The sequence below is a fragment of the Vitis vinifera genome, chromosome 7 (genome assembly GCF_030704535.1).
Source record: "Vitis vinifera cultivar Pinot Noir 40024 chromosome 7, ASM3070453v1".
In the NCBI taxonomy this organism is placed as follows: domain Eukaryota; kingdom Viridiplantae; phylum Streptophyta; class Magnoliopsida; order Vitales; family Vitaceae; genus Vitis; species Vitis vinifera.
The window spans coordinates 24,079,667-24,222,881 of NC_081811.1; the positions used below are offsets into that span (position 1 = coordinate 24,079,667).

Consider the following 143,215-nt stretch of genomic DNA (forward strand, 5'->3'; position numbering starts at 1 on the left):
GGACTGAAGTATAATCTGAGTTGTCGGATAGCTCAAGGTTAAATATGAAACTGGAGTTGTACGTTGAATGAAGCTTTTTTCCCCTAAACCTGGCCATGTCATGACACTAATCGGACAGAAAATCGTAGAAGCACAGTGTGAATGAAGCATCTTGGGTAGGGGTACCAGGGCTGCCCAGGGTACGATGACTGTTTAGGTGGGTCTTAATGTCTCCGATTACATTAATGAGGTAGCTGGAAAGTCCAATCGGCGGAGCAATCAAACCAAGTTGTGATGTCCCCACCCCACGAGTCCCTCTGATATTAGGTTAAGGCCAAAGCCAGGTTTCAGACAAGGGGAGCTATCATCTTCAATTCCATTTCCAGCACAACCCCATTTTGTATTTCATGGGGCCTATCTCAACAGTCTGAAGAAGTGGACAAGCGTGGTCAAATCTCCACTACCCTTTGAGTTGTAAACCTCAGCATTAACAAACCTTAAATGCAAATGGTCCACATCCACATATTTACATGAATTGCAACTCAGAGAGCTAGCTGCATGGTTGGACTTCCATTGCTAACACCAATTTAGAGACAAGAGACAAAAGAAAGAAGAAAGGAAGGCCTTTATGCTTATTTATCAGCATCAACCAACCCCACTGATCTCTCAAATCCATATTCAATATCCATTTAACGCTGTATTCATTACAATTTGGCCTAGGCCTGTCTCCAGGAACTAAAAATTGGTGTAAAATTGAATGCGTTGGTGACCTGCTGGTAAGGTTGGGTTGGGGAAGGGAGCGGAAAACAAGGGATAAATCATTTCATTTCATGTCCTTCGCCAGGTTTTCGATGTGGATAGTCAAAAATGGACCCAAGAATAAAGTTACTTCTCCACTCAATACGTAGTGGGGCTTGATGTGGCAACTTGATCAGGATTGAAGTGTACTTCAAAACATTGATGTCATCGTGGGGACCGGATTCTGGATTAGTAATTAAGGAGATGAAGATGGCGTCCAATCCGCAAGGAACCTCACACCCAATTCTGATATCACCATGGGCTTACCTACAAGTACAACCACCCAAAACTTGATTATGCACTCTACTATCTATATGTATTCAGCATAAAACCAGCCTTAACTTGATGAAATCAAAATGTACCACCCTCACATGTTACCATCACCAGCCATTTGAAGTTCTACTGACCTTGACCTTTGGTGCTTCAGGCCCAATACCCCCACTGCCAGTGCTCTCTCTCATCTCTAATTTGCATTTTTGCGTAATGCCCTTCATGTGTAAAACCGCATGACATGACATGACATTGAAAAGTAAGTGAATCCTTTGCACAATAAAATCATTTTTTCTTGTATATATATATACTTTCTTTTTTCTTTCCTATTTTTTGTCATCCAAATCCGAATTGATGGGTCTCCCACAAATTGGTTGACGTACCGGATGCTAAAATTTCTATGCATGAAAAGACATGCATGGAAAATTTGAGACCCCCTCTCTCATGCATAAATTAGTAAAGCCATGGCCCCTACTCTTCCCAACTCATTTTATTCTTTCAATAGTAATCTTTCAGGATGGAGTAGTTCTATTCAACTCTACAGCGTACTCAATTGTTTTAAAAAGGGTACATGTCCTACATGCATAGGGACATGGTACATAGAAAAAAAAAATCACTCAAGTCATTTCGTATCTGAAAGCTAAATGAAATAAATAAAACAAAAATAGAAAAGGAGGGATGAGTGCAAAAGAGGGGAGTAATGAACCCCAAGACCGGAACAAAGGCACAGAAACGGAGGGGGAGGGGCAGGGGGGTATGGGGTTAGATGCTTCTAGGGATGTGTGCCGGTGAGCTCACACAGACTCAAGAGTTAAACGTGGGTGACGCGGTGGCTTGTGGTTTGGGGGTCCCACTTCTGCCCACATCACACTTTTATATGGAGGAATGGGGGCAGTCATGGGTCCCACCTTCCATCTCTCTTCTGCAGCTTTTTGTTTTTCTCTTTTTCTTTGAACTCTGGAACAAACCATGGTAAGCCACGTGTGTAGAGAGAGAGAGAGAGGGGGGAAGGTGAGAGGGAACTATTGGGTGGATCCAAAAGCCACTACTGTTGTCTTCTCCTTTTTTCCTCTCCTGACGTTGATTTCTTTGACGTGATTGGCGTGAGGTTGAGAGTCTGGGTCCCGCCTCTACCACCAACCATGTGACCCTCCTGGGCCCCTTCTTCCCCACGCGCCTTTCACTTCCCACTCCGCACCCCCTCCCGCTGATAAGACCTCGTTCTTATCTTCTGATTCTTCCCCGACTCTTCGGATTAATAAGCGGGGGGTTGTTTTCTTCCCTTGGTTTCAAATCGTTGAGGCTGGAAGGTGGGACCACGCGCTGTGCACTATCGTGGGTGTGGAGTTCCCTGGTTGCGAAAGCCTCGGTTCGCCGTTCCTTTGATTGGGCCCTTTTTGTCCTGGCTCTTTGGACGTTGGGGCCCATGGAGGCCCACTGGGAAAGCGCCACTTTCGTGGGGCCCAATCCCCTCACTCAGCTGAGTTTAGGGGTGCCCAGGATTGGACCCAGCCCTTGGAATCCTCGGGTCCCTGTCCTTGAAACCACCACCACCACATGCAGCCAATATACCCTCTCACCTTTTCCCCCTTCTTTCCTTTCATTTATCCTTTTCTTTTAAATAAAAAAAAAATTATTATTTTAACAATTTTGCTCTCCTCTCGACTTGGGTTTCATAAATCATATCTCAAATCAAAACCATTTAAGTTAATTCTAAGTAATTTACATTTAACTTTTAGAAAAGCTTACCAAGGAGGAAAACTCAAAAGAGAATCCCAAGGCAAGCATTAAGGAAAAGCCTAGGACGCTTTTCCTTGTGAGGAAACACCTCCATCTCCCCCTCCAAACAACGGTCCTCCTCAGTCACCTAAATTGGTCCATGAAGACATTTATCTTCTACCTTCAACAACTACAATGATTCATGTCAAGCTCCCGATATATAATTATTTCGCTTGTAGATGTGTATCATAATATTTTTGGCTTTAGCCTGGTATAGAAGAGAATAAAATGAATATATAGGAGATTAAAAATGATTCACCGACATGTTTGAGGATGGTGCACATGGCGAGTTTGGTGCGAGGGAGCATCAACAACAAAAGAGAGACGTATCCCACACATTTTACAATGTTCGGCTCCTACTAAAACCGCCGCTTCTTATGACAATCAACATCAAGGGTTTGGATCCACCCAACTCGCACTTGTTCTTCACTCCCAAAAAAAAAAAAAAAAATGAAACCATTTCTTGTAATAGAAACCGTGACCCAAATCACTACTCAATCTTCGATGTTTTGTGGTGTCTTGTATGATTTTGTTGAAGATATCATCATTGTCTATGATGGTCTCGTCTTCCCAAGCGGATAAAGCGAGATCCAAAACCTAGTTTCAGAATCTTTGCGTCCCGAAAACCTAAATGCTCACATGACTGTTGTTGATTATACAAATGGGTTCTCCTTGTGTCATAAAATATTTGAGAACTAACCTAGGATCTGCTGCCATGGACCGCTCGGATGCTTTTGTCTGACACAACCCATATTTAATGTATGATTTCAACGCGTTCTATCACTAATTTTATGATTATTGGCTAATGATGCACATGGGTATGCATTAAGAAAAATAAACAAACCCAAGGCTTGGTTTGTTTTAAATGCACAAAAGGCCGGGTCAGTCATGACTCATGGCAACAAATCTATTTTAAGCGGTCTCCTCCGATGCCGCACCGTTCTTTCAGGGACTTGATAACACCAACACTCGTACATATGATAATACCACAACGCTTTTATATTTATATATATATATATATATAAATATGCAAGAATCTGTAACCACAAAGGCCGGCCAAAAATAATACCATTTTTCTTCAATTGGGGCGAGCTTTTGGCTTTTGGTAAAGAAACCCATAACAGGCGTACACTCTACTTTGGAAAGCTAGGACCAAGCTCAACCCATGTCACACAGATGGGTATGAGATCAGATGCAAAAATTATTACTCTTGACTTTCAGTGTCAAATGATGGTTTAGGGGAAGAGGGAAAAGCAGTCGTCATGTGGGGACTGGCTGTCCAGATTCCAGAGTCCGGACTTGAGAACAAAAGTTGATTTTCATGATTTCTGGTTTAAAGATACTCAAAATGGTAGTTTTAGATTAGCTATATGAACCCACAATCCAATTATTTAATTCCAAGAGAATATCGTTTTTTTTTTCTTTATTTAAAGCATGGCTTGAGCGGAGCGGCTTATGGGTCATGGACCTATGGCTTAACAGCACTGACAGGGACCTGACTGTTCCTTTCTTCTTTAATTTTCAGTAATTTATTTTTGAATTTGGGCTAAGATGGGTCTGATTCGTGTTTAGTTATATAGTCTTTCGATGTCATGTCCCTACTCTGGATATAGGACAGGTACCAAACTGAAATTTCAAAAAGCTGAAAGGGATAGGCCCTCTTCCAAAAAATTTTTAATTCATGGGGCGAAAGAGACACTTCAGGAAAAATCCCCTCCACACGCTATTTTTTGGAAGATTTTTAATAAGCCCATTGGGAGGAAGATCATTACCAGATAAAGTAAATTAGAATAAATATTCCATGTAAAACAGAGTGAATTCTGTTTTCTATGGACCCACTGATAATTGGGTCGTCCATCCTTAATTAAATTTTTTTAGTCATCTATTATTTTTGTCCCTATGTTATTATCATCTAATTTTAATCTTGAAAGTATTTTAGCTTTCTTTCTAATTTAAATTTCATTGTATTGTTTTCCCTAAAATATGTTTGATTCATAGGAAATTGATTTGTAAGTATGTATAAGAAGTGTGAATTTCTGATAAATGAATAATTTAAACTTAATTCAAATTAAGAAATAATCAATCTAAATAGATCTTATTTTTTAAATTCACATTTTTCATATGGACTCACAATATTTGTCTTCAAAGCCTCATCTTGTTTGCTTTTTTTTTTTCCCCTAAATTAAGCTTTGGATTAAAAAAATTTAATTTAAATATAATTTGAGTATTAAAAATAATTATCCAGACTAGTAGAAAGGTTGAGTTAGATAAAACCAATTCATTAAGTTATACCCTTAAGATTGGAAATTATGTTTTATATTTTAAAAATTAAAGTATTAATGTAAATTTCACAAAAATTAACGATGTTATGATTAATTGGGTTGTCAAAAACGTGTTAGCAAGGAAAACTAATTTTAAAGAGCATATTGGGTTCACCGGTGGCTTATCTTGACTAGACGCCAACTGAGAAGTGGTTGGGTTGGCTGGTTGGAAGAAACCATCTACCAGCCGGGAGCAGGCGGGCCAGGAGACGACGAGGGAGGTGCGGTGTGGGCTGGGGTCAAAAAGGAAATGCAGACTCAAAGGAAGTGTAAACACGTCGCTCAACATTATGTGATATAAAGTTATGAAGCCTCTCTTTCTCACACACACACTTTGAAAACCTTTGTCCTCTACGCCCACGTCCTACTCATCTTTTTCAGCATCCATCTGCTTTAGTGTCGCCATCAACGTTGTACGTCCATCCACGCCACCCCCCAACCCCCCACTTGTGGAAAATTCACCCTTCATTTGTTTCATATGTTGACGTTTTCCTCCTTCTTTGCTTTTCCCTTTTGGTTTTCTATTGACTTGAATTTCACGAGTATCACGCCCTCCGACCTCCAATGTGAATGCACCTTCCGAAAATGCCCAAAACATTCCTCGCATTCTTTCTTTGATATTACCTTCATTTTTGTGTGGAAAATAATGACTTCCTGGTCCTGCCACGCTCTAGTCATCATGGGCTTCAACTTATTAAACACGCTTACATTACTGAATTTATCATCACAAGCATATTTTTGGAGTAGGTATTATCAATCATATGGTATTATTTACTACTTGATTCATGTTTTTGTATAAATTCTCATTCATTTATAATACATATAAGATCTCGTTGCTTATTTGAAAACCCGATTTTGGAAATATTATATTTCATTTTTTTTTAGTCTTATTTTGACAAAAATATCTTTTTTTTTTTTTTAAATATACATGTAAATACTTTTAAAATAGTTAAGGGCATTTATGTAAAAAATGAGTATTTTTCAAACAAAGAGGTTAAATTCATAAATATAAGGGGTATTTCATCATTTTTAATTAATTAATTATAATCAATAAAGTATAAAAGTGTGTGAGTTAGATTAACCCATTTTTCTTTATTCATACCAATATTTAAAGGAATATGGTTAGGTCAATTAGAAATGGTGGTCATGTCAAATGATGCAAGAGAGCTTTACACATCTCGTAATTATGAGGAAAACGTATAATCATATTTAGTTTTTAAACGATCAATCAAACCACCTTTTATGCTAGGTGGTTGGTTAAGTGACATATATAAGGAATATATAAATTTTTTTATTTTTTATCCCAAAACTAGTTTAGGTGGATGTAGTACTTTTTAGGACTTTAGATTTCCGTAACGAAAATAATAAATATTGAAAACATGATAGAATTTAATATATCAATATCGTACATAAGATTTGAATGTTTTCAAATGTGATTCCATTGGTAAAAATAACTTCAATGATGTGTGATAGTTACTGTGGATCTTTTGAGCCCATTGATTTTATAGTGTCATGGTTCAATTAATTTGATAATTTAATCGAATCAACTATTAAGCATTCTCATACCACATTAACACATTATTAGACCATGATTTATAGGTCCCTTGATTTTGAGGTAATGTTTCGTACATGTCATAATCATGAGACGGGGAGAAACTTATCTTATCTCATTAAATGTTATCATGGCCTAATCCAATCATCGTCTTGGAAGAGCATGGTAAGTCCATAGGCATTACTATTGCACCACCCACCCCATGTTTGCCCCATGCCCTTCGGTATCACAAGTGTCGCTCATGATAAAGTGTGCCTACACTTCGAAACTTAGAATTTTAAATGAACCATGAAATATGCTTAATTCTATGCATAAATATCCACAAAAAGGAGATTCTCAATCTCGGCAAACAATAAAAAAGTATAAAATTTTAAACTCAAAAAGAAAAAAGAAAAAAAAAAGTATAAAATTTCGAAAGAGCGCCGCTCTATTGGAGTAGGAGCCTGACACCTGCAACTAACCAATGCATCTAGAAGCTACAGGTGGACAATCATAGTCCTAAAAAGTGACCACCACAAAGCTAAAGCTGAGATCGTCTTAGGGCACATCTTTGGATGCCCATGCATTATCATTCTCACCATCAGCCCCTTTTAGCTTTCCTACTCAAAAGTTCAAAATTTTCCAGAGTATCAAACACTAACCTCTCATGGAAGATGATTTATGCTCTCCAATCTGATTTCAACTAAATTTAGAACCATATCATACAATTTTCTATTCCATCAAAGCATATTTAAACCCGAAGATTTGTGACAAAATTTTAATCCAATATTATTTGACGCAAACTCGAACAAGCAACAAATCTCAGTTGAGATTCTCCCCTCATCGTCTCTATGGAAATGTTTTACAAGATTTATAACTACTCCTTTTATTACAGGATGATTACCTAACCAACACTTAGAGCCGGCTCTATCCAACTTGTTACTGAGCATATTTTGAATATCAAATGGGCCTCCCAAAAGGTGATTTTAATGTGGTTTATGAGTCAAATAACAGAGCCTGAATTTATGATACAAAGAAGCTTAAACAACAGACCATCATTGGCTTTAAGGACCCATGAATTTAAAAAATCTCAAAGTGGAAAAAGAAGGCAAAATCAAAGGAAGAGTGAATTGATGTGGTTTTATTGTTTGTACAAAGAATCCAAAAACATAATATAAGGCATTGTGTGAACAAAGTGGAGCATGCCACCCTAGGTGTTAGCTGCCTCGAAAATACCAAATAAAAAAAAATTAAAGGTGACGAGAATAATGAGTGTGAATAAGTTGGAAGGGAAATAATTTAGGAAAAAGCGAGTGATATTAAATTGGCAAGGAGTGGAGTAGAGAGCGAGGGTTGCATTAAAATAAGGCAACGTGTAGCACCTGAAGTGTATAAAAAAGAGGCAACAAAAAGATTCTAACTTTCCAATTGTCCGACCGTGGTCCCATCATCTCCATTAGTCCAAGTTTCTTACGTGCCATGCCATCCCCTTTTGCCCTGTTCCCAACCAAATCACTCTAACCACACCCTTCACCTCAATTCGCTTTATGCAATATACCATTTTTCGAAATGTAGAAATCAATTATTTGGAAATTTTCGTATTCTTTTTATAGAAAAATCAAAAATCTCACAAGGGTCGTTTTTGCTTTTGTAATGTGGAATTGAGATTTGTTTGGACATGGATTCGATCCCATCCGTGTAGGGGTTGAGGAATTCTGATGATATTTCCATTCATGCCCTATTCCTTTTCGCACTTGCCCACAATTTGATAGTGACTGGTTTGATGCATCAAGGGGCCCACGATTTTTTTTTTTTCGTCGGGAAGATGGGGCCCACATCACATGCCCGTGTACTCACCCGCATCAAAGATTTAAAAGAGAGAAAAAAAAAATAGAAAGCTCGACCCCCACGTAAATGTGTGGGACCATGGGACCACACCCAAGTCGCTCACACCAAAAGCCAGAGTGTATAGGCGGAAAATGAGGAGAAAAGCAGTTGGAAATTGGAATCTATTTTCCTTTTTCCACACCCATGGCGAATTAAATAAAATTTAAATCGGACGGGCGTCAATGTGGGGCTCACGTGGAGATGAGATGAGTGAGAAATGTAGTAGTGAATGGTGACTATGAAGGTTTGAAATACGGGTACACAAAGATATATTATATTAGTACTTGAGAATTTTATGAAAATATCATAAAAATATTGATGGTTATTTTAATAAAAATATCTGTCGATTAAAAATTTATAAAAATATTTAAAAAGTTTTCAAGAACTAAGTAAAAATATATATATATTAAAATTATATTAATATAAGTATAATTAAAGATAATATTTATCAATTTTTAATAAAATATTAATTTAAATTCTTTTAATATATTTATATTTATTTATTTTAAAATTTTAAAAATATTTTTATTAAAAAATATTTTATTATATTTTAAATGAATAATTAAATTAAATTATATAAAATATTTTATTTGAGATCTAATTCCTAAAATTTTATTATAAATATGTGATGATAATTTTTTCTATATTACCATTAATTTATTTAAATAATTATATTTATTAATAATTTATCTTATTAAATTAATTTTAATTTATATTTTTAATATTTTAAAATAAAAATATTTAAAGTTAAATAAATAAATAAATAAATTAAAAGTGAAGTAATAGTAATTTTTAAAATAGAGATAAATATAAAAAATAATTAAAAATAAAAGGATGATATAAAATAAAATAAATTTAAATAAAAATATAAAATATAAAAACATGATAAAAAAAAGTGGCGTTTTTGAGAAGCTTAACAAAAATTGTCTGATAAATCGGTGATTTTTTTACGATTGATTTTTGGTCCGATAAATATCGGTGGATGAAACGAAATCGATGACCGATAACCGATTTTTCATCCATATTTCAACTATAAATCCTGATTATTTACACACGGTGACCGGCGACCAGTGACTAGTGAGGATCACCCACCAGTCGCCAGTTGCCCTGGGTTCTGAATTTGAGTGAAAGAAAGGAGTGGGGTCGATCTCCGTACACGTGTAAATTTTGGGTGGATACGGTGGGCAGGCGGACGTACACTGCACACACAACGGAGCACAGTGGGTGTGGGTGCACCATGTGCCCCTCTGCGCATGAGATCAGAGCGGGAGCGAGAGCGAGATTTGCGCTTCTTGCCAAAACCGTACGCGAAAAGAGGGAAAAGAAAAAGACGATCTGCTTTTTGGGGAATAAGGAAGAAGGAGGGGTACGTGGCAGAGGGGCGGCAGCGTTGGGTGGTGGGTGGTGGTAGTGCGGGTGAGGTTAGAAACTTAGAACGAGAAACGAGCGTTGGTGAAAAGGAAGTGGTGTGTGGTAACTGGTAAGTGCTAACTCTGATCTTTGACGCATAAAAGTTAAGACCCAAAAGCTGCGCCTCCCTAAACACCACGTATATTTTGGATCCAATCATGCGACCCTTCTTTTAAGGGCTCTTTAATCTCTTTACTTATCTCTTTTGTCTTTTTCTTTTTGGGATTTCAGCCTTTCCTCCCTCAACCCCCACCATTTTCATGGCCTTCATTTTCTTGGGTTTGGTACACCTTTTTGTATCATAAATTTCTAAAAACAATTGAAAGATCATTTCTATTTTTAAAAACAAAAAAAATTGTTTTAAAAAATAATTACCAACAGAATTTATAAAATAAAACCGTATTTAACAATTTAATAAATATTAAATTTTATCAAAAAATAAAAAAGCAGCCTTTGTAACCAAATGGGTGGGTGAAGATAAAAGAGGGACTATTAATGAAATGGAAGCATAAGAGGAAGGGAGTGGGAGGTACATTTGGGAAGAGCTTCATCCAGGCAGGTTTATGCAAGGGGTTGAGAAAGTGACTTGGCAGAGGATTAAAATATACTGAGTGTGTATTGACTGCAATTAAATTAAGAGCTGGACTTGTATTAGAATAAAGCTTGGTTTATTTTAATATTTAAGTATTATTCAATCTTACCAATGAATGCTTTATATTAAGCTTAAATTTCCATGAATCAATAATCAGGTAAATAAAAAATTTGGTGGACTAGCATTAATACTAATTTTTGTTAGTGCTTTCAATAATTTTTAAAAAATTTAAAAATTTGGATATTCCCATTTTTATAAAATATTTAAAATAACCACCTTTATATTTTATATAAAAAATAAAAAATTGTAAAATTTATTTTCATTTTTAAATAAATTTAATTCTATTCCATTTTCATGATGTTTGAATTAAATATACATATCCTAATTGAATTGAAATTTCATCAAATATATTTCTTATAATATAATTAGGGAGTAAGATATATGATGTCGACTTCAAGAAGGTCTTAATTTTGAATAAACAAGTTGTCAAAAAAATAAAAATAAAATCTTCAAATTCTTGGTGGGGTGAGGGCCCCCATGACTCCATGAGTATGCATGGGGAGTTTTGCTTTCAAGTGGTATAAAGAAAGAGTGAAGTTGTCCAATTTTTGAGGGATGTGTAGGCATATGAATTTGAAAAACCCCAACTCCTGAATTCTCCAACGTAATGATTTGAATTTTGAGAAGGAAATGGGAAAATATAAGAAAGTTGTAGGGATTGTGATGGGTTGCGAAACGAAGGGGTCAAGCTGCAATAATGAGCTTGTGAAAATGGAAACATTTCATTGAAATAAAGGGTAGGTTTCTGCTATGCAAATTTCTGAGAACTAGTCAACAGCAAAGGACAAAGTGCTTATCATAAGCTCTTTCTTCCAACGCATTCAAAAGAGTTGTACCCTTCTTCCTCTTTTACTTGTGGAAATTTACTTTCTTACTTTTCCTTTTCAGCCACTATTGTAGACATGGATAATATTTTCTTAAAATAACAAACTCCCTTGTCACTAAATCTAATCGTTAAAGATTGTCAATTCAAATTTACAATTTGAGTTGGCTTTTCGATGTACATTCTTTTTTGTAAAGAAAATTAGATAAATATTTCTTATATTGATTATGACAAAAAATAAATAAAGTTTTTAGAAATATTTTTGTAAATATTCTAAGTTATGAAATGAAAATGTATTTATGAAACTATATGTGATAGGTAAAAATGAAATAATGTTGAGATATATTTGATTAAGTACGGGCTCATAGTTTAGAGTGTAGATTTAAAAAATCAGGAACATGAGATATTTCAAAGTTTAATAATAATATACGGCTTCTATCATTTGTAATATTTTTATGTTATATTGAAATAATTCTCTCTTATTTATGAATATAAATATGATTAGTTGAATTACGTCAAAACTTCTTATATCTTTGTTTATGAATTGTTTTATTTTTACGTTCTTATGATGTTATATTAGCACTAAAACATTGACATATACAATAATTGGTATAAGAGCTTTTGCTAAAATAAGTAATATCAAAGCCCGAATTGAGATTTTTGAAAGAGTTAAAGAGAACTAAATAAACAAAAGAATTACAAAAGGAATTTTTAGGATTATAAGATAGTAAAATGGTTGAACAATTTGAATCCATCAAAATCAATTAGAAAACAAACAAAGAGTGCTTATAAGACAAGATAATTATAAAAGTCATCATTAAGGATTTGGTTCAAACAATTTTCCAAGTATATGAGTGATTTAATTAATAGTAAGGTATGAAAAAAGTCGCATGCATTAAGATACGACAGAGTTTTGATTTAACTATTTAAGATACTATTATTAAGGGTTTTATCTCCACAACATGAGAAAGAATTTTTGTATAATGATATTCAACCGTACTCGGGTCATGAATCCTTCTCACAACTTGATTCAATACGACAATTGCAATTTGTTTCGTTTCCTCGCATGTCTATTATTTTAAGATTATTTATTTTCTTTATTTTATTTTTTATATATATTACAACATTTAGTACCTGTTACTTAATAATTTAAGTGGATTTTAAAATAGTATTTGGTATAAGTTAATACATATTAATGACTTCAGTTGATTTTAAATTAAATTATTATTAATGTATTGATTTAGAACTTATTACATTATTTTTTATAAATTAGTTTAATTTTTTTTCTAAGTTGTCAAATTTAAATATTTAATCTTATTAATTTAATTTAACATTAAGTAATAAATTTGTTTTTTAAACTTTTATCTTAAAAATATATAAAATAATAATAAAATATATATATTATTTTAAAAGTCATGGATAGGACTCGTGGATTCAAAAGAGATACTTATTAAATGAGAGTAAATAAGTTTAAAAAATTTTGAAATTTTTGATAAGTTAATTATTTTAATTTAAAATTTAAAGTTATTTTTAACTTTAAATTATAGTATTAAATTATTTTTTCAAATATCTTAATCAATTTAATGACTTAAATTAAATTATTTAAATCATGAATTGAATTTATCATCATTCTCTAAAAATATACCAAGGTACAAAGAGACGTTCGATAAAACTTAATACTTATTATTTAATGATTTAAGTTTATTTTAAGTTAAATTATACTTAAGTCATTAACTTAAAACTTATTATTTAATTTTTACTTTAAGTATTAAGATTGTTTTATAAGATAAACGAGATTGAGTAATAGTGGAGTTATACAATAATAAAGGAGATTGTGGAGGTAACCAGTACAAAAGGGGATAAAAAGATAAAATGAAGATGTGAACTTAAAAATAAATTAATTATTTTTATTTATTATTTAAATTTATTTTTAACTTTAAATTATACCATTAAATTATTTTATTAAATATACTTAATTTATTTAATGACTTAAATTAAATTATTAAATCAATTTAAATTATTAAGTTGGTTTGCTAAGCACCCAAGGAAAAAAAGCAAAGTATGTCCAAAAAAAAATTATATTTAAAATTTTATAAAACATGAAAGTTATTGAAGGTTACCTTATCATTTTCAACCAAGTATTCCAAACTTTCCAAAGCTAGGAAAGAGACCTCAAGTATGTCAAGTCTTTTTAGGATAGCTTTTTATTTCTTTATGGCTGTGTTATTGAAATTATTTCTAAAAATTATATTTAAAAAATTATTTAAAATAAAAATAATTTTAATATTTCATGAATTTTTAAATAAAGTTAAATATTACATTCCAAGGGTTTTATTCAATCAACGCCTCAAGTCATTTTTTTTAGTATTTAAGGAACTTTTGATGTAATTTTAAAATTATGATGAATTACACCCATAAATTCATGAATTTAGACAATTATTTTGGAGAGAATTTGTTCAAAATTGGGGAAAAATTGAGGGAGAAAATGAAAAGGAAAAAAAATGGAGGAAGGAGGACAAAAATTGGGCCTCCAATTCTGGAATGGAAGAGCAAAATGCACGAGAGATGAAAAGCAAGGCAATGATTATTTCACCATTACAGGATTGTTCCTCCATGGATTTTCATATTATTCTCCTCCCTAGGAATATTATTCGGATTGTTTTTACATTAGCTGCAGGGAGACTTCAATTACGACCTAATCATTCCCGCAATGGCTCACAGAAACACCACCTTCCCCCACCCCCACGACCAGCACCATAGCCGTCACCTTTCGCCCTAAACCACCCCCACGTGTGTCTCTCCTCTCTGCCCTTCCATCTCGACCTTCTCTCTGCAACTTGTTCACTTTGCTACAATGGCGAGGAAAAGCTACTTAATTACATACTCCATCATCACTTCCATTTTACAATTTTACAAAATTTCTTGGAGCATTTTTTGGATTCTTATTTGGATTTGCCTCTTCTTCATCAAGTGATCAAGTAGTTTAGGTCCACTGATCGGGGCAGTACCAAGGAAGGGTGGGAGGTTGATCGTCCGAGAAGAAATTGCAGGACTCGTCTGCGCCGAAGAAATTGTGTTCCTCCATTTTCACGAACTGGGGTTGATAGGCTTTCTGGGTATTCCCGAGAGTGGGTCTGGAGGAGTCAGAGAAGTGGAAGCAGTTGATCGAGGAGGAGGAAGAGCTGTTGAACCTGAGGGAAGAGGAAGGCGGCGACATGAGAAGGTGGTGGTGGTGGTTGTTCTGAAGAACCCCAGATGAAGATATGGCGGCATTGGGGCTGTTGTCTTCGTTCAAGATGGCGCTGGAGTCGCTATCGGAGGAGCCATCTTTCATGTCCGGGAACACTGAAACTCTGCCTCCTCCGTTGCCATCCTTGAAACTATCGTCGTTGCTCAAGTCTTTGGCATCAGATCCACCGACGCCTGCACCCATGGCTGTTTCGCTTTGTTCCATCACCTTCACCTTCTCATCGGATTCTGAAACCACCAACTCTTCTTTAACTGAAAGATTGCTCTCTGTCTTCTCTTCGTTCAGCTTTGATTTCAGCTCTCTTATCTGCACTCCCAAAACATAGAGAACCCCCCATCAAACACAACCGTATACACACACTTACTTTTACATATTAGACACTTTTCCTTTTTAAGGCTTTTAAAAAACAATTTTTCAAAGCACTTTTCTCCCCTCTTTCTCTCTCTCTTTCCACTGCCTAAAGTCAGAAAAACACTTTGAAAATTAATGCAGCATTCCAGTAACCAGAGAAACACACCATACGCATAGTTGGCAGAATATCCCATACCTCTTTGAGTAGAGCTTCATTGTCGTGTTGGATGGCGTCGTAATTGAGCTTGAGAGTTTCATAATTGGCCTTGAGGATGCCATAGTCTCTCTCCAATTGCTTGGTCTTCCACCGGGCCCGGCGGTTTTGGAACCAAACGGCTACTTGCCTTGGCTGCAACCCAAGCTCCTGGGCTAGCTTCACCTTTCTCTCGGGTTCAAGCTTATTTTCCACCTCGAAATTCTTCTCCAAGGCCTTCACTTGGTCGACGCTTAACCGCCGTTTCTTCTCGACGATCTGCCCGGATTCCTCCACACAGCCCTCTTCGTCTAGGCCATCGAACATGGTCTGAAATTCCCTACTGTAGACATGGTTGTTCCTGGGACTGTGTTCATCTGTAACACAATTGGAGAGCCAAAAAAAAGAAAATCAAATTGAGAAGGCAGAAATTAGGAAACCACTATCCGCAAGGCAATAACTAGGACTAGCCAGAAAGAGAAAACCCATAAAAGACAAAGAGGCTTTAAGCACGGAAAGTTAATACTTATACAACATTAAAACCGCTTTGATTTAACAGATACAAACATCAAAGTTTACAAAGATTTTTAAGGTGATTGGCCACAGAAAAGGTTAGAGACCAGAAAGCATCACATGGGCGTGTTTGAATCTTAGAAATAAAAGCATGAAAAATAACAAAGTACAAGGACAGAAGAATTCGTTTTATTAAACCTGTAGTTGGGCAGATGGCCATCAAAGCACCCAAGGACTCCGAGCTTCCGAGTCTCTTCATAACTGAAGGGCAAGAAACTGTAAACAGATCTAAATTGGATCTTGTTTAGATGTTTGGGTTTGTTTCGTTAAACCGAAATCTTTAGTGCTCTTGGCAGACGTGCTGAGAGCAAATTTTTTTCTTTTGCAATTCTTTTTTTTTTCTTCACTTAAATGAAACCATGAAAGTAGGAAGTCCCATGCCCAACACAAGCGCAACTAGAATAGTAGAGGTGTATACAAATAGCGTCCTTGTATAACCAGCCCTCTCTCTTGGCTTCCCAATCTTTCTCCTTTTTCAGTACTTCCTCACCCTCTGAACCCATCAAAAAGAAAGAAGAAGAACCCACAAAAACAAACCCCACAAGCAAAGCACTTGAAGCTTACAATCAAAACACAACCCACAAGAGAAGCTAACCAAAAACTCTCACACCACTCTATCCCTATATAGCCCACACTCTCTACTCTACATCATTACTCAATCAATTTAAACAGCTATGTTTGAAGGCAAATAGTCTACGACTGTTCATCTACAAAAGAAAACAGGAGAGAGAAAGAGGATTGGAGTGGAACGGGAAGATCAGTAAACCAGCTCACAACCCAGCTGTCCTCACACTTTCTCTCTCTTTAAATAAACCAACTTGGGTCACCTTATTGGGTTAGAATCTTACTTGGGTTAGGTACACTCTAGTTCAAATGAAATGAACCCAAATTCACTCCAAATGCAATTTCTCCTAACCGGCTATAGCCGGTGCACTGCTGGTTTTCGACCGTTTTCTGATAGATATTTTTGGATCAGTGAGACGCATGTAGACCTTGCCTGGGTGGTGATAAGTGCAAAGGACCGTATGTCGGCTCGGCTTCTAATGGCTCCGCTTTAGCTCAGCTGGCCCAGATTTGGTTGGCGTCAGCGTATCCCGGGCGCCACTACGGCGTGGTCGGTGCGAGTTAATCGCGATTTCTGAGGATGTTGATTTTGCAAGGCAGGACAATGTCAGGATTTCCAAGAACTGTTTTCTTGCTTTCTCAAAAAAACGATGTCGTTTAATGGGTTGAGTTCGCGTAAATTAATGAACATGGTTTCGAAATTTGAACTTTTCTGTACATTAATTGTCAATTTTTTCTAATCACTGATTAAGTTTATGGCATGACGTAGGTTCAACAAATTTTCACGTTAATTGTTAAAAATAGCAGAATTTCTATGAGGGGTCATTTTCATACCTTTTTTTTATTGATGGAGTAAAAAATTAGAAACCATTATTTGAATATTTAATTAAAATTTTATTTTAAATTATTTGAGCACCTCAAAGCATTTCTTAAAAAAATGGGTTATCCAATAAATTTATTCATTTAATTTTTGAGCGAGGATTTTTTTTTTTTTTTTTTTGAAAAAAAAAAGCCCATGATGCTGACTGCCTACCCTAATTGTGATTTGTGACTAATAAATTTGAAAATGTATGGCTGATCCCAACTCACAAGATCGAGGCTTCAAGCGGTAACTAAGAAGTAAGAAGCACTACTCACTACTTAAAAGAGAGTGTGTTTGGACCAGAAACAAACACGTCATGCCTTACTGTTCATGTTACGACAAGTTCGTAAAATGGGTATGTTTTCCAACCAGTTGAAATAAGTCTTGTATGTTAGAATTGGCATTAGTAAAATTGAGGAGAGTACAATGAAGCCTTTCTGTAATGAGAAAAATACAAGTGGCTGAAAACTAGGTTGGAACACTGAGACTGTGTGGTATTTATGGTGTTGAAACTTGAAACACCTCACTTTTCTTTGGTCCGCCTGCTTAGTGATTGGCCACAGAGATTCTCTAAATGTAGCAGCACGCAGTGAAAGATGTACCAGAATTTCAAATGCCCATGTTCATTAAAATGGCATTCCCTCTCCTCTTTTATTGGGCATTTCTTCATTACTAAAATTCTATGTAAAACCAAACAATGACGGATGATTTATTGGCTATCAAAATCTTGTACAGAAAAGCCCCATACAAACTGAATTTATTTAATTCCTGGTTACTAATGGGAGGCTGGGGCTATCTTTTAATTGCAATCGTGCCTCTCCATTGGATCTGACTTCGCTTGCCTTGCCGAAGCCCTTTAACTTTTAAGTGATATTTGATTAAAGCTGTGGTCCTGGGATTTCCACTGCCAACAATGGTACGTCTACCTAAGGTTCTCTGGTTGAAAGAAAAGAGGGAAAGAGGAAAGACGAATAGAAATTGAAAAGAAATAAACTCATAAGCATGAAAAAGAGTAGAAAACATGGTGGAGGAAGTGGAGGTAGTCTGGTAACAACCCTAGCAGGTGCCAGTTTAGTAGAAAACATGGGGTCACTTTCCAACCTCTTCCTCAGCCTTTTGAAGAGGTCCAAGGAGCTTCACCAGCAAAGGAAAAAATTCTGTTTCTCTTGTTTGTATGCTTTAAAAGAAAAATGGAGACAAAGTAATGTACATAGTTAATGCTCTTTTCACTTCTGATACTGAACAAATGAGGCAATCAGATGGATACAATTACAACATTCGATCATGCAGATTTTTGTTACCTTTGTTACAGGTACTGTACTTGATGATGATCACAAGGAATTAGGTGATGAAGCCGCATCCATGTGGTCAGTGAAGCCAAGAGCTCGTTCCTTGCATGGTGGCCCTGGCCCAGTTGTGCATGGAAGTTCCCTCCCAATATTATTAAAAATAACAAGAATAATAAATTGAATAAGATTTGTCAATAGTCATGATCGTAGCAGTAAACTACAAAAAATTCGCATACATTTCTAAATGAGACATGAGATTACACCAGTGAGTGACTGAACACTCCAACCTGGAACTGATACCAATTCAGCCAAGGGCTAAACCCTGACAACTTACAAAAGTCTCAGGACATATTTCCTGGCTTGATATCCGGGTATTCAAGAGGTAGATGTCTATCCTATTTGAGTTTATCAGGGACAACATTTATCCCACATGCAAACGTGTCTGGAATATAGATAAACCAATGTGGTTTGCCCAAATCGATATACCATGAGGATAATAGCAGGACCCAATTCAATGCTAAGCACTTTCAATAGATCGAAGTTATTTGTCTCCCAACAACATGGCAGGGAAGTGAGCCCATGCTTCAATTTTACAACGAAGTCAGTAGACCGTATCAACCCATCTCTGTGCTGGGTATAGAATTGAAGATCTAGTAAGTTTTTGCCATGCCAAACTCCTGAACAGTCAATTCCACGTATTTCAACAGTTTCTAGATAACATAAGGCATCGGGATTTCCCACTCTGTGATATGCAGCCACAAGTGGGTTTTAGCTGTAATATGGACATCACAAATCAGACCCCACCACCATGAGTTGCTGCTCTATGAAGCGGGAGCCACATATACCTTTAATTGACAGCAACACGTGTGAGCTGGTTCTCAAGTTTCAACATAGCCCCACAGGAAGGGGAACTGATGAGTTGTGTGCATGTGGGTACCTGCATTCATCACAAAAAGTTCAAAATTGAAATTCTTAGTATCCATGAAAGCAGAGGGAAGAAAGCTGTCCTTCTGGCTCTCATGGGAAGATGGCCCACATAAGAAACAATCTGGACCGTTCAAACAGTGAACCTTGGCCATGGCATTGGCTCCCAAGTGAGCTGTGGTTACCACAGAAGTGTTAAAAAAACACTACTTTTTGAGGATGAGACGCGTTGCTCCATCAATGGCTCCGCTGTTATTCAGAGGGCCTTTCAGGAGTGTTTGGTAATTCATCTGAAAAGTTTCTGGGATGTCATAAGCACACTGGTATAATCTCTGTGACACGAGCAGAAAGTGTAGGGGTGAACTCAATTATAAAATGAATATGGGAGAGGATCTTTCACCTGCATGGTGATCGAGTATGGAACAATATTAACTGGTGTCGCTGACTTGCACGAAGGTTCTGCAGGAACATTTTGGATTCACCTATCCATCTTTTTCCTCAATGGATATGTGATAAACACAACGGCACAAGCATCTTAGCTACTTGATTTGGGTAATTATTCCTCTTTGAAGAAACTTACAAAAAAAGCCTAAACATAATGATTGTGTCCCTGGAAGCAATGATTGTGCATAACCTGCAGAATAATATGAACACATAACATATCCAGTTGTATGAAGCAATGCACTGTATTCAAATGAGTTAAATGTGGACTGGAATCAGTGATTCAATACCTTTAGCGGCTTCAGTTTTCAGCTAATGCAGCAACAAAGGTTGAAATCCAGAAATAGTTTCAACGTGATCCCAATCTCTTTCAATGTGGAAAACATGATCTAGATTAATTGATTTGTTTATAGCTAAGAAAAAGAACAACCATGATTAGCAGACAAAACCCATTATAATCAACCCTGTTTCTCTATACAGCGCTGGTCAGTATACATGGAAAAATTTAAGAATGTCGGGAATCAAACCTTCTAGATCATAACGACAGACACCATGGTCATCCTTTTCCTATTGGCAGCAAGCCATAATGGAACCTGAAACCTTAAGATTGCAACAACAATCACCACCTAGTGAAATAACATGTTTGACTTCCAATTAAATTTTGGCAATCCTATTGTTAAGTCCAGAACCGTTGTGAACATTTTTCCAAAAAGAGGCAGAAGGAATGGACATGGTTGGTGACAGAACTTAAATTAGTAGGAGAAGTTGCTTTCTGGTCATAATAGAGACATGCATTCAGGTATCAATTCTGGGTTTTATTTGATATGCTATTCCAGTTATAGACATAGAAAGAAGAGTGAGCTCTTAACAGCAATTGATCCATTTTTCTTAACCCACAGAGGAAGGCACATACTTTCCAAGCCAAAACCAAATCGGATCAAAATTGAATGATCAATCAGATGGTGATCAGATGGCTACTATGGGACACCTGTTTTATTTCCAGAAGAGGAGGATGGAAAGCTAAGTTTGAGCTGGATGTTTCAAAAGTGACGGGAAACCGACACGCTTGAAAATTGTTTTCAAGCGTCCCCAACTTCCCACGCTTTAGAGAGTAGGAAAGAGAGATGTCTTTTTGTTCTGGGATAGCTCCTAGTGCCTATGTATAAATGTGCATAGAATCTAACATGGGTGCAAAACAAAGAAAAAGAAAAAAAAAATAAAAGTAACAAATGGGGAAAAGATTTGGTTAGGTGGGTGGGCTTTGTAGGGTGTAGACCCCGTAATGGTAGGCAGCTTTTCTTTTTTGCTTTCTTTTTTATGTTGTGAGTGCTGTCCAAAGGCCAAGTTGAAAAGTAGAATCTTGCTCAAGACTTTGTTTTTCTCCCCTTTAATTAAATAAATAATTCTTATTTCTTTATATATGTTCAAAATATTAAGGTGAAGGTGCGATTGGAAAAGTGTTAAAGAGCTTGGCTTATGAGCTGGTTATTACAGACCAGCAAACCCTTCAACTATACATAAAAACTCATTATAATTTGTCAAGTGGCATACTTAGAAACCTTGTTTGTCAAAACAGTTACTGGACTTGAAAAAATATTAAACAAGACCACCATTCTTCTATAACAAATTTACGATCTAGAAACTGATGCTCATGAGCTATGAATGACCATGTTGAGGCTAAGTTAAATCAGTTAGATGCTTGCTCAAGTAAAATTTTACATGCTGTACAAAATTCAAATGAATTCATAAAAAAGTCAAAGAGAGATAAAATCAATTCTAGGCTAAAACTGCCCTACTAAACCCAATGGCAATGCACTTGTAAAGAATTGTTGTCTTCTTACTTTCTTGTATCACCATCATTGTCATCATTAACAAAACCTTATCCAAAGACAAATCATGTGCTGTTTCCATCCTAAGAACCATGTCGTCACTCTTCACATCTACAGTTAAAAATATAGAACTATGAATAATCTCATAGTGAATTGAAATCCCCAGAGAATTAAACCAATCCATTGTATTAGATGTAGGGTACAAAATGAATCCATGGTGTCTTTGGGAGTGCTCTGATGCACATACTTATTTTTCTTGTACTCTTAATGAATCCATAGTGTCTATTGATCATGGTGATAGTAGTGATTCCTCTATATGCAATATTTGCTTGAGCACACAGATGGACACGTTCAATTTATGTTTGACATCCAGAACTAGCCCTTATTAATTCAAGTCCATTCAGCATTCTGCCCCACCTTCTAACTTGCACCTCCTAATTCCCTCTTCTCATGGGCAGATGTAAAAATAAGATCTAAAATCAGTTTGTAATATGTTGAATGCATGAAAAGGCATTCAGAAATTCATGCCATCTCTCAAGGACTTTTCTCACGCTTCATCGTTATGCAATTTCACCAATTGATTACTGTATCTTAGGACATTTAACTATGGCAAAGAACTTGTCAGAATGAACGCTATTTCATCTCAGGAACATTCCTTTATACTGGACTCACCCCTAGATAGACATGCAATATAGACCATAATTTCTCGACGTTTTCAATCTCTGGATTCACTGGTTTTGGTTGCTAACCATCTGCTCAGAATTTTGGCCCTGGAACCAAATACAAGAATGACCCAATCAGCCTGCTTTTTTCACAATTGGCCCATGTCCAGTGAACTATAATCCTGTATGTCAACCCTTAAGGTTGTCTGTTATATTTTGCTATCAATTTAAATATATATATATATATATATATATATATATTATTACTATTCTTTTTCTGCCCAAAGATTTTACAAGATACTGAGGAAGAACCTTAACTTCTTCAGGGGCTTTGTGTCTTTTGATTCTATTGGGTGGAATGCATTCCTGATCTTCAACCACCTTTTACCTTTTTCTTTTTTATTTTATTTTATGGATGAAGTAACTTTGTGACAAAGGGTTACGGTTGTGGAAACCAGAGAAAGATGGGAACAGCCACAGTGGAAGCACCTAAAGGAGAATTTGGTGACTTTCAGGCCAGTAATGGAAGCAATTGTCCTACCACCATAAAACAATAGCACCTGGGTTGTCTGCCCATTCACAAGGACTTGGTTCTATGTCTGAATATCACATGCCAAAAGATGAGGTTACCATCATAGCATTTGAAGTGATTTGTGTATATACTTCAATGATTCAATTGTTCCGTACCATTATGGAAGAAGATATGGGAATGAAAAAAATCAATCTACTTTCATTCGGTATTATGGCTTAAATTCTCCTTTTTGATAATTGAATGCACCTTTATAGTCCCATATCCACTAACTCCAAACAGGAACTTGGTACAGGTTTTGCAGTATACAAATCGCTTACCTCCATGAACATCTCTCATGGAGTTGCATTCAGCATTCTCACTTTCATGATTAAGTGCCTCATCACAAAGAGATGTTCCTGCATTTAAGCTAACTAGCTAATAAAATAATAAAGTCCTAAATGGCTAAGAACATGGGTCTAAAATCCCCAATCTTATAAATCTAGGAATACAGAAATATTTTTACTATGATGAACTTCTTTGTTCTTGAAAACTCTTCCTTATTTGCTGTAATCAAGTAGCAATCTCACTGAAAACATATTGGATGGGTACACGGAGATGGTTCTAAAAGGACAGTCTGATAAACATTGTAGTAAGCAGTAAGCTAATAGTTCTAAGGCTTCAGCAATGATGATTTTGTTAAGAAAATTTTCAATTATTAAAGAAGCATTTAACATTATCTTCAAAAACCACATAGCTGAGATTGGACCCAGATGCTTGGCTTAACATTAGTTTCTAAAAGAAACCCCTAACTGTAGAACGTAAGAAACACACTAAGAGTTCCTACATGTTTTTCTAGTATGAACAGCCCTATACTACACCTAGCTTCAATGCAGCTAGTCCATATTTTCTAGTATTTAATGCACCCATAAAACCAGGAAAAGATTTAAAATACATACGTAACATACCTGTGACTCCCAAGACACAAGTATTGCAACTTCAATTGTTTAGTTGGTCAGTGGTTTGCAGCAGAGTATAATTCTTGATGTCCGGAACTGAAAGCGAACAAAACCATCAGGAATCCTAATGATAGTTGATCCCTTATTCATACTGTAATTCAGCAGACCGTATATAATTGTTTTCAATAAGCAAATGATGCTCCTTTGTGGAATGTGCACCCAAGTTACAAGAAAGGCATCTAAAAATTCCTTCTCCTTGAGGCTGCATTAGGCCTCCAAAGCTACTTGCCTGAACCACAACAGTCCAACTCTAAATCCTAAAAAATCCTACAAATAAGTACTATTCCACACAACCTGTCTTTGCACAAGTTATTCTATGATTTGCATTCATAAATGTGTAAAGACCCATATTGTCAAAACCATTATCATCCTCCCCAACTCTTCTGACAGTTACCATCCAACACCAGCCTCAGTGTTCATCTCTAAACCTCCATAGGCACGTGCTCTGTCAGATGTACTCATCATGAAATGGGTTTTAGTTTTAAACCTCCAAAATCTTTGCTTGCAAACACCTGATTCTAATGCACACAAAGGTGTTTGAACACAATACCTTGACCTAATGCCCATTCCTAGCTTGAACATGTGTGCAGGAAAAAGGAATAGGAAATTAGCAAGGATACTCCTAGCAAGGGTTAGCTTGCCACCTTGCAAGAGAGAGCCTGAATGAAATGAGGCCAACTTCTTTCACATCTTAATAGCCAGATCCTAGATTGACATATCCTTGTATGCCAATGCTAAAGGGAATCCCAAACAAGTCAATGACATGTCTTAAAGGAGAAGCTGATTTGAATGAAGCAGCCTTCATTTGCTTATCTCAATCACTGGACCCAAGATCAACATGTCCTTGTAATCTCAATCCGTAGATGATATGTATCTCTTCCACACCTAAAATCTAATTTTCTCAATTGTTCCAACTGTATTTTCACCCCAAAAGGAAATACAATGCAATACTTTCATACAATACTGTAAACCCAATTTGGAAAATAAATGGAATAATCCCCTCTGATGGCAACAGAATTTCCTAGGAAGGTATTCTTTATTATTCCTAATTTCTTCCTTTTACAAAGCCATGAAAATTTCACATTAAAAGCACCATTATTTTAAAGATACATATTAAATATATGTACGCTTAACCTATCTAAGGAGAACAAATCAACAAATCTTTAAATGCCAATCACTTGGAGTAGGATAATTTTTTTTATTTGTTTTTTTTTTTTCACTTTTCAACCAAGCAAAGCCCTCCATAAAATCATCAACAATCAATGTACCATGTTCAGCTCAGGTAGGATCTCAAATGTATCATCAGCAATCTCAATCCGTAGTTCTTTTTCCCCTCCCTAAACCTTGTTCAGGTGCTTTTGCCTCCAATAGGATCACTTCTTATATCAAATCTTAATTGCACATGACCAAACCATATTTACACAACTTTCTCTTAACTTATGGCCAATCAATGCAACCTACCTCTAGCTTCCATCTTCTATAACGAATAAAAATAAATCCAATCAGCTTTCTAGAAATCCTAAAGAACAAGCGATACTTGATGCAAATTTTAACAAATGGAGAGCGAACCAAAGCTAAAAATTCACTCACATTCAAATGGATTTTAATTACTTACCAATGGAGGATCCGATCAGAATCTATTGAATCATAAAATGCAACATACTTTTGAATCATACAACACATTGTCCATGTGGAGATTGCAGGGGCACAAATAAACATCACATCGCATACTTATATGATCAGTTCGATTCAACACGAGAATCGATAAAAAGAAACAAATAATTGCAAGTTACATGAAAATGCAGACCTGGAACTTGAATCACGTGGAAGTAGGAGCAGGGGTGGTGTGCGAGGATGATGAGGAAAGGATAGGACTGAATAGACGGTGACGGAGGGTTTGGTTCTGAGGATGGAGGTGTTGAAGTCGAAGAGATGAATGTCGCGGTGGAGAGGGAGCAGGTGGGGGAGTGAGATGGAGGCCTTTTTGTTTCGGCAGAGGAGTGGTGGGAACAGCGTTGAGCGCCAAACTGTCCCTTGTCCAAACTGCTCCTAAAAAATATAAAATAAATAATAGTTTTCGCACACGTGGCAGCTAATTCTCTGCTGGAGGGTGATCTATTAATTTCTTAATCCCAAGGGCATTCCCCATGAGTTCTCCCACAAGTCCACAGCCACCTAAAGGGGCGGTCGCATAAACGAGAAAATGATGTGATCCGGTTCATCTAACGCCCTTCCCACCTCTCCTACTCCACGTAATCTCAACCCTTCATTCTGTACCCTACCGCTAGTTTGGCGATAGAGGCCTTTTGGCAACCTCATCCTTTTTTATTGTTGGCTGGGGTTCGGTTTAAGCCATGGCTTTGTTCAACCTCTCTTCCTCCTCAATTGCCCCTACTCGTTCACTGTAAGTTTATGGCTCTGTTTTTCTTGTTTCTTGCAACTTTTGTCCCACCAAAATATAAAGCTTTCGTGTTATAAATTTTTATGCAAATCATGCTTGGCTGATTTCTGGTTTTCTCCAGACGCTACAATGGTGTGAACCCATTTGCAGAGCATGGGTACCTATTATCAGGCTCTGTGTGGTCTTCTATCAATAGACAATCGTGCTTGAGTTTAAAGGCCAATGGTAGAGGGATAGCTGCATTGGTATCTGGAAATGATGGTCTCTTATCTTATTCTAGCAGCAGTGGAATGGTAGAAGAGGATGCTTTTTTCAATGAACAGGCAGACCAACCAGAAGGGACCTCTTTTGGGACCCTTGCCGCAGAGATAACTTCTACTACTAGTGAGTTTTTTTATAATAATGATGAATTAGACCTGGATTGTCCTACCGAGGGGTTTTCTTCAGTCGCTGAGGCCATTGAGGACATCCGCCAAGGCAAGGTCAGTTGTCTTTTTAATTTATTGATTGGTAGGGTTTCCAAATTTTGTCAATGTTTTTGTAATTGGGGATGATTTTTGCAGTTTGTAATTGTTGTGGATGATGAAGACAGAGAAAATGAGGGAGATTTAATAATGGCGGGATCATTGGTTACTCCTCATGCTATGGCCTTTATTGTCAAGCATGGGACCGGGATAGTGTGTGTGAGCATGAAAGGGGAAGACTTAGAGAGGCTGCAACTTCCTTTGATGGTGACTCAGAAGGAGAATGAAGAGAAACTTTGTACAGCTTTCACTGTGTCAGTGGTATGTATTGATATAGTTGAATGATAATTTTAGCCTCTGTTCCTTTCCTCTGATGTGCATGTAAGATAGACTTATAAACATTTCCTACTTTTTTCAAGGATTTGGTGCAAACTGTTTTAGCTATGGTGGAAAATCCATACTGAACTTGCAATAGGTATAAAATATAGGATTACTTGGCTTTATCTAATGAAATAAGTTTATTTCTCACCATTCAGAATATACAAACATGACCCAGTCATGATCCCACACACCATAGTCCGGAGTATATAACATGCTGTTGCATGTTTTCTTCTGCTTTTTCATAAGGAATCTTGTTTAACATGTCTGAGTCTAACAGACTGGATGAGTTAAACAGGAACAGGGGAAGGTTGAAAATGTTATATTAAATCTTTTAGAAGATTCCAGTGTATATAATCTAATTGAATGTCTTGGTTTCTGGAGCCTGGAGTTACAAGAGTTTGTGATGCTGGTCCTGATTTCTTGTTGGATTGGTGATTAGAAGACGAGCCCAAGGTTGTTGATTGTAATAGTAGTTTTTGGTTCTATTCAGAGAATTATTTGGACAATATTTGTTCATTGTCTGTTCGACTGTTTACTATAATCAAAATCTTCTCTCATTTTATATCAGTTGTATTGGATTTTCTAGGATGCAAAGCATGGGACGACAACTGGTGTTTCAGCTCATGATAGAGCAACAACAATATTAGCTCTTGCATCTAAAGATTCAAAACCCCAGGATTTCAATCGTCCAGGTCATATTTTTCCCCTCAAGTGCAGGGAGGGAGGGGTTTTAAAAAGAGCTGGGCATACTGAAGCTTCAGTTGATCTTGCTGTGTTGGCTGGGTTAGAGCCTGTTGCAGTTTTATGTGAAATTGTGGATGATGATGGCTCCATGGCCAGGTTGCCAAAGCTTCGCCAATTTGCAGAGGTGGAGAACTTGAAGATTATTTCAATCGCTGATTTAATCAGGTAACAATCATGCCAGTCCTTGCGTAGAGTACTAATTTCTAGTTATATCAAGTATGTGATGAGGACTTTTTTAGTGCCGAATTTTCAAGCAATTATTGTTGAATTCATCAATATTATTTTTAGGGAAAAAAATGCATATCGCATGGTCATTGAATGAAATCAGGGTGTCATTCTTGCCTACTTGTGGCATACCATTAAAGGAAAACTCATAAGTGTGTGTTCACGTATTTTTCTTACCTTTGTTAAGCCACTAATTTGATTCAAAAGCTTAAGTTGTTAGGTGATGGTAGGTTGAACATTTATATTAAACTCATTTAGACTATAGCCCTCTAATACTTTGCATGTGGGTTTGAAAAATAAGGGAAATAAATAAATAAACAATGAGGTATGAAATTATGACTTAAAAATTTAAGTTTTTATATAATGGTAGGCTAACATGTATATGAAGTAGGCTAATTTTAAGACATTATATAATTATAGACTAACATGTATATGAAGTAGGGCTAAAAACCTCTAACATCCTGCCTCACAGGCAGCTTCTTTTGGTTTGAATATGAGTTCAATAAATAAGTGATAAGTTAAATCTTATGATCTCTTGTAAAGCAAGGATTTGGTACCATTTTAAGTTACCAAGTTGACTTAAGCTTAAACAGTTAGGTAATGGGGGCCTACAATGTATATCAAGTTGATTTAGGTTGTAGCCTTCTAACAGCCTAGAGTTTTGATGGAGAACTAGTTCCAATTCCAAAAGCAGAAAATTCAAAAGCATTGTTAACATGCTCTGATTTTATGTAAATAAATTCTTATGTGATCATAAAGAATACTTGAATGATCATGTCATAAGGGTTGGAAGTTGATGTTTCCTCCGATGAGATTGAGAAAATCTGGGATGTGGAATTTAAGACGAATGAGTTAAGCCTCTCATGGTACAATTTGAATTCATTCTAGTAGCAAAATTCATGTTGTAAGAGAAAGTTATCCATATTAGTGTATGCTTCTTGCACTTCAAGAATCATCCACTCTAAAAACATATGAATGACATAAAAACAAATAATTAAGCTGCTTCCTATTGAATGTTCCTCCTATTAGAGGTAATTGCTTCCCTAGTTATTATATATTTTGAATTAACAAAAGAAGTACCTGTTCTAATAATTTTTACAAATTTATTAATTACCAGATATAGGAGGAAACGAGATAAATTAGTGGAGAAGGCTGCTGGTGCACCAATACCCACTATGTGGGGGCCATTTAAGGCCTACTGTTACAAATCAATGCTGGATGGGGTCGAGCATATTGCCATGGTTAAGGTGAGCAAGAGCAATTTTTTTTATGGGTAAACACAAAAGAGAATATATAAATTAGAAAAAGGAAGCTTGGAGGACAACCCAAGGCATACAGGAAGTATATAGTAGGCGTCATAAGGCTAAGAAGAGCAAAAAGAAGGGGATACAAAAAACCTCACCCGCCCTCACCTAGAACCCAACCAATCAAAAAAGTCGATTAAATGTAAAGCATCTATATACAACTTTGTCCAAGACCAAAAACTACACACAAAAGAATGCTTCAACCTATGAACTAAAAACTCTTCATTGTCGAACACTATCTAGGGTAATTAGAATACTTAATTGTTGAAACTGTCTTTTCTTTTCCTTTATTTCCTAACACTAATATGAGATAGACTTTTGCCATACCTTTCTATCAAGGGTAATTCCTATAATTGCAATGTCAACATGCTCCCCAATTTTAACTTATCAGGGTTGACTCTCCATGTTGTGTTGTGTTCTTGTAGCCCATGGTGGAAACCTTGTTCTTGTGAATGTTCGTGGTTATGCTGAATTTGCTTAACATTAGTGATTCAGCATCATAGGCAAAACAGATGCTTCTATTTCAAAATTCTCCTCATGTTTGACACAACCAAAAACATGCATTCTATATGCAATTTCAAACTGCAGCACCTATGGTGCAGTTAATTTTATCTCGAGTTCCTCTGTCAAACCAACTCTGTTTATGGCAATTAGCTAATTCTCATGTTAGTTTCCTTTCACATAGTCTTTATCGATTCCTAATAAACAATCCTCTTGTTACTGAACTATGAGAAAAAGAAAACAGCAAGTTGGCTTGGAGTTGAACCTATATTGAGAATGGAACTTTTTATTGTAACTATTGCTTGGTGATTTTTGACGGGTATACAATTATAGAGTCAAGTCCCCAAGTACAAAGACTATAGATTGTTGCACCTGACAAGAGTCAGATGTTGTTTTTCCTCGGGGTTTAAACAGTCATGGAGATTTAGAATGCGTTTGGTAGTGTTGCTATTCCAAGTGCTTTTGGTGAAAGTGTTTTTGGGAGAATCACTCATCAAGTGTCCAAAACGCACTACTTGGCTATGAATTTGGATGTTCTTCTTTTTTTAGATGGCTTTTAATCATAAATCTAGAGGAGGAAGAAGATGGTTTACTGTGGAGTCCAAAGCTTTTGAACTTGTGATTGATGAAGTTGGAGGCAAGCTGAGAGGATGCATTTGGGAGAGATGCAAAGGGATAACATCTTGGATCAGATTTGGGGATGCAAGTCTCAGCAGCTTGTTGGTTGGAGTTGAATCCTGCTGTAGAGATAGAGATGAAAGAAGTTGGTCCCTTGTTTGGGAGGAGGAGGGAAGGAAGTATAGAATGGAGCGTCGTTCAAATGAGGCGGGAAGATTTCTTCTCTGCTCTGTTCGCGATTTAGAGGCAAAAAGATTTTGCTTAATTTTTCCAGAAGGGAAGGGGTTATCTGGAGGGTGGAATATTTTGGCAGAGAAGCTGAGAGAGGTTGGGGTAGCTCCCTTTGGAGGATTAAAGGACCCTCTTTCACTTGAGGTGCTGAAGAAGGAAAATGAGCTTGAACCAAGGACCTTTGCGGATGTAGCAAAATCGAAAATGGGTAGACTTGGGGATAAGGTCTGGTTGGAGGTGGGAAGGAGGGTGAAGCCTGGTAGATTAGAGCAGCTGGGTGCTGCTTAGTGGGTAGATGGGAAAAGGTGGAGAACCATCCCCCTGAGTTGGAATATCTGAAAAACTAGGTTGGTCACACTTGGCTCCTCAAAGGCAAGTTGGACATAGCTGTAATGGGAGGTGGGCTAATGCTCTTTGAGTTTGAATTGGTTAGTGAGGCCGAGCGTGTTCTTGCTAGAGGGAAGAGAAAGGTTTTAGGCAGTGTGTTAGTGCTGGAAAGATGGCACCCGGAGGTGGGATGTTTTAGCAATGGAGCCTTTGCTAACGAGGCATGGGTGAGAGTGGTGGGTCTTCCCCTTCACTTATGGAACTGCGAGGTGTTTAAGTTGATAGGAGATGGTTGTGGTGGGTTCATTGCTGTGGACAACAAGACGGTTTCAATGGCAGAGTTGCAACGGGCTAGACTGTTGGTGAAGATGGTGGGTAGGGACACACCTTCTTCTGTCCAAATTGTGGATGAGTCGGGGTGCTTCTCAGTCCAGCTGTGGTGGGACTCCCCGCCTTGGTTCTCTCAGGTGGTGTCGGCGGGAAGTTGTCTCGGGAAAGGGGCTACAGTGGACAAAGCAGAAACAGGGAGTGGGTCACGTGCTGAGTGCAGAGGAGGCGTGTTGGTGAAGGATGGACAACCAAAGGAGCTGGCGGGAGTAGTTGAGCCGCCCTGTGGTAGCTCTTCAAAAGGGGCTACAGGCTTTCCATCTGAGTCGGCTGAAAGGGGGCCTGGTGCGGAGGTGACTGATGGAGAAGATAGCCTTGGGATTAGAAGCCAAGGTGCAGGGAAAATAGCCAGATTGGGAAGCCTTGAATTCGGGCCAGCAGCTTTTGAATTTGGGCCCAATTGGGAGGCCCAGTTTAGTAGCGGGCTTGGGAGGGCTAGTCTCAAGCCAGCCTCTGAGGGTGCCCAGAAGTATGGGCCGGATTGTGAGCCGAGGCCCATCACGATAAAAGGGTGGGTGATGGGCTGCGAGGATAGGCCTTTTTTCATCAAGGGCTCGATTGTGGGCTGCGAGGGCAGGGCTGGCATGGGTTTTGAGCCTGGGCTTGGGGGGATAAAAGGAGTTAGGGCTTTTCCTCATGCCGAGGTCGGGGAGATGGAAGTTAAGGCTATGAAGCAAGCTTCGTGTGTTCAAGATAAGGAGGATGGGGGGGTCGCTTGCTTTCTCGGAGGAGACTGGAGGGATTCAGAGTCTCTCTCGGTGAAAACGAGAACGCGAATGATTGAAGAAGCTCTGATAGCCGAGGCATCTAGGTACAAGTCCATTCCCGCTGTCTTTGGGGAGGATTGGGTCCTCTTCTCTTTTTCTCCTCTCTTTGGGTGTGATCGGGCTTTGGTGGTGGGGGGTGTTTTGGGAACGGAAGACATTGATAAAGGAGTTGGGTATCGGGCTCCGCTGCGCGCCGTGCTGACTGACAGCAGTCCATGGGTGACGGGTACAGAGGGGGAAAAGAATATGGGTAACAGGCCGCAGGAGAGTGAGGATCTAGAGGAAAGGGAGGACCCGGGCAGCAGTTGGGATGAAAGTAGCTTGGCTAAGTTCAGTAAGACTCTGGGATTCACAACAGAAGGTGTTGAAGGGGAAATTCTTAAATTACTTTTAAGGCTGAAAACCAGAAGGGATCAAGGCAAGAAGAAGGGAATTTTAGGAATGTCAAGGTTTGATCGGGAAGTGAAAAAACTGGAATGTTTGATTAATTATGATGGAGAGAGCAGAAAGAAAGGTTCGAATAGAAGAAATGAGGATAGAGCTTTATGTTTTTAAATGAAGATTAAAATTTTATCTTGGAATGTCCGGGGGTAAATGACAGAAATAAGAGGAGATTAATTAAGGCCTTAATTAGTTCCCTAAAAGTGGACTTGGTCTGCCTACAGGAGACTAAAATGTCAAAGATGTCTATAGGGGTGGTGAGAAGTCTTGGAGTGGGGAGATTTTTAGAATGGGGAGTCCTGAATGTGAGGGGTGCGGCTGGAGGGGTGTTGGTTTTTTGGGATAATAGAGTGTTGGAGCTGATAGGGATGGAGGTGGGTCTCTTCTCCATTTCCTGTCGGTTCAAGAATTGCGAAGATGGCTTTAGTTGGATTTTCTCAAGAGTGTATGGCCCTACCTTGAAAAGATATAGAGAACTGTTTTGGGAAGAGTTAGGGGCCATCTGTGGGCTTTGGAGTGATCCTTGGTGTATCGGCGGAGACTTCAATATGATCAGATTTCCGAATGAGAGTAGAAGAGGAGGGAGGTTGTCTTCTTCAATGAGAAGATTTTCGAAAGTGATTGATGACCTGGACTTGAGGGATCTCCCTCTTTAGGGGGGTCCATTCACCTGGAGCGGAGGGTTGAACAGTCAAGCTATGTCCAAGCTAGATCGTTTCTTGGTGTCGGAGGACTGGGAGGGCCACTTTAAGGGGGTAGTGCAGAGTACTCTTCCTAGGCCAGTGTCTGATCACTTTCCTATCCTATTGGATGGGGCAGGGGTTAGAAAAGGGTCTGTCCCTTTTCGGTTTGAAAACATGTGGCTAAAGGAGGAGGGTTTTAAGGACCTGTTGAAGGGGTGGTGGCAAAGTCTAAGATTCAATGCATCCTTTAGTTTCATCCTTGCAGAGAAGTTGAAGGCTTTGAAGGCTATCTTAAAGTCTTGGAACAAAGATGTTTTTGGGAAGGTGGGAGTTAATAAGAAATTGGCCTTGGACAAGGTGGATTTCTGGGATGATCAGGAGAAGCTGCGTCCATTATCAATGGAGGAACTGGAAGTTAGAAAGGAAGCAAAGGGGGAATTCGAAAAATGGGCTCTAATGGAGGAGGTTTCTTGGAGACAAAAATCAAGAGAAGTGTGGCTGAGGGAGGGTGATAGAAACACAAGCTTTTTTCATAAGATGGCTAATTCCCATAGAAGGAGAAACTGTCTGTCCAAGATTAAAATAGACGGAACCTGGTTAACTGAGGAGCAGGAGATTAAAGGGGGAGTGGTTGGAGCTTTTAAGGACCTTTTGACTGATCCGGGGGGTTGGCACCCATCTATGGAAGGTTTGGACTTTAATAGGATTGGAGATGAGGAAGCAGCTAGACTGGAGGAGGTATTTTCAGAGGATGAGGTCTTCTTGGCTCTCTCAGATCTGAACAGGGACAAGGCTCCGGGTCCAGATGGTTTCCCCCTTAGTTTTTGGCAATTTTGTTTGATCTTGTCAAAGAAGAGGTTATGGGTTTTTTGAAAGAATTTCACGAGCATGACAGATTTGTTAGAAGCCTGAATTCAACCTTTTTGGTCCTAATCCCAAAAAAAGCAGGTGCCGAGAACCTTAGAGACTTCAGACCGATCAGTTTGGTGGGAGGATTGTATAAACTGTTGGCAAAAGTGTTAGCTAACAGACTTAAGAAGGTAATGGGCAAAGTGGTGTCTTTAGCTCAAAACGCCTTTGTTGAAGGAAGACAGATTCTTGATGCTGCCCTTATTGCCAATGAGGCAATAGATTCCTTGTTGAAACGAAACGAGAGTGAGGTGTTATGTAAATTGGACCGAGAGAAAGCATACGATCACATAAACTGGAATTTTTTGTTGTTTGTAATGCAAAGCATGGGTTTTGGGGAGAAGTGGACCAGGTGGATCTCCTGGTGCATCTCTACAGCATCGTTTTCAGTCTTGGTCAATGGCACTCTAGAAGGCTACTTCAACAGTTCAAGGAGGCTGCGTCAGAGGGACCCCCTTTCCCCCTATCTTTTTGTGATAGGAATGGAGGCTCTTAGTAGGCTCATCCTTAGAGCAGTGGGGAGAGGGTTCCTTTCAGGCTGTAGAGTAAATGGAAGGGGTGGGGATGGGGCCTTGGTCTCTCGTTTGTTGTTTGCCGACGACACCTTAGTGTTTTGTGAAGCTTCCGAAGATCAGATGGTTTACTTAAGCTGGTTGTTGATGTGGTTTGAGGCCATATCAGGTTTGAGAATCAATTTGGACAAAAGCGAAATTTTGCCGGTTGGAAGAGTGGAGAATTTGGAGGCTTTGGCTCTCGAGGCTGGATGCAAAGTGGGAAGGCTGCCTTCTTCTTACTTGGGGATCCCTTTGGGGGCAAACCACAAGTCTGTGGCCGTTTGGGATGGGGTGGAAGAGAGATTTCGGAAAAGGCTTGCCTTGTGGAAAAGACAATTTATATCCAAAGGAGGGAGAATCACTCTAATTCGTAGTACATTGTCAAGTATGCCCATATACTTGATGTCTTTACTTCGAATGCCAAGAGTGGTTAGTTTAAGGTTGGAAAAAATTCAAAGGGATTTCTTATGGGGAGGGGGAGTTTTGGAGAGGAAGCCTCACCTAGTTAATTGGGATACCGTTTGTTTGGACAAAAGGAAGGGTGGCTTGGGAGTTAGACGTCTATCTACTCTCAATAGGGCCCTACTTTGCAAATGGAACTGGCGCTTTGCGAATGAAAGGGAAAATCTTTGGAGGCATGTCATTAGTAGGAAGTTCAGGGAGGAAGAAGGGGGTTGGGTTACTAGAGAAGTTAAGGAGAGTTATGGAGTAGGATTTTGGAAGGAAATAAGGAAGGAAGGTGCCCTTATGCAAAATAAAGTCGTTTTTTCAGTGGGGAACGGTAGAAGAGTGAAATTTTGGAAAGATAATGGGTGTGGGAACCTCGCCCTCTGTAATTCTTTTCCCTCCTTGTATGCTTTTGCTTCCTCTAAAGAGGCTTGGGTAGTGGAGTTTTGGGATCCTTCGGGAGAGGAAGGGGTTTGGAGTCCTAGATTCTCTAGGCCCTTCAATGATTGGGAGGTGGAGGAGGTGGAGAGGCTACTTTTGACAATCCGGGGAGTAAGGCTTATTCCTCTTGTGGAAGATAGAATGCTGTGGAAAGAGACTTCGAATGGGATTTTCTCAGTTAAATCCCTTTATAATGATCTAGCTTCAAGAAGAGTTGACTTATGGTATGATCTGGAGCCCTAGTGAGCCTACCAAAGTGAGCTTTTTCGCTTGGGAGGCTTCTTGGGGTAAGGTGCTTAGTCTGGATCAGCTTAAAAAGAGGGGTCGGGTTCTTGCTAATAGATGTTTCCTTTGCTGTGAGGAAGAGGAGTCCATTGATCATATTCTTATGCATTGCACCAGGCCAAGAGTTTTATGGGAATTATTGTTTGCCCTTTTTTGAGTTACTTGGGTCCTCCCTTTTTCGGTTAGAGGTACCCTTATTGGATGGCGGGGCTTTAACTTGGGCAAGAAGCGTAGAAAGGTGTGGAAGGCTGCCCTTTTGTGCCTTTTTTGGGTAGTTTGGAAGGAAAGAAATAGGATTGCCTTTGATAATGAGGATTTTTCGATTCATAGGTTGAAAAATTCTTTTGTTTGTAATCTTTGGTTGTGGACTAAGTCGGTTGTAAATGAAGGTCCTCTTCCTTTACTTAGTTTTTTTATTGGCTAGGCGCTAGATGAGGGATGGTTTTGTATCTTCTCTTCTTTTGTTTGTGCCTTAAGGTGCCTCTTGTATACCCCCTGTATGCTTTTGGGTCAACCTCAAGGTGCCCTTTTCTAATATATTTCTGCATTTGCCTATCAAAAAAAAAGTGTCCAAAACGCACTTAAAGATATTTTTTCAACTTTTTAAAAATGTTTTCTAAATTTTGCTAAACGTCTAAGTTTTCTTCAAAAATCATTTTTTTAAACTAGAAGTGCTTTCTTAAAGCACCACCAAATGGACTTTTAGTGAGCTAAATCCAATGTGTCCAAGAAGAAGTTCATAAATGAGTGAGTTGTCAACAATAGAAATGTATGAGAGTAATAACAGTGTCAATGCTTGGATTAATTGAGGTTCCCCCTCACCTACTCATGGCAAGGTGATGGTGTGTGGCCCATAATCATTGATAGATGCCGGCACACTCTTATCTTTTATCTCCTTCCTTCCTTGGCCAACTCCTATTTGTTTCCTACGCACCAACCTAACTCATGCTATGAAGTGACTCCGTACCCCAATTCTCATTCAAGCATTAACTCCCAATTTAAGGCTTTTCCAAGCAACTAGCAAGTTGTAATGGCAGTGAGGACATGCTTACTTCATCATCTCAGCAAGCTCAGGCTTGGCTCTAAGAGTGAGCAAGTCAAATCAGGTTCTTCAGGTGCAGAGGTTCCCTTTGTGCTAAAAGCAATAATGGAATAACCTCAACCTCCTCTCATCTTGACTTGTAAATTTAGCTGCTCACAGTGGCATCAAAATGAAAAAAAAAATGTTTTTGTGAAGAAAAAGAAAGCTTGATTCCAATTGAAAAAGGAACTTAACTACTTCAAAAAAAAAAATAAAAAAATAAAATAAAATTATCCTCTCATGGAGGTTAAGTTTTTTCTTAACTACTGAACTACTTTCTCGACTTGTTATTCTCTTTTCCCTCACACTCGCTATTTATAGAATTTTTGACAGCTAATGCAACAATAGGATAAGATAAGATCAGGGAGAAAGGAAAGGTTCGAGGGTCTTGTCATCCAAGGTAGCTTTCCTAGGTATCTTGGTTGGCAATCCATATCTTGTGTGGTGCTCGTTGGTGATTGGGTGCAGGTCCTTCCAATTGCCTTAGTGAAACTGCTTTTTGAGCATGCATGAGCTGCTTGGTTGGTGGAGGTGACAAGAGGGAAATGTGGCAGGTCTTCTTCTCACCAAGTGGGACAAGAGGAATGCCTTATGAAGTTGAGTTGGTGCATGTGCAAGGGGAGCAAGTGAACCCCACACCCACCTACCCCCCCACCCCCCTGCAGGAAAGTGTCATGCAGCCTAGTTGGTGTAAAACTGCCTGGGTAGCAAAGTAAGTGGTAGCCAGGGGGTTGCGAAGCTGTGTGCAAGCCTGGTTTGCGAAGTTGACCCACTGCCATGAGTAGTGAAGTTGCTTGGGTAGTGCAGTTGGCTGCTGGCCACTTTGCAGGGGGGGCTTGCAAAGTAAGTGAGACAAAATGGTTTGAAAGTTAAGTGATTCCTGATTTTGCTTTTTCTCCTGCATGGTTTTCATTCCTTTTTCTTGCAAAATATGTATAAACTCATCAATCTACCTTAAAACGGTATTAAGTGAGAAAATTGATCAAATGGAACAATGTAAGGCCTATGAATTATGCAATTCATAGTAATAAGAGGATAAATCATGCATTTTTTAATGCTAATCAACTATACAATCAGTTTATTGGACAGAAATATGGATGTGGTTAGCATGATTATTGCTGTTTGTTGATGATAGTTTATGCACATAATATCTTATATACAGTGCTGATTTTTTTAATAGATTATCCACATAATCCATATAGGTTCAATAATGAAGAATTTAAGAAAACCTCACAAGGTTCACAAATGCAAACTCCTAAACCCACATGCAATGCTTCCCTGAAGTTTGAACTTCAACCTCCCAAAATAGAGATAGAAAATGATGCCCTTCACTTGCAAAGTTTTTCAATACAATAATCTTTTCATATATCTATAGAGACTTTTAAAGTGAAAGTATCATGGGATTTGTGGGGATCTTTCTCCCATTAGAAAATTCAAGAAATGTGGTTATTCTTAATAGCATACATTCACATTTTAGATTTTTTTTTTAATAGGTCAATTTTTGTCCCCATTGGGACTTGAACCTGGAAACTCCTACCAACCCTCCCCAACTCCTTTACCACTTGAGTTAGGCCTTAAGGGCACATTCACTTTTTTTTTTACAGGTAAAGAGAAAACGTATATTAAAAAGAGAAACGCCGAAAACGCCCCAAAGTACAAAGAGAGTATACAAAGGACGCCAAAAGTGCAACCAAAAAAAGAAAGAGGGACTAACAAAAAAAAGCACCTTTCAATGTGACCCTATTCAATCCACAAAATCTACAATAGAGAAAAGGCCTAGAGCTATAAATAATTTGGACCACCCCCAAAGATTACAAAAAAAAACAAGTTTAATTCCTTGATCAAAAAGTTCTTTGTTATCAAACGCCTTACTATTCCTTTCCATTCAAACCGTAAAAAAAAAAAACACAAAAGAGCTGCACATTCACTTTTTAGAATTCGCGATTTGTTAATTAATATACTGACAACATTATTAGCTTTCTGATCAAGATACATATAACCTCTAATATGATATATTTAACTTCCTTTTCATGTCGCATGAATCCTGTAAGAAATAGCTTCTTGTTTAAGTTTCATGAATCCTAGAATGCTAACATATGAACCAGTATTGAAAGCTGTGAAATTTTTTTGTCTAGATTAATTTATTTGTAAAATAGGATTCATGAATTAACATAAAGAGCCACCAATAGGGTAATTAAATTCCTATGTTAGGATTAACTCTTAATTATTAAACTAATCATGTTAATTCATTCTTAACTTTGCAAGTGCAATCTTGTCCATCAACTGATATTCCATATAAGTTGACATGGTTGAAATGCCCATAGCACTTATAATACCCTCGGCTTATATGTATATAGATTAATGAAGCATATTTTCGAATTGTACTGGTTGGATCCCTTGCCGACACCCTTCTTCCCTGAGCTAACCTTAAAGTCTGATTTACAAAAGACACAAATTATAATGTTCTGTTATACAACAGGAGTGATGGATCCTTCATTAGATGTTTAACAACCCTCATGATAATTAATATGTTTCAACATATTTATATATAGACTTTAACTATGCATCATCAGTTGACAATTTCAAAATCACATTAACTATATATGAGACTTAGTAACACCCTCAAGATTTTAAGACCTTTCTATAAATTTTGAATAAAACACCATATTTTTTCATTGGCAATAGTAAGTCCAAGAGATTTATGGTAAATGTTGTTCAATAATTTTTCATCTTACAAAAACCTAGAATTTTTCCTAAAAATCTTCTACTCTAGTGGTTGAGACACGCTAATTTATCACATTAGTTATACCACATGTGATAACCAATTATAAAGTATGTTGTTTGGTTCACACTCATTGGTTGTGAATATAGTTTTAGGTAACAAGGAATATAAAACAATCATAACTCCTTGTAAATTGTTTATTACCATTTACATGATTTCTATACAATGTAAACAATGAATAACATATGTCATCTTAACATGATATTAATCATACCCATAATTTGGAAGTGATAATAGAACTCATTTTATAAATAATATGACTTATTGGCTTTATAAGGCAATCATTTCCATCAGGTAAGTTTATCATTGTTACGACGGCGAAACTTTGATGCGAACATCGTTAATCAAAAGCACAAAGATAAAATAATCAACACAACGGTACCCGAGGTTTTAATGTGGTTCGACCAACCATTATGTCCACGGATGAGAGAGAATTATTTCAGTACACAATAGAGAACATTACAGAGGACATAACCAGATATAATTATTGGGTTCGCAAAACATCCCATGTTTCCCCACTCTTCATATCCCTACCCTACCATGAGTCTTCTCGCTCCACCGGGTACCTCCCGTTTTTCCTCACATCTCTATCCACCTTAGTCTTTACAAGCCTATCTCCATCTCATAACTTTTTCCCCTCATGACCTAGAACATTTATAGGGATATTTCCAACAACCTTCCTTATTCTATAAGGAAGTCTAATATTACAATAATATATCAACCTAAAAATATTCTATACAATATTCTTTACAAAAAAAGGAATTTATACTAATTAGGAATTTGGGACACTTCCTAACAATCATGTTGTAATGGAGGTCTATAGTGGAGGTCTTACGCTAGATGAAATATTACCTTAATCATATAGATGAGGTGTTGTTTTCTTTTCCTTCTCTTTTTCCTGTTATACGAACTGGTAATAGTGGTTTTGGTGCCAGATGGAGAATGTAGAGCATGTCTACCTCTTTTACTGATAGGATTTTTTGCAAGTTTAAGTGCATTAATTCTAGGATATCCTATTTGGCATTTCCTCTTCCATATACTGTGGTGTATGCATGTTGGAATGTTGTCCTCAAAAAGAGAACTTGCAATGTTTTTAGTTGTGGACAGATGGTAGAGAGGTGTCATGTATACGGTTTCTAATTAAACCACGATTTTTCTTGATGCCACTATTGAAGAGGTTGCTAACCTGAAATCAATTTTAAGGTGTTCAACCATTGGGGTAGCTTTTGGTTTTGGGTGAAGTTGAGGAAAAACTCAGCTGAAATGGTGATTGGCTGGAGAGACTCCCTATCTCCCACCCTGGGCTCTTTCTTTGGGTTTATTGATATGTAAAAGCATTTAGCAATTGGTGTTGTGATTCCATAATAAAGAATATACCAAGTTGGAACAAGTCATGTCTATTCATCAGATTGGTGGAAAAGCTTCATCTAGTGTCTCAGTCTATTTCATTTCTCATTTTCTAAAATGCCTGTTTCCATAATCCATGTTCAAGGAAATTTATTAAATGTTTAAGGAACGGGCAATGTGCCTAGAAGAAATTTTCTGAGAATGGAATTCTCCCGGGCCTTGCAAAGAAGTTATGTTCTAGTCAATATCTCTATGGGGTAAAGAAAGTCCAAAAACAATTAAAAAAATTCGTCTATTAATTCTATTAACTCTATTAACACTCCATCTTGTATATTCATTGTGAAAAGTTAAAAAAGATCCTTGGTGTTTCTGTTTCAAATCAATTTTTCCTATAACACATATCTGAAACGTGATACTGTGTGGATTGTTGTTGACTGCTTAAATGTGTTGATGAAACTTTGTTGAATATGGATGCATCAGATGAAACTTTGTATAGACTATGATAATGGTGATAATGATCCTAGATTATCTCATACACTAGTATGCACATCCCTAACTGATTTGCTGGTGCTTTGGGAGATGACGAGACTCTGTATACCATTGGGCTGGAAGTATGTTTGCTTGTTGGGAGGTGACGCAATTTGATGTAACCTAAAAATGTTTGTTGAAGAACTTCAAGAATCTTAGAGGAACTTCTTTGAAGATGTCCAAGATTTTGTACACCTAGCTTCTTCCCTTTTTATGGTTATTCTCTAAAGATAATTTCTTTTTGTTGATTTTTTGTTCATGTGATCTTCGTATCTTTATTGAATGTTTATCAGAATTGCATATCTTTCCTTAGCCAAATCATCACAACATCACATCTTTCTTTATATCATGCATTTTGTTTATGTTATCAATCAGGGTAAAATTACTGCTACCACTGAATATGGGTCGTTGATGACTAAAATAAAGCAAACTTGAGTTTTTAATTAATGTTTCTCCTAGCATAACAGGGTTTTTAAATATACAGGGTAAGATAGGGAATGGACAAGATATTCTTGTGAGGGTACATTCTGAGTGCCTCACTGGTGACATATTTGGGTCAGGCAGATGTGACTGTGGAAACCAGCTAGCACTTGCAATGCAGCAAATCGAAGCTGAGGGTAGAGGTGTCTTGGTGTATCTCCGTGGACATGAGGGAAGGGGAATTGGTTTGGGACACAAGCTCCGTGCTTACAACCTACAGGATGATGGACGTGACACAGTCGAAGCCAATGAGGAGCTGGGATTGCCCGTTGATTCTCGGGAGTATGGCATAGGAGCACAGGTACTGTTTTGTGAATTATGTACTTGATTTCTAGTCACAAAAATCATTTTCAGATCGTGGATCAAGCTACGCTGGTCTTGTCTATGTATCTTAAGTCACCTAGCTAACCATGCTGAGGACATGAATCCATCCTTACGTCACCATAGAATTGACACCATTCCTTGGTTATTCCCACCAGAATTTTGTCCTGTCCATGTCTAATTTTATTTTAACTATGACTCATAGTATAGTAGATATCTATCCATTATAAAATTAATTACTATAGAGTTTAATTGTTTGCTGTAACTTGCGAAAGCGTCAGTTCAGAACAAATAGCTCATGGAGTTAATTTTAAATTTTGATAGGAGTTCCTTTCCTTACATTTCATATTCTTTTGGCAGTTAGTAGCTTTCAATTTCCACCAACACCGTGTCTTTTAAACAATTATGGGAGCTGTTCTGATTCTGATGTATTTCTTAGATGGTTAAATGTGTGATTTTTATTTTATAATTTTTATTGTGGCAGATACTTCGAGATCTCGGTGTTCATACAATGAAGCTGATGACAAACAACCCTGCAAAATACCATGGACTTAAAGGATATGGTTTGGCCATTGTAGGCAGGGTTCCATTGTTGGCACCCATAACCATGGAGAATAGAAGGTATTTGGAGACTAAACGTGAAAAAATGGGGCATATCGGTCTGGACATCGCTGGCCATGTTAATGGGAGTTATCAACAAAAATAGTAAATCAAAGCATCGAGAGCCTATCTGGTGGTGTACACGACACATGAGCCAGTCTGAGTTGAGAAATTTGCCAGTCATCGGCAGATGGATGCCATTGTTCTCTTCCAAGTGAAGCATTATGTTGTAAAATTTGTTGCATTGGAATTCTAGGTCTTTCTGATGCCATTTTTAAAATATAAATCAGATGTTCAGCTTAATGGTATATTCTTTTTTTTCTATGCCAAATAAGTATTAATATTAAATTAAATTAAATTATTTTTAGAGGGTTCATTTTTTTTTATTATTATTAGAAAAAGAAGAGGAAGGATTTTTGTATTTCTATGCAGTTCGATTTTGGCTTAAGAAATGCCCAGCCATGGTGGTTGGAACCCATCTCTACTAAACCCTAAGTAGATCCTTATCCGCAGCATCCTTTGAACAAAACCGTACAATATGAGTTGCTTCTTCTTTTCCTTTTCATTTTTGCAGTCTTAACTTTAAGAGTTGATTGGTTGCTTTTTCTTTTTTTGCTTTCACGAACTCCCATTGACAAGATGACTAAAAATATTTAAGTGATAAATTAATAATAGCTTGAATGCTACGCTGAATTGAAAGGTAATTAGAAAGTCAAATTTGAGATAGAAAAAGGCAAAAAAAAAAAGGAAAGGCATTGTGATAAATCCTGTCCAAACCACTCAAGTTACAACGTCCAGGCACGCATAAAGCAAATTTGATTGGTGCTTTGTGTATTGAATTTAATAATATCCGCAAAAAAAGAGGATGTGGTTGGCTCCCAAATCCCAATCAGGGTCTCAACATTGGCAATGTCATTTGGTATTCTCGTACGGATGGGTAAAATCCGGCAGTCCAAAATAATCCCTTTGTTGAAAAAACATATAAGAATAGTATTCATCTCGAAATATTTATCAATCTAATTTTTTATATTCACGGAAGCATTCATATAGATTTTTTTTTTAAGTGTAAAAAACCACTATTGATGATTATGGTTTTAAAAGTTTCAAAAATATTCTTAAAATCATAGTTAATAACTGTGGTTTCAAAATTATTTATTGTGATTTTAATATTATTTTTAAAATATTTTTTATCATAATAAATATAATTTTTTTTTTGTCATAATAACCATAAAACCATAGTCTATGATGATGGTTTTATAGTTTTTTAAAACCACACTTAGAGAATGACTCATATAATCATAATTAAAAAAAAAAAAGAGATTTTAGAACTTTGCTATTTTATTTTTAATTTTAGTATAAATTATGGATGTACCAAAATTTCTTAATGGTGTACCAAAATTCCTTAAAGTTCGTTTCTTACAAATTTTCTTAAATAAATATTTTATTTAACATAAATATATAAATTTTTATGGGAATGCATGTAGGCTAAATTCTTTTCTCAAATTTTCAAGGAAAATGTGAAAATAAATAAATATATATATATATATATATATATATATATATATATATATATATATATATATATATATATATAATTTAAAAACGGTTTATAACAAAAAAATTTATTAAAGATAATTTGTAAAAAAAAAAAAATTTAAATTAACAATGGAAAATTGTAAGAAATTTTTCCCACTTCTAAATGAACTTTTTTACAATGAAAAAATTTTAAAACAATTTGTGCCTATGATTTTAAAGAAAATTGTAAAATCACTGTTGTGATTTTTATAATATTTTTAAAATCACAATTACTAATTGTGGATTTATGATTATTATGATAAAAAATATATTTTTTTATGGTTATTATGATAAATAATATTTTAAAAATAATATTAAAATTATAATATTATTAAAACAAACGTTGATTAAAAAAATTTTTGATGCTATTAATCGTAGTTTTAAGGAAAATTGTAAAATCACAGTTTGTGACGATGATTTTAAATATTGAAACTCTTAAAATCACAGTCACCAATTATGGTTTTTTACACTTAAAAAAAAAAAATCTATATAGATGTTTACGTGAATACAAAATATTAGTTTGACAAATATTTTAAAATAGTATTCTTATCATTTTTTTTCAACAAATGGAATATTTTGGACTTAAACTCAAATCCGGCGGAGTCCAATCCACTGGCGGTGCAGTCATGCGCTTCAAAGATGACAATCAACGTGAACCTCGTGACTCTTCCAGATTCTTTCTTCTCCAGAGAGGCTTCATTTCTGTGTACGATAGGCCCAACCTATGCCAACGACATTCTGCATTTCTGCCACGTGGACACAAAGATTGATGCCAAAATCATGGAGATCATAACGGTCACTTAATAGTATATAAAAGCAGAGTTATCTTTAAGCTGCTATTCTATATCACATAAAATTTCCAAAATTTTACTTTCTGAAATTACGTAACTAATTTAAGGGGAAATTAAAGATTCGATTTGGGCCGCTAAATCGAAATCATGGGAAATTCTATACTTTATTAATTTGGTTTTCTAGGTAATCTAATCAAAATCAAAATCTCTCTTCTGTCTTTAGTCACTACTGGATTATTGAAATATTAAAATAATTTTGATACTTGTTTAGAATATGAATTGATTTTCACTTTATAAATATATTTTTATTTTATAAATATAAATCAAAATATCAAATCGTTAGTACATTAAACTATGCAGTTTAAAGTTTACGATTTGACTGTATTAAAAAAATTTGAAAAATGCTAATATAATTTACATAAAGTTCATAGGGAACCAAAAGTTTTTTAAATTAAACAACAATGTTTTAAAAACTTTTACCGGCATTTAAGCCCCCATAGTAGAGTTTTAATTTTTCTTAATTGGATTATTTTTGTAGTTGTAATCGTATTAATCTTATAATTGTAATTTTTATTTATTTTATTTGAGTTTATTAACTACTAGTATTCTATAAATACTCGGTGTTCATCTTTGTCTTTTCTAGATTGAGAAGGAGATTTGCATCCCTTCATGTGCAAACTTAAAGTTGGACTTAACATCTTTAAGGTAAATTTATGTACACTACTTTTATAAACATATTTAGTGAACCGAATAAGTTTAATTACTATATTATATATGTGGGTGATGACTCATGGCTGATGATACCCATATAGTCTAGTCCCACAATTATTTTACTTTTATATAGAATGAGGTGTGAAGGACACAAAAAGGCCATGTCACTATACCATATCATGTGCCCTCTTATTTAACCCAAAAAGAAAAGAGTAAAACCAGCATGGTGAACGATTTGTTCTTTTTCTGTCCTGAACGAGGAATCGGGGGCCACTCCTTTCAGGAGGAGAAAAACAGAGTCAAGCATCACTGTGACTAAAGTGGCTTGGCTTCCAAGCTATTCAAAAAAAAAAAAGATAAACTTAAGGCTAGACTGCCTGCTCTGCCTTATTATTAAAGCAATAAAATTTAATTGGATTTATTTGAAAATTAAAATTAGGTCTTTTAATTTCCATTTTATCAATCGAGATATATGATCAGAGTATGCAATCTTTTGAGATACAGTGCGATACTGTAAATTTATGAGTAATGTAATTCGGGTGAGACCCAGCGCAGTAACTGGATCGACTTTTGGAACGAGCTTGGACCGATTTCTTAGCCCTAGAGCCCTAGACTCCATAGTCGTTAATCGTACGAGTAGGGGCGTAAAGCTAGAGGCTAAAGCAACCGCACCGACCTGACCTTCAAGTTTTAACCTTCCGTACCTTTTAACCTTCCTTATTAATCCAGAGCCTTTCAGGGTGAGTTTTGGAAACTTGTCCGACACTTAGTTTAAATGCGCGGGTGCACATAAAACCGAGTCACAAGCACGAAGCGAAGCCTTTAATCTTCAAGTCTTTAACTTCGTCATCATCCAACTCCGTTCTGCTCGCTCTGTAACTTCTTTGATCCTCTCTCGGGTCATTTCTAGGGTTTTTCTTATCTGCGTTCCTCTCTATGCCATGAGGAGGGGAGTTGGTCCGGCTACTTATCGGCGCCATGGACCGCCGGCGAACCCACGGAGAGCCTTCTCCCCGGGGAATATACGGTCGGTACGGCCGCAGTTCGAAGAAAGAGGTGATGAGTTCCCATCGAATTGTAGGCAGAATCTGCGTCCAGAAGTTGCGCCTCCGTTCCATCCAAGTCCTCCGAACTTCATCATCGAGCTTCGGCCTGGGCTTGGGGGTTTTAAGAAGATCGACGTAGATGAATTACTCGCCACATGTAAATTGATGCCTGAGAAGGTTACCGTTCTATCATCAGGTCCTATTGCAGCAACCTTGTTTTTCCGTCAATGGGTGGATACGCTTGAAACAATGGTATATTTGTGGGAATTACGTCTGGAAGGCAAACATCTTTTCACTCCGAAGTTGATACGGAACATTATTATGCCATCTGATGAAGACGAGCTTCGGAGTCGGCTCCAAACCACATTCGGGAATCATATTAGGGCAATTCTTGAAGGCGAAGAAGTCAAGAAGTGGCAGAACGAGCTGCAGCATCTCTCTGATGAGATTGCAAAAGTTCAGGGCCTGCTTAGGAAGCCTAATAAAATCGCTGCTCATGAAAAGCTTACCAGTGAGAAGAAAGGGTTGCTTTGTGATAGGGATTTGATTTCAAAGAGGTTGAAGGAATTCAAATCTTCTATGAGTTGCATACTCAATTATCTTGAAGGGAAGCATTCTCAGCAATGCTATGACGAGGAGATTGAGGTGTTTAGGTTTAATGGTGATTTTGATTGGAGTAGAATTTATCACTTGATTAGAAGAGAATGTCGCAGGCTTAAGGATGGTTTGCCACTGTATGCCTTCCGGCGGGAGATTCTTCATCAAATTCACACCCAACAGGTATTTTATTTTATTACCTAAAAAAAAAAAAAACAGGTATTTTATTTTATTTTATTAATTATTTATTTTTATGAAAAATTATATATGCTTTTCTCTTCAATCATAGGAACTAGCAAATTGGTGATCAAGGTCATGTTCAGAAATAATTTTTAGAAAAACTATTAGATAGTAAATTTTTGTCAGTTGGTATGCAAGGTAAGATGACCTATTAAGCTTAGCATTAGATTATTTTGATTAACCGATACTAGAAATAAAAGTATGTACTTGGGTTTGTTGAAATTAAAATAGGGTAATTGCTTATTTATTGGTTTTGGGGGATGGGCTTCGCGGTAATGATGCTTTGATCAATGAGGGTAGTAGCGTTAGGTCAATGGGGAGGGTTTGTGGGAGGTTCTAGGTTCAAGTCCCAATGGGGACAAAAATTTACCTAAAAAAAAAAGGTGCAAAAGTCTCTTATGGCTGAGGCACAAGCCGCAACACTAGGCATGCATTTGAGTCAAGTGAAACTGATGCATATCAATTTTATATAATGTGATCTAATCTAATGAGTAAGAAAAATTTAAGATTCCAAACATTTAAAAGAAGCATTAAACACAAAAGTAATAAAATTAAATGAATTTCAATATACAATTAGAAATTTCAAGAGTAAAAGTGCTTAAAAAGGAAATCCTATCAAAAAAAAAAAAAGTGCTTAAAAAGGAAAAATAAAGTAAACGAGGCGTGCCTCTTCAACAAGGCGCATGTCTTGGCAAGCAAGGCAATATAACTAGGTGGTGGTTGATTAGCGCTTCTTTTTAATATATTTTTTTTCTTTATCTATAAAAGAAAACCTAGGGAGTGGTTGTGCCTTGGGCCCTAGTGTGCTTTAAGAGCGCCTTTTAAAACCATGTAACTGTATCATGATGAACTTTTTAGATTACGTATCTTCAATAACCAAGGATTCCAATTATCTAATCAGTAGGTATTGTTGACAACTCTTGGTGACAACCATTTCAAGTTTAAAGAAAGGGGCTTCTATGAGACTATGTCTATATTTGTATCCATATCAATAAAATGAAGCCTTTTAAGGGATTGATATTATTAATGTAAAATGAGGCCTAGGAATTCACAATCTTGTGGCCCTAAACAAAGCCTTGCTCTGGAAGTGGAGTTGGAGACTTGTAGAAGAAAGGGAACCCATTTGGAAACAAATAATCATCGGGAAGTTCGAAATAGAGGATGGGGGGTGGTGTTCAAGAGGAGTAAGAGAAGCTTATGATGTGGGGGTGTGGAAAGCTATAAAAAATGAATAAGAGGACATAAGATGTAGATCCCGCTTTATGGTAGGGAATGAGAGAAGGGTTAAATTTTGGAAAGACTTGTGGTGTGAGGACCTAACCTTGAAAGAAGCTTTTCCTAACTTATTTCGTTTGGCAATTAATAAAGATGGTTGGGTGTCAAAAGTATGGGAGGAGGGCCGGGATTTGAGTAGCTGGAGTCCTCACTTTTCAAGACATCTTAATGATTGGAAGATGGGAGAAGGGGAGTCTTTGTTTCGAAAACTACAACCCTTGGTTGTGAGGAGAAGTGGAAGATATTATGAGTTGAAGAGACAGTAAGAATGACAAATTTTTAGTTAGGTCCCTTTATCGTTTCTATACGAGGACTTCTAGAGACCCTTTCCCATGGAGTTTGGATGTCTGGGGCTCTAGTAAGGGTGAGTTTTTTTGCTTGAGAGGCATCTTAGAGCTGAATTTTTGACTATCGACCAGCTGAAAAAGAGGGGTTGGAATATCCTAAATAGGTGCTACTTGTGCAAAGAAGAAGAGGAAATTACTGATCACCTACTCCTGTTTTGTGACAAGGTTAGGATGTTGTGAAATTTGATTTTCTCCCTTTTCGATGTGCAGTGGGTTATGCATTCTTTAGTTAGAAGGAATTTGTTAAGATGACATGGTTCTTTTGTGGATAAAAAAGGGAGAAGGCATGGAGGGTTTCCCCCTTATGTTTAATGTAGACTTTATGGAAGGAAAGTAATGGAAGAGCTTTCAATGATGTCGAGTGGTCCAACCAAACAATTAAATCTCCTTTCTTGTATACTTTTGTGAATTGGGGTAGGGTGTATATAGAGGATCATACTTTATCTATAATTGATTTTATAGATTGGTTGTTTGTCAAGTAAGAGGAAGACCTTTTTTTGGTCTACTTACTATTTTGGTTTTTTTGGACGTTGTTTGTATATTTCTTGTGTACTATTTTCACTAGGCGCTTCTAATGCAATCCCTTTATTTACCTATCATTTTTTTTTTCATTTGTTCATCTTGTTCTACCTCCATGGAAAGTAGTATTGTTATGTCCTTGATTGTTGCGTCTTGAAAATAGATAGTAAAGCCGCCGGTGTACTTAGGGAGCGCCCCCTTTTTTGGCGTGTTCTAATATGATTTCGTCTCTTGGTTTATCAAAAAAAGAAAATAGATAGTAAAGCTTATGCTGCATAGGACCTTTTGTTTTTATAATGCTTCTTTTTGTGGTATTATTTGACCTTTTTGACCATTTTTTTTTCTTTTTTCCATTTTCATGATTTAGAAGAAGGATTGTACAAGTCCATTTAATGGTTGTAGAAGGATGTAGTGGTTTTGGCAACGTCTTTGTATAATGGAGAATAAGATTTTCAAGGTGTGTTATGGCTAATAGTTCTTTCAAGAGAGTTTCAATTGAGTTGCCAGGCCTTACTTTCCATTATTGGTCTAAGGATTGGTGGTCTTTGATTTGGAGAAAACTAAGGGAGGATTCTTGAGGTTGACTAGTGCAATAAAATTCAGATATTTGTTAGAGATCAGGGATAAGGTATCCAATGGATGATAATTTCTAAGTGTAGTTGATGTTTTAGATGGAGCCTGGAGATTTACAGTTTTTTAACATAAAGTAAGATGGATGGTTACTATCCAAGTGAACTCGCATAGTTGTAGAAAAGGCTTATGAAAGAAGTGCTTCTTTGGAGGCTTCCAAAAGCAATTTTTGGGATGATGCTTATTGTGATTTGTTGTCTGAATCTCAAAAGAGCCTTAGTATTTGTTTGAAGATTCATAGGCCACAAGGTTCTACTTTTGTTTTGCCTTTTCCCTCACTAGTTTGTTGAGGGCTTGAAAGTCAAGGTTTGGAGGGTGACTAGTTATAGGAATTATGACACAACATGGATGAGTTCTTCTTGATGGGAATGAAGGAATTGAAGCCAAAAGCCAATAACCAAGTAATCTAAGCATGGCCTTCTAAAACCATCCTTCTTGTAGTTCGCCATCTAATGGAGCTTTTGATTTAAAGTTAAGACTTTTTCAATTTTACTTCCAAAACCTTGTACCTACATTTTCTTTTCATTCTAATCCTACCATTTTCTTATGTTCCTTCTTAGTCCATTGAGGTTTCTAGCGTATTATGTAATTGTATTGATGGTCTAAAGTTTATAATGGTAAAGTCTATAGAATCTATTGTGCCCTTTTGCAGGATTTATGAGAATGAGTCCTTTGAGGTCTACCTAAGAAAGGAAAGAGAGGAAAAGAAGGAATATTTTTATGATTTAGGTTTTTCAAAGTCATAATTTGTAATTAGTTGGTTATTTGAGTCTTGTTTTGAATTTGTAAAGTTTTTCTTTTTCTTTTCCCTTTTATTGCAAGTTTCTTCTTAAAGGAAGTTTTTGTATTTCAAGCTTTTTATTTTCTAAAGCATGTTCTTGATTTACGAAACTACCTAAAGGGTAAGTGAATGGGTAGTCCAATTTTTATGGTCCAAATCCAATTTTCCAATTCTTTAATTTTGAAATTTATTAATCTCAATTATAGATGAATTCAAGAATATGAGAATATAAAGAAATCAATAATCCATAAGATAAGCATGATATATGTGGGAACCACTAACAGAAAACTTCGTAGGCATAAAATCATCTGTGTAGTGAATTGTAAATCAAATTTGCTAACTTTAAAAAGAGTGTACGTAGTTCTACCCAACTCTCACCCACACCTCCCCCACTAGATTTTCACTCTTCAAACAGCTAACCTCTGAGCTTCACCTAGCCAATTCCAGAAGCTTATTCTAGGACCTTTTTGGTCCCTTGTCAACAACCGAAGCCAAATCAAATTACTCTTTGAATTCAAAGAAACACAGAAGGCCCCCCAATAGAGACTCTCTCACACTTTTCTTAGTAACCCAACTTCATTCAATCCACTTCTTTAGTTAAGGAAGCCACGGGTCTAAGTTAGAAACCTTCCCTCACTTTCCCACTGAACAATACTCTAAACAAGTCACCCTTTCTTGCACCCTCTGTGCCTTTAACTGAACCTACACCTCTTCTATTGAGACCTTTTAAGGTTTCAAAATCGCCTCAGCAAAAGACCCTTTGTAATAGCAAACCACTTTACTCCTTTCCAAAGAGGTTTGCTTGTTAAAGACCGCCTTTGGCCCTCTGACTGAACTAAAGGAGCCACCCACAATAGATGGAGCTTACTTGCTAGAGTGGACTACCCTCCCAACAAGCCTTTGCCTTTAGGGAAGATAATAGTAAACCTTTTATCCTCCATATCATAGTCTGAGCACAAAATGAACCTTTTTGCCTGGTTAGCACACTTTTCTAACTTAAACAACCTCCCATTTATTCTTGCCCCGAATATAAATCACAAAATAATAGAAATAGATTTTTAGAGACACCAACACCTCCTATTGCAAATATTTCTGCAAATGAGTTCTTATTTTCTCACCTGTCGGCTTTCACAAAGTGAGTGTGTAGAAAAATCCTACAAAACTTACATAATGGCCTTTCAAGGGAATTAGTGTGACCATTTCACTAGAATGTTGAAGTGTTCCATAAATGCTCAAAATAAGGTATAATGCCAAATGGCAAAACTTTCCCTAGGAAATCTCTTATCTCCATTTCCCTAAAGGAGCGTGATTCCTCAGAGAAACCTTCCTTTACCTAAAACCTTTATACACCATAGGCTTACACACTAGATCCCAACTATTAAGATGATCTCTTTTACCCTCCCTAATCCTTGACTAAAGAAAATCTCTTTGCAATTTTTTAATTCTTGATGCCATTGATGTTGAAAGCTTGAAAAGGGATAATAAACAACTAGGAATGTAGGACAAGCAAGATTGGATTAGAGTTATTCTTTTGCTTAAAGACATAAACACTTTTTCCACTCAACCAATCTCCTCGAAATTGTGTCAATCATTGGGTCCCAAAACGTTCTTGCCTTTGGGTTTCCCCCAATAGAAGGCTCAAATAAGTTAGAGGTTAGTTTGAGATTTTACAATCTAGCATCGAAGCCAAACTAGAGATTTCGTTCTGACTCATGTTGATGCCATAGAGAGTATTCTTTTCTAAGTTGATTTTAAGCCTTGAGGTGTGCCCAAAAATTAGCAAGATCAGTTTGAGGTTTTATAGGCTTGTCATAGAAGCTCAAATAAGTTAGAGGTTAGTTTGAGATTTTACAATCTAGCATCGAAGCCAAACTAGAGATTTCGTTCTGACTCATGTTGATGCCATAGAGAGTATTCTTTTCTAAGTTGATTTTAAGCCTTGAGGTGTGCCCAAAAATTAGCAAGATCAGTTTGAGGTTTTATAGGCTTGTCATAGAAGCTCTAAAGAAAGTGATGGTGTCATATTCAAAAATTATAAATGAGACACTCTAGTCCTACTCTTGCCCATAAAGAAGTCCTACAACAAACCTCCCTCCTTCGCTCTCAACGACATCCTACTTAAACCACAAGCTATAATGGAGAACAAGAATGGGGGTTGAGGAAAAAAGGGTTCGAATTTGAAGAAGATTGTACTATGAGAGAAGGAAAGAGCCAACCTCTTCTCTTTCAATTATACAAAATGGATTATGATAATTTAATGTAGTTGGACTCTAATGTGGAGTTGAATGAATCATTTTTCTAATCGAGGTAAGGCCAGATAGGTAAGAGGATAACAAGTTATAAATTCTGTCTCAATGATGGAGTTTTACCATTATCCTCCTTAAATCCTAAAAGCATAGAAGCTCTTGCCTACTTTGTTTAATCATAGACAACCATCCTAAGGTTGTCCTACATCACAAATAGTGTCTTCACTCTTCAGTAAAAGTTATAACACTAAAAGTTCATAAGAGGGATTTTCTTTGGTGAGGAGTTAGGAAAGGGAAGAGAGACCACTTCATTGCATAAGACCTTAGTGTGCCAACATAAAGGGAAAGGAAGTTTGGGTAGGTAGGATCTTCTCGAGGAATAGAACTCTCTTAGTAAAGTGGTTGTGGAGTCTCTAGGGAGAGTGATGCTTTATGATATAGGTTCATCTTGAATATCTATAGATCACACTTCAATGACATGGACATTCATGATGTTGTAGATGGTTTTATTGCTGCCCTTGGAAGGCTATAGAAAAGGCATTTGATTTTTCTTATTTTATTTGCTTTTATAAGTATTCTGGTATAAAACTCTTTTTCCAATCAGCTTGGCAGGGGGATTGTACAAACTGCTTGCCAAAGTTTTGGCAAACAAGTTGAAGACAGTAGTGGGGAAGGTCAAAGGTGGTTTTTGTTAATCATGTTATGCCTTTATTAAAGGTAGACAAATTTTGGATGTTGTGCTTATTGTTAGTGAGGCCATAGATTCTAGACTAAAGAGCAATATTCCTGGTCTCCTTCTAAAAATGGACATTGAGAAGGCTTATGATCATCTCAACTGGGATTTTTTACTGTCAGTTATGTCTAAAATGGGATTTGGGCAAATGTGGATAAGTTAGATTAATTGATGCATTTCCACAACTAGCTTTTCAGTTCTCATTAATGGAACTATGTTGGACTTTTTCCATAGCTCTAGGGGTTAGACAAGGTGACCTGTTATCCCCCTACCTGTTCATTTTGGTCATGGAGGCTCTTAGCCGGTTACTGTCTAGAAGGGAGGGAAGTGTTGCATATTTTGTTTGCTGATGATACTTTGATATTTTGTGAGGCCAATAGCGATCAATTGAGATATTTGAGTTGCGTCTTTATGTGGTTTGAACCTCTTTTTGGGTTGAAAGTGAATATGGATAAAAGTGAGATTATTCCTGTAGGGGGCGGGGGTAGAGACTTTGGAGGATGTTGTTTCAATGATGGGGTGTAGAGTAGGGAAGTTTCCCACGCCTTACTTAGGTCTTCCCTTGGATGCCACTTTTAAATCTCCTAAAGTGTGGGATGCAATGGAAAAGAGATTCAGAAAAAGATTAACAATGTGGAAGAGACAATATCTCTCTAAGGGTGGGAGGCTTACCTTAATCAAAAACACCTTGTCAAGTCTTTAGATCTATTTTATGTCCCTTCTCGTTATTCCTAGAAAGGTGTGTGTTAGACAAGGATTTTTTATGGGGAGGTGGTGCCCTTGAAAAAAACCCCATTTGGTGAATTGGAATTTAGTTTGTGTGGATAAGAAGGAGGGTGGCCTAGGAATCTGTAGTTTTGTGGCCCTAAACAAAGCCTTGCTCGGAAAGTGGATTTGGAGATTTGCAATAGAAGGAGAGCCCCTTTAGAAACAAGTTATCATTGGGAAGTATGGAGTAGAGGATGGGGGCTGGTGTTCGAGAGGAGTAAGAGAAGGTTATGGTGTAGGGGTGTGGAAAGCCATCAAAAATGAACGGGAGGAATTAAGATGTACCCTTCATGGTAGGGAATGAGAGAAGGGTTAAGTTTTGGAAAGATTTGTGGTGTGATGAGTTAACCTTGAAAGAAGTTTTCCCTAACTTATTTCGTTTGGCAGTTAATAAAGATGGTTAGGTATCAAACTTGGGAAGAGAGTGGGTATTTGGGTAGTTGGAGTCCTCGTTTTTCAAGACATCTTTACGATTGGGAGTTGAGGGAAGTGGAGGCTTTGTTTAGCAAATTACAACCCTTGATTGTGAGAAAAGAAGTGGAGGACGTTATGAACCGGAGAGATAGTAAGAACGGAAAATTCTTAGTTAAGTCCCTTTATTGCTTCTACACGAGGGCTTTTAGAGAACCTTTCCAATGAAGTATCATTTGGAAGTCCTGAGCTCCTGTGACAATGAGTTTTTTTGCTTGGGAGGCGTCTTGGAGCAGAACTTTGACTTTAAACTAGCTGAAAAGGAGGGGTTGGAATATCCTGAATAGGTGCTACTTGTGCAAAAAAAAGGAGAAAACTACCGATCACCTACTCCTGTTTTGTGGCAAGGCTAGAATGTTGTGGATTTTGATTTTTTCCTTTTTTGGTGTGTAGTGGGTTTTGCAATCCTCAGTTTGAAGGAATCTTCTAGGATGACACGACTATTTCGTGGGTAAAAAAAGGGAGAAGGCATGGATGATTGCCCCTTTGTGTTTAATTTGGGCTTTATGGAAGGAAATGAATGGAAAAGCTTTCAATGATGTTGAGCGGTCCGACCAAGCAGTTAAATATTTTTTTTTTGTGTAGTTTTGTGAGTTGGGTTAGGGTGTATATAGAAGATCACAGTTTGTCCTTGATTGATTTCATAGATTGGTTGTTTGTCAAGTAAGGGGATGGCTTTTTTTGTCTCCTCACTGCCTAGGTTTTTTTGGGTGTTGTTCGTATATTTCGTGTGTACTTTTTTCGCTGTCTTTTGGCACTTCTAATGCAAACCCTTTATTTACTTATAAAAAAAAAAAAAAAAAACTCATTTTCCAAGAGGATACTTGGTAGGTGATTCAACTTCTTAGGTGGTGCTTGTTTTTTTGGCTTTTTGATTAAAACAATTTATTTTCAGAATTTAGGTTGTTTGTTTTTTTACTTTTTCATAACTTATTATAAACTTTTTACTAAATAGAAAAAGCTAAAATATGTAACTTTTTCTAAATAGAAAAAATAACATATTGTTTTTTCTTTACTTTTTAATGCTTAATAAAAATAAAATACTTCAAAAACAAACAATCTAATATTTAACATTATTAAACATTAAGGTTCTATTTAGAATTAAGTAAAAAAACAAACACCACCTTAGTCATCAATTTCTAGATCTCTTTAGGGCAACAAGGACGAGATGCTCTCTTATTTCATCCTAGTCTTTTTTTTTTTTTTTATATATATAGGAAACCACACATGAATATATTGATAGAAAAAGAAGTACAATAGGAGGATGAGGAATCCTCCCGCCAATGGTAAAACTAAACAACACAAAAAAAATAACAAGACACTACACCGTCCCATTGGAACTACACACTGCTAGCCAATCTAGTTGTAATACGTTAAAGGGGATGCCCTTAAAACCCGTGGAACAAAAAACCCAAAAAGAAGCAAGGAAATGAATGGAGTCCCAAAGATTCTCTGAATTTCTAGCTTTGTCCTCAAATATCCTAACATTTCTTTCCCGCCACACAACCCAAATTAAAGCTATGCACGCGTTTTGCCACAAAACTAACCCTCTCTTGGACTTGCCAAAACCTTTATAATTGATGAACATCATGTCTGAAATGTTTTTCGGAGGAACCCAATCCATCTTGGCTAGCTGAAATAGTCTGTGCCACAACCCCAACGTCACAGAACAATGAAGGAAGAGATGATCTGCTGATTCTCCGTGCTCCATACACAACTTACAAATGTCAGGGCTAAGAGCTTTGTGGGGTCTCCTCAATTGTAGCAAGTCATTGGTATTTACCTTCTTGTGTGCCACAAGCCAGACAAAGGCCTTAACTTTGAAAGGGACTTGAGATTTCCATACAAACTTAGTGGGGAAAAATGGAGATGAATCAGGCATTTGGGACAAGGTTGTAAAGAAAGACTTGACTGTAAACAATCCTGAAGACAATAAGGACCAAGATCTCGCATCTGAAACGGAAGTGGATAAATTCATACAATCAAGAGAGCGCATGAGGTGTTCTAGATCTTCTATCTCATAATCGATTAGATTACGACGGAAATTAAAGTTCCATGAGAAAGGGCGAGTTGAACTGAGAATTGAAGATACAGGAATATTTTTATCCATTACTACTCTAAATAGTCTTGGATATTGGTCTTTGAAGATCTGGTCCCCCCACCACAAATTTTCCCAAAAGCGAATTCTTTCCCCATTTCCTACGACAAACCGAGTATATTTGGAAAAATCCTGAAAGACTTGTGCAATGGCCTTCCAAGGACAACAATGTGACCATCTTACTAAAGTGTTGGCATCCCAACCATTTGAGTGTGTCCTGTAGATGCTAAGAATGACCTCATGCGACAGAGTTGTACTCTCCCTAGGAAACCTCCACAACCATTTCATCCTAGTCTTTTCATCTTTCTCCTTGTGATACTTTTAATTAGGAAATTTAGGAGCTCATTGTTCTCTTTAATCCATATGAATTAATGGTCTCCTCTTCCCAGATGTGTGCTAACCTCTTTAGGTTTTCATAATTAGCTTTTTTGTCAGTCTTTTCAGTTTCTGACAATCTTATCACCTTTGGTCTTGCTAAATTCACTTGGGATTCTAAAGTTCTTAAGATCAAAGCTTTTGGTAAGTAGCTAACAAGAGGATCAATGTTAATGAAATTCTACTAGGGAGAAGGTCTTACTAAGACTTCAGCTCAAATTTTATGTTTGGAGATCAGGGTGGCAATTGGGTCATCTTGTTATGCATTGTTCAGTAGCTTGGGGACTTTGGTATAGGCTGTTCAATCTTGTTAGGATTGATTTGGTTCCTTCCCAGAAGTGTGGAAGAAATGTTGATAATTTCCTTTAGGGGTTTCAGAGGCATCTTAGAGGCAGGATTATTTGGCATTTACCTAGTCTATTTTTTATTTGATTCATGTGGAAAGAGAGAAATGCCTAGAGCTTTTAGTTTAAAAGGGAGGTTATTAGCGACCCTATACAGTTTTGGTTTTTCTCCTCTGCTGTCTTGTGTGTGGATGTTTTTTAGCAATACCTTTGTGGGAACTCCTTTGAATCTAATATTGCTAGATCAAAACCATGTTTGATGTTCAAGAAGTTTAGTTAGGTAGACACTTTCTGTTTGCATTCTGTCTCTAGTGGGTTCAGTAAAATTTTTTTGATGAATGTCCTTTAGGTAACCCAACTTGGGATAGAAGGTGTTCTTGGAAATCATTTTGATATAATATTGAGAACTTATTCTAAACCTGTCATAGAGAGTTTTTCCATTCAGGGAGAACTACTAGCTCTTATGGAGGGTTTGCACTAGGCAATGGCCAAGTGTTTATCTAACCAATATGTTGGTGATTCAGTTGTGATCATTTCATGGGCACATCTAAAAGGGAAAAAGGTTTGTGGAAGGTTGATGGGTAACTCTGCCAAATTTTAGATATAACCTGAGAGTTGAGATGCTCATTTTCTTGGGTACTGCATTTAGCTAATGAAATTGCAAATCTTTTAGCCAAATGAGGAGCAAAGCAAATACTTTCTTTTGTGGGGGAATTTGCACTACCATAAGTGTGTATAGTGATTACTGGGCTTGCACATTGCTTTGGTCATTTCTTCTGCAGTAAAACTTGTTTCTTTTTTTTGATGATTGGTGCATTCATGTTTTTTTGGTTTTATTATCAGCTTTTATTCATTTTGGAAGGGTTCTCATCTTTCTTTGTATTTAATAATTCAATGCAATGAATTGTTGTTTCTTATTTAAGCTGTGATGTATGCTAGATGAATGAGTCACAGTTCTTTTGCTTCCTAATTTGTAAGAGTTTGAGGATCCTTGCATGGCTGATATTTTTCATCCATCTATGCCTCTCCTACCTCTGACTACTTGCATTCTTATGTCCTCTAGTGTCACTTCTTATCTGAAAAGATAGTGAAGCATGCTCTAGGAAGGATAGCTTTTGTATGATGCTTCTTTCATTTATAATCATGTTGCAATTTCTGTTATATCTGGAAAATTTTATTTATTTATTATTTTCTTTATTTAAGTTCAATTTTGAATGTTTCATTATTAGCATTAAGTTCAATTTGGACTTTTCATTATTATTATTAAGGTCAATTTGAACTTTTCATTGTTAGTAGATGTCTGAGTTGCTTTTCTGTTTAACTTTGCTCTTTTTGTTTCTTCTGACTACCATTTGACAGATTATGGTATTGATTGGAGAGACTGGTTCAGGAAAGAGTACACAGTTGGTTCAATTTCTAGTTGACTCAGGTATAGCTGCTAATGATTCCATTATATGTACCCAGCCCCGCAAGATTGCGGCCGTCTCACTGGCACAAAGGGTTAGGGAGGAAAGTAGTGGGTGTTATGAAGATAATTCAATAATCTGTTATCCAACATATTCTTCTGCTCGGCAGTTTCTTTCCAAGGTAACATATATGACAGATCACTGTTTATTGCAACACTACATGAATGATAAGAACCTGTCTGGGATCTCATGTATCATTGTTGATGAGGCTCATGAGAGAAGTTTGAATACTGATCTTCTTTTGGCTTTGATTAAAGCTTTACTTTCTCAGAAACTTGATATGAGGGTTATCATAATGTCTGCGACAGCGGATGCAGACCAGCTTTCAAAGTACTTTTTCGGTTGTGGAACCTTCCATGTGGTGGGGAGAAACTTCCCAGTTGATGTCAGATATGCCCCTTGTGCTTCTGAAGGAACTTCTGGTTCTGCCACTATTGCTTCCTATGTTTTAGATGTTATGAGGATGGCAAACGAGATCCATAAAACAGAGAAAGAGGGGACAATTCTTGCCTTTTTGACCTCTCAGATGGAGGTGGAATGGGCATGTGAGAAGTTTCAGGCTCCTTCTGCAGTTGCATTAGCTTTACATGGAAAACTTTCCTATGAGGAGCAGTTCCGTGTTTTCCAGAGCTACCCTGGGAAAAGAAAAGTTATATTTTCCACAAATCTGGCTGAGACATCATTGACAATTCCAGGGGTCAAGTATGTTATTGATTCTGGCATGGTTAAAGAGAGTAGGTTTGAGCCTGGCACTGGCATGAATGTCCTTAGAGTTTGCAGCATCAGCCAGAGTTCTGCAAATCAACGGGCTGGCAGGGCTGGGAGAACAGAACCAGGAAGGTGTTACAGACTCTATTCAAAGGATGATTTTGAGTTGATGCCTCCTCATCAGGAACCTGAGATTCGTAGAGTCCATCTTGGGGTTGCGGTTCTAAGGATTCTTGCTTTAGGAATCAAGAATTTAGAACATTTTGATTTTGTTGATGCACCTAGTGGTCAAGCTATTGACATGGCCATCAGGAATCTTCTTCAGTTAGGTGCTGTTACATTAACAAATGATTTTTATGATTTGACTGAGGAAGGCCGATGCTTAGTTAAGTTGGGTATTGAGCCTCGGCTCGGCAAACTAATTCTCAATTGTTTTCATCATCGCTTGGGTAGAGAGGGTCTTGTTCTTGCTGCTGTTATGGCGAATGCCAGTAGCATCTTTTGTAGAGTTGGTAATGATGAAGACAAGCTAAAATCTGATCGCCTCAAGGTGCAATTTTGCCATCGTGATGGTGACCTCTTCACTCTGCTCTCTGTTTACAAGGAATGGGAGTGTCTACCTGCAGAGAAAAGAAATAAATGGTGTTGGGAGAACAGCATCAATGCCAAATCCATGCGAAGATGCCAAGACACTGTGCATGAATTGGACAGGTGCCTTAAAAATGAACTTAGAATCATTATTCCTACTTACTGGCGTTGGAATCCTCACAACCCTACCATTCAAGATAGGTATTTAAAAAAGGTTATACTGTCCTCCCTTTCAGAAAATGTAGCCATGTATTCTGGGTATGATCAACTTGGTTATGAAGTGGCATTAACTGGACAATATGTTCAGTTACATCCTGCATGTTCATTACTAATATTTGGTGAGAAGCCTAGCTGGGTAGTTTTTGGTGAAATTCTGTCAATATCTAATCAGTATTTGGTTTGTGTAACTGCCTTTGATATCGACTCTTTGCCTACCATCTTCCCTCCTTTGTTTGATGTTTCTAAGATGGAGAGCCGGAAGCTGCAAACGAGGAAGATGACTGGTTTTGGCAGCACTCTCCTGAAAAAATTTTGTGGAAAGGCCAACAATAACTTGATTCATCTTATATCACAAATTCGGACGTCCTGTATGGATGTCCGTATTGGTATTGAAGTCAAGGTTGATCAGAATGAGATTCTGTTATTTGCCTCTTCAAAGGATATGGAAAAGGTTGGTAGTCTTGTAAATGATGTGTTAGAATATGAACGAAAATGGTTGCAGAATGAATGCATAGAGAAATGCCTATATCATGAAAGACATGGTGTAGCGCCTCCTCTGGCACTCTTTGGAGCTGGTGCTGAAATCAAACATCTGGAGCTTGAAAAGAGATGTTTATCTGTTGATGTATTTTGTTCAGATGCAAACACGACTGATGATAAGGAGCTTTTGATGTATCTTGAAGAGCATGCCTCTGGCAGTATTTGTTCTTTCCACAAGTTCACAGGCACTGGACAAGATAGTGAGGAAAGATGGGGCAGGATAACATTTCTTACTCCAGATTCTGCTAAAAAGGCTACTGACTTAAATAAAGTTGAATTCAGAGGCTCCTTGCTGAAGGTAATTCCTTCTCGCACAACCTTTGGAGGCAATCACAAAATGTTTCCGTTTCCTGCTGTTAAAGCAAAAGTTTATTGGCCTCGTAGACAAAGTAAAGGGTTTGGAATCGTGAAATGTGATAGACATGATGTTGATTTCATGGTCAATGATTTCTCTAACCTGCTGATTGGAGGAAGGTATCTTCGGTGTGAGGGCAGTGCAAAGTACATGGATTCTGTTGTGATAAGTGGGCTTGATAAAGAACTTTCTGAAGCTGAAATTTTAGATGAGTTGAGGACTGCTACTAATAGGAGAATCTTCGATTTTTTTCTGGTGAGAGGAGATGCAGTAAAGAATCCTTCATGTGGTGCTTGTGAAGAAGCTCTTCTTAGAGAAATCTCTCCTTTCATGTCTAAGACAAAACCCCATGGCAATTGTTGCCAAGCCCAGGTCTTTCCTCCTGAACCAAAGGACTCTTTCATGAAAGCATTGATCACATTTGATGGAAGACTACATTTGGAGGCAGCAAAAGCTTTGGAGGAAATAGAAGGCAAAGTATTGTCTGGTTGTCTTTCATGGCAGAAGATCAAGTGCCAGCAGTTGTTTCATAGCTATGTATCCTGTCCTGCACCTGTATATTCTGTCATTAAGAAGCAGCTGGTTTCTTTACTTGCAAGCTTAAAGCATCAAAAGGGTAATTCCTGTACCATAATAATGTTGTTTCCATTTATCTAGACATGATCTCTTTTCAGTGTCTAATATTGTTGATTTATTTATTAGTCTTTTTTGTGGCTGCAAGTTGTGGGATATATCCTCTTTTTCATTTTTCTGTTTTTCTCAAATTTATATCATGTGCTTCAGTTTTAAATAATTATTGTGATAAATATAGGGCTGTCTTTTGTTATTTCATGTTGTAGTCATAACAAAGGATGTAAACATATTAAAGTATAACATACAGTTTGATATGATCCTTCCCTTTGTCTGAATTCATGTCAATGTGTATTCTAGTTATATGACCACCTTTATAACTAAATCAGTTTTGTAGATATTATTGGACCACTTTTACTGTAACAGACTGTGATTGGAAGATTAATTTTCATTATTTCCCTTCATTTTTTTTTCTCTCTTTGAGGCTAGTAAGGTTAGTTTTAGAATATTTTTGCTTAAAAATAGGGATGAGGGTGGGCTAGTTGGTCAAAGCTGATTAACTAGATTTCAAAACTCTATGTTTTTAATGCTATCTTTGTTAATCATGGTTGATTCTTATCATTTTTCCTAGGCTTCCAATTTAAATAGTGTATCTTTTATCACTACATCTGACAATTTGTAATAGTGACTTCTTACTATGAAAAAGAAGCTTTGCAAAGGTAAGGTTCATGGACTATCTAGTTGACAGCTTAATGCCATACAATGAGGAGGCTAAGAGTAAAAAGGCAAGTTGAGAAGTGTACAAGCTTGAGCAGAAGCTTTGAAATAGTAATGCAATCGACTGAACTTGTCTTTGGAAATATTAACCTTCACTTAAAGTTTGGTGCATACTTAATACTATGTGAATGGTCGTTGGTTTTAGAATTAACTGGTTTAAACTTGTCATTCAGTTTCCAGATCTGCTCTTCTTAAACATATTGTGTTAACTTTTCTTCTAGATTCATCTTATAGTGATACTAGTTTTTAGTTGCTTTTTTTAACTCCAGATATGACTTCCCCAGTTGTTTTTTTTGGTACTGATACGACTTGCCCATTTGTGTTGTTTTGCATGGAATATTCTGACTTAATTTGGTAGATCTTTTGCTTTAAGAAAATAATTATATTTATATCAAGGGACAATCTGGAGTCAAGGTTGTTCTTACTTTCTTCAAATAGGTCATTGACAATCAGATGCAAGATAGAAAAAAAAGAGTTAGAATTGAGCTGAAGAATTGAGGGAGGAAAAATGTGAAGAAAAGTAGGCAGCATCCAATGAGTTTAATGAAAAGTAATTTAGCAAGTTCAAATGGGCAAGAATCAAGGGGTAAGTGAATAAGATATATGGGATAGTGAGGGGTAAGCGTGTGAACAATTTCAAAAGGAGATTTACCAGTGGATCTGTTAGTTGAGTTATAAGAAGACTCCACTATGGGTTGGTAGATCCCAATTGCCTGGTTTTTTGTCCACTACCTAACTAGGTCTTCTAAACTACAGACAACTGCTTCAGTTAGGTCATCAGTATGTGTGTCAAAGGTCGAATAAAACTTTAGGGTAGTTCAAAGAAGTTTTCAAGGTGTTTTCCAATAGTAGCAGACAAATTTAACTTCTCTGTCAGACACTACAGAAGTGAGCTATGAAGTTAGAGAACCTACATAAAGAACAATTGGACCACATGAGGCATCAGTTGTTTCCTTTGCAAGCTGTGAAGTGAACCATCTCAGAGAATTAATCTACCACCACTAAGATCGAGTCCTATCCTTGGGTTGTTTTATGCAACCTAAGAACAAAAACTCATGCTAACATCTTGTCATGAAGGCTGTGTTACTGGTAAAGGTGTGTACACACCAGTGTTTTGCTTTCTAGCTTTGGTTAATTGGTAAGTGTGACACTAGGGACAAATATGATCATGCCAGCTTTTAAGGATGCTATCAGAACCTTATCTTCAACCAGGAAAATGGTTTTGTTCCTTCTAAAATGACTTGCTAACCCCCCAACATGCAACTCTCACACTTGAAAGTTCTTTATTGAAGTTCAGGGAATGCAAAGCCTAGTACCCTTAAATATGAAGCCTCCCATAATGATGAAGTCTACATGACCTTGATTGGGAGACTTGCTAACCCTCCAACATGCAACTCCCAAACTTGAAAGTTCTTAAGTGAAGTTTGGGGAATGCAAACCCTAAACCCTTAAATATGAAGCCTCTCCTAATGATGAAGTCTACATAACCTCTTCTTGGACTCCCTCGTGGAAGAGTCATGCTTCATCCTATTAAAACTGGTCACCTCAACCCTTGTGGGTTTTAGTATTTATGACTCTTCTAAGATCATCACCAACTTTGTTTCCAACTTCAAAACCTGTTTTAAGGTTCACATATTACTTAGCTAGCTCTCAAGGAAAAAAGACCTGCCTAAGCTGATTTGCATGCTCTTCCTTGGTTTGGCTATGGATTAGGGTGTCATTAAAATAGACTAATTGAAATCACCCCATAAAAGGGCGTAAAACATGGGATGTGACTCTCATGAAGGTGCTCAAAATGTTGGACAATCAATGCAAAAGCCAAAGGTGAGTCTCGTACCCAAGGGACATTTCCAACCAGCAAACCAAGCATGTCGTCTAGCCTAGGTATGGAAAGCCTATATTTGATAAGATTAATCCCTTTTCTATTGACACATATTCTCTAATCTCACATTTATTGTTTGCTGATGACACGTTGATTTTCTGTGAGGCTAAAGAGGATCAGTTGACATATTTGTGCTGGCTGTTAATGTGGTTTGAGGCTTTGTCAGGGTTAAAAGCGAATCTGGAAAAAAGTGAACTGATTCCAATTGGTAGAGTTGAGAATGTGGAAGAGTTGGCTGATGAGTTCGGATATAAAGTAGGAAATTTGCCCCCCTCCACCTATCTAGGAATGCCTTTGGGTGCTCCTTTTAAATCTGTCGGTGCATGGGATGGAAAAGAGGAAAGATTTCGAAAGAGATTGGCTATGTGGAAGCGGCAGTACATCTCAAAAGGGAGGAGGATTACCTTAATTCGGAGTACATTGTCCAATCTACCGATCTATTTTATGTCCATTTTCCAACTACATAGGGCGGTTAGGATGAGACTGGAAAAGATACAAAGGGATTTTCTGTGGGGTGGTGGGGCTCTTGAGCAAAAACCGCACTTAGTAAGGTGGTCGATTGTGTGTGAAATCAAAAGTAAAGGAGGTTTGGGGGTTAAGAACCTTGGTTCTTTCAATAAGGCTCTCCTTGGCAAGTGAGCATGGCGCTTTGCAAACGAAAAAAAGGCCCTTTAGAATCAAGTGATTAGAAGGAAATACGGGGAGGAAAGAGGAGGATGGAGATCTTGTGAGTCTAGGGAGGCCTATGGAGTTGGGTTGTGGAAAGCTATAAATAAGGTCGGAAAACTATAAATAAGGTGGGACAACTTGTAACCCCTTTTTTTGGATTTGAGGTGGGGAATGGTAAGAACGTGAGTTTCTGGAAAGATAAGTGGTGTGGAACCATCCCTTTATGCGAGGCTTTCCCTTCATTATTTGCTATAGTAACGTCTAAAGAGGCTTGGGTTTGTTAAGTTTGGACAGCCGAGGGGGAAAGGAGGGGAAGTTGGACTCCTAGTTTCAATAGGCTGTTTAATGATTGGGAGATGGAAGAAGTGGGAAGATTACTTTTTTGGTTGGATGGGAAGATGGTTAGGGTGGATGAGGAGGATAGGATGAGATGGGTGGAATCAAAGGATGGGGTTTTTTTGGTAAAATCCTTGTATAGGGCGCTGCAGCCGGTGTCTCTTGCTTCATTCCCTTCGAAGATTATTGGGATTTCTTGTGCACAACCAAAGATAAGCTTCTTTGCGTGGGAGGCTTTGTGGGGAAGAGTCTTAACCTTGGACCGCTTGCAAAAGAGGGGTTAGGCTTTGGCTAATAGGTGCTTTCTGTGCCAAAAGTGTGGGGAGTCGATTGACCACCTCCTCTTTCATTGTGAAAGAACAAGGGAGGTGTTGATGTTGCTCTTCTCTTTTTTTGGAGTTTCTTGGGTTTTTTTCATATTCGGTAAAGGAAACCCTTTTAGGTTGGAGAGGCTCTTTTGTGGGCAAGAAGAGGAAGGTGGTGTGGCAACTGGGACCGTTATGCTTGTTTTGGATTATTTGGAAGGCTAGGAATTCAATTGCTTTTAAGGACGGTGTACTGTCCATTCAAAAGCTGAAAATTTCTTTTGTGTATTTACTTTGGTTAGAAACCAAATTGTGGATAAAAGATGGTCCTTCGATCTTAATAGATTTTATAGAATGGGTGTGTATGCGTTAAGGGAGAGGGTTTTTTGTGCTTTCCTTGTGTTTTGAGTCCTTTTGTAAGGGGGTGAGTTGTTCTAAATTGTAACTCTGTGAGTTGCTTCTTTAGCACCTCTTTGCTATATATATATTGCTTATTGATAAAAAAAAAAAAATTGACACATATTCTCTAAGATTTGATCTTTCTTTGCCTATAAAAAAAAAGATCTGATCTTTCTTAGGGGTTAATAGGATAGGTACAACACAAAGGCCAAGGCTATGCTTAATGAACCCTTTTTCTAAGAGTCCCTTTATTTGTTTGTTGATCTTATCCCTTGAAGTAGGTTTTAGCTTATAGTAGGGGAAGTTCAGAAGTTGGCAACCTAGGATAAGGTTGATGGCAAGATGAATGTCTCTCATTGGTGGGAAATCACTAGGAAGCTCTTCAGGTATGATGTCTTGAAATTCAAAGAGTGAATTACTAACTTTTGAAGGCAAATAAGTTTCTGGATCAAAAAGTGCTTCCTTAGCCATTGAAGCAGGTTTTAGCTTATAGTAGGGGAAGTGCAGAAGTTGGCAACCTAGGAAAAGGTATATGGCAAGATGAATGTCTCTCATTGATGGGAAATCACTAAGACGCTCTTTAGGAGCGATGTCTTGAGATTCAAAGAGTGAATTGCTAACTTTTGAAGGCAAATAGCTTTATGGATCAAAAAGTGCTTCCTTCGCCATTGAAGCAGGTTTTAGCTTATAGCAGGGGAAGTTCAGAAGTTGGCAACCTAGGAAAAGGTTGATGGCAAGATGAATGTCTCTCATTGGTGGAAAATCACTAGGAAGCTCTTCAGGAGTGATGTCTTGAAATTCAAAGAGTGAATTGCTAACTTTTGAAGGTAAATAAGTTTCTGGATCAAAAAGTGCTTCCTTAGCTATTGAAGCAACTGTCCCACCTAACTCTCTACTCTCATGTACCAACTTGTGGTTCAAAAGATATAGGAGTTCTAGTGAGAGGCCTTAGATGCCATGTTGTGGTCTGTGATGTCTTAATGAGGCTTTGCTAACCTAAGAAGATGATCTTGATTTAGACTTGTGTACCTTTTTTTGACAGTTTTGTCAGCATTTATTCCTATGATGGATGACATCAAGATCATTACAGCCAAGGGCATCCTAGTAGCACATGGTCCATGTCCGTGGATAGGACATTACACCATATATTTTCAGAACAAGAACCTACCTTAATAGAAACTAAAGATCTTCTAGGTACAAGTAAGAATGTCTTTTCTCCCCATGCTATCCTATATGGTTGTAGTGGCTCAATTTGTAAATTATCCTAGACACAACTACCCCAAAAATGGCATTAATTGAACAACCACACCCCCTTTCCCTCCCCATCCACCCCAAAAAAAAAAAAAAAAAAAAAATAAATAAAAATCAATAACTATCTTATATACTTTTTTTTTTTTTTTGATAGGTAAAGAAAAGATGTATATAAAGAAAAGAGGAGACACCAAAAATAGTGCCCTCAGAGCATACAAGAAGTATATAAAAGAAGCCAAAAGGCTCAAACTAGAGGGGATGGATAGAAACAAAAAACATAACCTGCCCTCGCTTTGAGCCTAACCAATCAATGACGCTTACAAGCAAAAGACTCAAATCTATAGACACCCTAACCCAAGACCAAAGGTTACATACAAAAGAATTTTTCAATCTTTGGAGCGAAAACTCCTCATTACCAAACGCTAACAAACACACCAAAGAGGGAGAAGAGAAGACTCCAAAGAACCCGAGTCTTTACACAATGAAGAAGAAGGTGATCCACCGTCTCTACTTCAGAGAGGCATAGAAAACACCTATTTTCCAAGAAGTGCCCCTTTCTTTGAAGTTGGTCCAAAGTTAAGACTTTCTCCCAAGAAGCCTCCCAAGTAAAGAAAGTCACCTTAGGAGACACACTCGCTCTCCAAATGCTACCACTAGGGAACAAAGGAGAATCTCCGGGCTCCAAGATGGAATAAAAAGACTTGACCGAAAAGGTCCCACACTTCGAATTTATCCAAATCACTCTATCTTCCACATCCCTGCGCACCCTAAAAGCTTGGATCTTTTGTAGAAAACACTCCACCAACTCAACCTCCCAATCATTAAAGGCCCTTGAGAAAAGAGGGGTCCATCCACCCCCATCACTATTAGGGTTCTAACCATCCGTCACCCAAACTTCCTTAGATGAAGAAATGGAGAATGAGGAAGGGAAGGACTCACAAAGTGACTTATCTCCACACCATTTATCCATCCAGAATCCCACTCTCTGCCCATTACCCACTTGGTAGGCCAACCTACCACTCAAATAATTCCACTCCTTCTTAATTGCTTTCCATAATCCCACACCATACCTCTCACTCACTGCATGGGAGCGCCACCCCCCATCCTCTTCACCATACTTGTGACTGATGACTTGCTTCCAAGAGGCCTCTCTTTCATTGGCAAACAACCAATTCCACTTGCTTAAGAGAGCTATGTTCATCAGAGATAGATTTCTCACACCCAAACCACCTTTCATTTTCTCCAAGCAAACCGTGTTCCACCTAACAAGATGCGGTTTCTACACAAGAGCACCACCACCCCAAAGAAAATCCCTCTGAATCTTCTTCAATCTCAACCTTACTTGTCTTGGCATGCAAAAAAGGGACATGAAATAGATAGGCATGCTAGACGAAGTGCTACGAATTAGAATGAGTCTTCCTCCTTTTGAGATATATGGTCTTTTCTATATTGCTAGCCTTTTTCAAAATCTTTCTTCAACGCCATCCCACACTGCCTGATTTGAAGGGCCCCCCCGAAAGGCAGACCCAAATAGCAGGAAGGGAGACCACCCACTTTACACCCCAACTCCAAGGCGAAGTCTTCTATATTATGCACCTTACCCATTAAAATTAACTCGCTTTTCTCTAGATTGATTCTCAAACTTGAGCAAGCCTCAAACCACATGAGAAGCCAACTTTGATAGGATATCTGGTCTTGAGACGCCTCACAAAACACCAAAGTATCGTCAACAAATAACAAGTGCGAGATTAGAATCCCCTCACCACTCCTACCTCTCACCCTCCAACTAGATAAGTAAGCCCCCACTAACAGCCCTCCTCAATAGACAACTAAACACCTTCATGGTTATCACGAACAAATAAGGGGAGAGGGATCTCCTTGTCTCAATCCCCTCGAACTTTTGAAAAAACCCGAAGGAGATCCATTTACTAAAACAGAAAATTTCACAGTAGAGATGCAACATTCTATCCATTTAATCCATTTCTCCCCAAAACCCATTTTTCTAAGCACCGCAGACAAAAACTTCCAATTCACATGATCATACGCCTTCCCTATATCCAACTTGCACAACACACCACCTTCATTGCTTTTCAATCTTGAGTCCATGGTCTCATTTGCAATCAAAACTGCGTCTAAAATTTGTTTTCCCTCCACAAAGGCATTTTGGGACACCGAAATCACTTTGCCCAATACCTTTTTAAGTTTATTAGCCAACACCTTGGCCAACAACTTATAAAGGCTGCCCATAAGACTAATTGGCCTAAAATCTTTCAAGTCTTCTGCACCTCCCTTCTTAGGGACAAGAACTAGGAAAGAAACATTCAAAGACTTTACAAATCTGCCCCCCTCATGGAAGTCTCTAAAAAAACCTAAAACCTCTACCTTCACAACTTCCCTACAAAAAAGCCAAAACACCATGGTAAAGTCGTCCGGACTTGGAGCTTTGTCCTTACTATCTGGTATACTTTACCTTTGCATTGACATTAATGTACATTGGGATCTAATTCTTTCAAAAATCTATTGGACTTTCTAAAGGGTCAACCATTTGGTTATAGTTCTATCCTTCTCAAGTACCATCTAACTTGTGATGAGGGTAATGTGATGTAATGTGCCCTTACCATGATAATGGTAGCACTTAATGGTATTCCCATTCCTAAAGTAATTGCTAGAGATCTCCTTGCTTACTCATTGATGTGATTGATAGCCATTCCTAGAGGTAGTTAGACTTAGATTGGGTACTATTTTCGGAGCTGTCTTTTTTTTGAATAAAAAACAAAAGATTTGTTAATTATGTATTAAAAGAACATGAGGATGAGGAGTCCTCCCCAAAAATTTACAAAAACTTGATAAAAACTTGATAAAAAGATAATTGAACTCCTCCACTATATGAGGAACCTACACAAAAAGGTCTAGTCCACATAGAAATATACATAGATGTCATCTCCTTAAGTCTTAACTAAGCTCCTCTCATGGTTGTCCAAACCCTTTTGATTTACACACTGAATGCCAATTAGGCTAAATAACATTGAGAGAAATGTCTTTAAAAACATTGGTATAGGAGGCTCAGAAAGAGGAATAAAAGTGAAGTAGATCTCATGACATTTTTTATGTACCCTACTTATCCTCAAAGGTTTCAACATCTCTCTTTTTGGCACATTGTTCAAGGTAATATAAGTAATATGAGAAAAACAATTTGCCAAAGGTTCTTGCCTTTAATGGGGTTTCTTATACTCCTATTTGAAAAGATCATTGTGTCACATATACTCCTGGGTTGGACCCTATTAATCTTGACTTGTCGAAATAGACCGTGTCAAAGCCCTTAAGTTATTAGGCAATCAAGAAAAAGATGGTCAATCAACTTTTAACTTCCCAGACATAAAACACACTAATAAGGACTTAAAGATTTAAAAGGTTTTGGATTGGGTGGACTTCTTAGGTGGATAGGACATGCAACATTGCAATATTAAGCTAAGGTCTTAATAGAATCTTTCCAACTCTAAGGCCTTGTGATAGGCCTTTTCCAAGGCTTATGGGAAGTGTAGATTCACTTCACTTCTAATTTCTGGCATCAAACCCTTGATAATAAACCTAGTGCTGTCATTTGTGACACCTCAATAACATCATACATCAGTATTGGTTCCTTCAAATTTAGTGATGCTAGAGGTCTACCTTTTCAAGTTTAGCCATTGATCTAGTATCTCGCTCTTAAATTCAGTAAGAATGTATTTTTTGCGCTACTTTTGTTTCATTTCAGACCATACCTTTAGTTGGCTCTTGTCATTAGTGTTCTAAGAATCTTTGTACTTTTTTTGAGCATTGTTTAGCAACCTGGATGAGCTTTGTTTTGCAAAACATGCTCTTTGGATCTTTGACAAGTTCTACCACTCAAAGTAGTCCTCCATTTCATTCAACCAACATAGAAAAGCTATAGGGTTTATCCTCTTATCAAATCTAGGTGCATCTATTTTGACTTTCTACCAATATCATCTAACCCATCAAGTTGGTGCCTAGGATTTGTTGTTTCGATTCCAAAAAAAGGTGAAGTCGAAGATATAAAGGAGTTTAGACTTATTAGCCTTGGGTAGTTTGTGCAAAATTCTAAGTTTTTGAAAATAGACCAAAGAAAGTGATTGGGTAAGTGGTATTAGTCTCATTATGTGTTAATAGAAGGGAGATAAACCTTAGATGTGGTTCCAATAGTCAATGAAACTATAGATTCAAGATTGAGGAATCGTAGAAAGGAAGTTGTCTATAAGTTATACATTGAAAAACCTTATGACCATGTAAATGCACCTTTGATGTAGGACAACCCTAGGATGGTTGCCTACACTCAAGGGTAGGTGGGCTAGGGTTTTATTTTTAGGGTGTAAGGAGAGGAACAAGGAATAAACTTTATGGTAGAGAAAATTATAAGATAAGAAATAGAGAGAAAGAAGAAACAATGAAGAAAAGATGGAAAACCTTAGAGTCTCACTAAGGCCTTCTAGGAGTCTCACCTAGAAGAAAATCAATGGAGTCTCACCATTGAGGGTTGCAACCTTGCAATGAAAGAAAGTATAATATTATTTATCAAAATTCATCCCTTTGATTTACATTGATTAGCCTATTTATAGGCTTCTCTAAGAAATCCAAAGTCTACTAGGACTCTAATAACCTATCATGACTCAAATTCTAATTATATTAATCCTACTTAAAGTTTACTTAGGTCTTCCCTTTCTTCCTTGAATAAACTTTAAAAGGCTTTCCCCCATCAACCTTCCTATTAGAGATGATATCTGGGTTTTGGGAAAAAAATGGATTGATTGGATTCAGTTTTGCATTTCAACAAGAAGGTTCTTAGTTCTAGTGGATGGTGTTTCTTCTTGGTTTTTTCAAAGCACAGGAGGTTTGAGTTAAGGGAACCCCCTATTCTCATATTTATTTGTGTTGGTAATGGAGGCTCTTATCATTCTCTTGAGAAAGGCAGAGGAAGGTGACTTCATTTAAGGTCTCAAAGTAGGACAAGGAGGTGGTGAAGGAGTGGAGATTTCTTGTCTCCTATCCATCAATGATTCCTTACTTTTTTGCAAGTCTTGTTTAGATCAATTGATTTATATGACTACTAAAATATATACCAAAAGCCCGTAAAGGCCTCAACCCTTTGGTGGACAAACTTAACATCATTGCACAGTCTTGACAAAATTCAGTTGTTTCCCTAACTGGCTGATGGGAAGACAGGTTGTACCAGTCATGTCAAGTCGGTTGATTAGTAATCTATTGATCTATTTCATGTTTCAATGCAAAAAAATTCTTTGATTTCTTCCTTGACTTAGGGCCTCTGTATACTTATATTCAGGATTTAGTTTACTGTTGCCCAGGCAGAAGGTATTAAAAATATTAAAATAGATTTTTAAAAGCTTGAAATGACTTTTCTGTCTATATACCTGAAAGTTCTCATCTCCTGTTTTTCATTCACTGAGATGAAGTTGAGGCAAGAATTGAAAATATTTTAAGGTATAAAGCTGTTATATGCCATCCAGATTTATGTTTATGATTGAGTATGCTTTCTCATTGTCATGAATGTGGTATGAGATACGGAAGTTTAACGAAGACTGGTCTGTGGTGTCACTTCTTGCTTTGAGGCCTAAATTAAACTCTCATTTCCCCTAGTTGTTTAGCTTGTACATCATACCCTTTACTTTTGTTTCTCTTTTAGGCAGTTGGGAACTTTAGATATCATCATTCATTTGTTGTTTGCTTTGTTAACAGGCTTCTTATGAAGCTCTCAGTTCTAAGTTACAAACTTATAAGAATGGGCTAGTTAACAAGGTTAGCTAGATGCATGAATTTGTAATTCTTCCTTTTGTATGGGGTGTGTAATGTGTTTCAATATTGGAAAAGTTGTATAGACTTTTAACAAAAGGATATTATCACCATACTTTCAGCATTCTGAACAGTGTTGAGGGGTTTTGTTCCCTTTTTCCCCTTTTGGGAACTGGAACAAAGAAAAGGTGCAGAAGCTTTTAAAAGAGATTAAGTGGCCTAGTTTTGAATCTATCCAGAGTGCTGTGATAATCTCAGAATTGTTTTCATGGTGGAATTTCTACAGCGTGGCGTAAAATTTGATGCTAGGTTGTCATATTTAGTGCCCAAATATTTCAATGAACTGATTATCTTGCATGGTCAACCAATTTTATGCTCAGCCTTTTTCATTTTATTGAGGTTTTAACTTTTTGGATGGTATTTCTGTGAAACTAGTGATTTTTCTGTTCCTATGTAATTTGTAAGCTTCTGGAGTCTTAAATGGTTCTTTAAATCCCATTGATTTGATTGTGGAAAGTATATTAATATGAGACATCATAAAATGTTCTGCGATAATTTAATGCTGATGGGTATGAATTGTCTTATTCCAGGGGCAGAATGCAATCTAGACAGGAATGAGAATGGTTCCTATCGTGTGAAGATATCTGCAAATGCTACTAAAACTGTGGCTGAGATGAGAAGACCTCTGGAACAGCTTATGAAGGGGGAAATTGTAGACCATGCCAGCCTCACTCCAGCCGTTCTACACCTTCTGTTCTCCAGAGATGGCATTATGCTCATGAAATCACTTCAGCGAGAGACAGAAACCTACATTCTCTTTGACAGGCATAGTATTAGCGTAAGGGTTTTTGGTCCTTCAGAAAAGATTGCTGTGGCAAAACAGAAATTAGTTGAGTCCCTTCTAGCCCTACATGACAGCAAGCAACTTGAAATCCATCTCCGAGGTGGAGATCTGCCTGGTGACTTGATGAAGGAAGTGGTTAAGAAATTTGGGCCAGACCTCCATGGGCTCAAAGAGAAGGTACCTGGGGCTGAGTTTACTCTGAATACCCGCCGTCATATTATCTACATTCATGGTAACAAAGAGTTGAAGCAAAAAGTACAAGACATAGTTTATGAGATTGCACAGAAGAGTGGTAGTTCGGATGAAAGGCCTGATGATGAAGCTGCCTGCCCCATTTGCTTGTGTGAAGTAGAGGATGGTTATTGTCTTGAAGCCTGTGCACATAAATTCTGCAGGTTGTGCTTGGTAGAGCAATGCGAGTCAGCCATCAAAAGCCAGGACAGTTTCCCTGTATGCTGTACCCATGAAGGTTGCAGGACTCCTATTTGGCTTACAGACCTGAAATCTCTATTGTCTAGTGATAAATTGGAGGAGCTTTTTAGGGCTTCTTTAGGGGCATTTGTTGCATCTAGTGGTGGTGCTTACAAGTTTTGTCCATCACCTGACTGTCCTTCAGTTTATCGAGTGGCAAGTTCTTCAATGACTAGCGAACCATTTGTCTGTGGGGCATGTTTTGTAGAGACATGTACTAGGTGTCACTCCGAGTATCATCCATATATATCATGTGAGAGGTATCAGGAATTCAAGGAGGATCCTGACTTGTCGCTGAAGGAGTGGTGCAAGGGGAAAGAGCACGTAAAGAGCTGCCCTATTTGTGGGTACATCATAGAGAAAGTGGATGGATGCAACCATGTTGAGTGTAGGTGTGGCAGGCATATTTGCTGGGGATGTTTGGAGTTCTTTGAGAGCAGTGATGACTGCTACAGCCATTTGAGGTCTGTACACCAGGCCATCATATGAATTCAACATTAACTAGTTATGTTAATAGATTCACATATATAGATTTAAATCGCCTGTACATATTCCGAAATGTATAGATTAGGTATATACTCCTGCATGTATATCCCAGTAGTTTAACATATCTCTATATATATGCTTGGGGAATGCTCTCTCTCTCTCTCTATATATATATATATATGGGGTTTTTGCAAGTGCTCCGAGGGAGGGCACGTGGGGTCTGGGTGCCACTGCACAATACCCAATTGGGAAAATTGCCTGACCTAACCATCTCTTTAGCAAACATCAAAGAAACTAACCGATATTTGGTATATTCTGCTCTTTGGTCTCTAGAATATACTGTTTGAGAATTGAGAGTTGATTTCATTTACATCAGAAAATTTGAAACATATATTATGTGTTCTGCCCTGCCCTTTTGTTTGCCGACATGTTGCAATGTTTCCAAGCAACCCATACAGAGCAGAGATGTAGGAAAAAATAAAACAAGTGAAAATTCAAAACAAGTATTTGCAGCCAAATGCAATACCCAAACAAAACGCCAAAGCCATAATCCATGTCACACCGCGGCCCCCCATCCCCCCCTCGTTGTCATCTTCCCCCATGGTTGATCCTCCCATCCCAACAAAACTCCATTGCTCTTGGTGTTTCGTTTGCAGGGATTGCAACTTCGAAACTTGAAACTCGAGCAATTTTACCCACTGCCGATACGCCAATAACTGCAGAGACTCCTCCAGCAGAGCATTGGAAATAGAATCCCTCTCCTTTGCAATAAGCGCAGCCTTCCTCTCCGCCTCTCTAGCCCGTGTTTGTGAAAGGTGCAGCGCCCTTAATAGCTCCATATTTGTCTCATCACTTGTTCCATCTTCTCGCCCCATCATGCTGCATATCCTATCCATGGATGATATGACCGTTTTATCTGACCCTGCAAACACCTTAACCGGTGGAGGGAGATCGCAGTTCTGCATTAGCTCCATCCCGGACTGATGATAAATCACCTCCCCCTTCTTCCCCTCATTCCTACCTTCTAAACCTCTCAACCACAGGTTGGGACTGTTCCATGACAATCCAGCCATCACTATTTCACTTTGCTATGTTGCTGATGAGTACTTAATTTTTTTTTTTAAAAAAAAAAAAAACGGAAAAAGTAAGAGAGTCCAGTTTGAGGCGTGCAAGAAAGAAAGGAAGAGGAAGAAACGGGGTTGGTGATGAAAGAAGGATTAGGTAGAATAGAGGAAGAAATAAAGTAAATGGAGATTTTAAATTCTTGGGTTTGTGGGGTTTTGTGTTTCTTTATATGGGAAATACCTCCCTTGCTTGTTGAGACAAACTAACATCTGTTATAGGATAGATTCCCATGCAAGCCACCCCAACCAACCCCAAACCCCACGTCTTACTTTCCTGGAAATGTATTCATGGCTCAAACACCTCATTGATATCTGGCTAATTTTATTAAAAAAATCTTCTAATTTTCAAAAAATTAATACAAAAGTAAACAAAAAACAAAAAAAAATACTTCCCATCTAATCATTTTTTGACTTGTATGAGAAGCTATGTGTATGTATATTTAACAAAAAAGAAAAAAGAAAATAAAAATAATAGTATTATTCAAATTGCTTTTGGCTAATAAAAGAAAAAAAGAAAACGGCAAATTTCCATTTACTAGTCCAATTGACTTTTAGAAAGTGATGAGTTCGGGGAATCATGAAATGTTAAATCCTTGGTATAAATTATAATCGAGGAGGCACACTTCATTTTAGGGTCTTGTTTTGATTCACTCCTAGAAAGTCAAAAACATTTTTCCTATATTTATTTCATTAATTTTATTAAAAAGTTATAACTAAAAAAATTAAAATATTATAATTTAAAAAAAAGTTTAATATGAAAATTAGAATATTGTTACTTGTGCTAAAACTTTTATATTGTGTAAAAATTTATTACATATTTTACATAATTTTTATAATATTAATATTACTTTTTAAAAATTATTACCTTAACTTTACTTTCACTTTTTCCCAAAAGATGAAATGAAACCCTAGTTTGGATAAGATGCTAGTCCTTTTTTTTTTCTTTTTTGGTTTAAAATATTTTACCTCCGTATTTTATTTTAGTATTTTACACATTATTCCATCATATTTAAAATCGGATAAATTACCCTCAAAACTTCTTAAATATCAATATTATACCTTTTTTTTTTTGGACATTATTAATCTAAATGGATGAAAATGGTATGTATAAGTAATAATAGATTTAAAAAAAAATTTAATTTGAGTTAGTAAAAATTTTATAGAATCTCAATTTTTTAATAATTTTTATATTTTTTTAATTCTTCAATATGAGCATTTAAAATTTTTAAATCTTATATAAAAATTATTATTTTCTATTTTTAAAACAGAAAAGAACACCAATTAAAATTGGTTTATAGTCTACGATTGGCTAATTCTTTTCCCTAACAAATAGAATTCAAGCTATAAGAATGAGTCTTGCAGGATTGCTCAGTGAAAATGGCTACCATAATACCATTCCACTAATAATAATATTGTCGATTTTTCTTCTCAAAAAGGGTACAACAATTCCAAACAAAACCTTCTATCTCTTTTCTCTCTCCTCCTCAATTCCCACAATTTTCTCCACCTTTTTCTCAGCGTCCTCCACCTGCACTTCCAGGAAAGATAAGAATTAGAACCCCACATACAAAATCTCTTCTCACTACAATGAGTTTTTTTCTTTCTTTTTTTTGTCCAAATCAAAATAAATGGAATGATGGAATGCTTTACAGATGATAATACAGTTAGTATGAAATTAAAAAAAAAAAAATTGTAAACCAGGCTGGTCAGTATTTGATTGAAGTTGGCACCCGTAGCAGTATTTATGGCGAGTAGACAGTGCCTTCTGTCATTTGCCACCAGATTCTGTTTGGTCCAGTAGAAAATCAGCTGCTGATTGATTTGCAGCACTTGGGTTGGGCCACATTAATTTGCACAGTGATCTGGCAAGCTCTTCTTGCTCACTACTGGCTGACTCCATTTTTGGCCTTCTTCAATTCATAACATCTCCATTTTTTAAGGCACATAACCTGGTGGGTTCGCATTTCCCAGTTCTTACCTTCTAAGATGTCACCCATTTTCTCCTTCCTGGCTCTAATTCTAACACATTTGAAAGAATAGGAACCATAAATTTAAAAATGAACACAAGAAGAGGTATTTGGATTTACAGGACCTAGGCACTTGGCACTTGGGTAACTCACACTGATTTGCTAATGACAGAGAAGTGGTAGTTGCAAGAAATTTTGCAATGGAGGAAAAGAAACCACGAAAAAGAGAGAGAGAGAGAGAGATCTGATGGGTGGAACCTTTTGAATGAGTCGTTTGGCTTCTTCAGTCTCCTTCACTACATCTTTCGCTAGACGGTCAATTGTTTCCACAGCTTCCTTGAGTTTTGCCTCCTGGTCAGGAATCTTGTTTTCCAATGCCTCAGCTACCTTCTCTACATCCTCACCCAAATCTTCAGTAATATCCGTCACAGTTTCCACTGTTTCTATGGTTTCGTCCACCTTACCTTGAGCATCCAATAACAACACAGGGTCAACAAAATTGAAGGAAATCAAAGCCTATTTACAACCGTATTTAGCAACTTGGCCTTTATGCTTACTTCGAAGGAAAACTAATGGTCCCCATTTGTGCCTATATGAAGGAAGAATTATAGATAACGTTATCACCACCATCCATTTCTTCCTATGTATCGAAAAAAGAGATGGTCATTTTCAGACAAAAACACTCTCTCCAATTCAGTAATCATAGCAGCAGAAAGCCGAAACTCTAAATAAAAAAATTCACCATTCAGGGGAAGACCGTTTTTCCGGTGGAACTGGATCCTCTGGTTGGAGATCGTCTGACTCTCCCTTTGCCCTTCAGAATTGCAGGGTCAACGAACCACAGAACCGTAAGAAATGCTATCAAGCTTGAAAGATCCAAGGCAGAGAAGGGAAATACAGAGATGGAATCGGGAAGCTTACTTAATGGCTTTGTATCTAGCATTGAACTCGAATGGGATGTTGAATTGGTATGATTCTTGATTTCCCAAGATGGGGCTTTGGTGCTTGATCTTAAGAACACGACGTGAAGAGAAAAATAAAGAGTAGGATTTGCAAAGCCGGCGATGTCGTTGATTCAGGCAAGGAGATAGATCTGAACATGTGAGGCTAGACATAACTGTTGACATTTCTACGACCATGTCCCCTCCAGTAAACGAAGGAACTCGTTTATAAGTAGTGTTGTTTGATTAATGTCCCATGGTCACTTTCTTTGTGGTCCACTGGTCCTCGTTCTTTTTGGCAGATTTTCTGCGGTGGCATACAGAAAGATACCCTTTTGTTTTTTTTACACGTTTCCATCTTCTTTCACTTCCATGTTAGATTTTTATGAGCAACGTGGGGTTAGGTGAAATCGTGAGTCTCCATAATTTATAAAGACAATGAAGAGGTAGAGAGAGAATTGAGAGGGAAGGATGCTTTAGGATGGCCAACGCATTACAAAGAGGTTTTTTTTTTTTTTTTTTTGAGGCCATTTATTGTTACGTTAATTGAAGTGGTTTATATCAGTGAAAAATGATAGACCCACCCACGTGACCAGAAAATTGAATATGGCCTGTACGCCAATCATGGCTGGAAGTTGAAATGTTTGGTTATAGGTTTAGGGGTGGAGCTATTGCCAAAAATGCATGGAATGTGGATGTAGGTGAGTCCAATTATGAACTGCGTTGTTAAGCCAGACAGGACAGACCCCATAAATATTTCATAAGTCACAATTCTGTCACTTTTTTCCTAATGTGAAAAGGATAGCGTCACCGTCATTAACTTCCGTTCCGTATTGTCTCTCTATTTGGAAGGATTACCAAATTCAATTCATATCCTCTCCATTATTGGAGGCACTTGAATACGAATCAATGAGTTAGCTGTCAACGTCGATCCTCTGGCCCCTCGGCCTCAAGATAGTCTTATTATATTCACAAATACGCCTATCCTTGGGTGATGAAGTTCAACGTATTTTGTATCGTCATTTTGGTTACTGAATATTATCCTGAATTGTTTACATATGACCAGAAGTTTTGATAATTTCCTTTAAAAGAACACCATTCTGATGATGAAGATACTCATTATTTGACTGGCTTTAGGTAGCACCTTTCAAATTATTAAGTTTTGTACTAAAATGACTTGATTTTAGTGACCACTGCAAAAGTATGTAATTGATATGGATTGATGGGATAGAATTAAATATTGTATAAACATGAAGTGAAACTAGTAATAAAATCTATGACAGTTCTCTATTTATAAGTAAAAAGGTTGAATTGATATATATATATATATATATAGTTGTAAAATAAGTACAAATACAATGCAAATCAAAGTAGTAGAGATGAAATATATCTTACTTTGATATATAATAAGGAAGAAGAAATTAGAGAAGAGAGTTGAGAGAATGAAAAGAGAGAGAGAAAATGAGAGAAAGAATTTTTCTTTCTTTTTCTCGGGATTTGTATTACAGGAGACGGGAAGCCCTTTTATAGGCTTTCCAAATGGCTTCCATTAATATCTCCATTAATGAATATTAATGAAACTCATAAATAATATTAATGGCTTCCATTAATAAGTATTAATGGAAGTCATAAATAATACTTAATTAACATTAATGTGGTGACATTCATTACTACAATTATAACACTCCCCCTTGGATGTCCACCACATTGAAAGAATATGCCTCATTAAAACCTTGCTAGTAAAAAACCCTATAGGAAAACTTAGCGAAGGAAAAAGAGTACAATATTCTTTTCTTGATATATTAGGACTGTTTCGTTAAAAACCTTGCCAGTAAAACCCAGTAGGACAAAACCTGGACGAAGGGAAAAAGAGTACAGTACACTAACACCCTTTTACAAGCATACTCCCCCTTATGTCGATATCCTTGAGTTGACGCATTCCAATCCTGTGTATTAACTTCTTGAATGTTGAGGTTGACAATGATTTTGTGAATAAATCTACTAGATTATCACTTGAGCGTATTTGTTGCACATCAATTTCACCACTCTTCTGGAGTTCATGTGTATAAAAGAATTTTGGTGAAATGTGTTTAGTTCTATCTCCTTTAATATAACCCCCTGTTATTTGTGCAATGTATGCAGCATTATCTTCAAATAATGTTGTCGGGTCACCTTTGATAGAGGAGAGTCCACATGATTCCCGAATATGCTGGATTATAGATCTTAGCCATATACATTCACGACTTGCTTCATGAATTGCCAGTATTTCTGAATGATTTGATGATGTGGCTTCCATTATTTGTTTGACAGATCTCCATGAAATAGCAGTACCATTGCAATTAAACACATACCCTGTTCGTGACCTGCCTTTATGTGGATCTAAAAGATATCCTGCATCTGCATATCCAAGCAATTGTTGCTTTGATTCCCTTGAGTAAAATAAACCCATATCAGTAGTTCCGCGAAGATAACGCAATATATGTTTGATACCATTCCAATGTCTTCGAGTTGGAGCGGAACTGTATCTTGCTAATAAATTGACAGAAAAAGCAATGTCTGGACGTGTACAATTGGCAAGATACATAAGTGCACCAATAGCACTAAGATATGGTACTTCAGGACCAAGTAACTCTTCATCCTTTTCGCAAGGACGAAATGGGTCTTTTTTCACATCAAGTGATCAGACAACCATTGGAGAACTTAAAGGATGCGCTTTATCCATATAAAAACGCTTTAAAACTTTCTTAATGTATGTGGATTGATGTACTAAAACTCCATTTGGAAAATGTTCGATCTGCAGGCCGAGACAAAATTTTGTTTTTCCAAGATCTTTCATCTAAAATTCCTTTTTCAAGTAATTTGTTGTTCTTGTGAGCTCTTCAGGAGTTCCAACAAGATTTAAGTCATCAACATACACTGCAATAATTGCAAATCCGGTTTCTGATTTCTTAATGAAGATGCATGGGCATATAGGGTTATTCACATTCCCTTCTTTTAGCAAGTATTTGCTAAGGTGATTGTACCACATGCGTCCAGATTGCTTTAATCCATACAAGGATCGTTGTAACTTGATTGAGTACATGCTACGAGGCTTTGTATTATTTGCATCAGGCAATTTAAATCCTTCGGGGATTTTCATGTATATATCATTATCCATGGATCCGTATAAATATGCTGTAATAACATTCATGAGACGCATATCCAGTCCTTCTGAGACTGCCAAACTAATTAAGAAACGAAATGTGATTGCGTCCATGACGGGAAAATATGTTTCCTCGTAGTCAATACCAGGTCTCTGCGAGAAACCTTGTGCTACTAATCGCGCTTTATATCTTATGATCTCATTATTCTCATTGCGCTTTCGTACAAATACCCATTTGTACCCAACAGGCTTTACATCTTCAAGTGTTTGGACTACAGGTCCAAAAACTTCTCGTTTTGTTAATGAGTTTAATTCTGCCTGTATGGCTTCTTTCCATTTTGGCCAATCATTTCTATGTCGACATTCTTCCACATTTCATGGTTCGGGATCTTCATCATTTCTTATGAAATCAAAGGCCACTTGGAAAGCAAAAATATTGTTAATAACAATATTATTTCGATCCCATTTTTCTCCCGTTTGTACATAACTTACTGAGATCTCACAATTTTCAGGTACCTGTGCCTCTTTGGGGGCTTCTTGTTCAATATGTACCTCTTCAGGGGCTTTCTGCATTATTTGTGCCTCTTCTAAAGTGCCAAGTTTTTCTTGGGTTCTCCTCTTCCGGGGAGTTACATCCTTTGAGCCGACAGGTCTACCACGCTTCAGGCGTATCTTAGATTTATTTGTTAACTGTCCTACAGGGACATCAATCCGTGCTGGAGTATTTGCAGCCGGGATATGTGACTTTGTCACTTTCTTTGTATCAATGAATGCATCTGGTAATTGATTTGCAAGATTTTGCAAATGAATGATCCTTTGAACTTCTAGTTCACATTGATTTGTACGAGGATCAAGATAGGTCATAGTAGATGTCTTCCAACTAATTTATCGTCGTTCTTCAGGAATCGACTTTTCTCTCCCTAATGATGGGAAAACACTCTCATTAAAATGACAATCAGCAAAGCGGGCTGTAAAAACATTGCCTGTCAAAGGTTCAAGATATCTTATGATAGATGGAGAATCAAAACCTACATAAACCCCAAGTCTTCGTTGGGGACCCATTTTAGTGCGTTGTGTAGGTGCAATTGGTACATATACTGCACAACCAAAGATTCGTAAGTGAGAGATATTTGGTTGTTTTCCAAGCACAAGTTGTGAAGGGGAGTATTCATGGTAAGTTGTAGGTCGAATACGGACTAAAGCTACAGCATGCATAATAGCATGTCCCCAGGCGGAAGTAGGTAATTTGGTTTTCATTAGTAATGGTCGAGCTATTAATTGGAGACGTTTGATGAAGGATTCTGCTAAACCATTCTGGGTATGAGTATGAGCAACAGGATGCTCAATATTTATCCCTATTGACATGCAATAGTCAATGAATGTTTGAGAAGTAAATTCGCCAGCATTATCAAGACGTATTGTCTTAATTGGATAATCTGGAAATTGTGCTCGTAATCTGATTATTTGTGCAAGGAGTCTAGCAAAGGCTACGTTACGTGTAGAAAGGAGACAAACATGTGACCACCTAGTAGAAGCATCTATTAAGATCATAAAATAACAGAATGGTCCACATGGTGGATGGATAGGCCCACATATGTCCCCATGTATTCTTTCTAAAAAGATTGGTGACTCAGATATGACTTTAGTAAAAGATGGTCTGATTATCAATTTACCTTGTGAGCAGGCAGCACATGAGTATTCATTGGGCGAAAGAATCTTCTGGTTCTTTAATGGATGCCCATGTGAGTGTTCGATTATTCGACGCATCATTGAAGACCCTGGGTGACCTAGCCTATCATGCTAAAGGACAAAAACTTTTGGGTCATTGAACTTCTGGTTCACGACAACATATGATTCAATAGGCTTTATAGTTGTATGATACAACCCAGAGGAGAAAGCTGACAATTTTTCCATTATAAGCTTCTGGCCAGATATAATGGAAGTAATGTAAAAATATTCTACATTATCTTCATTCATAGTTTCAATATGATATCCATTTCTGCAGATATCTTTAAAATTGAGCAAATTTCTTCTGGATTTGCTAGAATATAAAGCGTCATTTATATGGAATCTAGTTCCATTTGGCAACGTTATGTTTGCTCTTCTAGAGCCTTCAACTAAGTTTATAATACCAGATATGGTACTTACATTAGCCTTTATTAATGTCAATTCGATGAAATATTTTTTATCTCGAAGAATTGTGTGCGTGGTCGCACAGTCTGCGAGACATACATCATCCTCATTCATCTTGAGACCAAATAACACATGGATTTCAGATATAACAAAAAAAAACAAGGCATAATGTAAATAACAAAGTAAATCAGATGTAAATATAAGACATAATAATATATTATTTCATATATAAAGTATTATCAATCAATGTTAATTTTCTCATCATTTATCAAATGGTCTGTTTTTTCATTGGGACCTAAAAAAAAAATCAATGTCATAGTAGGTTAGGTCCAATCCATCACTATCGATAAAGTTCATCTCTATCTCTTTTCCTTTAACTTTTATTGATGCTTGGTAAAGGTCGACCAAATGTTTGGGCGTACGACAGGTACGTGACCAATACCCCTTAATACCACATCTATAACAATTATTCTCATGATTCTTAGGAGGTTTATCTTGTAAACGCTTCCCATTTTCTTGTTTTGCCTCAGTATTGTTCCATTTCGTATTGTTCCACTTTTGGTGGTGCAATGAGGCTTTCATTTTCTGAGAATTATTACTATAAGAACCATGGTATCGGGGATTTCTTTCACGACCACAATCACGTTCTCATCCACGTCCACGAGTTTGGGACGATATTGCATTCACTTCAGGGAATGATTCAAATCTAGTTGGATGAGACTGGTGATTTTTCATCAAAAGCTATTTTTTTTTATAAAAAAAACCTTCATGGAGATGATGACGAAGGAAAATAAATGCTTTTGCGTGATCCTACAGGGATGCTTGATTTCCTTGTTTGATCATAGCTCGAAGGTCCATTGCATCAAGATGTAATTCAGTATCAAGGATCCAAGATAGATATTTCTTTCCCGAAATGTCAAGTGCCACAAATTCGAGTTTTGTGATATTCGACATTGTAAAATAATTTCATATATATGACAAAACAATATTATTAGAATCAGTTATAATAACTTTATAGCATTGGTATAACTTTGATTATAAACAAAATCAAATAATTTGTTTATAACTTTTAACAATATGTAACAAAACAAATCAACAATAATATAAATATGCAAAATTTTATTCTATATAAATAACTTCAAGTTTAAGATACGAGAATTACCTTCAGAGCAATTCGTGCTGATAACGTGTTGTAAAACAAGGACAAATACAATGCAAATCAAAGTAGTAGAGATGAAATATATCTTACTTTGATATATAATAAGGAAGAAGAAATCAAAGAAGAGAGTTGAGAGAATGAAAAGAGAGAGAGAGAATGAGAGGAAGAATTTTTCTTTCTTTTTCTCGGGATTTGTATTACAGGAGACGGGAAGCCCTTTTATAGGCTTTCCAAATGGCTTCCATTAATATCCCCATTAATGAATATTAATGAAACTCATAAATAACATTAACGGCTTCCATTAATGAGTATTAATGGAAGTCATAAATAATACTTAATTAACATTAATGTGGTGACATTCATTACTACAATTATAACATATATATATATATATATACACACGCACACATATATCCGGACGTGTATATATTGAAAGAGAAAGTAAACATTTCTAATAAGAACTGCTTCAATCCCAAGAAAATAGTGGAGAGATTCTAGACCTTTAATCAAGAATTAATGAGAAATACTTGACATAAACTTTAAAATGGAGTCGTGACTATGACAATAAGCTTTTTCACATAAATAAGTAGATGATGAACAGTGTAGTGTCAAATTTGGAGATCTAAAATCCAAAGAATACAAAAAACTTGCTAAGTTCTTGATACCAAGCATGAGGAGCTTATGTGAGACCATGGATAGCCTTATAAATCTTGCAAACATGTGAAGGATGATTAATATTAATAAATCAAAGTGATTAAGACATGAATACATTTTCATGAAGTGACAGATAGAGAAAAGCATTATGGACATTGAGTTGACAAATAAGTTAACCATGAGCAAAGGTTATGCAAAATATGACCTGAATTGTGCTAAGTCTCACAATCGTCCTAAAATTGTCATGATAGTCAACTTCAGGTCTTTAATGAAATCCCCTTGCAACAAGACTTACTTCATTGCACTCAATGCTCCCATTAAGGTGTCTTTTGATGCGAAATGCCTAATTGCAACCAACTAAATTCTGATTTGCTACTAGTAAACAAGGTCCCAAGTTCTATTTTGAAGCAAAGCATTAAATTCAATAGACATTGCTACTCACCATTTAGGGTGTTTGAGAGCTTGAGAGACTAAGGTAGGTTCAAGGTTTTGAGCAACAAATGTTTGGTGATTGTATTCAAAATTTTAGGCTTAAGATACTATTTTGGGATTGTGTTTCCAAAGACGAATATTTTGTGATGTGGGAGGTCTATGAAAAAGGGAGGGGTTGAGGAGTAAACTGGATGTTGGCTTGGGTTGGAGGGATTAGAAGAAGAGGTGGATGGAGAACTTGACAAGTTACCTTCATTGGAGGCATCATAAGGTAGTGAGTTAAACAAGGTTAATGGTTTTGTGGTTAAGGCTTGATTGATAGAGTTGTGTGCTTTGGTTACCTAGATGATGATACAAGAACATGAGTGGATTGATAATAGAGATTAAACATATGGAAAAAAACTATCAAACATGTTTTCAACAAAATAAACATGTTGAGACACAAAAATATTTCGTGTGTGAGGATCAAAACATTTAAAGTTACTTTGGTTTGAGAAAAAGCAAAGAAAGATGCCCGGGTGAGACTTGGTTTCGAGTTTGTAAAAGAATAAGATTTTAACCAGGGATAACATAAACAATCAAAGACCTAAAGCCTTTTTAAATTGAGTGGGAGGAAAAAGAGTTTTTCAAGAGTTGGAAAATAATTGATTAAATGAGAAATTGTTTGGAATGCATGAGACCAAAAGAAAGAGGAAGACATGCATGATGCAACAAAGTTAATCCAATTTCAATGATATGAAGATGTATTCATTTAGATGTCCTATTATGTTGTAGTGTGTAAGGAGTGAGGGGGTGTGGAATGCCTTGAAATTCAAAGAAAAACTTACTCAACCACAAGTTTTAAGTGTATGATTCACAAAATTTATGAAATATAAAAAAAATAAAAATCCATCATTTGATTGAATGGAAAAGAGCCTCGCATATATGTGGAATGCTAAGTGAGGTTTGAAGTAATGGGAATGGGTTCAAGGTAAGTGATGTCTTACCAAATAAATTCTCCATTGGTTTAGCAATTGACAACGAAACTCTTCAATGGATATGGAAGAGCCTCTAGAATGATACCAACCACCACTTCCTTGTAAATTGTAATCTTTCTAATACCATTTAAGGTAAATTTGGGTAAATTCTTCATGGCTATCAATTGATTATGAAGCTCTTATAAGGAGATAGAAGAGCCTTTGGAGTAAATAAGAGCCCCTACTCTCCTTGTAATCATGTCCACTACCATTTAAATCATGAACAACTAAATGTTATTGTTAGAATAAATGTGGACCCACAACATATTAACCATTGTTCAGGATTTAGCTATCCATATATATATATGATTGTTGATTGATCTAAAGTATGAGTCACCTTATGTGTAAAGCCCAATGTCATCACGGGCCTTAGATGATGGACCTAATACTCATGAGGCCTAATAACCCAAAGGGTATGGTCCATAAGGCAGGAGGGTATATAAAGGTTAAGTGTTTGTTCTTCAGATGATCACATCTTTTGAATAAAAAAACAGAACTCATTCTTTCCCGCTCCCATCACCAGAGAGAATACTGAGAAACGTGGTGCCCTCCACAACCTTAGAAGATCAATACATCTTCATCAAACGTATAAATGGATTCAGGTTGGTTCCCTTTTTATAGAAATTTATGGCATAATTTCTTCACTTGATTAAACATATAATTCTTGTATGATGTTATGGGATTTGCAATGGAATTACTTTCAATTGGTACCGGAGCCTCATGTTTGATCATTAAGAAATTGCCAACATGAATTCTAGATAGCCAAAACCTAGAAACCATTCCGATCTCCCAAATTGGAATTGTTTTGTCCTACAATTGGAAATTTTCGAAAGCCCCGCCACCTTTGGATCAAAATTATTTAATGGTGGGGGTGGCTTGTGTTGTCTGTCGGCCATGGGTGCGACTGGGTGAAGATGAGGGGTGGTCGGGCACGGCAACACTGCTGTAGTGTCGTTTTGGTACATGTCAGGCGGTTAGAGCAGCGCTGGGCGCTGCGACGCGTAGTATGGCAGTCGGAAAAGGCGTCGTTCTGGCGTCGTTTTAGGCGTTAAAAAGACATCATTTAAGGCGCTTTTGCAGGCCTCCTTATAGGCGTTCAGACGCCGTTCAAGGGCCATCAGACCCCGGTGAGGGACGTCATTTCAGGCGCGCTTCAGGCACCATTCAGGCGCCATTCAAGGCGCGTCTCAGCCATCATTCCGGCACCATTGGAGCTGCGATTTGCAGTGTCGTTTGCAACGCCGTTTCAGGCGTGCTTCAAGCGCCATGCTAGGCGCATTCAAGGGGCCACATTTCAGGCGCTCTAGAAGCGCCATTTCAGGCGATCTAGACGGCATGCAGACGCTATTCTTCAGGAGTTTCAGATGCCGATGAGAAGTGTCGATTTTGGGCATTGCAGGCATCCGTTCTAGGCGTCGTTCGGGGATCATTCTCCCACAATTTTGGCACTGTGTTGACGCCATTGATTCCCACCGTTATGGCGCCGTTTTAACGCTGACTCTGGTGATCGGAGGAAGCGCTATGGCGTCGTTTGGTGGCGTTTCGCCGTCAACGGCGAAGATGGCTCCGGCGCCGCTGATGATGCTGCTGCCGGCGTCCATTGGTGCCATTTCCCAGTGCCTTTTTAGTTGAGTAATGTGAAAGGAAATATCAAAATTCTAGAATTTTGATAGAAACCAACTTGATGGTCATGTGAAGTATATGGGTATTTTAATTTTGTGATCAACCTACAATCTTTTCAACTACAGATCCTAAGCCATAAAGTGAGTAAAGAAATGATACAAAATATTTGATAAAATATTGGCATGGAATATTACAAAGAGATAGGCAAGCGGGCAAACAACCTCATTCCAAAATAGGCTTTAATTATCAATGGGCCACACACGCCCATTCATGGCCCAAGCCAGCTACCTTAATGACCAGTGGGCCAGACCCTCCATGCAAGCAATTTTTAAAGGAATTTTTATGGACATAACCGAACCTTTTAAAGATCACATTAAAGATAATATACTCTGGTTATATCACATGCATGCAAGAGGATAGTAGGAATAAGCCTGTTTCATTTGCTGATCATTCAGTTTATAAATTTCTTGGAATCCTCTTTCTTAGGAAACATGATGGATTAACCTGTTTCAAATTTCAATCGGCTCTTTCTTGTAAGGAAATAAATTAATAACTTATTATATTTGTGTTTAATATTTTAAAATAAATGAATTATGTGTATTAGTTGCCAAAGTAACTTATATTATATAATTTGTTTATTTTATAATATCTAAACATGTTATTATTATTATTATTTAAAATAATCGGCCCAAAGGAATATTATTTTAATATAATAATAAATAAAATAGTCATAAATATGTGACATAAAGTTTATCCTACTTGTTGTATGTTAGTTGTGAACTAATTTTGTAAAAGGATACCAATTACAAGTTAATATTTTTGTCCAAAGACTGAATATTAATGTTTGTGTTAGGTATAGACCTTCATTGATTATAAGGAGACCTTTTCACCGGTTTCGTCAAAGGACTCCTTTAGAATCATCATGGCACTTGTAGCTCGATATGATTTAGAGCTGCATCAAATGGACGTTAAAACTGCATTTCTTAATGGTAATATTGATGAGATAATATACATGGTGCAACTGGAGAACTTTGAGTCTAATGATTCAAAGCAACTTGTATGCAAATTAAAAAAGGTTCATATATGGTTTAAAGCAGGCATCACGACAATGGTACTGAAAGTTTGATCAGGTGATTACTTCATTTGGTTTTATGGAGAACACCATTGATCAATGCATATATCTCAAGTTCAGTGGGAGCAAATTCATTATCTTGGTGTTATATGTAGATGATATTCTACTTTCTAGTAGTGATGTAAAACTCTTGCATGAAACCAAGCGGTTTCTATTCAGTAAATTTGACATGAAGGACCTTGGTAATGCATCTTTTGTGCTAGGTATACGGATCTATAAAGATCATTCAAGAGGTATGCTTGGGCAATCACAAAAGTCCTACATTGATAAGGAGTTAAGTAGGTTTAGCATGAGCAATTGTGCACCAAGAGACACGCCTGTGGCAAAAGGTGATAAATTTAGTTTGCACCAATGTCCGAAAAATGAACTTGAGAGGAAGGATATGGCTGCGGAATTTTATCACTCAATTGCGAATTGTTAATGGGATTAAGAAACCATTAAGAATCAATTGTGATAATAAGGCTGCAAAATTGTATTCTAAGAACAACCGAAGTTCGTCAAAGTCCAAACACATTGACATCAAGTTCTTGATTGTGAAAGAAAGAGTTTAGAGTCTTTAAGTATCAATTGAACACATAATAAAAAACTTCATGATTGCAAATCAGATCACTAAGGGTTTGCCACCCAAAGTATATCATGAGCATGTCACATATATGGGTGTTGTACACATTGATGATGTGCTAGTATAGTGAGAGTTTGTATTTAGATTTTGTGTTTGTTTTCTTGATGTGATATTATGTTTGTGTTATTTGTACAGACCTTGTTTTTTAAAGACTATTGTATTTGAATACTCTGAATTGAAATGATGACTTTCAAAAGCAGTTTAGCATCAAGTGTTGAAAGTGGAATTTGACTATTTTTAGTCATAAAGGGGGACCAATTAGAAATAGACATATTAAAGATCACATTCTATGTAATTTCCATGCTACACATCTATACTTGATCTATGTTGCTAATTTTGTTAATGTTCTAATCATTGATGGGTTTAGTTATAATTATGATTAACGAAGGCCGCTTTGATCCTGTGTTAGCATATATTAGTAAACCGAATTGTTTAAGGATATTTGAATAAGATAGCAAAGATGAGCTCAATGAAGTATTATCATGAACATTGTTGGCTAATATATGTGGTCCAAGTGGGAGATTGTTAGAATAAATGTGGACCCAAGCTATCCATATATATATATGATTGCTAATTGATCTAGAGTATAGGTCACTTTATGTGTAGAGCCCAATGCCTTCACGAGCCTTAGATGATGGGCCTAAGACTCGTGAGGCCCAATAACCCAAAAGGTATGGTCCGTAAGGCAGGAAGGTATATAAAGATTAAGTGTCTGTTCTTCAGATGATCACATCTTTTGAATAAAAGAACAGAACTTGTTTTCTCCCGCTCCCACCACTAAAGAGAATACTGAGAAAAGTGGTGCCCTCCACGGCCTTAGAAGATCCATACATCTTCATCAAACGCATAAATGGATTCAGGTTGGTTTCCTTTCTATAGAAATTTATGACATAGTTTCTTCATATGATTAAACATATGATTCCTGTATGATGTTATGGGATTTGCAATGGAATTACTTTCAGTTATTTGAGAGAGATTGCATTACGAAAAGCAAGTTGATTATATAAACTTCTAAGCGTATGTACAAATTTTGAAACATATTTATCTCCACCAATTGTTGAAGCAAGTTTTCCTTTAAGATAAATGGTACAAATCTAAGAAAGATGACATCAAGCTAAATTTGAACCAAACTTCTCAAAGGTAGTAGTAAATGCTATAAAAGACATAATTGATTTAGATAGTGAAACAAATATGAAAGATGAGTTTATCTTTGCATGACATCAAGGGAATGAGCCATGGCATCAATAATGAGAGGACATGGTAGAGAGCCATCCACATAACCAAAAAGGTTATGGGTTATAGCTCAAAAGTAAAACTTGAAATTAAGCATATGACGATGAGTAGTTGTTAGTAGTAAGTTTGAAAGGGAGTTAAGCATTGATATCGATGGAAATGAGGTTGATTTTGAGGGCTAACAATAAAGGTAGTAATAGAAGAATCAGAAAGTGGGGAATTAGCTATGGTGGATGAGCAATATCAATGAGTCCAATCTAGAACTCTTATATCATAAAGAGAAGTCAAATGCAAGAAAATGATGACTATATTATTCATTCCCATATACGTTTTTATACATACAAGTTGAAGAATCCCAAAAGTTGACTAGTCCTAAACCATAGGAGAGAATTGAGGGATGTACAACTAATCTACAACAAAGTTTAGCCACAATTTATGATATATTTTAAGAAGCTTAAACAGATCGGATTCCTTTAACTTGATATTATAATGTGGGGAGGATTTTTTTCCTAAAATTATTTACCATAATAATTAAATTCAACAACCAAAATTAAAAAATTAAAAAAAAAAATCCTAAACTTTCCAAAATACATTAATTATTCTAATAAATTTTTTGAAAATTTCAATTAATTAAATATAAATTAGTTGGAAATGATGAAATCTTTTATTTAAAAACTGTTATAAATTATTAAAACCTTAAATAAAAAATAAGTCATTAATAAAAGAATGATAGTTATTATCTATAATTCAAAATATCTATTATGTCATATTATCTCCAATTTTGTTAATGTGAATGATTATGAAAACTAATTATTATTTAATTAAATCTCAAAAAATAAAAATAAAATCCAAAATTTCAAAATCGAAACAAAGATAAACCATGGGTAAGAAAATAATTCATATCGTATTGTCATGATTGATGAAAGTAGATACATTAAAATAAATAAAGAAATATATATAATAAAATGATAAATATGTAAGGAAAAAAATAATGACGTTAAAATAAAAATGGAAAAAATAAGTAAAATTTTTAGGGATAATCGTGTTTTGGACTCAGCTGGGCCCAAAAATTAATATTTAATCTATATAAGTTATATAATTGATGAGAATGATATAAAATAAGAAGAGATTAATATACCATTCAAAATTATTTTCTACCACAATGTTTGCTAAATTTTTTTTATCTTAAATCTTTTTTAAAAATTATTCTGAAAAATTATTATTTTTAGAAAACTAATTTTTTAAAATATATATATATATATATATATATATATATATATATATATATATTCTAAAAATGTCATTTAAAAAAAATAAATTTGATATAATTTTAGTTATTTTTTATATACACAATTTTAAATATATATATTTTTCAAGATGTTTGATTTTTAAATAATAATAATAATAATAATTTATTTTTATTTTTTTGAAGAAGTGTGTATTTTTTTTTTCAAATTACTAAATTATATTAAATTTTATTGAGGTTTATAAAATGAATAAAATTTAAGTTAATGTTTTTCTACTTTTTTTTTTTTTTATAGTGAGTAAATATCATTTTTGGAAAGATAAAAAATTCATATCATTCTTCTTAATTTTCACACTTACTCAGAATCTTGGGCTTTAAATTGTGAATTTATATGGATCAAATGTTAATTTTTAGGTCAAACTGGATTTAAAACACAATTACCCCAAAATTTTAAATAAATTTGGTAAAAAAAATTATTTGTTTTTAAATTTTATTCAAAATTTATATATATATTTTTATTTAAATCCTTGAGAGTTAGTATTATTTGTTTTTTTAATAACATTGAAATGAAATTATTTTTTATCTTTTGAAATTGAAAATTAAATTTATATATTTTAAGGAAGGTCAATCTTTCCATTTTTCTTTTTGGAATTTTGACGGGGCATGTGCCAGTGCCCGCCGGAAAGGTGGACTTGTAGCGGTGGGCACTGATCAAAATTTATAGAATCCTTTTGGCATGGCTGTTCCCCCACTTGGAGCCGCAGAAGTTCCTCTGCTCAGCTCCCTTTACTCCTTTCTTTATCAAGCTTTACACTATAGTCCCTTTCCTCCCCAAAATGCATATGGGTTGTGTGAACCTATGACATTTTTTACACTAGATTCTAATAAAGCTGGTAGCATGCTGGATGCCTATCCGGGTCCTATCAAAATTTTATAGTCTAAAGCTGTAAGCCTTTTCATATGATTGAGCTTGAAAATCAATCCTTTTTCTTTTCTCAATATTTTCCAAGAATCAAATACAACAGTAATAACTTAGAAAATATTCTATATAATATTTCTTCTCTAAAATGACATATTTCAATTGAAAATCCCCGGACATTCCCAACTTAAACGAATCCACGCATTTGGACGAACATGGTAATGAATGAATGAAGTGTATGGTAGAAGATTTATCACAAGTCATATTTCTCTTTTCTCAATTTCTTCATATGTGGGCGCCAATAATTATTCCTGTATCATTTTCCTCTACTCCTAGCTTTCTTTCTTTCTCAAACCAATTTAAAGCTGTCTTGTTCTACATATGTGTCCTGATACATGGCATATTCCATGTAGTCAACACTCAACAAAGAGCGAGAGTCAATGTGGAGCCAACTGCATGTGATTTTCTAATGTACAACAGATCTTAGATGGACCATATTTTCTTACTATGACATTTGGTGATTGGTAACAAAAGCACAATGAGAAAGTCCTTGGTTGATGAAGAAATGAAACTGATTACATATGCAGCTCATCATGCTTTTATTCTGTATTTTGGCATAGGAAGGAAGAAACAGAATCAAATCAAATTTCAGTGGGCAAATTCATATGAGGCTTGAAATATGGACCAGTCTTAAAAGGTTCAAAAACCCCTTTAGAATGACTGAAGGAGCTGAACATGCCAACATGGGCCCCTTTTATTTTTGGGTGAGGAAGCATTTAAGTAGGATGGTAATTTGCGTCGGTGGATCTTGTTTGTCTTGTGTCAAAGTTTAGACATTATATTATAAATGTCAACTTAAACTCAGAATCAAATAATAATAATAATAATAATAATCATATTAAAAATATAAATCTAAATATTACTTAATTATTAAATAAATAATAAACCATTTAAAATCATATCCTCCTATCCATGGTAGAGCCAACTAAGGAAGAGGAGGGGCACATGCCCCCCTCAAAAAAAATAGTTACCAATAGGGATTTTGAACCCTTACCTTATACTTGAAAGGGAAAGACATTCTCACTATACTATATATCATTGTCCCTTCCTTTTCTACCACTTAAAATAATTTTTCTATTTATGCCCCTTTTGGACCACATTCCTAACTCTAGCACTGTTTGTATTTAATAATCAATTTGAGTTAGGTTTTATAAGTTTATGTAATTAATGCTTCAATTTAATATATTTATAATTTAATTATTTAAAAATAAATAAAATGAATGAGTTAAATGAGTCGATTATGACTAAATTTATATTATACAGATTAATAAAAAAAATATTTATTTATTAAACGAATTATACATGCCAACACGAATTTGATTAAAACTCGATTATTCTAAATCTAAATCTACAAAAAAAAACATATTTATCAAGTTTTGTCACCTCTCATATTAAGGAGATTCCCCAAGTTAGTACTCTCATTAAAGAACTGTTGGCTTCGTCAAACTTATACTATAACACAAAATCATTATGCTTGCACTTTTTATGTGTGGGATGTGAGTGTAGTGTGAATATATGACCTTTTCCCCGAAATTCTTAAAAAAAGTTGACAACGTGTTGGATTTGAATTTGGGTCATAGAAAAAAATCCCAACATAAGCTTGGTATCATCATATTGGATTTGAAAATACATGTAAGTCCAAATTCCCAATATGATTAATAATTTCTTTACTTCAAAATTAAAGATATTCATAGTGTGTTTATAGGATAATTTAGTGAAGGTGTTTGAGACACGCATACCAACAATCCGACGGACTAGATTACGGGAAGGGATAGAAAAGCTTAAAAGCTTGATGCATACAAAGTTTCCCTAGACTGAACCCACGCGTTTTCGTAAAGCCGGGGATGGATGGATGGAGTGAATTGACTTGAACCAAGCCCAAACAAAACGAAACTACCAAGTAAATGCTCGAGTCTTCCACTGAGAAGGAAATTTCGCTGTCATCCCATAAGGACGTTGTGGAAAATCAAAATCCGCTGTCTGGATCGCGTAACATGTGGTGGAAGATTGATCGAGAAGGAAGAGCTTTCTCTTCTCTATTCCTTCGTATGCCAGGTTTCAATCTCTAGTCCCTCTTTCACCTCCTTCTCTTCATTTCCAGAACAGTTTAGATACCAAAAGCTATGATTTGTTTTAAAGGCTGTCATCGATGTGCAACGTTCTGTTTTAGGCTGCTTCCTCCTCCATCTCCTCCCCCTCCTCCCCCTCTTCGACCTCATGAAATTTCACCGATTTTGATCTTCATAGTGTGTACTCTTGGTGCTGTTTTTTTCGTTGTTAGCTGTTGCACTGTCGTATTGAAGTACTATTCGGGGTGGAACAGATCGAGGAGGAGTGATCCACCGGTTCAGAACCATACCCATGAGGATTTTATCGATGAGGAGCAAAGCCCGGTGGTATACCATCCCATATGGCTGATCAATACCGTGGGTCTCCAACAATCGGTTATTGATTTGATCACTGTGATTAAGTACAACAAAGAGGAGGGTTTGATCGAAGGAACGGAATGTTCCGTTTGCTTGGGTGAGTTTGAAGAAGATGAGAGTCTTCGGCTTCTGCCCAAGTGTAGCCATGCTTTTCACGTCCCTTGTATTGATACCTGGTTGAGGTCGCACAAAAATTGTCCACTGTGCCGCGCCCCTATAATCCACGAAAATGTCGGTTCCCATTTGAATGCCGTGGAGCAGGATTCCAATGATTCTGGGTCGAGGGAAGATATGGAGATTGACAATTCGGAGACTCACAGTGGGTTGGGGAGTTCTGAGGTTGGAGAAGGTGGGACTGCTGAAGTTGGGGTTGGTGTATTGGCAGTTGAAGAAGCAAGGACTAATGAGATTGTAAGGAAGGGTTTGCCATATATGAATGCTGGGAAATATGAGCTTCGGGTACTAAGTGATTTGGTTGACAATCATCGTGCCAGTGAAGAACAGATAGAACCTGTGAGGAGGTCAGTCTCCATGGATTTATCCGCTGCTTCGGAGATCTATCTTGCTATGGCTAATGCTGTTCCAGTGGAGCATGAAGGGACTTCAGATATGCGATCAGTACCGGGGAAAAAACTGAATTTGGAGATCGTTGCAAGGCAGAGTTGTAGAAATTCAAGCTTATACAAACTGATGAAAAGTTCTTCAATTGGGTGTTCTCTGCACAGGGGTCCACTTTCCATGAAGAAGTCTCTTTCATCTTTTCCCATGTTTTCATCCAGACGCAGCAGGAGCCGGGACTCAATCCTTCCCTTGTGAGGATGAAGCTCTCACCCTTCTTCTATTTATAGTTTTGGGTGAAATAGGAGCCAAATCAGGATATCTTAGGCACTGTCGACAAACCAGGATCTAACTAGTATCTTGGTCTCTTACCAAATACACAATAAAGGCATAATGATATGAATGGGAAAAGGAAATTAATCCGTCCTCCCAATGAAGCCTCTAGGGAAAAGTCCCTAGGAAAGGAAGATTCTGGTCTCACAACTTCATGTTATTGCTATGAGTACTGGAGATTATGCAGACACTGTTTTTATGCTTCCTGAAAGCATAACTTGTGATTTTGCTTTCTCATTAGGAGGAATATTTTTTCCCTTCAGGATGCTTCACAAATTTTGAAGGAATTATACTTGCCCTTGCAAGTAAAAATTTAGCTAATATTTCTTTTCCCTTTTTTTTTCCTCAAGCATTTTTCTTCCTAATGAACCAATCTGCAATAGCTCTATATATTATAATTCTGTGTATAGCCATTTCATGAGAAATGTCAACTTCAACTCTAGCCAAGCCCTGGAACTTTAATATCAAAAGTCGATGCAGGGGACTTCAAGGAGGTCTAGCATCCTCATGGAGCTTTGGATGATACTTTGCCTCATTAGCATCTGCCCATTCCTGTGATTAGAAGTCTTAATCCATCACTAATGGTACTAATTGAAACTCACATATCTTGGATTTATCTATCATAGAAAGTTCCAAATGAAGTATTATTTCTTCATTGATCTTTCTCCTTTCCCTTTTTCTTTATCAGCAGGCTTAAGGCACCGATACAAATTACCCATTCTCTTCTAAGGTCAAATGTGAATACCTTTATTGTTGGATGGATTGAGATGCATATGAAATTAGGGATGGACAGATAACTGCTCTTGGATGAGGGCTGCATATGCATTGAGATGGGTACGAAATTAAGGACTAATGAATGTTTCTGGATGATGTTGCATATTGTAATATGCCAGCTTGCTCCTGTCTAGGGAAGTATGTCCAAAGTGTTAGATCCTTGAGTATTGCTAAACCCATACGATGTTTTAATATGAAAACTTAAACCTTACACCTGGGTTTGGGTAATGTTGTGAGATACCCACAGCTCTACACTCAGAATAAGCAAAAGGAAACAAAATTTTCCTTTTATCTGAGAAAGTGGGAGAATCTGTTTCCCTCACTTCGAATATCTTTTACCTTTTTCTATTTGTGCTAGTGCTTTTTCCTTCAGAACCCTTGCTTTCTTGAAGCTTGAAGCCAAACTTCTACAAGTTTGAAGCCTTGAATATGAAAGCTCCTTGTGAGAAGAGAAAAACTTGAAATACCAAACTCAAGTTGACTAATCACATCAGGATGAAATGACTTTGCTCCAACTTGATTCCATTGTCCCTAGCAAGTTGCAAGGATTTCATCAAATTGCTTCTTTGGGACGGTGCCTTCTCAAACTGGGAACTACCCAAGGAACCCCTCAACTAAAATGAGAGCCTCATAATCACTCCTGCCTAAAGGGTCAAAACCCCATTTCGGTTACGTGTGGCCATTAAATACAAGGGGAAAATCCAAAATGTGCTCTGAGAGCCTGAGACAGGTAGGTGCAACAAGAAGCTCAAAAGTATTTCTAATCCCACGAGAACTGATTGATTTGCTTTTCAGCTGTGAAATCGTCTATAAGAGACCCACTTTTAATTAAGCTCAATTTTGAATTTCCTCCTTGTGTTTCTTAGCTACAGGAAGAATTCCAAACGTAATCCTTCATTGATCTGATTTTCAATTTCCACAACTGCTTGATAGAAGGAAGAGTCAGTAGCAGAATTGTGTTTGTTAGGCCACCAGAACTGCCCAAAAGGCAATTGATAAATTGATGATTTCCATTGCATGTGATGTGCTGGGTTCAACAATAAATCTTTGACTGGATTTTTGGGCAAAATACAATATCATTTCACCTTTTCCTTTGCACACATCATTTTCCAAAGAGAAGTATAACCCACACTACAGTAAAAGTAGTAGAACGGCCTCATGCCCATATCATTACCGATATCACATCCGATATGAACGCGGCCATGGTCCTACCTCTGCTAAAGGGATTCACGACTCTTGCATTCAGAAAAGGCGATGATGGATCGTCCAGAACCGACAAAACAGCATATTATTTTCAGTCTATCTATTAGTGATTTACGTATTATTATATATGTGTTAAAGTAATAGAAGCTAAGAAAGATCGGCCCTTAAGGCTGTTGATGGCAGCTGCGCCCTGTGCTTAACCTCACGTAGGTGGCTTCGGAGCTTTTTCCTTCAAACTTTATAGCTTTTTTCTTGGCTGTACTTGCCTTGCCTTGAGGTTCTTGTGAAAACCAAATCCCCATGGATATTGGCTTTACAGCTTAGATATGTTTCCAACTTTTAGAAAGCCAATGACAATTGTATTTTTCAAATTTTGAATATTTGTCTCTAATGGATACATCAAAATTCAAATGAAATTAGCTGGTTAAAATTGCAGTCCTTGTATTTTCCTGGAAAATGGAATCAAGAAACCTTATGATAGTGTGTTAATCAAGAGAAGAAAAAAAAATATTTTCATGGGTGTGGCCAGTTCATCATTGATATGGTCAACAGAGGACAAATATTGAAACATGTGAGGATGAAATTATTCTAAAAACAGGGGACGCTGAAGCTTATATAATCATGACAGGCCATTAATTCATCAAAGCTCTTGAAGAATGCCAAAGACTACTCCTAAAAGATTCTTCCTTCTACCTGCATATTGCTTATTACTTAGCTGACTTTTGTAAATCTATCAACCCATAATTTTTCTTATAAAATTTGGAGCTTTCGGCTTTTTCTCACCACCCATCAATCCCTTCTTTCGTCATTGTTCTCCTCTCATTTCTGTTCTGATAAATTTCTTGCATTCATCATTCCTCTTGCTACTTCTCATGATGATGTCTACACTACAAAAATAAATAAATTGCATAAAATATTTATATTGTTTGTTTTTATATGTGAAAAACCGTCAATCGAACGTGATAAGATTCCTAAGCTAAAATAAATAAATAAAAATGAAATTATCAATAAAAAAATACAAGATTCGAACCTAGCAAGAGGTCTTCTCCTTAATCCCAGCTAACCCCTCTTAAACCTCTTTTGAGTAAGAAAACCGAAGCAAGGTTGATCGTATATCGATGCAAAGAAAGGATAGTCTTTCTAATCTTTATACTTCCTATTAAATTGGGACCTATCGGAGCTCTTCATTGCTGAAATTAATTAATTGTAATTAATTTTGAAAACCTCATAATTGTTGCAGATATGGTACTCTTCCCGTACCATAAGAATTTCCCAAAAGAAAAGGAAAAAGAATTAAAAAAGTGGTCCAATGACAAGTGAAAAGTTACCATCATTTCACCAAAGATGGTAAAAAAAAGACCAAACACGGTATATCTGGAAAAGTTGAAACTTTGACCTATGTTGGGAAAATGTCTATACTGTTCCTCACTCCCTCACACCCAATAAAAAATTAAAGAAAAAACAAAATGTACATATAGACTCATAGACCCTAGAAGTAGAGCCCACGAAGCAAGAGCAGTACTTGAATGGGCCACTCGTATGATGGGCCTATAGACCTCAATAAAGTGAGTGCTAGGCCTTCCCTAAAATAAATTTCCATTTCAGGAAATACATATTTTTTAAATTTATTTCTCCTCTATTTTTCTTATATAGAAAATGAAAATTTTGAAGATATATAAGATTTTTCTTTTTATTTTTGTAACACACCACAAGAATTCAATATTCCCTACTATTTTCTTTTCATGATGAAAACCAAGGCTTAGAGTAGCATGAATCTAGGGTAGATGTCGCAATCAATCAAGGATGGGCCTACAGTATTCTGGGGGTAGTTCGATGAATTAATTTACAGTGTCGACGGTTGGGATGGCACAAGTACAAGAGATTTCCTTGTATGGGTCTTGCACAAAATTATACTTCTAGGAATGATCGGTGAGGGGCAAAATGATAATAGAATTCAGGCAAACATTATGAATTGAAGTCATTTCACAGTACATAATGTCCCTCGAAAATATAAGAACTATGAAACTTATCTACTAAAAATTCTAGAGACTGGACAATTACAGGAAGAAATTAGGGTTTTGTTCAGGTAAGCGGAGCCTCTCCTTGGATCCTCCCCACCGTCTCATACACTGCAGTTGCAATCTCATTCACGGAACTCAGCACGCAATCATCTTCAACCTGTCTCAAAACAAACACAAAATTCCATATTAATGATGGGTCATTGAGAGATGATCATAAAGATGATATGAGACTGAGACTGATAGATATATACACATGTTTGTATCTGACCTTGGCACTGAAAGAGTAGAGGACCATATGATCCACTGTTGTGACGTTGAGGTGGAGGATGGTAAGGCGGACGGAGTGGAGCCAAGCCACCATCTTGAAGAGCTGTTTTGGTCTTGTTCTTGATAGTACTCTGATGTTTGCGTGGGTTTCCACCATTGTTACTTCCACGTCTGCAATGGCGGATCGCTTCTCGGCCATGGACTCCTTTGTTGCCGCAGAGGAGTTGTAGTGAGTTGAATACGTGGAGTACTGGGGGAAGGTGAAGAAGTTGGAGAAGACAGTGGAGGAGTCTGTTTGGGATCGTTGCTTCATTAGTTTTTGGGCTTCCAGAGGCTGGAGGAGCTGTTCAAGCTCCTTCACAAAATTTATGGCGCCCCCTATAATTGAAGCTTGGTCACCCTGGTTACAATGTGGGAGACAGAGAACTCAATTATTGAACACGCAAAAGCTTATTATAATGGCATCAATAATTATTTGAAACAGGTCACACAAGAAAGACAGGGACAGAAGAGAGGAACTAACCCTTTGAACATAAGATGCAGGCATCAACGATCGGAGGACGGCTAGATGTTCATTCATCTGTCTGCGCCGATTGCGTTCAACTGCAATATGGGTCATTCTCTGGTTCTCCACTTGTTCTTTGTTCTTGACGCTTCTGGTGCGTCGTCTCTTTCGCCGACCTGACGTAGCTGCAGGCTCCTGCGGCTGAGGTGTTACTCCGGCGAGTAACCCATCACCAGTGCAAGCTTCTGTGGAGGAAGAGTTGGCGTCCCATTCCTTGAGATGTTGCACCATGGAAGAGCAGGAAGACTCCCAATTACCGTGGAGAGCTTGCTGATGATCGACATTAGCGTCAAGAGTCTGAGTTTGAGTTTGAGTGTAAACCTTGTCCTCTTCGAAACCAAAGCCATAGCTCCAGCCACCTCCCATGGCGTAGACATCCCTGCAGCCAAAACTGAACGGATCTTGCTGGAACACCACAGCTTCTAATGCCATTCTCTATCTCTCTCTCTGTCTGATTTCTCTCCCCAATATATTGAAAGGGTGCCAGAAATAGAAGGCAAAAGCTGAAGGCTTTTAGTTGTTTTAAACAAAACTCACAAGAAGTGACTCAGTACAATCATAAGCTTTTGGCTCTTTCTCCATGGAGATCCAAGTCGACCCCCCCTCCCCTTTTAAAGCCTTTAATCCACGAAATGTACATCGATATCAAATTTATCTACAGCAATTTGCACGTGATATTGTGTTTGACGCCGCGCGTGTGGACAACTCTTGGTATGAAAATTTTTCAATCATCATGTCAAGACAATACTCACTTAACTTATACCCTCTTAATTTGATTACTAAAACGGCGGATTGTGTGGCTGAGAATGAGAGATGGTCGCCATTTGGCTTAAGAAAGTGATTATTTTAAGTCAGCATGAACTACCTTGGGTACTTTTACAGGGATTTAATTTCAATATAGCCAGTACTCTTAGAAGGCACTGGGTGAAGTTCGAATTTCAAAACGTTGACAAAAAGATATTGAGAAACAACTCAATAATATAGAGTAATATTCTTAATTTATAACATATAGTTTATTTGGTAATAAATTATATGTTATATAACTAAAATTTTTGTGTCACCGCGGTGGACTAACCAAGTTCACCACGCCCTCCAACAGGGTGTGTTGTTGGGTAATGGGAAATGAATGTTGCTGTTTGATTTGGTCATAATGAAGGTTTGACGCAAGGAAAGAGAGAGGAAAGGTGCATAGACTCAGAAGGGTGTCTTCTCTTGTGCAGTGCAGGGGAATCCATGTGACCACACAAACAAAGGCAGTCTGCAATCATATACGATAAAGACTCTCCCCCTTTCCAAAGACCTCTGTGTCCTCTTTTGGTGTTTAACCTCCCAACGAATCATCTTTTCTCCTTACTTCACATTTCAATGCTAACCCCCTTTTTCCCACTTTTTATTGTCGTTCCTCCACAACCCCCCAATCCCATTTCCATAAAAAATTTCATCATTCTAGCATTTTTTTTTTTCAAGGATTCGCTCCTCTTCTCTCCATACTGTCTATATTTGGCTGATTCCAACCCATTCTTCACTCACTGATTAGGACAATAATTCATGGGAGGACACATGTTAACCCTAGCCTCATTTTTGTGTCTGGTTTGTTGGGTTATAATAGTAGGATTCTCCTTCTTCATGTAAAAGTTTTTGCAGAGTATTGGAGTTGGATTGAATTGGGAAAAAAGGAATTAATCAGTCTGTTTACAATGTATTTCTTCGTAGTTCTTTATTCATTTGGTTATTCTCTTGTTCTTAAAAGAATCACTTCATGTTACCACTTCTGGTAGTGAAATGGATGCATTGCCGTTAGAGTTAGAAGATTAATCTTGAAGATTAAAATAATTGATACTTTTTATTTTATTATTTAATAAATATATTTAGTGTGGAAGGTATATCAAGAAGAAACTATAGAGTCTTTAATTATTTTTAAAAAGGACTCAAATTACTGTGGTGGCATGAAGTTTAATGAAGTTGAAATTAGAACACAAAAAAATATGGGCGGGCGGGGGGGTCTATTTTTGGGTAGCAAAAAAGTAAACAAATAAATAGCGTACCATCATTGATGGGTCTTGATGCAAAACGTACACTAAATAAACAAATCACACCTAACTGATACTCCTTTGAATGAATCACTTATGTTATTATTTTTTAGAGGTACGAAGTCGACAAAGTCTTTAGAAAAGCCCCAGTTGATTTGCGTTAATTCATCCTCCGCAAACTTCTGAAACGTCCAGTCCACACTTGCTAATATTTTTAAGTATTTCAATTATTCTCCTAAACAAGTTACCAGTCAAAGCTACTGTAGAAGACGACAGGTTACGCCAGCTTACAGCCTAGACGCGTTTACTAATGGGTATGTCCTTCACAGGTGCCTACTGATCACTTGGATTAATCTGAGAAATTGCATCAACTGATTCGACTCCCATTTGATATAGGATCGATTTGGGAGATTGTAGTCCTTGAAGCAAAATTATTTCCATTATTTAACGGTTGCGCTTTCGTACAAGTCTCCTCATTGAAGGCGTTTGGAGACATCTCATAGAAAATGGATCGGCCGCATTATGCGATTTGTAGTTTAATGCTCGGGCAATGATTAGGAATGATTTAACTGGAGAAGTTTCCTCCCAGCATACACTCAATTATTAGGGTAAGCACAATCAAATGAGAAAATCGCTGTTCTTTGTAAGTTTTCCAATCTAGAAAAGGCAAAGGATTTCCAGGGATTTTAGACCACGCTCTTACCTTTAGAGGAGGCAACAATTAATGAGTACGCTCTATGTTAGTCGTCTCTTTAGTTTTTTGTCTCGTACCAAAGCCCCTTTGCACCCGTGGAGGGTCTTTTAAGATCACAGCTAATTAATCTCTGGGGACAACCTAATAAGATCCAGACTAAACCCCAGCTTAATATTAAATTGATTTAAAATGTCATTGACCATTGATGTCCTATCCTAGACATGTGAAACTCAAAGCACAACACACCCTCGAGGCCATATTTTTCAACGGGGTGCTTCATGCTAGTAGGCCGGCTTGGTTAAATTAATTACCCAAACAACTCTTTACAGCAGTAGATCATTAATTTTTATGTGATTACAAACAAATTTCTTCCTGTCTGTGATGATATTAGCAAAACTATGGAATTGTTTCAAAAATATTGGAAATAAAGTTGATGAATAAGCAAATGGGTTTATTCTATGATAGAGCAAACCGTAGAATGCGGACCTTAGATTCCGGGTACCTACTTTATTTTTTTTTCTTCCATTGGTTTGTCGCTACTTGAAAGAATCTTAAGTATATGAAAGGTGTCCGTCCTCATGCTTCAGACTTAATTTGTAAGAGTGTGAAGGGATTGGGCAAGAGGAGCATAAAAAAAGTACACTTGCACGTATTCATACAGATATTGAAAGCAACGCGTCCGTCCTCATGCTTCAGACTGTGTATTAATATAAACGTGGTAAACTGAAATCAGTCTCACATAGTTTTGTCTAGTTGTACATTTATGTGTGTGTATAATAAGTGTGATGGTTGCATGTTTGGGGAGAGGGAAAATGGGTGGCTAGGGAACTCAGTCTCTACTGTGTTTACATGAAAATAATGGTTGTTGGAGGGAGAGAAAAAGAATATTCCTGTCGATAACTGTAAAAAATGGTGATGGGTTTTCCTTTGAATTCTGAAAACAACACGCTAATATCAAGAGAATGCAAAAGAATGCGTGGTGTGGTCATCACATTCCGACAATTAACCCACTATGTATGAGTACGTCATGCCAAGTCTCTCTGATGTTCAATTGCTTGTTGTAAGACCCAAAGCTCCCCCAAAAAGTGCATCGGATTGTGCATTCCATTGTTCGGAATCAGGAAAGAGTGGGAGGAGAGGAAGAGTAAGATATACATACATGTACATACAAATATAAAAACCATTTGTACCAAATATATATATGTGGTCGCATCCTTGCCTTGAACCGGTGCTTCTTCGCTTGCCCTACAGGGCAAAATCCGTCAAGTCCTTTCAAGATCATCATCAAAGCTTTTTCCCAGCATCAGTCCAAAGGAGAAGAAAGTTACATGGGCATTTCAGAGTTTAATCCTAAGGTTGAATTAGAATATTAGATGATTAGTTAATAATAGCATATCCCTATATATATGGAGATAGGTGAAATAGGTAGGGTAGGGCAATCAAAAAAGAAAAAAAGAGAGGACTGAAGAATACATATTCTGCCAGTTTTGGGGAAGACCTTTTACTTTACTTTAACCTTGAGGGAGATCAGGGATCAGGGATCAGGAGTCACGCACCAATGAGAATTTCTCATTGTAGAGAGAAAGTATGAGGTCAAAGAGAAGGCTCATCCGTCCTTGTCATTGCCATATATTCAATCCGCTTGTTTATTATGTCTGAAAGTGAATGGTTTCAATCAATGGAAGGCAGAGGGTCTGAGTAGCAAAAGGAGAATCAGATTGGCAATCTTTTCCGGAACCGACCCCCCTTTAAGCTTGCATGAGATGGAAGGTCATTGGTCATCCCATGTGATGGTAGCAGTCACGTATAAGAGTGATGAATTTTTTGCATGGATGGGTGTCTTGCGTCACACCCAACCATCCATCCCCAGGACATATGGGTTTGTCTCGCTCGCTTGGACAAGCATCTAATCGAAAATTCCCCACCATACATGTATTGTACCATACTGACACATCACGCATCACTTGAATTAATAACAGGATCGATTGCTCCACTCATTGTCCGTCGCAGGTGGGAAATATCGTCCTCGCCCACCACACTCACTAGTGTCATTCAGCCGTGGTGGTGCGTGGTGGGATGGTGGAGATCAAGATGATTCATGATTATGATCTCGCGACAGCATTGGATGAGTTCGATTTTAATGAAAAATCTCTAATGCTCGGGAGTGGTACCTATGAAACTTCAAATGCATGGAATGGCACTTTTTCAAAGTCTACACTTGGAATTCAAAATACAGTTTCAATTTAATTTTAAAAAATAAAATTATTTAATTTAAATATGCTTAAAATCTATATTTTATTTAATTATATATCCGAACCCAAATTCCAAACAAGCCCTGAAACAGTTACGACTTACGACTGACTGTGAAATTAGTTCACAAAGTCTAGTTTACACGAGGGCTGTGAATTGGATGGCACTTGTGGGGCTTGTGGATGTGACCACTGACAAATCCATGTCCCATCCCATGTCCCCACCCTTGTGAATTGACCCTGAATACCCTGTGCGGATGACTTCCTTATTGTCAATTGGATTTGACAAATTTAAGCCGTTTGTATATTTTGAAAAAATATATATTTAAAAATTAATTTCACTTTTTATTTTTAAGTAAATTTATTTCCTCGTATAACACCTTCTATTTAATTTCAAGTTTTAGTGAATTAATTTATATTAAAGTTATTTCTTAAATAGAAACTTTGTAATATTTAATTAATATTGAAGTATCATTTATATTAAAGTTCAATATTCAAAAGATTATATTTTTAATTATTTTTGTTGGATCTTAAATTTACATTAAAATTATTTCTTTAAAAAATAATTTATTTATATTTTTAAGTAATTATTCGAAAAATGAATTTTTATATTAAAGTTTTTCCTTTCAAAGATATTTTCAATGTAAAAATTACATCTTTGTTGATAAGTATTTTTTCCTTTTCTTTTTTTTTTAAATGAGAGTTATTAATTCTCGGATTATACTAGGATATCAAAAAATTATACTACCGATACCAAAAATCACTTTTGGATATCATACCCACCTTTTTAAACCAATAGGACACCAACATATGCAAAGGCCACTTGAATATAAAAAAATTAAAAAATAATAATAATTATATAATTTTTGAAATTATTTTATAGAATTATAAAATAAATAAAATTTTGTGGAGGAAAAGTTACTATTTATTTTATGGTATAAAGTTATAACCCTTAGACCATGAGAAAATATAAATTTTAAATTAATTTTCATATAAAGTTTTTCCTTTCAAAGATATTTTCAATGTAAAAATTACATCATAACTAATAAATATACTTCTTTTCTTAATCAAACAACTTTATCGTAAATTAAGTTAATAAAAATTTAAAAAAAATTAATACATATATTATGTCTTTGTTAAATTCATAAAATGGTATCTTAGGAAGTAATATCTAGGCCATGCGTGGTTAGATATGGACTAAAGAGGAAAATAACAGATGAAAAAATTTAGATCATATGACGGTGATTATAAGTTGTATGATGAGAATAATGCTTTTATAGAAAATAAAAATGTCATGGTCGAAGGAGAATAAGATATAAGAGTAGAATTAGAAGATATGATATACGTCCATCAAATTAAGTCAAATTAATGATAAGATGGTTAATGTCAAAAAAGTTAGATATAAAAATAAAAAAAATATATAAAAAAAAGACATAGACATCTCATCAAAAACATAAAATTATATTTTCATTGTCAATCACAATAGCTTTTTATTAATTGGGGTAGGTAGTACCATGTCAATAATGGTGGCATCAATGGAGTAATACTTTATAACAAATTCCTATCCCTCGGTGGGAAAAAAATTTAATTAATATTTTGATCCTCAATATAGGATCCTTGCTCAAGTAGTCATGTAGGGAGGCTTCCTCTAATATGGGTCATATCATGTTAGGTGCATAAAACCACTATCGTGGCACCATGCAGTGCATATGGGGGACTTCCCGTGTTAAAGGGATTTTGTCAATCAGTATAGTCTAATCAATGTTACATAATATTCCCGGTATAATTTCTCTTACTTGATTCAATAAAAGTCTCTTGTTAACTTATTTGCCCTTGAAAGTCCAATACTAAGCCAAACTTGGAAAATTGTCAATTGGATTTGACAAATTTAAGCCGTTTGTATATTTTGAAAAAAAAAATATTTAAAAATTAATTTCACTTTTGATTTTTAAGTAAATTTATTTCCTCATATGACACCTGCTTCTATTTAATTTCAAGTTTTAGTGAATTAATTTATATTGAAGTTGTTTCTTAAATAGAAACTTTGTAATATATAAATTAATATTGAAGTATCATTTATATTAAAGTTCAATATTCAAAAGATTATATTTTAATTATTTTTGTTGGATCTTAAATTTATATTAAATTTATTTATTTATAATTTTAAGTAATTATTTGAAAACTGAATTTTTATATTAAAGTTTTTCCTTTCAAAGACATTTTCAATGTAAAAATTACATCTTTGTTGATAAGTATTTTTTCCTTTCTTTTTTTAAATGAGAGTTATTAATTCTCATATCGAATTATGCTAGGATATCAAAAAATGATACTACGGTACCGAAAATCGCTTTTGGATATCATACCCACCTCTTTAAACCAATAGGGCACCACCACATGCAAAGGCCACTTGAATAAAAATAATAATAATAATAACAATTATATAATTTTTGAAATTATTTTATAAAATTATAAAATAAATAAAATTTTGTGGAGGAAAAGTTACTATTTATTTTATGGTATAAAGTTATAACCCTTAGGCCATGAGAAAATATAAATTTTAAATTAATTTTCATATAAAGTTTTTCCTTTCAAAGATATTTTCAATGTAAAAATTACATCATAACTAATAAATATACTTCTTTTCTTTATCAAACAACTTTATCATAAATCAAGTTAATAAAAATTTTAAAATTTTTAATATATATATATTATATCTTTGTTAAATTCATAAAATGGTATGTTGGGAGGCAATATTTAGGTTGGTCACATGTGGACTAGAGAGGAAAGTAACAAATGAAAAATTTTAGACCATATGATGATAATTATAAATTATATGATGAGAATGGTGCTTTTATAGAAAATAAAAATGTCATGTCAAAAAAGAACAAGATATAAGAGTAGAATTAGAAGATATGATATATGTCCATCAAATTAAGTCAAATTAACTATCAAATAGTTGATGTCAGAAGAGTTGGATATAAAAAAAATAAAAAAATAAAAAAAGTCATACACATCTCATCATAAAAATACAATTACATTTTCAATGTCAATCACAATAGCTTTCTATCGCTTTAATTGGGGTAGGTATTACCATGTCAATAATGGTGGCATCAATGGAGTAATACTTTATAACAAATTCCCATCCGTTGAGTTTAAATCAACGAATCGAAGAAGTAAGAAGTATCCAATCCTAATTGAACGGTGGGAAAAAAGTTTAATTAATATTTTGGTCCTCAATATAGGATCCTTGCTCAAGTAATCATGTAGGGATGCCAATCTAATATGGGTCATATCATATTAGGTATGTAAAAGTAAAACCACTAGCGTGGCACCATGCAGTGCATACATCAACATCAACGGAGAGTTACTAATATATCAGCCTCAGTGTCAAACACTCTAGTAGCTATTGTGAAGTTCCATAATTGAAAGACAAAAATGAGAGTACTATAAAATAATATTTACTACATTGCTTTTGGGGGACTTCCCTTGTTAAAGGGGTTTTGTCAAATTATATAATATTCCCGGAATAATTTCTCACTTAATTCAATAAAAGTCTCTTGTTAACTTATTTGGCCTTGAAAGTCCAATAGTAAGCCAAACTTGTGAAAATTGTCCTTATACAATAATTTTTTGTGCTAGTACAATTTTATTGGAATAAAAGTCATGTTTATAGGTATAGAAAAGAGTTGAGTGTGCACAAAGAGCCCCCAAAACGTATGCAAAGTGCGAAGTCACCCAAGGAAAGAAGATGAGTAGGCATTCTCTCAAAGTGCCTCACGCTTGATCCTGTGCTTTGAGAGCCTGTTAGAAGTAAAGTGGGCTCAAGCTCAAGGTCAAGCCTAGGGCCCAGGCTATATTGTTGTCTCACAATAAATCCTCTGGCTCTGTCTCTGTCTCTTATATCGTTGGGAAAGGTCTTCATTTTGGGCTAGGCTTTTGGTTTAGGAAACATTTAAGGCCCATACTGCGGCCTGCAAAAAATTCTCAAAATGAATTTATCAGACTGTTGAAATGTACCTCTAAGTTGCTTTGTCTCCAACGAGCAGCTGGTATTCTTCTAAGACTTTTGGCTTTACTGGTGCAAATATAAAGATGCTACGCCCTTTGATTTAATGGGTATATTATTTTTCTCTCAAAGACGAAGGAAGATCTTCATGAGTTAGCTGAAGATCAAAACATGTTGATTAAATAATTTGATTATCAGTGATCTTCAACCTATACTTTTCTTAAATGTATGAAGGGAAAATAGAAGAAAAGAAAAGAAAAGAGAGAGGAAATAATATAAGGAAGAAGAAATTAGAAAAAGAAAGTCGTAGACGGTTTCCTCTGAACCCAGATTTAGCAAAGGAAGGTGGTGGGAGCCGGAAGATCGAACGTGAAGATAAGGTGTAGTGGAGTTGCACTGTAACCGTTGTCATCTCGAATACTTTCCCAATTTCTTTACTTAAAGGCACATTCTCTAATCTTTCTAACCTTTTTAACCTTTTCTTCATCCAACCAATCAAGACCCAGCATCCCAAATCTTCACTCAAAGTCGCCCTTTCCTTCCCTTTTCAATCCACATTCTATGCCGTACACGTGAAAACTTTCCACCCTTTTTTTAAAGCATTGTTGGAATAAAAATAAGATTGTTCTTTCCTTCTGCTCTTATTTTAATGGGTTTTAGCTTGTCTCGAGTCTACACTTGGGTTTCTCAATTTAATTAATGATGCAATAATCGCAGAGGCTAACTCTAAATATTGATGCTTGTTTAATTGTTTATGTTTGGAATAATTTGAGTGATAAGGAAAGAATTACTAAGATTCGCCCAAGTGGGTTTTCAAACAATCTCAGTTTCTTTATTTGAGTTGTTCTTTTGTTGTAGATGGACTCTATATTTGCGCCTTCTTGATGTTTCCGCCGCCTGCATTCTACATGGAACTCGTTTTCCGCAAATGGGTATTTGCATTTCTCCTCTGTTGTCGGCTTATTTTCTCGTACTCGGGTAAATTCTATAACTCCCTTTTCTTGATTTTTTTTTTCGTTTGGTTCTTGGAAATGCAATGTATTCGAGTGTGGGAACGACAAGAACAAGAACCCATTATTTTTTTATCAGAATGGGCACCTGCATTTCTATCTTGCTTGTCGCCTTTTTCTTGATTTTAGATTGTTGCTTGAAATGCTGTGTATTTGGAGGATGAAAAAAAAAAAGGGAAAACAGAACCCAATTTGCAAATTATAAAACATTTTCTATTGTTTGATTCAAGTGGACTTAGTACAAGGGGGTGAAAAAGTTAGAGGAGTGAACCTGGGAGGGTGGCTGGTTGTGGAAGGCTGGATTAAACCTTCATTGTTTGATGGCATTCCAAATGGAGACATGCTCGTAAGCTTTCCTTTATCGTAATTGTGCTGCTTCATTGGCTTGGCATTCTTTTATGATTTAGGTTACTGATCTGGCTAACCCTTTTCTGGCTATGGAAATTTAGGATGGAACAGAGGTTCAATTCAAGTCACTGATGTTGCAGAAGTATGTATCTGCAGAGAATGGAGGAGGCATGGGTGTTACAGTAGACAAAGATGTTCCTTCTTCATGGGAAACCTTCAGGGTTAGATGTCTGACCTATTGTTATGCGCTTGTCTTAATTTTTTTCTCTTGATTTTTATATGTTACTGTGTAAGATACTTTATGTCATAAATAAGTGGTTTCTTTAAATTAGTAGATTTGATCATATAATCAGATATTTTCATTTAAATTTTTTTTTCCTGTTCACCAAAAAATTTATGATAATCTTTTTGACTAGTTCTCGTAGTTTTAACTCTTTGGCCAGTCATTTTAATTCAAGGTGTAGGTGTGTAGCTGCAATTTTAAGGAGGTAAAGAAATTCATCCATTCCAACATGAATTAACTGCTAATGGAGTTGATTGAACACTTTAACATGCATTCTTACAACAGAATTAGTTCAACTTCACACATTTCTTTGCCAGCCTGTTACTGCAACATGAAATTGAAATTATAAGCTTCCAGCAGCAATATATATATATATATATATATATATATATATATATATATATATATATATGTTGGGGGAAGAGAAGGTCTATGCAACTACTTCTAGAAATTGAATATACATATTGATAGGCACTTTTAGAAATTGAAGATATGTGGTAAATTAGAACTTTTAACTTGTGGTATTAAAAGATTATGCTTGAATTCTAGCCTCTACCCTGGGAAAACACTTTTAAACTCCTTTTATTACATGGTTGAGTTTGACTCGAAAAGTAAAGCAATGAGGTAATAAACACAAGCACAACTTGGTTGAGGTTAGCAAAATTCGAGTTCTACTGTTGTGGTCCATATTTAGAATTTTATGGCCTTCTTTCAAAGCAAAAAAATTGAAGTGATGTCAAAAGATCGAGCAACAGTTTGCACATCGAAATGATCCAAAGAGTGTGCTGCACTCTTCTCAAGCATTATTCATGAGGATGTTGAATATATTATTTCTGATTTCTGTATTCAAAGTTCATTAGGTGGTTGAGTCATGTGAGGCATGTGAGTGATCATTTAATAATGCAAGGAAACATGTGGTATTGTGTTCAGTTTAGATCTAGTGGCAGCATTCTTACCAATGCTAAGCAAACCTGAAATTGCTGTGTTTAGATCTAGTTAATGAAAAGGAAAGGAAGAAAACTACCATGAGAAATTTCTGTCCTAAGGCTGTATCTGTCTGAGACTTGTTCCTCTGCTAGATAATACACACTATCATAAACTAAGGCAAATTAGCATTGAAGTGCTTTTGACTTCATTTTTCACATGGTCAACAACCTTAAGTTGGATGATGCGCTTTGTTAATGGGACATACAACAATTTCTCAACTCAAAACCACTTAGCAATGCCTTGTACCAGTTATTCGGATCTTAGAATTTGGATAAATTCACCATTCTACTCTTAAGTTATATGAAATACTCCAGTGTTTGCTCATCATGACTTAAATAGAAAAAAATTTAGTTATTGGTGATTTTATGAAGGTGCTGCTTATAAAAAGGATGAAATAAACTTGTTTTCTTGTGAAACAAAATTGCTTATGATATATTTTCAAACATCAGCTTGTGTTCTTTTTCCCTTCTTTTTTCCCTTCCATTTTCCTTGCTTCCTGGAGGGGGAGTTGGATATTAAATCAAGAGACTGTTATTTCCAGAAATTAGTGTAGAATGCTTATTTAGAAATTGAATCGTAGAATTTCTAGGTTCTCAGTTAATTGTGCATTGTGCTGGTTATTCAATGTGTTAGTGGTGTCTTGGTTGGAATCATTGTTATTAATCTAGTTCTTAAGTTCAGACCTTGTTGTCTTTGCCTGAAGCACATGCAGGATGATGATAATAACTGCATTTATTCTAAGGATTAACTTTTAGACTTGTATCTATTAAACAAATACAGTTATCTCATTAGGTGCACCAAACAGGGTGTCATAATCTAATGAATCAAAGGTAGGCTGTTTGATATTACAAATTCTTGTGATGTATGGAAATTAATTATTTCATTAGTGTCCTGCAGTTATGGAGGGTTTCTGATTCAGAGTTTCAGTTCCGCACTTCTCAAGGGCAGTTTTTAACATGCGATGGTGAGGGAGGCTCTGTCTCTGCAATGGCAGGATCATCGTCAATAAAGGAAACATTTTATGTTGAAAGAAATTATGACAACAGAGTTCACATCAAACTGAAGAATGGGAACTATCTGCAGGTGTATTCAATCGCTTACTTTACTATTTCAGAATTTAATTTACTCACTTTAGTTGGGTAGACAGTCAAGAATGGCAAACTTGTCATGCATGCAGTGTGGCATGACTACCATTCTTAGAGCTCAGGTTGAACATTTTCAGTCATCCATTGTTTTGGCTTCTCTATGGTTCCATTGTCAATATCTCTGATTGCCCACAGCAAGACCAGCAGATTTTGGCACCTATCTGCCTTTGTGAATTATTTAAGAATAGTGCTGGAAGTTGAGTAGTCAGTAATAATTTCAGGATTATTCTAGAATTTCAGGAATAGTTTAGGAATAGTTGAGGGAAAATTAAAAAACTTAATCCAGTTGTCCAATGTTATGCAAGTAATTAAGTTGGTTACAATCTCAGATTGTTTGAGTTTTTGTTTAGCTTGCTGTCATCAAATACTGGTATAAATGCTTGTTTGAATACCCAGTCACCCACCCACTATTCCATTACCAAACTTACCAAGTATCCTCCTAGATGACATTTTCTTAATATCTCTTCAAGGTCCCCTCTTTTATTTTCTAATACTAAAACATGATAGTCTTATACTTCACTTGTCTAGGCTACACTAGCTAATCAGCTCTCAGCAGACTATCCAGGGATGCCAGGATGGGATGATAATGCAGCCACATTTGAAATGACAATTGTAGCAAATAACATACATGGTGATTACCAGCTTGCAAATGGGTATGGACATGATAAAGCCAAAGAAGTTCTTAAGGTAGCTCCAAATTTCCTGTTTGACTTCTTTTATTTATTTTTTCTTTTTTTTTTCTCGAACTTCTTGACCAATTATATTGGATAGCACCTTTAACAGAATTTATTGGATGAACTCATATTGCGTAATTTATGGGTTATGGACTTTAGGATATAACAGGTTTGGCAAAGAAAAAAACAACCCAAAATAGTGTTAAGGAATCTGGAGCCCAGAGCATGTTTTGCCTTTGTTTTATGCTGTATAATTTAATATGATGTAATGTTTTGATATCTAACTCTATTGAGTATCAACAATTGCTAAGAGGTGCCCTTGAGGCCTAGCTCAAGCAGTAAAGGGATGGGGAGGGTTTGTTGGAGGTTCCAGGTTCAAGTCCCAATAGGAACAAAAATTTACCTATAAAAAAAACACAATTGCCAAGAGGTGATGCTTAAATGTAATATTGTATCTACAACTCAAACTCAACAAAGTATTTTTCCCCAACTAATTTTACTTGTATGTTTGCAAAACATTTTTAATTTTCTGCAGAAAGGTTTCTTTGGGGGCACTTTAAGCAACAAAAAACTCCTGGCTTGTCAGTATTGTGTCCATCCCCAAACCTGTGTCCACACATAGTTGGTATATGAGCTTTACTTTGTGATATAGTTTTGGCATCCTCCAATGTTCTTATTTTAACCCACTTGTGAATATTGTCATCATGATTTGTTGATTGAACTATATGCCAAGCATGAACCATATATCTTAGCCAGTTAGTATAATATTTTGGATATCACTTTGTGATTTTCAGAAATTGAGCTATTTTTGCTAGATTGTAGAACAGGTTTCTCCATGAATCTCAGTATCTTGTTTATTTGATATGTATTGGCCTTTTGAAAACTGCAGAGACATAGAAACAGCTTTATCACTATAGAAGATTTCATTTTTCTGTATAGACATGGAATAAATACTGTGAGGATTCCTGTTGGTTGGTGGATTGCTTTTGATCCTAATCCACCGGCTCCTTTTATTGGGGGAACTTTGGAAGCTCTGGATAATGCATTCTCATGGGCGCAGTAGGTCTTGTTTTGAACCTGTTTCTGTTTTCACTGTTGGGACTTTAAATTTGCATCCTTTTGATATGTATCTGAAAAACTGTTGCACAGAGCCTATAATATAAGGTGCATAATTGACCTGCATGCGGCTCCTGGCTCCCAGAATGGGATGGAACATAGTGCTAGTAGAGATGGTTCATCTGGCTGGCCTACATCTGCAAGTTACATTTCACAAACATTGGATGTGATAGAATTTTTAGCTTCCAGGTACATTCTAGACCAGTTATTGGAGGGTTAAGATACCAGTTACTCGTTACAAATTTGCCAATTTGCATGTGTCCTGCCAGTGTTGGATTAACATGGGGAATCCTCTTGCTTCTAAAGGGCAGTTACATACTTGCCTTGGCCAACATGGATTAGGATTAGGATGGTATTGTTGGCTTGCAGCTGGGGAGCCTAATATTGTTATTATGGTTTGTTTGCATACCATATGAAATCGAAATGATGCTACTGATTCCATGGCATTTGAACATATCACTATTAGATCAATGATCTTCCATCATTGAAATGCAAAAAATGGCTGATTTCAATAAGTGTTTTACAGAAATAAAAAATAAAAAATAAAAACAATCACCAAACTGAATCTCCATCAAATTGCTCCAAAAAACTGTTCAGTTGTTTTTTCTCAGATCCCAAACACACATCCTCATTCACATGCTAGACCTACAAGATTAAGTGAAGTTTATGCTGCTCCTAGAGTTACCCTGCTTCATTGCCATTGCAGCATTGCTCCAGCTCCCTCTTCTACTAGCATCTATAATTGTAGCTTTTCCATCAAAGGCATTAATATTATATATGTGTGTGTGTGTGTGTGTGTGTGTAGCATGTTTCTTTTAACTGTTTTTTAAGTATTCTCTTCATTTTCTGCATCTTGCATTCTCTCTCTTATGGTATTTTCTGTGACATGAGTGTTGAATGAATTTAAACAGACTCATCTAGGAGCAATCTCAATCCTTTTCCTTTGGACATTGCAACTTGCGACTTCTGAAGCAAAACCAATTCCTTAGTTAATATACTGGTTGGTGGTGATCTAAAATTTGACCTTTGCAGATATGGGAAACATCCTACTCTGCTGGGAATTGAGCTTTTAAATGAACCATCTGCTGCCTCAGTTTCACTGGACCTCTTAGTTTCATATTACAAGCAAGGCTATCAAATAGTTCGAAAGTATTCTTCAGAAGCTTATGTGATAGTTTGCCAAAGAATTGGCATTGCAGATCCGTCGGAACTTTTTCAGGCTGACATAGGATCTTACAACCTGGTAGTAGATTTACATTACTACAATCTCTTCGACAATTTCTTTGTTAACATGAACCCATTGGACAATATCCAATTTATTTACAACAGCAGGGAAACTCAATTACGGGCTCTGAACAGAGCAAATGGTCCACTGGTTTTTATTGGTAAGATAATTGCCATGCTGTCTTCTTCCATTCAAAAACTGGTTTGTTCAAGTTTGTTACACTTCAGTTCTAACATTTGAACCTAGTCATAATTGCCAAAACTTAAAACACTGATTTGCATTTGATAAATTCAAGTAGTACTACAAATTTTGATGCTTGAAAATGGCATGGTTGCAGGGGAATGGGTGAACGAATGGAATGTTGCAAATGCTACTCAGATGGATTATCAAAATTTTGGAAGAACCCAGTTAGAGGTTTATAATGCAGCTTCCTTTGGATGGGCTTATTGGACACTCAAAAATGATAGAAAGCACTGGGATTTTGAATGGAACATACGGAACAATTATCTCCAATTGGGTAAAAGCCTACAGTCATCTTTTCCTTCATTTGATTTGAAAATGCACATGCACACACACATATAGAGTTGTCAATACAGTTCTTTGGCTACCTTCTTTCCTGTTTAATGGTACTTAATAAACCATGGCCATCTTATATTTTCATGCAGGAAGTTCACCAAACAGGCAAGTGTCTAACAGTGCAGTGTTACTTGGATTAGTGTGTGGCTATCTCTATCTGCATCACATGGTATGATATATCCAACCAAAGTTGCGTACTGATCTAGAGTTAAAGAGGGAGATACAAATGTGGCTCATCCATGTCCTTTCTTTGTTGTTGTTCAACCATCACACTCAAATATTCTACAAATTTGCAAGTGATACAAGTAATGTTGTTAGAGCAGAAAGGATAGAGGAAAATTGTGAATGATCTAAGAAAGCATTCAGAGAATTTAGGCTGTGTTACATTTACTCTAAATAATATGCACAGGAAAAAAATTGCTCCTGTTTTTGAATCTCTGGCGAACTTTCTTCTCATGACTTCAATATGTTATTTACAGCCATTTGTGGTAGATCAAAATGTAGATTCTCTTAACCACCTGGCCAACAGAAAAATACCCAATGAAAAGTACAACCAAAAACCCATAATATGAAAATGGCAGCCGGACAAAGTCCATGACTTTCCCAATTGGCGTGAAGGGAATTGCGATTCCAATGGCAGAAACAATGACAGTAGAACAGATCACAGGCCAGGAGGCAACCTCTTGAATGAAGGGAATTTTCTCAGTCCGAATCAAATGTATAATTAGGGTTTGCATGAGAAGCCCTTCAGTGAACCAAGCTGAATGGAAGAATCTAGCATCATTTGCAGTGTAGGCTCTATAATAGAAGTAAACAAACAGAAGCGTGACTAAGTCACAGAGGGTGCACACTGGTGCATTCCACAAAATGAACATGGGTAAGCCTTTCCTGGAAAAGCTCTGTGGGGTCTTCACATAATCTTCTTCCACCTTGTCCCAAGGAATAACGATCTGGCCAAAATTATACAAGAAGTTCTGAGTGATGAGCTGCCTAGGAGTCAATGGCTCATATCGAAGGAACAGGGTTGCAATAAGGATCGAAAGAACACTTCCCACATTGGCAATAACTGACATTTTTATGTACTTCATAGTGTTTGCAAAGGTGAGCCGACCCCGCTCAACTCCAGCAACAAGTACATTCAGGTCCTTTTCAAGTAATATAATATCGGCAAAGTCTTTTGCAACTGAGACTCCAGAATCAACTGATATACCAACATTGGCAGCGTCCAATGCAAGTGAGTCATTTATTCCATCACCCAGGAACCCAACAACATGGTTTCCAACCATCTGCAAGGACTGTACTACCCTGAGTTTCTGAGTGGGGGTGAGACGAGCCAGTACTGTTGCCCCTTGAACGGTCTCATGGAACAAATCCTGATCAAGAAGCTCAAGATCGGGTCCAGTAATCACATGGGTGGTTCTGATACCAACTTCCTGACAAACCTTTACTGCTAGGGACAGTGAGTCACCTGTTAACACTTTCGCTTTTACTCCCTTCTCGGCCAGTCGCCATAGAGCTTGCTTTGCTGAGTCCTTGGGTGGGTCAAAGAAGGTTATAAGGCCAAGGAAAATCATCTCAGATTCAATAGCCTCATCACTATCTATGCTTCCTTCACTTGTTTTCTGCAAAAGACAAACAAAATCGTAATGTAACTGTTAATGAATTTTCTATACTGGTTTCTATCTCATCTCAAGTTAGCAGGTTTGGCACCAAGTTGTTTTTCATATATACTTGGGAGCCTGGTATATGTTAGCCCCTTGACACAGACCATGCAGCACCAAGGCCTCATGGGGCAGCACCTTGGCCTGATGAGTGAACTATGACATGACAAGGTGGCAAAGAGGAGCAGTGCCTTATGCAAGGAGACGGCTTGGTGAGCCATGGATGCCATGCCATGGCATGTTGCAGCACCAAGAGGGACTCGAATGAGGCATATTGATGCAGCAGCAGTGATGCAAACTCAGATGGGATGCCTAAGGCTTGACACAAAGGCGCAATGCCTTGTGCACAGAGATGATGAGTCATAGGTGCAATGGCATGACTCGTAGCTGCACTAAGAGATGACTTGGCCAGGGCATGGTGCCACTACAGCAACATGATAGATACAAGAGCATGTTGCCTCGACATGGAAGACCTAGACATGCAGGCTAAGAATGGACTTGCATGCACACGAGCTGCAGAGAGAGGCACGCAACAGCAGCATGAAGAGTTGGACTCAAAACGGGATTGCAAATCAAGTATGAGTAGGAGTTCAGATTCCTATTGTAATTGCGCTCTGGGTAGGAGTAGGATTGCTCATCTCTAGTTCAAGTAGGAGTGGTTGATGCCATGACCTATGAACAGAGTCCAAGTAGAACTAGGATTGTGTACTCCTAATCTAACAAGGAGTGGCGCCACTCTATAAAAAGGGAGGACTGGAGAGCCTCCTAGCAGAGAGTTAATAATAAGCATGAACTCACTAAAGAGATTGCGGGAGTCTTGCTAAAAGTTATGTCTTGTATTCTTATTCAGTAAGGTAATAAAAATACAAGTTAGGGTTGGTGCCTTGTAATTTCGTATGCCTTCTGTGGGCTGGCTTAAAGAGCTTCTAAGCACTGCACAGACACAAAAACTGGTGTAAAAATTTTGTGCCTGTGACAACATGCAAGAGCTCTAGCACATTTAGCCAAAAGCTGTTCAAAAATCTTTAGGAAGTGGCTGTTGGGATATAGAATCTGAAACTTCATGACAAGAATTTAGATTACAAATTATTGAACCATGAACAATCCACCTTTGTTGCATCTGTAATCCTTCTCATATTTGAGGATGATTTAACTTATCTAAACAAACCAACATACTATCATAAATACATGATTGAACAAGTATATTTTGGCATTGTGGGGTTCTTTAAAGTCCATGCTCTTAACTCTCAGGCAGCTCCTGCTCTAACTCTTGCAAGCTGTCTTACTCTCCTATGTCTCTAGTTAATACAGCACTCTAAGATAATCCATGTGTATTGATCAGAAACTAAGATCTATAAGAACCTTTCTATTCAAATGAAGGTCAAGCAAATGATGAAGCACTGAGCTAAATATGTCAAAAGTGCTAATTGTAAATATATCAAATATATTTAGATGCTTATATACATGCCCATACATAGATTTTGGATTACGTGGAGCCAGAGGTTGTCAGTCTATGAACTTTTCCACTAAACTGTTTTGTGCTTAACCCCTTCTAGCTTCAAGATATTGACTACAAATATACATTAAATTTAAATTATACAAGTTACGGTTGACACCAAGGTGATTTCTAGACTTGGTCAGTAGTAAGTGCAGGAAGGGAAAGATGTTAGCCTATTGACAACCCATCTAATGAACAGCTTCTGGTCTGTAAGCAATGAAATTCCAAAGAAATTAACTATTTGAAGAAAAATGATTTAACAACAATGTATAGAGCTAATTAGAACCTAAGACAGAAAAGATGAGAAAAAAACAAAAATAAGAAATAAGAAAGTTGAAATAGGTCACATACCCTTTGTAGCCTCTTTACTGCCACTCCTATAACGCGTAATCCCTCATAGCTTAATTCCTCCCCCATATTTAGAATCCTCTGCTGATCTTCTAGGGAGAAAGTTGTGATTGCATCCTGATCAATATGATCAATAAAACAACAAAGGTTTATTATTTCTTCTAGCGCTCCTTTGGTTACCACAAACCTCTCGAGTGATTGGTAGGAATCTTCTTTTGGATTCAACTCCGTTTCCAAGATAACAGATACTCTTCTCCGCGTAAAATCAAAAGGAATCTCATCTATCTTTTTCCACTTGGACGGCTGGAACCGATATCCATTTGTATATACATATGCCAAAATTGCATCATCAAGAGGATACTTCTGTTCAGTCTTGAAGTAAGCATTAAGGAAAGCAAAGCGCAAGACCTTTTCTTTGGGTAAACCCCAACTGTCAAGATGATTAACCATGATTGCACGGTTCATGGTAAGCGTACCAGTTTTGTCAATGCACAGGATATCCCTATAACAAAAAAAGGGGAAAAAGGAGAATAAATGTTTAGCTTAAAAATTTTTAAATATGTGTGAAGGAAAAGGGAATAGTGCATAGTTTCTGCTTACTTGAAGATTTAACAAAAATTGAAGGTTAAAAGGAAAAAGTGAATATGAGAAATTTAAAGCAAAGTTTTGCCTCAATTGTATGATTAAAACTTGAATCTATGGTGAAAATCTGGGAACTTCTCCATTTGCCCAGAAGTTAATTAGCTAGAGAATTCAGGGCAGGTAACTTGTTATATATTGATGTAATATATGCGCCAGAACATTCATGAGCTCAATTTAAACTTACATGGATCCCATATCCCTTATGGCAGTCAAGCTTTTGACAATACATCTATCTCTAGCCATAGCAAGTGCTCCTTTCGCAAGACTTGTATTTACTATGAGTGGAAGCATCTGAGGTGTAAGTGCACATGCAACTGAGATTCCAAAAAGAATGCTTTGACTCAAATCATAAGATGTAAAATAACAAGTTAAAACTATGGCAGTGACTACTACGAGCATGACAGCAATCAGCACATAAGATATACGCCGAACTCCTTTCTCAAAGTAATCCGGTGGCTTTTGCTTCCCTATATATGAAAACATGGTGCTCATGTAAGTCTTGGATCCAGTTGAAACAATTAGACCAGTTCCACAACCTGACACCACACTCGTTCCCTGAAATATGGAATCACAAAAAATGAATCATATATCTGTGTTTGACATGATAATGGCATATAAAGAAAATTACTGATGTTGTTGTCTTGGAAATGCTTCAAGGAAAGAGGTGAAAGCCTAATCACATAAGACTGTGAAAGCATGAAAATAATTTGTAAATGATTTTAAAATCTGAAGGGGAAGGAGCTTTTTCAGTAATATGATTTTAACCTGGACATTTTCCTCCATAAAATATCTCCAACATGTTATTTGTTGTCATGGACAATGTGGGAGGTCTTACTGGAAAAAAAAAAAAAAAAAACCCAATTTTAATTACTTATGAATATATCATGGATACCCTAAATGATACAAACAACTCCAGAATAATTTGTGAAATTCACAGAATTATGATCGTCAGTTGTTAAAGACTATAAGTGTTTCTTTCTGTTGACATGCATTGTGAATTTTCCCAACTTATTCACAATAAATTTTCAAATGATCCCAAATCATCAGATACCATTAGCATTGCCTAATGGTCACTTTTCTATATGAGGCTTACTCAAATATTGTCAATATAATACAAAAGCTATATCATATGTATCAAACAGAAGGACTAGCAATGTCAATACCTACCATAAAACAAATATTCTTTAAATCTAGCAAAGGAGTGCTCTGATCTTCTTTGATGTCAGCTGTTTTCTCAGTTACTCCAGACTCCCCTGTTAGTGAGGACTGGCTGTTCAAGAAGCAGGAAGTCACGTGTTCTATAATTGGCTGTAGAGGAAGGAATAGATAGCATGAAAGAACTCACTAATCCTGAGCCATAAATTGAATAAGTGTTCCAGGTAACATACCTCACAACCAGGTGTTTTGAAGTCAATAGCCGAACATCACCAGGAAAAAGATCACCAGGTTCAAAAATGATAATGTCCCCAGGAACAATATCTCTTTGATCAACTTGAACTATTAATTCAGTCTGAACAACTCTACCTGCACACCTTTGAACTTTAACCGGGCATCTTACTAATTCTGAAAGCTTCATGGCTGCTTTTGAACTACCGTATTCCTGGAAGACACAGGAAAACCATTAAGGGCCAAATGAAAAAATGTGATACCAGTTTGATAGAACAAATAAAGCAACATATACCTGGTAGAATCGGAGGGAAACACTTATAAAAACCAGTACGAGCATGATGCATCCATTTGGATTGTCACTGGCTAAGTATGAGAGTGCTGACAAGACGATCAGAATGATATTGAATGGATGAAAGAAAGCAGTCCACAGAAGATGCCACCAGGAGGGGAAATGATACTCAACAGGAACATTTGGACCATTTTCCTTCAATCTCCTCTCTGCTTCGGTGAAGCTCAGGCCTGCATGAAAGCAAAGGGAGTAAAGTAATCTGATAATTGAAACAAGTACATAGGTTGAGTGAAAGGGTCAATTTGTTCTCTGAATTGTAAGATTGTTGCAAAACACAATGACATGCTAGGTAAATGTGAACGAAGAAGAAAAAAAAAATTCAATTCAATTTCCATTACAAACAGGAAGGTCCAGTGCCTCTCAAGTGATGAAAATAAAAATGGTTTTTGGAAAAATATTCTCATTTTGGGAAATGAAAATAATGAGCATGTTAAAAAACTACTTGTTCTTTTAGATCATGTCCAATTGTTAAAGCGTTCAAACTTTTTAACAAAGAAAACAATATTTCTACGTTTTTCTAAGGATGACTCATTTTCATAAACTGTTAACAAAAATTTTTTCCAGAACATGCTACCAAACATGTTTTTTGCATAATTTTTATTTTTTATGAGTTTGAAAACCGAAATCAATCTCCTTTCCACTAACAAACAAGCATATGGATGTTAAGAAACTCACTCACTCTTGACCTAAGTTGGGGTAGTCCTAAAGAGATTTCATGTTAGTAATAGCTTATTTATACACTGACCTCTTAATCAATTGCCATGTTTATCTTCTAATATTTTCTCATCAAGTCTTGTGTAGTTGGAGAAACTTTTTACAAGACCAATAAAATCCCTTCACCACTTGATACCCATTTCATGTCATATGAGATAAAATCATATTCCAAATAGGAATCTTGCATTTACATCATATGTATTTCTTCTTTTATTTCCTGTCTTTTTTTTTAAATGTTAGGCATTTCATTGAGAAGAAATCCAAATTATTTTATTTAAATGCTTAGGCTTCATCTATGTTATATATAGAATTTTAGATTATCGGTTCTATAAATGTCTTATATGTACACAACAAAAATCAAGAGTTCTATAAATATTTATTTAGTGAGACTCTAGGTTTTTGTCTCTTTTTCTTCTTCTCTTCTTTTCTATATTTTTTTATTTTATTTTTTGCAACCATAAACTTCATCATTTATTCCTCTCCTTAACCCTAAAAGATAGACCCTAGCCCACTTATTTAATAATAGATAAAGCACCAACAAGGTTGTACTCAAGGTCTTTCATTAATCTATAAGATCTTTATTATAATCATTTAAACTTAGTTCAAATTTTATTTTATTTTATTAATTGGCAAGATTGTCCGCAATTCACTAGAAAAAAAAAATCATCTTAATTTAAGGAGGTAAATACAACACTTGACATTTCCTATCATGAAAGGTGAAAGAAATAGGATGTGTGGTAAATTATTGAATTTTAGCCTATTTTTATTTTTCAAAAGTAATAGTCAATCTACTATTCTTTCAAAGATTTGAGCTCAATAAATTGTTTTAGATTATTGTATGCTGAAAGAAATTAGGAAATGAAATTTCATTAATACTTTGTTTGGCTCTTAGAAAGTATTAGGAATAAGAAAACCACGAAGGAATCTTAGGAGTTGTTTGAAAACTATTTTCAAAAACAGATTTTTATTCTCCAAAAAAAAAAAAAACACGTTTGGTAACCAGAAAACAAACAACAATTTTCTATTCTTAAAACAAAAATAAAGTATTTTCAAATAACATTTTTTAGTTGTTTTCAATTGTTTTCTAATGGTTATTTAAAAAATAATTACACAAAGATGAAAGTTATTTTTAAAACATAGAAAATAGGTTTAAAGTATTTCAATCATATTTGATTTTCATTGTTCATATTTTTCACAGTAAAACAAACATGACGAAATCATTTTCTTTAGTATTTTTTTTTTCCCTTTTCCTCAATACATTCCGAAACTTAAACATAACCTATATTTAGTTTGCAAAAAACGTTTGAGGAGGGGTTGGTCTATGGCTAATAGATGCAACCTGTGCAAAGAAAATGAGGAAACGGAAAACCACATCCTAATTCATTGTGGTAAGACAAAGGATCTTTGGAACTTATTGTTTTCTTCGTTTGGGGTGGTGTGGGTGCTCCCGGATTCCGTGAGAAATTTGCTTCTTGAGTGGAAAATGAAAGGCACGGGGAAGAAAAGGAGTGTAGTTTGGAAAATGGCGCCTATTTGTTTGTTTTGGTGTATTTGGGGAGAGCAAAATCGAAGAACCTTCCTAGAGGAAGAGATGACAAATACGAGCTTGAGGAAACTTTTTCTTCGGTCCCTACTTGAATGGTCTTAACAATTTGTGGACTTGGATTTGGACTATCTATCTTTTCGGAATTTGATGGGTGATAGGGTTGTTGCTTAGCTAATCCTTTTTAGACTTTTTTTCTCTTGTCGCCTTGTTTTGGGCCTTCTTTGTATACAGCCTGTGTACTTAGGGAGCGGCCCCTGTTTTCTAGCATTTTTTAATCTAATGGTTCTCTTTGTCTATCAAAAAAAAAAAAACATTTGACGGAAAGAAAATTGATGGGAAAAGAGAAGGAAAGGAAAAATTATACAGTTTTCTTTTGTTGTTCAAGAAAAAGATAGGGAAAGGAAATTAAATTATGAAGGAATCACTTTCCCCCAACTTTCTACGCTATCATGGAAAAGGGGAAAATTTTGAAATGGAGTTCTTGTCTCACTAATTTATATTATACGCTAATACGCCAGATCAACCAAAAATTAATCTGTCTGTCTTCTCCTAGACATTTCATCAAACACGTAATCATACTTCCATTAATGTAAGATATTCGAAATTTCTGAAGCCAAAACAATTACATTCCCAAAGTAATGGAATCACACGAAAAATAGATTATACACTGACCCCTTTCAGTGGATCGAACATACTCAAACACCAAGTCCTTGTCCGACTTGGCCAATGCATATAACCAAGAGTAGACCTTCTCTTCTTCCTCTGTCCGTGATCCTCCATCTATTTTCTCTACGCATTTCCAAGAAAAACGAAAGACCCACATCAAGCACATCTCCAAAAACCAAACCAAAAATGTTTTTAAAAAAATGGAGAATTTGAGACTTACTTCCGGACATGAATCGCTGCAAAAAAACTGAAACCGAATTGGCGAATCCATGTTTACGATCATCAGGCCTCGTCACAAGATGTTCGCGAATGGGGTTGGAAGATGAGGAGTTTTGATGGGAATTTCCATTGAAAAATCTGGGAGTTGCCATAATAGCAACGGTAATGATTGAGAACTACTATGACACCGAGATAAGAGAGGAAATGAACCACAGAATGCATTCATGGGGTTAAAGGGTTTGAAAGAGAGGTAGGAAGAGAGGGTTTTAGATAGAAAATAAATTACTTTTTTCATGGACTCGTTGAATTTCTCTCGCTTTCCCATACTCTCCACGTCTTTCCTTCCCACTAACCACCTTTCAAAAGACCGTTAGGTATAGTTTGTGAAGAATTGCAGATCGTGCTTCCCAGTTCCCACCTCTCAAATTGCTACTCCCGAACCGGGTTCAAGATAGTTTTGGATTTGAAACTCAGCCGGTTCATGTACCACAAAACCCCCCAAAGAACCCCATAATCTGCGGGGTGAATTGCTGGAGTCGGGCAAAATCCTTTTGAAGTCCCATGCTATCGTGAGTTTGTTTGTGATTATGTTAAGTGTCTTTAGTTTTTCTTCATATTTAAAAATAATATTTTAATAAAAAATTTTAAGTATTAAAGAATTTATTATTAATAGAATTGTTATTAAAAATGTTTTAAGAATGTGTTTATCAATGTTTGACTTAAAAGTATTTTTAGTAAAAATATTTTTTTTAAAGTATTTTTAAATTTTAAAAAAAAATATTATTACAACATCAATATAATTAAGAGCAGTTTATACTTAAATAGATAAAATAATTTTTTTTGATAAAGAATTTAAAATTTATTTGATAATAATTTTAGGAAATACTTCTAATACTTTTAATACTTAAAAAAATTTATCTTTTCAAGTATTAAAAAAATAAAAAATGCATCATGAAATCTTTATTAAACGCATTCTTAAAGTTTGTTTAATAGTGATTTTAAAAAAAAAATTTAATATTTTTAATACTTGAAAATTTTTATCATTCAAATATTAAAAATATTTGAAATATTTTCTAAAATCACTCTCAAATGAACTCTTAATTATTTAGTCGTTAATCAATTTTTCTCCGTACAAACTTAAAATAGCTCCCAAAATAAAATTTACCAAAATAAGGATTTACGCACCTTGTTTGGAAAGGAATACGTACGAGTCTGCGGAATAAATATGAAAACAAAGAAACAAAAAGAATTAGATGACAAATTAGAAAAAGAGTGAAAAGAAATTAAAAATAACATAGATTATCCAGAAGGCAAATGGGTAGCACACGCCCTGGTGTCCATAAACGACACAAGGAATCAACACCAGCTCATGCGACACTACACCCACACAAAAAGGCAGCCCCACCCACCTATATCTTTAACAAGCAGCACTCACTAAATGCCCTAAATCTATCACTACATATTTACTTGGCTTGGTGTGTTAGATGTTAATAGGAAGGGAAATATATGAAGTCGAGGTAAATCATAATGTGAAATAGAATGAAAGAATGAAAGAATAAGTTTTTTGCTTTCAAAATAATTTTTTCTTATTCCAAAAAAAAAAAAAAAATTCAAAATTTTCGATGAATGAATGAGAATGAAATTGATTTCTTATTTTTATTTTCTATTTTAACATAACCTTCAAATATATTTGAAACATCTTTTGTGTGGTTCCTCTTCTCAAATAGAATTTTAGGATGTAAATGCATTTACTGTTTCCCTCTTTTAATGACGTAACGGAAAGGAAAATAATATGAGAGATAATTAGATAAGAAAAGAAGGAAAATAAAAAATGAGTATTTTTCTGTATTTACTTGCAATATAAGAAATAGAATAAAAATAAAGTTTTTGTCTTTAAAGTGAGTAAATAGATCGAGATATATCCTTTTATCATTTTTACCTTTTTACGTATTTCTTTTTATATAAGATGATGCTTAAGAAGTCTAAAGATCAATTGTGCATTGTTGATGCTATAATTGTTTGAAGCTTTTCAATATGTGTATAATAAATTCTAGTAGAAATTAGAATCTCGATCTATTGATTATATTTGTGTATTGTATGTTTCATAATCTTATGAGGAGAAAAATTATTTTGGATTAGAGATAAAATCTAATCTTTCGAAATGTTTAATCAATGGCAAAGAAGTGGAAACTATGTGAAAACTAGCTAATCATCATTCATTATCAATATCTTTGTCAATTTTGATTTTTAAGACCATAATGAAAATGAAATAAAGTTTCACTCTAATTTTAACTATTGTTAACTAGATTGCAAAATCAAAACAATTTCAATTTCTTGTTGCAATCAAAGTTGGAAATCAAATTTGAATTTTACTCAATAAATGTACTTTGATTCATGAAGTAGAAACTAAAATATTGAATCGGACTGACTTTATTGATTTTTCTAATTTAAACCATTTTGATTATGTCCTAGCATGGAAGTTAAAATTGAAATGATTTATGCATTGAGTTTTAATTTTTCCAAAATTTTTAAAATAATTTCTCATTTTTAAATTAAAACAACTTTTGCAATTTTTCATTATTATTCCTCATTTATCATGCATTCATGTAAAATTATTATACTATATTAAAATTATACATTTCAATTTTTCTTCTTTACAAGAAGTAAATAGTTGGTTTAAAAAGGAATCAACTTCATTCTAATTCTCTTATTCGACTCCAAAATAAATACTTCATCAAATTTTGTTTTCTCATATTGATTTTTCCACATTTTTTTTATTTGCTTATTTTCTCTTTTCGTTCCTTGGAAAGTGAAGAAGTAAAGGAAAAACATGCCATAAAATCCATTGTATTGTTTGGGTTTTTTCTATCAAACCAACAAAGAGACAAAATATACATGCATTAAAAAAAGGATGTCATAGGATTTGGTAGCTCTAAGCCTACGGCCTAACCAGTACGTAACAGCAAGTCAAAACTATCTGAATTAATTCGGGGTTGGTGGGTTTATCAAGTTGCTGAGCCATGGTCAACCTATTTGTTAGATACAACCGTCTCTGGGTTAACCTAATACCTTATCCAATGACTCGATAATTTATTACATATTCATACATATTATATTCCATATCACCCATATAGAAGTTAGCTAATTTATAGAGGCCAGAGTCATGGGCACCACCCACCCACCAGAAGAACCATTTATGAATAGTAACTGTCTCTCTCTATCTAGATTAGATATTATAAGAAGAGGATTTAAATGCTTCATTCAAATCAATCCAAATACATATGCCAATAAGCCACAAGACAGACAGAGACATAGCAAAATGACCCATTGGCCGATTAGGCTCACTCAAAGGGAAGGGAAGGGAAGGAAAAACAAGGTTATGGGATGAACCTTCCCCTCCAAAATCGGCCATAATGATGCGTTGACACTCCCTCAAGCATATTAATTAATTAGCAAACTGGAAAGGCCAAGAGGAATATATGAATGGGAGGCTAAAAAATTAAGCCAAAGTCCTGCCTATCCAAAGAAGCGGGCGCAACACAAAAAAACCCGAAGGGTGTAACTGTTGCCGCTGTTGCTCTCTGGTAGACTTGATTGAGGTCACCTTGAGCGGAAAAAGAAAATACCAAGCTCCTGACCGATGTTCCCATCGGGGTCTATCAAATGGAAGGACTCAGAATTGGACGAACTGCGAACTCTCTCAAAATTGGCTCGGAGGTACATGAGCTCATCATCGCAGTTGAGTTCCTTGGCGCTTATAATTCCGGCACCTACAATGACGGATCCCATCAGCCCTAGCACGTTCATATCAGCCTTGGAGGGTGTGCGCTTAACGGCAAAGCCTACTTTCCTCCCGTTACAGCACATGGTCCACACTGGTATGGACAAGAGAGTGTAAGAATCCATGCCATTTTTGGCAGCTATGGATTCGAGCGTGATTCGTAGAATTCCACCCTGCATTTCCCTTGCAAGAATGGCTGTGGGAAGTGCCAGTTCAAGAAGGAGAATTGGGTTGGTGGACTTGGCGTTTGTCTGGATACAAAAGCTAACTTTTCCCCTGCGGTACCCGAAAATGGTGCCGGTGACAACGGTGGAGGAAATGAAGGTGGGTTGGGAATAGAAGTATCTGTGGAGATAGTTTTCTTCCTCAATTCGGTGTTCTCCAAGAGAAATGCAGTTGCACCTTGGAATGAGGAGCTCCATAAGAGAGCGGAGAAGCCTCCATGAACGAACTTGCTTTTGGCAGTCGACGGTGGTGACACCATTCACAATGTTGGTAGAACCCACTGTTGGATATGACATGGTGCTCCTTTTGTAAAGGTTGGGAGGCTTAATGTGTCGTTGGAAATGGCATAGGGTTTATATAGAGAACATGAAAGGGGTTGTCCTGGTACCCCGCATATGCTCGGCATGATGAAAAATCCATCAGCCTCTAGGTTATGGTAGCACTTCAATTTCCCAACTTCATTTGCGTCTACTTCAGGAACAAAGATGATTTTTCAAAATAAGTATCAAAATACGTCATTATTCCGACAACATTCATTCATACACCCTTTAGTTTCCTGAGTTTATACTCAAGTTTCATTTATTAATATTCTCGTATCTTCACCCCATTTATTTATATCATCATATATTTCACCGAAAAGCTTAATAAACATTAATTTTGTTGATATTCTTGCAACAATTCCTAGTGAAAAAATTAGAGAAAAATGAAAAAAAAAAAAAACACACAATTTAACGTGGGAATAAAACTTTAACTATATTTCAAATTAGGGTTATATTTATATTAATTATTAGGTAATAAAATTCCAAAAATACCTCTGAACCATATCGGGGGCAACACCCCTCCACACCCCTAACCTATCGTCTGCCCTCAATATTAAAAATACAAACTTGAATGATAAATATCGTCACACCGCTCCACTCCAACATTTGCCATTTTTCTTTCATATCTTTCACTCAATATGAGTCATATCCTACAACAAATTTGATTCCGCTTCAAAAACTATTTTTCATGTAATTTATTAAGTGTCCTTTATTGGGTTGAGACTAGAAAAAGGAAAATGGGGTGAATTAAAATACCGTACAATCATAAACAACTAGTATGGTGTCTTCTAATCATTAGATCATAGGATATTGTGCGCCATACAATTCCAATTTACAACTGTTTATCTACTATGATATGCAAAGGTCGATCTACGTTACTAACCCTTTGTTTTTTTTCTTTGGCTTTCTCCCTTTCAATAAGAATTGGTGGGGCGCCGATAAGATTCACGTTCCACACACTTAACCGTGTTTTCTTTTCTTTCTTTTCTTTCTTTTTGATATAATTTTCTGGGAAGACTTTAAGGCAAGAATCATGTATAACCAAAAAAAAAAAAGGAGTGAGGGTGGTCTAATGCTTTATAGCCTGGTTTTCTCCACTCATGTCCTTTGCCTTTTTCCTTTCCATGTGTGTCTTCCAGAAAACGACACCAATTGCAGATTTGTGCTCTCTCCCCTCTTTACGCCTAAGCCATCACAGATTTTTCTAGCATAAACCAGACCAATAAAATAGAATGAAAAGTGATGGAGATCTTATTATTTTCTGCTTACTTTTTTCATTAAGTCGTCCTTTATATCAGGAGTGTCCAACAAACTTGCACTATCCATTTTTTTCTTTATAAATTAGGGTGACGACCCAAGCAAAAATGTGTCTCGCTCCCAACCAAGTTAAAATCGAAATGTTCATGGGATTTTCTTGCAAGGCCCTCTTTTATATGCCACCTCCCTCTTTTTAAAAGGAGGAAAAAAAATCTTATTGAAATTAAGAAATATGGGTTCATCCAAACTGGGGTTGTGTCCAACTTCATACTGAAATTTCGGAAGGTGTTCCGCTTTTGCATTTGGCCCCATACCACTTCACAACTGGCTCTTTTCCTTTGTGTGCCTTCTGTCCACCATGAAGTGAAGTGAAATTTGCTTTTGGATGATAAATCGGTATAACGAGGAGCGGAGGCCGGAACAAAATATGATGTGCCGTCTCATTGTCTGGACCCGTGATGCCCGGCCCACAATGCTACTGTTGTTGTTTTGGTTTGGGGTAAACAAGTACTGTGTTTTGGATACAACTTGCCCGGTTGATGGTTGAGACCAAGACGAAACAGTCGCATTCAGAAGGTCCGAACATATATGCAAGAAAGCTAAACACCCATCGGTCGATTGGAGCTCTGTGATTGGGCTTTCCGACCTTTTCACAATCTTTACTGCATTAAACCAATAATATTGAAACATATGGAAAAACATGTTTTACTTGAATGACAGGAATCACACTGAACCGGCCTTCAGAAGATTGTTCTGCCCATGATGGATGTCAGTGAAGTGACCATTCACGTCAATGCCATGATTTTTTTGTTGATGGGGCTACTTTAGGCCCAACTCTAGATACTGAGCTTTCTTCTAAGTCAGGCCTGGATTTCAACAGCCCCGGGTGGGTTTACAGTTTTACACAGAAGATAGGCCCACTGGGCTTATTTTATGCACCTTCAATTCCATGAGTCAAATTTAATATTGCTTGATTTAATATTAATTAAATTAATATATTGTATTCCATTAGAAATAAAATACATCCATTGATATAAAAATAATGATAAAATAAATTGCTGGTTATAGTTTTCCTCGTACCAGTCCATAAAGTTTTTTTGGGAGAACTATCTAAACGTACACTAAAAACAAAAAATAGATTTTTTGAACTTTTAAAAAGTAATTTAATAAACATGTTCTTGAATATTAACATGAACAAATTCCAAAATTACCCTTTTAACTCTTCATCACTCCGCCAACTACCATACTTTTCTCTTGTTTTGAAAAAAAAATTGACATCACAAGTCAAAAACATTATAATAATTTTATTTTATTTTTTTATTACTCATACTTATCAATGTTTTTAAACTTGACATGTGACAAACCAACATGCCACGTTATTTTTTTCCCCCTTATTTCTTCATTTTAGCTTTTGATTTTTAATTTCATTTTTTTCATTTCATCTTTTTATTTTAATTATTTATGAACATTTTAAACATAAAATAATAATAATAATAATAATAAGAAAAAAATAATATAAAATTAACAAATTTAACTTTTTATTTATGGGTATTTAATTTGACCGTGATTTTAACTTTTTTCTTAGTTAAAATGTTTAAAATTTTTAATTGAAAAAGATAAAAGCTTGATTATATTTTTGATATTTTTCTTTGTTAAAAATTTTAATTATATAAAATAAAAATAAAATATATTTTTTATAAATATTGTATTTAATCATTTATGTTAATTTTCTTTTAATTTTATTAAAAAATAAATTTTGTGTATACTGAAATTGCATATTAATAAATACAATCATGGGTACTACTCTTTTATAAAAAATAATAATAATAATAACATTAAAGTGTGTTAAAAGTAACACATTTTCATCAATTGCAATTTTAGCATGCAAAAAAATTAATTTTTAATAAAAATAAGAAAAAATAATATAAATGATTAAATACATTTTTTTATGAATTTTTTATTTTATATTATATAAATAAAAAATAAAATAAAATTAATAAAGCAAAATGTTATAACTATAACCCAATTTTTGTATTTTTAATTAAAAATACTAAATATTTTAGCTAAAAAAAAAAAATAAAACCATTCTCAAGTTGAATTCATAAGCGAAAAGTTAAAACTATAATCACCAATTTTGATTTTTATATTAAAATTTAAAATTAAAAAAAATATATATATATATATATATACAATAAAATAATATAACAATATATAAGATTTATAAAATAAATAAATATTTTATTTAACAGAAATATAGAAAAGCTAATGTTCTAAATCTTATATTAAATTTATTTGTATTAATTATTTATTATATATTATTATTTTATGTATAAATGTACATAAATAATTAAATTTAATAAATATAAAAAGATGAAATATTTTAAAAAAAATTAAAAGGATTTTATAAAGCTAACATATTAAAAAAAAAAAAAAAGATTGAGATATTATAGAAGCGGGGAAATAAAAACCCTAGTCATTGTCACGTGTCAAAGGTTTTTATTTTTAAAGAGAATAATGGTAACAATGAGCTCATTTGTTTGGTCAAAATAACCAAAAAAAAAAAAAAAAATGTGGTAGTTGGCGGCGGCTATGAGAGGAAGGTTCTAAGGTAAGTTTGGAATGTTCATTAGTTTTACTACTTAAGTGCTTGGTTTTAGTATTATTTTCCCTCGAAAATTCATATCCTTTGAAAATAAGAAGTCAAAATTTTAAAAAGTATAATTTTTTTGTTCAAATTGTGTATGATTACATGATTCCCACACGTTTCTAATCCTCTGATCCAATCACAATTAAGTTTTAATACTGTGAGGTATAAATCTTCCTTAAAATAAAGGCATCTACTGTAAATCCATCGCATCAACTTCACTCTTGCTGCCAAGCCAGAGTTTATTTATGAATGTATGACGTACCAAATGTCCAAATGTGAAGTTAAGATAAAATTATAACCTCCAAACACCTGAGAGACAAAATCCAATTTTACTTTCTCATATTTAGAAAGTGACTTTTTAAATAGAAAAATGTGGAAACTTGTGTCCCACGTCTTAGGACTTGGGAGTTGTGACTCACTTTTCAAGGGAAATAACATTCAGATGTTGGAAATTCTTGAGACCGAAGAAACAGAAAAATAAATTGGTGGAGCAGTGTGAACTGTGAAGTAAGCTCTGAGCAAAGGACATGGCACTCCATTAACACCATATACTTTTTGTTTGGTTCAGTTGAGCCGTTTCGCCTTTACCCTGTTCTGGTTCAGACCTCAGCCCAGGCCCACCCTCCGTCGCGTTTATCTACTCCCTGCTCCCAAGCCTCCCCAACCCCGTCCTTTCCCAAGGGAATCCGATTCCTCTGCAACTTGTCTCTCACCTGTTGGCTGTTTCTTCCTTCGCCACCTCATTATGCTAATCCCCTACGTTAGAGCTATAGGACATTAGCCATTTACCCTCACTGAAAACGCCGTAGCTCACGTGGCAATATCTCCGAACGTGCGCTGACGTCATCCTGTGGACCTGACAAAACTCCGTTATTCTCGTGTCTTCCCTCTCACGCAAGACCTTATAAGTTTGTACCCTCTCCTTCCTCTTTATATCTTCCCCTTCTCCTTCCACACGTCCTGACAATTAAACGTACACATCCACAGCGCCCATTTCCTTTCCTTTTTATCTTTATCTTTGTAAAGAAAAGGAACTGAACATGAGCTGTAGTGTGGTTTCTAGTTATCGAATCTGATGAGGAAGAAGCTTAATTGGAGCCGTTTGATCCTCCGCCAACTGTACGACTTCTTTCATGCAGTGCCCTATGGAATCACTTACTTTAAGCTGATGCCACTCCTGCCTTTGGTGCTGCCGTCGGCCACTGCACAAACTGGTACGATGTCGTCAAACAATCCGTATGGCATCGACGCTAATTTTAATCCTTCAATGACCATCATAATAGTGGTCCTAGTCTTGGCCTTCTTCTTCATGGGCTTGCTTTCTGTGTACATCCGCCAGTGCACGGAGAGCCGTATCACCGGCAGCGCGCGTCCGGCCGCCGCCATAAACAGCGGAAACAGCACCCAGGGACTGGATGCTGCCTTGATTCAAGCATTTCCAGTTTTTGTGTACTCTTCAGTGAAAGATCTCAAGATCGGCAAGGGAACGCTGGAGTGCGCAGTGTGCTTAAGCGAGTTCGAAGATGAGGAGACGCTTCGCTTGTTGCCCAAGTGCGATCACGTCTTTCATCCTAATTGTATCGATGCTTGGTTAGCTTTCCACACAACATGTCCTGTTTGCCGAGCTAATCTCACGCTGGATTCTGGGGAACTCTCCGGGAGTATGGTAGAGTCACCTAACTCAAGCGACTCGTCCGACGAGCCAACTTCTACATCAGAACTCACTGAGTTAACTCAAGTTCCGATCGACGTTGACGAAGAGCAAACCAGAGATTCCCGAGTGCTTCTGATGGTAAACACTAGAGAGAGTCCGCAAGCGAAGTTTCCGAGATCGCATTCCACCGGTCACTTACCGGTTCAAGCGGGAGAGAGCAGCGAGAGGCATACGCTGAGGTTGCCGGAGGAGGTGAGGAAACAGATCTTGAGCGCTAAGCTTAGACGAACGTCGAGCTCTGTCGAGGCTTTGCAGAGGCAGTGGAGCTCGAGGAGAGGTTACCGGAGTGGTGGAGAGGGCAGTAGCAGGGGAAGGAGCAACGTGGACCGCCAAGTCGGCCGGTCCGAACGAACCGCACGGTCGGACCGGTGGGTATTTTCTAAGGCACCGCCATTCTTCTCCAGGACCGTTTCCGGCAAGTCGGTAAAGAGTGCAGCTGACGGCGACGTAACGTCAATGGTGGCGCCTTCCAAGTCGTTTTTCACGTCCGTCATAGGACCGTTAGATTGTCTGGCCGTGAAAATGGAGGGAGGGGAACAGCAACTGAGTAGACCTGCCGTTTGATTGGTGGTAAACAAATATAATTACTTTCATTAATTGAATTTGAGGGCCGTAAATTAGAAAGGGCAGTACACCTGTGCCAAATCATAATAATGTGAACTTAAGTCCCTAAACTTTATTAGTATTTAATATAGATTGTAATTAAGATTTAATATAATATGGTTTTGTTCGTGACCTTGGGTAAATTCCGAAGGTAAAAAAGCAAAACCCACATAAAACCAAAACTCCAAAAAGTCCCAACCGCCCAACTAACCGGGCGGCTAAGCATGCGGATGGTGTGTCACATTTTTCTTTCGCCACACGCGGATCACGTGAGTCGAATTGACGTGGCGGATAAGAATCATCTACTGTTAACAATGCGTTGCTCATGTGTTGTCCATTCTTAAACAATGATAATAATTATAATTATTATAAAATTAATATTTAAATAGAATTCTTAATAATAATCATTATTAAAGAGTAATATAAAAAGATAAATAATAAATAATAATAAAGAAAAAGAAAAAGACAAAAAAACCATTACTTTCATCTTTTCGTCTTTTTATTCTCTATTTACTTCCATCGATTTACAGGAGTAAAGTTTATGTTTGTTTTGAAAGTTGATCACTCTAATTATTAAAATTGGTGTCCAAACTCAATCCTCTATTAAATTTGATTTGGCTAAGACAAATCAGACCAATCAAAATATTCATAAAAAAAAAAAAAAAAAAAGACGAATGAGGTACTGCTAGTGCTTCATCATGAATACATGAACCCACCCATCTTCTCAACTACCGCCTAGTCCTAAATTGGCACCATCTATTTAAGAAACAAATTGACGTCAACATCAGCATTATTTATTTGAGAAACAAGATTAACGGATACTCCATGATACACATGGATGAACTCCTTTTCTGAACCAACCAGTCATTTAAGTTGCTCGTCTCTCCTAAAAAAGGAGAGTAAGGTCTCGATAAGTACCAATATCAATATCATTTAATTAAGAAACTAGGTCAACATCATTCAAGATAAAACAAGATTAAGTAGCCCACACCCACTGTTTGTTGAGGTCTCACGTCCCTGGTGATCCACGTGGTTGTCAAATGGATGGACGAACGATCTCAACCAATATAGGTTCTTGATTCAGTCGTTCTACCTGCAAAAGGCGTCCGGACACCCTCCGATGGTTTTGTCATCCATGGTTAGGGAGAGATAATCAGTTGGCCTTTTACTAGGTATAACAAGCTTACCTTCCTCTTTGTGTGAAGGTTGATATATATAGTATCAGAAGTTTTGATTCCCCCTTTAATGGTAGGGAGATATTTTGTGTTGTTATGATGACATTAGGTGGTGGTAGGGCTATCATCACCCTACAGGTGGCTGACAGAGATCGTGGTAGGTGATCGCGTGAAGTGATCGTGGGAAGTGACTTGTTGTCACTTCATCTTGTCCCTTCACTCTGCAAGTGGTGGAATGTGGGTCATGACAGGCTGTTGTGATAACGTGTAAGACTTGCTTACTTCAGTCAATGACTCGGACAATTATATTCGGATGACTTATGTTGGTCATCCGGATGTATTTGCTGTGGAAGCTGTCCGGGTGTTTTATGCTTATAAGTGTCGTTTGACCTTCCTTGAGACAGTCCGGATATGAGAGGCGCGTCACGTGTATCCGGATGGGGGTGATCCGGATGGTAATACGTGCTTCATGTCACCATGAGGTGCGTGACACGTGTTCTCAGGAGGGGGGTCCCTACACCCACGCCATTTCATCAAGAAACAAGCTCCCATCAATTTTTTGCACCACTTGACCACATGGTTTATTCAATGGACAACTTGTATCCTTTTATCTAATTATATGTGTTGTCAATTTTCACAAATCATTTTCCTTTTTATTGTTTTGCTCCTTTCCACTCATTCTATGGTTTTCCCTTTCTCACATTTAAATCAAAGCCTCAAAACCACCCTTCCATTAAAGGTATATACAAAGCTCTTCTTTTTTGGGTTTTCATCTAGTATAGTTTCTAGAAATTTCATATAACAGCTTCTAATTGAAGAAAAATGTGAAATATATATATATATATATATATATATATATACACGAAGAAAAAGTATAAAGAAAAATAAAATATAATAATATTTTTTTATATATTATTTCAAATTCATTTAACTTATTTTAACTCTTTTTATATAAGAATTTAAGATATTTTTTAAAAAATACATGAATTTTTAATTTATTTTATTTTATTTCATATTTTTTATAATAAATTAGAACATAACATTTTTTCCTTTTTTTAAAATATTTTTCCCTAAATCAAACATGACATAACTTAAATGATGGGTAAAAATGTCCCATGTGTCCTATGAAGGTTCACTTTATCCTTCCACATTTGTCTTTTGAATAGATAAATTCAATAATAAGGATGAAAGATAAATAAAAAAAAAGTATCGAAATTCATTTTAGAAAAATTAGGTTTAATACAAAATATAGAATAAGTGAAATAAAACTTATATCTTAAAAAGACTTAAAATCTCTTTCTCAGTGTTTTTAAAAAACATTATCATAAAAATATTTGTGAAAAAAAATAAAGTATATTGTAAAATTTAAATAATGCTCATAGAAAAAAATGAAATATTACTAAGAATTTTATGTAAGGATGATTTTATAAACACTTTTAATACATGTGACAACTTCATGTGCATATATGGATGCTGATGAATGACTTGTAAGACAATACCAACTGTACAACCACAATCTAGGACATGCAAGTTGACATTGTACCATTCCACCATGCTACTAAATTTAGTGGTTGAGTTTGTGTAGAATTAAAATTATGAATGCTTTCAAGCAATTCTTGGCACTACCCCAATTGACTTGAGAGGGTGTAGGGCCTTAACCACAATGAAAATAAAAATATTAATTTGATTTAGTATAATAATAACGAAGTTAGGTAGGACGTAGGGGATTAAAAAAATAATAAAAATTATTGTAACATGGATGTTTTGCAGATGTTGTCAAAGGTCTCAAGCAAACCCACCAACCCTGGAAGACCTCAATCTTAGTGTGCAGTGTGAACTGGGTTCGATACTGCAATCCACGCGAAACATAAGTCTATAAACCTCCCGCCTGATTTGACTAGTAATTTTGTTTTCGCTTGCACGTCAAGCCAAATTTCCTCTGCCCTTTTGAAACATAAGCACCTGCGATTTCCACTCCATTAGTCCATATGTACGTCCACTCAGCTGTGTGGACCTTTGTTTTGTTTTTATTTTTTATATAAATTTATTTTCAATATTATTCTAATAAAAAAGTTTAAATTAGATGGGTACAAGAATTTCTCTCCATTAGTTTTTATTAAATATTTAACTATATTTAAAATAAATATAATTTATAAATAAATATTATATATTTTTTTTTATAATTTACC

The 143,215-nt window shown here is 36.3% G+C and overlaps 11 protein-coding genes and 1 long non-coding RNA gene across 28 annotated transcripts; 5 read left to right on the top strand and 7 right to left on the bottom strand.

Moving 5' to 3' along the window:
- Positions 1-14,016: 14,016 nt before the first annotated feature.
- LOC100853966 (homeobox-leucine zipper protein ATHB-6) lies at positions 14,017-17,091 on the bottom strand. Its single transcript, XM_003632428.4, has 3 exons — positions 15,956-17,091; positions 15,248-15,621; positions 14,017-15,006 (listed from the first exon to the last, which is right to left on the bottom strand). Exons 1-3 carry the CDS (start codon positions 16,014-16,016, stop codon positions 14,434-14,436), a joined length of 1,008 nt encoding a protein of 335 aa, XP_003632476.1. The 5' UTR covers positions 16,017-17,091; the 3' UTR covers positions 14,017-14,433.
- Positions 17,092-18,741: 1,650 nt separating this feature from the next.
- LOC104879906 (uncharacterized) lies at positions 18,742-25,974 on the bottom strand. 8 transcript variants are annotated; one of them, XR_002030473.2, is made up of 5 exons: positions 25,723-25,974; positions 20,425-20,497; positions 20,188-20,310; positions 19,603-20,090; positions 18,742-19,469 (listed from the first exon to the last, which is right to left on the bottom strand). It is a non-coding gene; the product is annotated as an uncharacterized LOC104879906 (long non-coding RNA). The 8 variants fall into 8 exon arrangements; XR_009466222.1 differs by lacking the exon at positions 20,425-20,497 and having other exon boundaries at positions 20,188-20,264; XR_786285.3 differs by having other exon boundaries at positions 20,188-20,497.
- A 92-nt stretch (positions 25,975-26,066) lies between these two features.
- LOC100241208 (bifunctional riboflavin biosynthesis protein RIBA 1, chloroplastic) lies at positions 26,067-43,525 on the top strand. Its single transcript, XM_002266057.5, has 7 exons — positions 26,067-26,319; positions 26,438-26,798; positions 26,880-27,101; positions 27,748-28,070; positions 29,248-29,377; positions 42,248-42,544; positions 43,049-43,525. Exons 1-7 carry the CDS (start codon positions 26,270-26,272, stop codon positions 43,268-43,270), a joined length of 1,605 nt encoding a protein of 534 aa, XP_002266093.2. The 5' UTR covers positions 26,067-26,269; the 3' UTR covers positions 43,271-43,525.
- A 3,307-nt stretch (positions 43,526-46,832) lies between these two features.
- On the top strand, positions 46,833-76,526 carry LOC100254070 (ATP-dependent RNA helicase DEAH11, chloroplastic). Its single transcript, XM_019221140.2, has 3 exons — positions 46,833-48,067; positions 60,071-63,203; positions 75,169-76,526. Exons 1-3 carry the CDS (start codon positions 47,183-47,185, stop codon positions 76,380-76,382), a joined length of 5,232 nt encoding a protein of 1,743 aa, XP_019076685.2. The 5' UTR covers positions 46,833-47,182; the 3' UTR covers positions 76,383-76,526.
- Positions 76,527-76,719: 193 nt separating this feature from the next.
- On the bottom strand, positions 76,720-77,967 carry LOC132254097 (uncharacterized). The gene has a single exon (XM_059738538.1). The coding sequence runs from the start codon at positions 77,450-77,452 to the stop codon at positions 76,874-76,876; it is 579 nt and encodes a 192-aa protein (XP_059594521.1). The 5' UTR covers positions 77,453-77,967; the 3' UTR covers positions 76,720-76,873.
- Positions 77,968-78,867: 900 nt separating this feature from the next.
- On the bottom strand, positions 78,868-80,924 carry LOC100251922 (uncharacterized). 3 transcript variants are annotated; one of them, XM_002262711.5, is made up of 5 exons: positions 80,392-80,924; positions 80,213-80,284; positions 80,028-80,110; positions 79,729-79,934; positions 78,868-79,031 (listed from the first exon to the last, which is right to left on the bottom strand). In XM_002262711.5, exons 1-5 carry the CDS (start codon positions 80,607-80,609, stop codon positions 78,966-78,968), a joined length of 645 nt encoding a protein of 214 aa, XP_002262747.1. In that variant the 5' UTR covers positions 80,610-80,924; the 3' UTR covers positions 78,868-78,965. The 3 variants fall into 3 exon arrangements, with proteins under 3 accessions (XP_002262747.1, XP_059594522.1, XP_059594523.1); XM_059738540.1 differs by having other exon boundaries at positions 78,973-79,522; positions 79,624-79,934; positions 80,392-80,808; XM_059738539.1 differs by having other exon boundaries at positions 78,868-79,934; positions 80,392-80,808.
- Positions 80,925-97,584: 16,660 nt separating this feature from the next.
- LOC100854068 (RING-H2 finger protein ATL54) lies at positions 97,585-99,420 on the top strand. Its single transcript, XM_003632429.4, has one exon. It carries the CDS (start codon positions 97,906-97,908, stop codon positions 99,022-99,024), a length of 1,119 nt encoding a protein of 372 aa, XP_003632477.1. The 5' UTR covers positions 97,585-97,905; the 3' UTR covers positions 99,025-99,420.
- A 3,586-nt stretch (positions 99,421-103,006) lies between these two features.
- On the bottom strand, positions 103,007-104,526 carry LOC100260285 (transcription factor bHLH94). The gene is made up of 3 exons (XM_010654388.3): positions 103,888-104,526; positions 103,366-103,764; positions 103,007-103,254 (listed from the first exon to the last, which is right to left on the bottom strand). The coding sequence occupies exons 1-3, from the start codon at positions 104,359-104,361 to the stop codon at positions 103,159-103,161; spliced, it is 969 nt and encodes a 322-aa protein (XP_010652690.1). The 5' UTR covers positions 104,362-104,526; the 3' UTR covers positions 103,007-103,158.
- Positions 104,527-112,514: 7,988 nt separating this feature from the next.
- Positions 112,515-120,706, top strand: LOC100255212 (probable glucan 1,3-beta-glucosidase A). Of its 7 annotated transcripts, none has more exons than XM_059738542.1 (11): positions 112,515-113,018; positions 113,767-113,886; positions 114,149-114,264; positions 114,368-114,487; positions 116,434-116,619; positions 117,210-117,368; positions 118,245-118,414; positions 118,505-118,660; positions 119,504-119,856; positions 120,034-120,213; positions 120,362-120,706. In XM_059738542.1, exons 1-11 carry the CDS (start codon positions 113,015-113,017, stop codon positions 120,445-120,447), a joined length of 1,650 nt encoding a protein of 549 aa, XP_059594525.1. In that variant the 5' UTR covers positions 112,515-113,014; the 3' UTR covers positions 120,448-120,706. The 7 variants fall into 7 exon arrangements, with proteins under 7 accessions (XP_059594525.1, XP_059594531.1, XP_059594526.1 ...); XM_059738548.1 differs by lacking the exon at positions 120,362-120,706 and having other exon boundaries at positions 119,504-119,714; positions 119,801-119,856; positions 120,034-120,157; XM_059738543.1 differs by lacking the exon at positions 112,515-113,018 and adding an exon at positions 113,031-113,352.
- On the bottom strand, positions 120,518-129,745 carry LOC100250051 (uncharacterized). 2 transcript variants are annotated; one of them, XM_019218526.2, is made up of 9 exons: positions 129,306-129,745; positions 129,092-129,208; positions 126,103-126,329; positions 125,810-126,021; positions 125,589-125,691; positions 124,815-124,976; positions 124,606-124,712; positions 123,783-124,281; positions 120,518-121,894 (listed from the first exon to the last, which is right to left on the bottom strand). In XM_019218526.2, exons 1-9 carry the CDS (start codon positions 129,454-129,456, stop codon positions 120,746-120,748), a joined length of 2,727 nt encoding a protein of 908 aa, XP_019074071.2. In that variant the 5' UTR covers positions 129,457-129,745; the 3' UTR covers positions 120,518-120,745. The 2 variants fall into 2 exon arrangements, with proteins under 2 accessions (XP_019074071.2, XP_059594524.1); XM_059738541.1 differs by having other exon boundaries at positions 124,606-124,976; positions 129,306-129,744.
- A 2,840-nt stretch (positions 129,746-132,585) lies between these two features.
- Positions 132,586-133,606, bottom strand: LOC100244914 (protein MIZU-KUSSEI 1). Its single transcript, XM_002262874.5, has one exon. It carries the CDS (start codon positions 133,604-133,606, stop codon positions 132,905-132,907), a length of 702 nt encoding a protein of 233 aa, XP_002262910.3. The 3' UTR covers positions 132,586-132,904.
- Positions 133,607-137,963: 4,357 nt separating this feature from the next.
- On the top strand, positions 137,964-139,983 carry LOC132254098 (E3 ubiquitin-protein ligase ATL31-like). The gene has a single exon (XM_059738549.1). It carries the CDS (start codon positions 138,610-138,612, stop codon positions 139,810-139,812), a length of 1,203 nt encoding a protein of 400 aa, XP_059594532.1. The 5' UTR covers positions 137,964-138,609; the 3' UTR covers positions 139,813-139,983.
- Positions 139,984-143,215: the final 3,232 nt, after the last annotated feature.

Bases quoted from the DNA above. Each gene is read 5' to 3' on its own strand.
- LOC132254097 (XM_059738538.1), bottom strand. From the start codon at position 77,452: ATGGCTGGATTGTCATGGAACAGTCCCAACCTGTGGTTGAGAGGTTTA.
- LOC100244914 (XM_002262874.5), bottom strand. From the start codon at position 133,606: ATGTCATATCCAACAGTGGGTTCTACCAACATTGTGAATGGTGTCACC.
- LOC100241208 (XM_002266057.5), top strand. From the start codon at position 26,270: ATGGCTTTGTTCAACCTCTCTTCCTCCTCAATTGCCCCTACTCGTTCA. The intron at 27,102-27,747 runs GTATGTATTGAT...TGGATTTTCTAG, and splicing joins CAGCTTTCACTGTGTCAGTG to GATGCAAAGCATGGGACGAC. The intron at 29,378-42,247 runs GTGAGCAAGAGC...TTAAATATACAG, and splicing joins AGCATATTGCCATGGTTAAG to GGTAAGATAGGGAATGGACA.
- LOC132254098 (XM_059738549.1), top strand. From the start codon at position 138,610: ATGAGGAAGAAGCTTAATTGGAGCCGTTTGATCCTCCGCCAACTGTAC.
- LOC100250051 (XM_059738541.1), bottom strand. From the start codon at position 129,456: ATGGCAACTCCCAGATTTTTCAATGGAAATTCCCATCAAAACTCCTCA. The intron at 129,209-129,305 runs GTAAGTCTCAAA...GGAAATGCGTAG, and splicing joins GCAGCGATTCATGTCCGGAA to AGAAAATAGATGGAGGATCA. The intron at 124,282-124,605 runs GTAAGTTTAAAT...TTTTTGTTATAG, and splicing joins ATAAGGGATATGGGATCCAT to GGATATCCTGTGCATTGACA.
- LOC100254070 (XM_019221140.2), top strand. From the start codon at position 47,183: ATGAGGAGGGGAGTTGGTCCGGCTACTTATCGGCGCCATGGACCGCCG. The intron at 48,068-60,070 runs GTATTTTATTTT...ACCATTTGACAG, and splicing joins ATCAAATTCACACCCAACAG to ATTATGGTATTGATTGGAGA. The intron at 63,204-75,168 runs GTAATTCCTGTA...GTCTTATTCCAG, and splicing joins AAGCTTAAAGCATCAAAAGG to GGGCAGAATGCAATCTAGAC.
- LOC100854068 (XM_003632429.4), top strand. From the start codon at position 97,906: ATGATTTGTTTTAAAGGCTGTCATCGATGTGCAACGTTCTGTTTTAGG.
- LOC100260285 (XM_010654388.3), bottom strand. From the start codon at position 104,361: ATGGCATTAGAAGCTGTGGTGTTCCAGCAAGATCCGTTCAGTTTTGGC. The intron at 103,765-103,887 runs GTTAGTTCCTCT...CATTGTAACCAG, and splicing joins CTGCATCTTATGTTCAAAGG to GGTGACCAAGCTTCAATTAT. The intron at 103,255-103,365 runs GTCAGATACAAA...GTTTTGAGACAG, and splicing joins TCTACTCTTTCAGTGCCAAG to GTTGAAGATGATTGCGTGCT.
- LOC100251922 (XM_059738539.1), bottom strand. From the start codon at position 80,609: ATGGTCGTAGAAATGTCAACAGTTATGTCTAGCCTCACATGTTCAGAT. The intron at 80,285-80,391 runs GTAAGCTTCCCG...GCAATTCTGAAG, and splicing joins GCTAGATACAAAGCCATTAA to GGCAAAGGGAGAGTCAGACG. The intron at 79,935-80,027 runs GTAAGCATAAAG...TGGATGCTCAAG, and splicing joins ACCATTAGTTTTCCTTCGAA to GTAAGGTGGACGAAACCATA.
- LOC100255212 (XM_059738542.1), top strand. The intron at 119,857-120,033 runs GTAAGATAATTG...GCATGGTTGCAG, and splicing joins TGGTCCACTGGTTTTTATTG to GGGAATGGGTGAACGAATGG. The intron at 120,214-120,361 runs GTAAAAGCCTAC...ATTTTCATGCAG, and splicing joins GAACAATTATCTCCAATTGG to GAAGTTCACCAAACAGGCAA.
- LOC100853966 (XM_003632428.4), bottom strand. From the start codon at position 16,016: ATGAAGAGACTCGGAAGCTCGGAGTCCTTGGGTGCTTTGATGGCCATC. The intron at 15,622-15,955 runs GTTTAATAAAAC...ATTGTGTTACAG, and splicing joins GGCCATCTGCCCAACTACAG to ATGAACACAGTCCCAGGAAC. The intron at 15,007-15,247 runs GTATGGGATATT...TTGGGAGTGCAG, and splicing joins ATGAAGCTCTACTCAAAGAG to ATAAGAGAGCTGAAATCAAA.